Source organism: Pseudopodoces humilis, chromosome 1 (genome assembly GCF_049639895.1).
Source record: "Pseudopodoces humilis isolate 2021_Gansu_Grassland_sample_001 chromosome 1, ASM4963989v1, whole genome shotgun sequence".
NCBI lineage: Eukaryota > Metazoa > Chordata > Aves > Passeriformes > Paridae > Pseudopodoces > Pseudopodoces humilis.
In genome coordinates this window covers 11,389,920-11,495,968 of record NC_142200.1, presented here as the reverse complement: position 1 = coordinate 11,495,968, position 106,049 = coordinate 11,389,920, and the positions used below count along the sequence as shown (strand labels likewise).

At 41.3% G+C, this 106,049-nt stretch overlaps 3 protein-coding genes and 1 long non-coding RNA gene across 8 annotated transcripts; 1 reads left to right on the top strand and 3 right to left on the bottom strand.

The window, feature by feature from the left end:
- Positions 1-3,124: 3,124 nt before the first annotated feature.
- On the bottom strand, positions 3,125-14,653 carry KLHL38 (kelch like family member 38). 4 transcript variants are annotated; one of them, XR_001331739.2, is made up of 5 exons: positions 14,439-14,653; positions 12,411-13,890; positions 10,955-11,060; positions 9,042-9,445; positions 3,125-3,352 (listed from the first exon to the last, which is right to left on the bottom strand). XR_001331739.2 is itself a non-coding variant. In XM_014255916.2 (4 exons), the coding sequence occupies exons 2-4, from the start codon at positions 13,758-13,760 to the stop codon at positions 3,267-3,269; spliced, it is 1,542 nt and encodes a 513-aa protein (XP_014111391.1). In that variant the 5' UTR covers positions 13,761-13,890; positions 14,439-14,653; the 3' UTR covers positions 3,125-3,266. The 4 variants fall into 4 exon arrangements, 2 of the variants coding, with proteins under 2 accessions (XP_014111391.1, XP_014111384.1); XR_001331738.2 differs by having other exon boundaries at positions 3,274-3,352; positions 8,887-9,445; XM_014255916.2 differs by lacking the exon at positions 9,042-9,445.
- Positions 14,654-20,543: 5,890 nt separating this feature from the next.
- Positions 20,544-44,029, bottom strand: ANXA13 (annexin A13). Of its 2 annotated transcripts, XM_088051654.1 has the most exons (12): positions 43,947-44,029; positions 42,213-42,287; positions 31,416-31,494; positions 29,091-29,185; positions 27,287-27,457; positions 26,685-26,718; positions 26,529-26,608; positions 25,249-25,317; positions 24,930-25,031; positions 22,947-23,022; positions 22,036-22,148; positions 20,544-20,880 (listed from the first exon to the last, which is right to left on the bottom strand). In XM_088051654.1, exons 1-12 carry the CDS (start codon positions 43,959-43,961, stop codon positions 20,761-20,763), a joined length of 1,029 nt encoding a protein of 342 aa, XP_087907780.1. In that variant the 5' UTR covers positions 43,962-44,029; the 3' UTR covers positions 20,544-20,760. The 2 variants fall into 2 exon arrangements, with proteins under 2 accessions (XP_087907780.1, XP_005516978.2); XM_005516921.2 differs by lacking the exon at positions 42,213-42,287 and having other exon boundaries at positions 43,947-44,011.
- Positions 44,030-50,327: 6,298 nt separating this feature from the next.
- FAM91A1 (family with sequence similarity 91 member A1) lies at positions 50,328-77,378 on the top strand. Its single transcript, XM_014257117.2, has 24 exons — positions 50,328-50,459; positions 52,219-52,303; positions 52,967-53,118; positions 53,933-53,990; positions 55,573-55,640; positions 56,850-56,963; positions 57,984-58,074; positions 60,355-60,417; positions 61,492-61,598; positions 62,333-62,371; positions 62,477-62,589; positions 63,483-63,601; positions 64,010-64,122; positions 64,327-64,413; positions 64,836-64,968; positions 65,618-65,766; positions 66,182-66,316; positions 68,449-68,562; positions 69,476-69,548; positions 70,764-70,913; positions 71,416-71,523; positions 71,786-71,909; positions 72,910-72,979; positions 74,296-77,378. The coding sequence occupies exons 1-24, from the start codon at positions 50,388-50,390 to the stop codon at positions 74,470-74,472; spliced, it is 2,514 nt and encodes an 837-aa protein (XP_014112592.1). The 5' UTR covers positions 50,328-50,387; the 3' UTR covers positions 74,473-77,378.
- Positions 77,379-82,302: 4,924 nt separating this feature from the next.
- On the bottom strand, positions 82,303-83,645 carry LOC148185012 (uncharacterized). The gene is made up of 4 exons (XR_015773787.1): positions 83,547-83,645; positions 83,374-83,443; positions 83,140-83,306; positions 82,303-82,747 (listed from the first exon to the last, which is right to left on the bottom strand). It is a non-coding gene; the product is annotated as an uncharacterized LOC148185012 (long non-coding RNA).
- Between the last annotated feature and the right edge of the window lie 22,404 nt (positions 83,646-106,049).

The window sequence follows — 106,049 nt, the reverse complement described above, 5'->3', positions numbered from 1 at the left end:
CTTTTTCTGAGGGGAGTGGTAGCCTCCATCAAAATCTGTCCCATATTAATTTCATAAGTCTTTGTGCTTATCCAGATGAATACACATTAATTTAAGATTATAATTATATTAATTAAGAGCACTGTTTCTATAGGTGTGGTTACTTCCTAAAGAGCAAATAGCTGCAGTAGGATTGTACAAAAGCAATCTTTGGCAATTCACAAAAAGGCAGTGTTTTTTCAGGCTTTAGCAAATTCATTTGAAATGCCCTTATGGGGTTGGTATCATTGTTATTTTAATGATGTGGCATTGGAGACATGAAAAAAACAATGTTTTACCCATAATCATTCAGCAAGTCACATCCTTTCTCACTTACTGGTGATGCCACATAACTGCACTGCTGATACTCACTAGCAAACTAACTCTCATTTTCACCATTAGTGACAACCAAGAGGGTTTCCTCAAGTTAGACTTTAGGCAAAATTCAAAGTAGGCTTTGAGCTGATTCTGCTGTGAGACATAATCCACAGGCAAATGACATAACTGGAATGAGAAGGGGTGTGATCTACCACAGGGCTGTAAGGCTGATAGTTCACAATTTGTCTGTTCAAGAATGTTTACTTAATTTCATGTCACTAAAAGAGCAAAATGCTGCCCCCTTTTAATAATAAACATTATATTTTGCTAAAGAAGAAATAAGACAAGAAGCGATAACAGAAATTCCTCTGAAAATAAGCTATTTGTTTCCAGGCAGATGCAAATCCATTCTGTCTCTCCCTGTTTCCCCCTTCAAATGCACTTGTGAGGGTCCCACCTAGGCAACAGGCAGGGAGATCAAGATCTGGCTCCACAGGGATGCTTTGTAATGTCCTGAAAGCAAAATTTAATCCAGGGAGAGGATAATGCACTCTTGAGTTACTGGCTCCTGCAACTCCATCCTTGTCTTGGACAAACTTCCTCTCATCTCCAAAGAGTTATCTGAGTACAGATCTCAGTATTCTCCTCCCTAGAGTTTATTATGAATTTATTGAAAAAAAATTACAATCCCTTCAGCTATGAAAATTACCCTCATTTGTCTATAAATAGGCTTAACCTCTTAAACTGTGTCAGATGCTGCAGATTCACCAATTTGATCTAGATCTTCAAATCTTCTCTGCTCCTACAGCTCCAGGGCAAATGACTCATGCTGTTTGCAAGTGCCATATCCCACTGAGCCTGGCAGCATCAGTGTATCTGAAGATTTCTACTAAAACCTGGGCTGGGATTTTCTCCTGATCAAGCTGAACTCACCAATATACTGCAGCCACAAAACAGTGTGTTGTACTTACATGAAAATCCATGTATTTGCAGTAGTACAGCTACAAATCAGTAGAGGAAAATATGTTCTAGAGTCAAACAAATATGATAAAGGCAAAATCCTACTGATCCATGTAATCATTTCCCCAGCTGCATTTCCCTTCACCGGTGGCAGTCCTAGGAAGATTGGTCTGCACTACCTTACCTTTGAAATCGCTTTGGAAATATGAAAGGGAAATGTCAAAGTATTTTCAGACAATCTAAATGGCTTTTATAGCTTGTTCCTGGAAATCAGAGTTCCCTGAGCTGTCTGAATGTTCTGTCCTTATTCTATAAATCACTTGTTTTTAAAAGCAGAAGGGATCCAATTTCCCAGGTGTGTGCCCATTCCTAGAGTTGTCCCAACCCTTCCACTACCGTTCCTAGAGAGGGGAAAAAACTTGACATGGAAAATCAGGGGAAAAAAACTCTTCTCTTAGGTGAAGGGTAATGGCTCTCTTCCAGCTTTGAGGCACCTGGAGATAGAAAGGTTGGTGCAGCTATTTTTGACCAAGTTTCCTGGGCCTTGGCACTTGTTTGATCATATTTTTATGCTGATCTGTGGATCATGGAGCCACAGGGAAGAGCTGAATTTTATTTTATTTTATTTTATTTTATTTTATTTTATTTTATTTTATTTTATTTTATTTTATTTTATTTTATTTTATTTTATTTTATTTCATTTCATTTCATTTCATTTCATTTCATTTCATTTCATTTCACTTCTACTTTGGTTATCCAGGCTATGGCATAAGGTGTTGCTCTTGCCTAATAAATGAGCTGCATGCTTTGAAGGTTCAGCTGATGGTGACCTGAGGGCCATTTCTGTCCTCACCTCCCAGTTTCTCATAAGCTCTTTGGAGTGAGGGCCTGTGTATTTTACGTTGCCATCACAAATAACAGACTCAGCTTGATATCTGTGATCGACTGTGCATGTCACATTTCATGCCATAAAAAACATGCTCAAGGCTGGAAGGGTGAACATGCTTTTGGCTTCCCTGCCATTTGTACTTCAGTTTGCCTGCAACCATTCTTTCATTGTGTGTTGCTACTTTTCTCCTGAAAAAGTTTCCAGAGCCCCCTGGAAGAAGAAACAGGCACTATTTACTGACATGTGTTCCAAGTCATAATGAGCAGACAACTCTTGTAGGCGCTAATGAGGATCTCTCAGCCAGAAGCCTTCAGCCAGAACCTACCAAGCCCAAAGACTTCTTTTGTTTTAAAAGGTCTGAATTAGCCATTAAATATCACAGCATCTTGAAGAACATCCATAGGACCTCTCTGCTCTCCTCCTCGGTCAAGGTTCGAGCTGGCACTTAGTTAAGTTGCTGGGAGTCTTCTCTGTTGGATGCCATGGCTCTGTGTGCGCACACGGGTTAGTCCACACCGTGAATTAATGGTAGTTCAGCTGCAAGTTCCACTGCAAGGGAGTGCCAGGGCTGAAATGTGGCCTGAAACACACTGAGGCACTGTTGACAGCCTGGGTGATGAGGAGCCTTTCCATGTTTCTGCATAGGATGAACCCAGGGTCAATGCAATGGGGAGGAACCATTCTGTCCATCTCTGGCAAACCTCAGTGCATGGCAGGGGAGTGTCCTGCCATGGCTCATCCTCTGTGTGTCTCCAAGGGAGGCAGCCCTGACAGGCGGCTGTGGGCAATAGTCATGGATGCCCTGACGCGCTGGCTTCCCATTTCACATTTGCTGATGGGCCTCATGCCAGAGGCCAAGTTTACTTCACAGAGGCCATATTCTGCAGTGCTCAGGCTGTCTCTAAGATCCTACCCAGGGAATAGATAAACAGAACAGTGTTTGAGCCTCTGGTACATTTTAATGTCATTTTCAGGGAAATATATGTGTCATAACAACACAAAGCAGGCATAGTTCCCTTGCTTTCGATCTGCCTGGTGCCAGGGTCCACGTCATTTCAGCATTGAAACAGATCCAGCAAGTTCATGGTAACTTTTCTCTCTGAAGAAGTGCCTCTTTTGCCCCTTGGTCTGTACTTGTTTCTTGTCTTCCAGCAGTGTTCCTTACTCCTGTCAGGGAATGTCACGTACTGTTAACATCTAATTTTCACTGGAAACCCTAGGGAACTGGGCCCTTATCTCCACATACCATGCACACCAAAATAGTTTAATCAAGCCTATTAATTCCAGGGCTTGCTGCTGATCTGGATAAAACACTGCCCTTTCCCAGCAGTGAAGCTTTGTAGCCAAGTTTCACATTGCAGCACTCTCCATTAAGTTTGTTCTCTGCTCCTTGGGGCTGAACACATTCCCGTACAGTCCCCCAGGTCTTACAGAGAGCTGCCAGGGCTCTGCTCTAACCCTCAGATTGATTTGGGCTGATTTTTCAGACCAGAAGCATCCCATCAGTTTGAAAATTCGGACTTGATAGTCCTTGGTGTCACTTCCTGGTGCTCTGGGCGATCATTGCCACATCCAAACTTTGGTTCAGGGTGACTGCAGAGCCTAGGAAGGTCTCTGAGAGCAGAGAGAAAACTCAGCAATGTGCCAAGACCAGGGCAAAACTGAGGGGATGTCATTACAGATGTGGCACTGGGGGATCTGAGGAAGCAAACATAGCTTTGTCCTTGTCCCATCATGCCTGCTTTAGGGAGGGGTGGTGGGACATGGCTTATTCATCAGAAGGCACAGCCTGGTCAAGAAACAAACTTCAGAGAACTAGACATGGGAAGATTAGATATAGGAGGATGGTTACAAGCATCTTCCTGACCAGATGAAGAAGTGGACCAGATTCTTCCACTTTTTCTCACCTCCAGCAATGTTTTACCTCATGGTTCACCCCTGACTCTTAAGGCAAAAGTGTCCAACAGCTGTGGGGATGCCTTGTGTTTAAAGCATCCACAAGACATGTGCCTATTGGCCCAGGGCTGCTCGAGATGTGCTGCTGCTTGCTTTTCTGGGAAAGGGTTCTTGCAACATGAAAGAAGTGCAGGCAAACAAAGAGCTCTGGGGAGAGAAGTGACAGGCAGCAGCTGGAGCCAGTGGGTGACTTGCCGAGTGACAGAGCAGTTGGGCTCCTCGCTACTCTGCTACTATTTTGGAAACATCAATAAACAGAAGAGGCCAGATCAATCTCTCAGGGCTCCAACACAAACCCTGGGGAGCCCTGTGGACACTGGTGGCACCAGCAGCCTGAGACATCAGTTTGTCCATAAGGGGTCTGCTTCATTTGAACTGTGGGAAAACTCATTTGATTTAGCCACTGAAAATATTATTAGCAGTCCACTAATTAGCAGATCTCAGCTCCTTTACAGGTGCAACCTTGCACTCAGGAATTCATGCTCATTGTGCCATGGAGAATATGACTTCAACCTCTGCGGGGGAGTTTTCAAGCAACTGGAAAAAAAGTATGGATGCTTATATTTTTAAAAAGGGATTGTTTTTGCTGCTGTCAATTATTAATGGCTCTCAGGTCAGGCTAAGGAACAATGCCAGGGATAAATTACCCTGTACGCTATTCATGTATGCTCTACCCAATTGTTTCCTTCTCAGCTAGAGGATTCACCTCACAATGAACTCCTTGGCATTTGAAAAAAGAGGACTGACAAAGCAATGAACTTGGTGTGCCCATTTATTTATGCATTGACATCTTTCCTACTTTGTCAGGTGTGTTTAATCAAAAAGAAGCAGGAAATGCATTATAATTATAAACATATTACTGCAGAAGAAAAAGACTGCCCTTGGAAAGGACTGCATTGTTTGATAAACAATTACAGTGAAAAAACACAGGCTTAACCTACGACTCTCTGCTGAGATCAAAGCAGAGTTTCTGCCACAGGCTGCCTGTGCAGCAGGACTCAGCTCTGGGTTTGCAGCAAGGCAAGGGGAAGAAAGTTGAAAAGAAAATGCAATTTCCTCCTTTTCTTTTTTTTTGCCTGAAACTTTTCCCCTAGTATTAAAAAATATATATATACTGAAACATTAAATATTTGCTGTTAATATTAATAGAATTAGTGATGAACCCAGCTGAGAACACAATAATTAGGGCCATGTCCAAAGCCTCTTATTGAAGCCATGGAGAGACATTGTTTTCACCAGGTTCTGGCTTGGGATTCTGATGAGCCAAAGCAAAGATGGAGTTAGGGAATAACCCTGGGAGATTCTGGATGTCCTGCAGTCTTTCCATATGACCTTGCCCAAACTTGCAAACATTCCTTAACCGCGACAACAGCTGAACTCCAGTCAGTATTGTGCTGCTGCTGTGAAAAGCAAAATCCTTCTGGGCTCTGAGACCAGGAATGCTGTAGGTAAGATGCAGAAAGGGTTTATTGCCCTTCTCAGCACTGCAAGGCTGAGCCATGGCCCTGCACTTGAATAAATAAAGAAACCACCAACAGACAAACTGAAAATTGTCCAGAGGAGAGCAACAAAAATGATCAGAGGTCTAGAAAACATGCCTTATGGGGAAAGATTGAAAGGGCTGGGTTTGTTTAGTCTACAGACTTTGAAATGTCCTAATAAACGCTAAAGACAAAAAAAAATATATGGTATCTAAAAGGCTAATCAATTGCCCTTTATCTCTGTGGCAGAAGGTACAGCAAAGAAGACAGTGTTAAAAGCTCTAAGGTCAATAACACCTAAAGTATGATACTTGAGGAGGGATCAGAGCATTTCATGACAGATTTTCAGTGTTTTGGACAAGTACCATGAGGGACTGGGTAACTCACTGTCCCATGGAACAGACTGGTTTCAGCCATGTCATCCTATGGTTTCCATGATCTACTGACTGTGTCAGGGCACCTGGGAACAAGGCCTTGGAGCTTTGATGAACTTTTAGAGCACTCCCTGATTTGAAAAAATGTGGCAGGTGCTCAACCCTTCTAGAAGGTGCAAGAAGAAATCTTTTAAAAAAGCCTCTTTTCCATGGCTTCCTTCGTTATTAAATGAAGAGCAACAAATTCCCACCTTTTCATGGGGCCATCATTTTATCTGTGAAGAACCTTACTGCTTTCCCATGGGGGATTCCCTTCTAGGTGAATACTCAATTGCTTGACTGTTTAAATTATCAGACCTCTGAAAAAGCACGTAAAAGTGTATCAGGTAGTGACAACCTTGCAGATCCTGCTTGAAAAGTCACCTCCTGACAATGGAGAAAGAGGCATCTTGGCCAACCCTTGCTAGGAGTGCTTTCACACCTGTAAGGCAGTGAGGACAGTATTAGGTACTGGTCTAGGTGGGCCAGGTGGTAGTCAGCACCTCTTTAGAAAGGCAACATCCCTTCTCCCCACAGCACCCACCCAGAGCTGAATTTCCCATCCTGCAGCTGTGTGTGCTGCTCCCTACCCGTGACTGAGCAACTTTGCTAGCCCTTGTCTGTCTTGGAAAGGCTCAACACTCTTTTCTGATTTCAACCTCTCTTCTTCAAAGGCCCCCAAAAGTTTTTTTGTCAGAATTTGCATCAAAATTCTGACAAAAAAAACCACAAGACGAAAACCTATTAGAAACCAGGTTTTGAATTTAATGCCTTGCAATGCCAAATTCCTTGAATTATGGGCATAAGGTGTGAAATTTGTGAAGGGAAGGAGCACAGGATTGCAGCCAGAGCAGAGTTTGGCATAGCCCTTGGCATCTCCAAGGACCTGGGGGTGAAGTGAGGGCTCCCCAAGAGATGGGGGAAAGATGCTGTGCTCCATCCTGCTGCATCCCTGCCTCTTTTTTTGCACTCCCCATTTCCTGCCCAGCTGTGCAAGTTACTGCTTGGTCCCACATGAACACAGAGAAAATCACTAGGTATATGATACGGGAATTAAAAAAAATCAGTTTGCTTCTAAGTGTAAACCAATGACTGTGACAATGGTTTGCAAACATGGGATTATGGCCCCAGTTAAACTTTCTTTTCCCCACAGTTTTGGGTACAGTCATGAGCCTGGCAGGAATCTGTCTCAGCTAAAATGCATGGCAGCAACTGGTGTCTCCTGGAGTTTGGAGCTGAGAGGGGTCACAACAGGATGGAGTTTTGGAAGGCAGCACTGCAGGGTTAGGAATAAACATCTCCCTGGGGCAGACTTTCCATAATTGGCCATGACAAGGCTTCTTTCTCCAGGGAGCTGGAGTTGGTCTGTGAGGAAGCAAGGATGAATCACTACTCCAGCTCAATTTGGCAAGTGCCATGATTTAGTTCTGCTTTGCACAGGGAGGAGATGATGATATAGACTGAAAGACACAAGAGAAATGTAGCCAAAGGCTTCTGAGCTGGGAGAGGAGTTTGAGTTCCCAATAATTTTTTGCAGGTTTACTCAGGTCCTTAGAAGGAAACCCTGGCAATACCCACTGGTGCAAAAACAATTCCCTTTATCAACAAAGGGAGGGAACAATGGGGACTCCTAAACACAAAGCTCATACAAACAATAATAGCCCTTTTATTTTGCATTGTTAAGCCAGCAGTTCATACTAAATGCTTCCTTCCAGCCCTCTACTTTGTTAACTATTTCTGTCACTCTTCTGCTCAATTTATGGGAAGGGATCTTAGTGTCTGGAGCTGGTTTTCTTCAATGTGGTGGTGACCACATGGCTGTGCAGCCTTTTGTTAAGAGGAAGGTTGAGCATGGTTTCCTCATGTCATCCTGCACCCTTTGAAAAGTCCCACCTTGTCTCAAATATGAAGAAAAAGGGGTATTGTTTCTGCCATCCTTTCTCTGGATAGTGGCATCTGTAAAGCTCCTTGCTATCTCAGCAATCTTACCAAGCCCAGTGACCTAACAGCAGTTCACAGCCTTTTCAGTGTCTGATGATTAATCCCCTCCCTTTAAAAGTATGCACTTAGCAGCAGAACCCCATGAAAATATTGGTGGAGCCAGAGTTGTTTTGCCAAGTGGCAGATTTAGACTTGCTCTTCTTGGAAAGCTGGCTTCCTGTCACTGGCTTTGTCTCATGGGCTTTTTTCCAGTGGTTTGGAGAGAGGAGAAAGGGAAAAACAAATTGTTCCTACCAATACCTCTTCTCTTTTACATCCCCTTTCCTCCATGTGTCCACTCTGCTATTCTACATTTCTGGAACTCCATTGGTCAAAGTCATCCTAACTAACCCCACTGCTATTCCCCATGCATAAGGAGAAGGAAGATCACTGCAAAATAACATCCCTTGAAAAAGAAGATGCAGACAATCTTAATTTCCCTCCTGTCTTCTCCTGTTCCTTCAGAGGGCAGGCAGATGGAACAAAAATCTTCCCTGCACTGTGGAAGAGTGTTAGCTCAGAAAAGCCAAATCTGCTTCTTGTTGCTCTGGGAGTTCAGATCAAAGCATCAGTCTTTTGCCAATTTCTAATTAGCTGTTAGGAACATTAAAATTTTATTTCTTATGAGCTGACTACCACAGCAAACTCAGGCAGCTGCTCCTGGGCTGGCTACAAGACTGGAGCTTAGGGCATCCTATCCTAAACACTCCCACCACTGGAAATGGAGAGCTCAGTCAGCAATGAGCAGCACAGGGCTGTGGCAGGCAGCTGAGTTTGCAAGACAGCAAAGATCTTACTTTCCCTGGAGATACCAGCATCCCTCGTCACTTTTAAAGTCTGTACAAGGACAAATCCCACACTGGGTTCTTACCCAGTATCTTTTTCCTGTTTCCTCTTGAGATGCTTAAGGCCTCCAGACTGGACTCAGCAGCACCACATGCAATATTAGCCATGTGAATACAGTATGAGTGCAAAGCTCATGATGTTTCTGGCACAGGGTCTGGGAAGGACTAACACTGCTGATACCTTCAAGGTCAGGACTTTGCATGACCCTGTGAAGATTCCCCATGTGCTCTCTGCAGAGTGAGGTGGGTCCTTTCTGGGAAGAAAAGCACAAAATATCAAGGAAGTACCAAAAGTCACTTAAAGAAGGTTAGAACAGGGGACACACTGGAGTGTAAGGCACCCATGGTCAAAGAGTTTGTGCGGCAGTTTTCCCTTTTGTGTCCATGTGTCAGTCTCCAGATCATAGCAGTCTAAGGAATCCAGGTCCTTGATGACATTGTCTGAGGTGAGACATCGTCCTCCTGTGACATATAGCTTGTTCTTGATGACAGTGGCCCCATGATGCATTCGTCTGTCCTTCATGTCTGCACATTTTACAAACTTGTTGCCTTTTGTATCATAAGCAATTATTCTCCGGGTGTACCCTGAATGCAAAGCCAGAGGTGGAAGAGACAGATGGGAATTAGGCACTTATGGCCAGCAGAAGGAATAATAGTAGTATATTTCATGCTGGTCTTCAATAAAACCTATTATAGTAGTATATAATTTGGCAGAATTAAGATATCTAAAATCTTAAGTGATGATGTGTCCCAGGAATGCCTGTCTGTCTATATTCCTTTCCTGTCTGTCTTCATCCTGTCTTGTAGCACCTTGGCAGCCGAGGCTTAATGAGCACCATAAAGCCCATCAGATCAGGCAATCAATGTGTCAAACACAGTTGGAGCTTGCAGTTATCTGCAAGTGCCTTCAAACATCTGAAAATATTTCTTTTTACCGAACAGACTCCTAGAGTTTCACTTGGAAATACAGAAACCAGTGGCACATGCGATGGGTCTTGCTGGGTTGAGTTGTAGCTGTCTGCTGACAGCTGGGTATGCAACAGCATGGTGCCACCAGTACTCACTCCACTCCTAAAGCCCTCAGCACCACATCTGTGCTGGCCACTATGCCAGTGACCCAGTGGACAGCTCTTCCTCTGAGGGGTGATATAACCTCGGATCAGCTGAAAGGGCTGGTAAGAGGGACATTGCCCTGAAGCAATGTGTCCCCACCTGGAGGTGTGGAAGCTTGGTACCCAGCAGTACCTTGCCCATGTAGAAAAACATGAGTACGGTCTGAGATGAGGGCAATCTGCCACATAGAAGCCTGATAGTCTTGGACCTTTGGACTCAGCTCTCCCCTCTTCTCACTGCAAAGGATAGCAGTGGCCTCTCTGGGAAGGGTGACACCACCTTGAAGTCCTGTGCAGTTTGGGTTCAATCCTCTGCTTTGCTAAAGATACTCTGTGTCTCATTTTGCCTTAAATAATTCAACATATGCTTCCTCCTGGCAGTCTGTGGTCAGAGAAGAGGCATTAAGGACTGTAGAGGGCCAAATTATCAATGACATGATACACCCAACTGCCATGGACAGAGGTTGGTCCTCAGGTTGAAAAAGACAGTGAGAAGTTTCCTCTTTCCAAGTGTTTCACACTCCTTTTGGGATATTACCCCCAGCAGGCAGCTAAAAGACCAACCAAGACCTCATAGACCTATAGCCCACCCATCCTGACAAGCCATCCATGGCCTTGTGGTAACAGTGCTTTCCATTCTTCCAAGTGGAGCAGACAGGGAGGACCAGGCTGCAAGGCAGGGGAGGTTCAGGACCCCCATGCTTCTGGCTTCCTCCCAAGAGCAGTAACTTGAGTTGGCTTTTCCTCAGTTTCCTCCACCCAGGTACTGCTACCTGGGACAAGAGAGTGCCTCATGGAGAACTTATCTCCACTTCAATCACCATGAAACTCCATAAGAGAAGTGTAAGGAGGGTGGGAACAATCCTCCTTTCCTTCCCAAGATCCTGGTGCTTTTTGAGGGAGCACCCCAAACAGGAAGGCTGCAAAAACCCACAGGGTCTAGGCAGGAGGAGGGAGAGGGAAGGTGAAATAGAGCCCTTACCACCTACGATGATAATCTGTTCTCCAATCACGACAGCTGGTGCACAGACATTCTTCACTACTCTGGTCTCCATACGAAACCACATATTCCTGGAGACATGGTAAACCTGACAAAAAATAAAGATATTCACACAGCTGTTTATGTTTCATTTTAACTGACATCTGTAATTACAGGGGAACTTCTAGGTTTTATTTTGCCCTAATAAATACAATCCTCTGGCTCAAACTGCTGGAAATCTGAGAATATACCCATTTTTTTCCCTAATATGTCCCCTTGGAAAGCATTCTGGCTCCCCAAGGTTGTCTGCTCAGGAGATGCTAGCACAGGCACTAAAGCAGTGTATCTGCCATATGAAGGCTTCCTGCATGGCCATTAAATCACTGTAACCAGTTCTACCAAAGGGCAAGATGATTCATTTCATTTTCCAGTTATTCTGTGTATTCCTCATTAGCCTTAGCAATTTCATGGGCAAACAAACATCGTGTTCACCTAGCTCTGCTGGCAGCCACTGTATTTGCCCAGCTGCTATATTTATGCTGATGACTGGCATGCACTCAGACTGGCAAAGAGACTCAGAGTGGTATCTAAGTCATCAATTTATGTGAGAAAAAGAGCTGTTGCCAGATGATGAGCTTTCAATCATCTGCATCTGGGTGACACAAACTTGTATGTCAAGTTATCTGCTTCTTAATATAGGAAATATCACCAGAGCATCTCCCCACTAACTGATAAATCCATTTCCTTCCCCCGAAAATGAAGTACCATTATAAAGAATTGCTTATGTCCTGGTTGCTATCTCAGCTTAATGATCCTTAGTTAAAACATCTCGAACAGTGAAAAACACTCATGGGAAAAGAAACATTACAATGTTGCTAAAGCATCAAATCAGATAAGAAAAAATGTAATATATTTTTTCCTCCTAAAAGTGTGTAAGGGTTGAAAGAAGGCAGAGAGCCAGCAACATGTGGCAGGAGCCACATTTTTAACACAACTGTTTATCCAAAATGACTGTCAGTTTAAGTTCTGGCCCTTTGATGAGTGAGTATCTAATCGCTCTAATGATCGCGAGTGTTTGTGTTTGCTGCAAGCGAGCAGGTGTGTGGCTCAGACCCCAGCTCAGTGCCAAGTGAAAGCACTGATTTTGGTGAGATCGGCTACAGGCATGATGGCAGGCAGGGGAGCTGCTGCCGCTTGCCGTGGCATCATCTGCGGCAGCCCTGGCCCCAGTGCCCACCAGTGGCACAGCTGACTGACACCCAAAGCAGTGCCTCAGGGCTGCTGCCTGAAAAAACATTCAGAAGGGGAAGATGGAAGAGTTGCAACGCTGGATCAACTCATCCTGCCTCTTGCTGCAACACACAATGAAATACTTGAGTGATTTGATTTTCTCATGAAGGTGATGGACTGCTGAATACCTTAGAAGAAATTGCCTATGATAAGCAGGACTGACCATTACCTGGATAAGCCGAACAGGGTTTTGCATTATATCTTCTCCCCCAAAGAGGTAAACCCTCTGATCTTTGGCAGCAACAGCAGGGTGAAGGACGGCAACAGGCATGTTTGCCATGCTCTCACAGGTGTTGTAGACACTATCGTATCTTTCCACAGAATTCAGGATTTCCTGGTTTTCACCAATTCCACCGAATGATAAAATATAATTTTTATATGCCAGGCTTCTGTGGGAATAACGTGGAACTAGCATGTGCTCAATCAACCTCCACTGATTGAGTTTGAGGGAATAAATGTAAATATTACCACTGACCAGACTTTTCTTATTGCTAATAGGCATCCCTCCGAGCACAAAAATATTGCTGTGTAAACTCACTGCAGAGGCTTTGTACAGGCGCGTGGGAAGTTTGGCCAGGCTCAGCCACTGGTTCGTCTTGTCATCATATAGCAGGACATCCCTCGTTGTCTGCTGGCTGTCCTTCCTGCCACCGATGATGATGAGGAACTCTTGGTTGGAGTACCTGCGAGGAACATGCATCATGGGTTTGATGTCAGGAGTGTTGCTGCTGTACAAGGAAAACATGTGTCTCCGGGCTGACTCCAGGATGCTCCTGCAAGTGGGGGAGGACTGAACCAGTGAGTCATTTGCAATGAAATGGAAGAGGAAAGTTGGATGGACGTACTGAAGTCGTACCTTCTTGAACAACTCTTGGATGTAGCCTTGTCGTGCCTGGAGGTCATGCCGGATCCAGACCATCAATGCCTCAAAGACCTGCTCCTCCTCCCCACAGAGTTCATCATCCCCAAGGTAATCGAGGAGCTCCGTGGGACAGAGGTCCTTCAGGTCCTCAGAAGAGGCCACCATAGGAAAACATTTCAAAGCCATAGCCTTGGCTTTCTTATTCAGGCTTTGGCAGTTCAAGGCTTTTGCCAGTCTGATCATGCTCAGACAGTTGTCAGGAGTCAGCTTGTCTTGGAGGAAGGTAGAGCAGGCCTCAAACAGCTTAGTGTACTGCAGCATGGACGCAGTCTCCAAGAGGCACAAGACATTCTCAGTGGATATGATAATCTCCCCAGTGTAAACATAAAGGATAATCTGATCCAAAATATCAGCATCAATGCCCTTCAGAATGACTTTAGCCTGGTGACTCTCCCTGAAGTTGTTACAGAACATTGCCTTGAAGTATGGACTGCTGGAAGCCAGCACATTTCGGTGGCAGGGGATTTCAAAGCCCCCAGAGCAGAGGGTAACATCAGTCAGCATCCTGCTCTGCCGCAGAGCATTCAGCTGCCTCAGCAGTTCAGAGGAGAAGTCCTGGTCTTTGAAGAGAAACTCTTCAGTGGATCCCTCTTCCATAGCAAAATACAAGAGAGATGAATTCTGGGCTTGGCAGAAAAAAAACCCCAAATTCTTAGCAGCTTTTATTGAAATATCCAGATCCAAGGGAACAAATCACGACTTTGATGTTGCTGTAAATATCCGTTCACTATTACACATAAAAATGGAACATGGTTTAAGCACAGTGGGAAAATAATAAAGAAGCCAAAAAGTCGCTAAGACCCTTTAAAACTTTCATAAAGTTATCAGATAGGTTGCAACTCTGAGGTCAGCACTGCCTGTGTCGTTGGCAAGAAGCAAAAGCACTGAAGTTATCTCACTGATTTTGGATTAAAGTTGGAGGGCTGAAGCAATTGGTTTGTCTATTTCCATCATGTTGAATAAACGCACTTAGACATTTCTTCACTATTTTAAAGTATTAGCAGTTTAGTAGCTTGTGCCTCTTTCCTTTAGAGTTAGTCACTCTCAAAGAATGCAAATCTGGCAGAGCTGAACTCCGCAGCAGGGCGAACAGAACCCTAGAGACTGGGAATCTGCATTAAAAGTTATTTATTAACTCTGCTTAGCTGTGGTTTTTTTATGTTAATCAGACACACAATGACTAAATTAAGTGCCAGGCAGAACAATATGATGCGTATCTACGGTCATGGCTTAACTGCTCAACCTGCAGTGGAACCGAAGGGTAGAAACGTTTACCTTCTGTCGTCCTTCACTGCATGCACTTACTCTCTGTCGTTTATTTTCTGCTGGCTTTTTCCATAGCTAGAGCCTGGACAAAAACCTATAAACGCACGGGAGGTTTCTCTCAGTAGGTAGGTGATTCATAGAGGGTGATTTCTGGCCGTGTTTGTGCCGCAGTCAGTTTTGCCGCTGCCGGGCGCTGCGCGCAGGGGCGGCGGGCATTGTGTACATTCCAGCGCTAAGAATAGGAGCACAGGGCTCCGCGCTCTTATCACATGGGACGCCGCCGCTGCCTTTTGCAATGACCTGGCTGGTTCTGAGCATGCCCGGCTGGTGTTTTTCTGGCAAATGTTTACGTATAATAAATAGACACGGAGAGGAAAGTTCACTTATAAAAGTCCTGGCTGTGCATTTGGAAACAGCGGCAGGACGCTGTCCTAAAGTGCCTGGGAACTCTAGAAGCCTGTAAACAGTCTGCAATGCCTCGCACTACCCTGCCACCGTCGTTTCACGGAGAAAGGCGGAGAGAAAAGGGCTTCGAGGGACTCTTGTGGGATGGACCGTGTCTCCACCTTATGGAGAGATCTGGGGAGCATCAGCCTGTTGCAGTGTGGTGGGAGATGCTGATGCACTGGGACCCCTGCATCCATACACTGCTCCAAGGTGAGCAGGGAAAGCCCAACTTCCTTCACCAAGCAGAAAGTGAAGTTCACTCTCGGAGCAATTTATCTTTATGATGTTGCTTGATGTTTCATACAGAAAACACCAGGTTGTGACCTTTTGTCTAAGGACCTCTGCTCTCTGAACCCCCTAGCAAAGAACTTCTCAATCAGAGGGCTTGCGGGAACTCAGTGTTACAGGTGGGAGGACTGGAGCAGGTTGCTACAGTGAGTAGCAAGCTGGAAACCAGTTTCCAGAGTTGGAATTCCCAGGGTGACACAGAGCTCCCCAGAGCACACCCCTTGATGGGGTCTCTGACTGCAGGTGGGCTGCTCAGGAACAAGGTGTGTGAGCTCCTTTTGCACGCAGTGAGGTCTAGTCAATACAACTGAGTCTGCCAAGTAATTCAGGTCACCAGTATGTGCAACCTGTATTTGGGCAGTCAAACAGTCCTCCAGGCACTGCTGGGTGTCCACAGGTGCTCAGCTGCCTCAATCACATGTAGGTGCCCATATTTAACACTCCCATGATAGGCATCTATGATATGAGCCTAAATCCATCCTCAGGGCTGGGATCATTCAAACACCTTTTGCCAGGGGAGGATCCTCCAGAACCCCAGCTGTGCCCTGTTGGTGTCTTCAGCAGGTCAAGTGTGATGTGTCCCAGCTCTATACCAAGTTCCTGGGTATTTCAAGAGAAATAGAATTGGCTGCCCTTGCCTGGGTAACTGGATTGGGCTCCTCATCTCTGCTGTGATTTCTCCCTTTGTTCTAGGGTGGGGTTGAATCCCAAATGTAGTTTCTAAGCATCACTATGACAGGGAAAAACAAGGTTAAAGCAAAAAGCCTTCTCATATTTTCAAAGCCAAATCTCACGGGTGAGTCATGTCTGCATTTAGTCACAGTGAGGCAGACGAACGAGCAAAAATCGTTGGGAGCCGCAGTGGCCTCATGTCAACTCGCATGCCACGCTGCTGTTTGCAGTTCTCCATACCTTCCTGCCCCTGTGTCCATGGTGCAGCAGTTCACAGGCATGTGGGCAGCCTGTTCCTCTAAAAATGGCAGTTTTACATCACGGGCATGCTGTACATGGCCTTTCTGAGAGGCTTTTCAGTGCAGTGTAACAAAGTGGTAAAATGCCTGGAGGCCAATCAAAACCCTGAAGGCAAAGCCCCATGTTAAAGATAGGCTGGAGTCAGGCTGGCACAGCTTTTTGGAGGCTGCCCACACAATCTGTGTGTGCGCGCACACGTGTATGAGGTGAGGTGAGGGAGGGGAAGAGCAGGAGCCACTGGACTTTACTCTTGCAGATGAGTCACTCTGAGGGTAAACATGGCAATCTACAGCCTTTTCCCTCTTCTCAAATAAAGAAATGACTCAAGAATAATGTTGGGGTGCTGGGGAAAATGTGCCCTTCCTCCCTGTTCCCTGCCGCCAGTGCCTCACCAGTTGGACACGATCTTGCTATAAATATTTAGAGTGGCATTAAAAACCCAAAAAAGAATTTTTCTCTGTCCTTGTCCAAGGAACATTAGCTACCCAAACAAAACGCCCTCTCACTTTTTTCTTGCTCTGTATGTATATGCTCTTGTTGCAGTCCATTCTGATGATTGATTTAGCTTTATATCTCTATTCTGGCTCTAACTCCTCGTTGCCTGTTTAGTTCTGCCTCTTCCTGGCAGTCCCTGTGGATTATTCTCTTAACCCTTAAAGAAAAAAATGATGCTATCTGACTTCATTAATGACACTGTTTTATGGGGTTGGGGAAGGCTAGGTGGGATGTTTTTGTGCTTCAGATACTGATAAATGTGACATTTATTTAGAAAGTCCCAGGCTTGATGGCTTTGCACAGTTACACAAATTCCTGCTAGCTCAGAGTACAGACTGTGCTATTTAAATAGCTTATTGCTTCAGGGAGGGTGGTGTTGCTCCTTGCTGAATCCCCACACAGGTCCCTGCCAATTTAGGGCCAGGGCTTCTGAGCAATGAAGCTCCTGCTGCCTGCCTTACAACTCTCTTCATATTTTTCCCAGAGATTGTGGCTTCAGACACATCTACAACCAAGTGGGCACACCAGCACTGCTTAGTTAGAATTTTCTTTATAAATAGACTAGAAATCATTGATCATGCCAAAGACAATATGTCCTGCATGGCCCCCACTCTATGGGGGAGAGAGGGGAGGTGGGGCATGAGCCCTGCTGAGAGGGTAGAGCTGTTTCTGCTGCGGGACAGTCTAAATTGTCAGATAAAATCTGTTTCTAAATGAGTTCTTGAGGCATATTTTCTTGGGAGGTATGCTATTAACTGAACAAGACCTGAGTGGTCTTTCTTTTGGGAAGACAAAATTAGTGCATTACAATAGGATTGAGATCTTGCAAAGATAATGGTCTTGTCTGAACACAATTGGATAAGTGGGCTTATTCACAGGGTATGTGACCCAGCAGCACCCTAAGATGTGATGCTGCAGGTGCCCCATAGCCCTTGATGGGCTGGAGCCCTTGGGGGCTACTAAAAACTGTGACCCTCTCGAATTGCTGCTGCACAAACTCCATCCATGACCAATTTATAGAAAATAGAAGTGTCTACCGAAGAATGAACATGTTGTTGTAACACTATATACTCACCCTGCTCTTTCTGCTCTTTCTCCTTAAGTGTTTGGCATCATTCAGTTTTGGAATTATGGTGATTGAACCTTTGATCTGACCCAGAGCAGCTCTTCTTATGTTTTAATGCAGTGGGATGATGAAATGCCTTGCACTAAGCAGTAGAGTGGAAAAAAAGCTGTAATCTGACCAGGCAGCAGACAGGTGCACAGAGATTGGTGATGTCAGGCAACTTCTAAAACTCATATACTGATCCGATTACAATTCAGGTGAAAATGAACAAATATGGATAAAGAAAAAGGACTGCTCAAGACGTGGACTTCACTGAGCTTATTCAGTGATAGGTACACTGTCTCAATGACCATCAGCCCCCACAGTAATCAAGAGACAAATCATCCCTTTACCCAAATTTTCAGTCTAAATTGACAGGGGCAAGAGAAAAATATTCCTTATTATGGTCTTATAAAACTGGGAGAGAAAACAAAACCCAGGATTAACATTCCTCATTGTATAAAGAGACAGTTACAGGGATCAAAATTAATTAGATGCCATGGAGAGGACAGGAAGCAGCAGTGGTGGCTGGTTGGGGTGACAGCCCAGCCTAGGCTGGGAGAACATTAGCTTGCTCAGGGACTTGTACAGATGAACTTCAGAAATCTTGAAGGATGTAGATTTCACAACCTCTCTGGACAACCTGCTCCTGTATGTCCGATAGGAATTTCTTTTGTTGCAATTTGTGAATGCTGTCTCTTGCACACAGAAAAATCTGCTAACTTTCTTCTGCTGCTGCTACTTGCCAGCTATCTGATCTTCTTCCTATTGTTCTAAGTCCAGATATTGTTATGGTCCTTCTCCCTCATTCCCCTGTAACTAATATGTTATTAATTTTCTATTTAGCTGCTCAGGAAACATGATTTCCCTGAGTGCTATTGCCACAGCTGCCATTCACATTGGTATGATAGATAATGCTGAGCTAAGGCTTATTTTAAGAATCTGGGCTCAGTTTGGATTTTGTAGGCAAGGGCAACAGGCTACATCCATAGATACTGGTCTTGAACCCCTGACCTAAACTTACAGAGGCATGGGGACAAGTTTTACAGCATTGGAGTCACAGAGCAACTTCACAAGAGTCACAGTTTGCATTGTGAACAGATAGAGAGATACAGCATGTAATTCAATAATGACTTTGGCCCAGTATATGTGGGTATGAAGATGTGTGGGCTTCTGGCTTGGTTTCAGGCCAATCTGTAATTAAGGAGTGAAAGATTAAGATGAAAGCAATTGTACTCTTCTTTAGTCAGAATGACCTACTAGTGTTAATTAAAACAATCTTCAGGCAAAAATAAATTTGGCTGCCAAAGTTATGTGCTTCACATTAAATAAGGATGTAGCTAGTTTAAAGAGTGCTAAGCTTCTAGAGGTTTCACAGAAACCACTCATACAGCTTTGGGCACTTTTGTTGGAATATTTTAAAACAAATCCTTTGCCTAAACCAGCTACTTCATGTGTATTTCAGACACCTGCTGGCTTTTTCTTCAAACTACATCATTTGAGAATGGGTACCTGCCAGCTTATCTTGGTCTGAACATACAGTGTGCTGGAGGATAAAATATCATCCTATCACTGGACACCAAAGTAGATTCTTCATCTATCCTTTCTATAGTCTCTGGTTACAAAAGACCCATGGCAACAGCAACAAGAAGATACTTAGATCCTACATTGCTCTGTTATTGGTGGATCTGAATATTAAAATGCCTGTGATAAAGGCATTCAGGATCTGCCCCTGATATTTTTAGGTAGTTAGAAACGTTCCCAAAGAAGGATCAGGCCTTTAAAATGCCATAACATTATATTACACCTGTGTGAGACACCAATCATTGTTCTTAAAAGCCACACATCTTTCCCATCTCTCCTTTATACTGCCCCAACTTATAACTAGATGGCCAGGTGCTACTGCTGTGACATTGATCCAAGGGAAGAGAAACAGGTCCAGTGCTTCAGAAATACTTTTTTCAATGGGAATATGATGCCATCAGTCATCATACCTTGGGGGGAAGCCTGAAAGACCCTTCATCATGCAGAGTGCTGGTGCACTTAAGAGGCAAAAGGGGCCAGACAAAGAGAAACACTCATTAACCCATCTCCTAGACCTAAATTCTTCATTCTCTTCTTCTTAGTAGTCATGTTCTATTATTTTTCATCTACATCTTCTCTCATATGATTATAAGATCTTTGGGTGGCTCAGGGAGGAAGGGACGTCCAGTGGTCTCTAATTCAAACTCCTGCTCAAAGCAGGGTGAGCCATGGGATCAGACCAGGTCACTCAGAGTTTTATTCAGTCAGATCTTAGAAACATCCCAGGATGAAGACCATGCAGCTGTCCTGAGGCCCATGTTTTCCTATTTGGGAACAGCATTTCCTGCCTGATATCTACCTCACAAAAGACCCTCCTCTTCTCCTGTGACGCTCCTGCACCATATCCCAGGAGGTTGTGGTGGTGGGGACTGCAAGTCTTTATCTCCTTCATGGGATAATTTAGGAGGTGACTGCTGAGAGTGCAACTCACAGATAGGGAAATCACTCTGGTCTTCCCTGTTGACAGCAGGATTTTAATCAGGGCCTGACTTAAATCATTAATTCACAGCCCTCAGGTTGTTTAAAGAGCTGTGATAATGAGCTGAGAAGAAATTACTATCCATTTTCTCTTGGCAGGACTGTAACAGCATGACATGACATTCATTGAATTTAGGAAAGAGAAGGGATAATCTTCAGAATGAGAAGAAGACAGAAAATCTACCCAGAAGAAACAATGACAGAAGATTCCTCCACATATGCAAACACAAAGAGGTCAATTTATATCTAATTTTTTCAACATGTCTTTATTGCTTAAGGGCATTTGGCAAGATAGCCATAACATAAACCTCACGTCCAACATTACTTGGCAACATATTTCCCAGCTGGAAAGAAAATAAATTGGATTTTTTTCTTTGTGCTAATGCCACATTTTTTGGATGCTTTTTTGGAAACTAATCAAGAGACGGCTGCTCAGCATGCCTCTTCATTCTTGATGGGCTTTTAGTGCAAAATTGCCAGCAGCAATTTTCTGAAGTCCCCGGAGGTGTCAGATCGGACAGCTTCAGCTAATGGCTTCTTGTACATTTGCTGGAACTTCTCCTTTATTGCTGGCAGGTCGCTCTGAGGAGACACCAAGAGCTTCTTTAGAAAACTGGTGAATGCTTTGAGTAACATGCCCTGCTCCTGCCAGCACCTCTAGGTTCAGATTCAAGGCCTACCACACCCAGTGGGAGTAGGAGAGGAGAACCCAGGAGATCTAAAAATCTCAGAGGACTTTCAGCTTAACACTTGAAATAAAGGTAAGCCCATGTCAGATGGTGGTGAGGGGATGCTAACTGTGAAGAGGGCCTGCATGGAAAGCTATGCTGGGAGAATATCTGCCCTGTGGTGCTGTGCCAGCACAGCCTTTGTACTGGAAAAACTCACAGTTTGCTGTGAACTCCTGAGGCCATCCCTTGGTGGCAGACAGGGAAAGGGGCACGTCCCAGGAGTATGGCTAAAAGAGTTCTTTTCCACCCATAGAAGCAATTTACTGGTTACTTGCAGGGAAGAAACAAAGCTCAAGCTTGTCTTGAGCTTTCCTGTAAAAAGGCACCTACAGCACAGGTCTGATCTTTATCACTGTGGGTTTTACATGTTATAATGACTGTGTCTTAATAGAGAATACCCTGAAGCCTAATTTTTCTCACTGTGGATCATTGAGAAATATGCTTTCCTCATGCCTGTGAAAGGCTCCTCCTCTGTGTCGATTGAAACAGCCCTGGGGTTAGAAGGAATACTTAAAGATTGTGCTTAAACATCTCAAATGCCTTGTGAAGTTCTGTGCTTCTTAAAATGACAGTTAACTCCTTTGGCTTTTAATTTTTCTCCCCTCCTCCCCATATGTTTTTTCCCAGCTGGAATCAGAGAAAATTAGCAACATATGTTTATCAGCAATTCTCAAATTGGAATTGCTGCTTTATCAGTAATTAACTAGGAATTACTTTTACACATCCTACTGGGCCTAGACCTCCCCATGGGTTGGTTTTAACCAGGTACAGTTGACTCCACTTGAAATTGCCTACATGCTTCCTCATTTAGGTCCTTTGAAAACAGAAATAGATGCAATATCAAAACTAGAGGTGCCTGGGTACAGAAGCAGAGTGTGACCACTGATGTCACTGGGCTGAAAAGGGTTTGCTGAGCATGTGATCTATCAGGACTCACTCCATACCCTCTACATTTGTACTTCTCCCAGAGCTGATGTGAGGCATTACAGGACACAAGGCACCCTACCTCAGCCCTGGTCACAAGGATGCGAATCAAGGTCTCTTCATCAGTCCCAGCTCCTTTCATCGACTTGTGCAAAAGTGTGGCAAAGTAACCTGGGCAGTCTTTGGCACAGCTGACTAAAGAAAACAGTAAGAGGCCTCATTACACCTGTACATTTACAGTTTGTGATAACTTCAAGCAGAATTCAATAAATAGGAAAGAAAAGGAAACTCTAGTGTTTATGCTTAGACATTTGAGCTGTCAGGGCTTTTATTCTGAGACTGATCCCCTATCAGTATGCAAGGAGAAATCTTGGAGTCTGAAAGGGCATGTCCATTTTTCCACAAGAGATTACCAGCACTGAGTACTCTGCCATTCCACAGTGAAAATGACATGAATGAGAATGAGCATTTGCCCCTATGGGGTTCCTCTTGCCCATCTATTCTTGGGGTGGCTTCTCACTGTGCAGATCACAGGAGAAAGATCTGGGAGGGCCTAAATCCAGATGTGTAACAGCAATACCACTGAGCTAACTGGAGACAGGACACTGTCAAAGCCAACCCTAGTGCTAAATTGCTGTCAAGGACCCTGTACATTTTTGTGATGGCAGCCTAGCACACTTCTTGTGGTGCCCAAGCATCTGCTGGAAGTTATCACCAGCCATGGTCCCAGGGGCAGCTTGGAGGTGGCTACCCTGTGTTAGAGGACAAATCATTCAGCTGTGTGGAGAGGAGCTGTGTCTGGCTAGTTTCATTTTTAAAACTGAAGAGTCCTAATCTCTACTGAAAACTGTTTCTCTTTTCCCCAGCAGATGTGTTAGTTCAGCTTAGGGGTAACTCAATGGCTGTTACCAGACTGTACACAGACCCCAAACAACCAGTGTCAGGTGATGGCAAGAACTAGAGAAGACAAGTCTTGAAATTACTGCTTTTTACCTAGAGTCAGATAAGCCTTCTCCAGATCTCCAGATGTTTCACTTTTAATGGATTCTTCTATGTCCTTCCCACACACCTGTGAGAACAAAAAGGAGCATAAGAGCTTCTGTCTGTACATGTCTTCCCACTGTACAAACCAGCATCAGATTCAGGATCCAATGGCAAAAGGTGAATCCAGATCCTTTAGAGCCTTTCCAAAGGAGTAATTTGAGGGCAAATGAAGTTCTCCTCTGGTGTAAGTGCTCATAGATCCACTGGCACCAAGAGAAGTGATGGAAAATCTACATCATACAGCCCCAGGTACCTGACAGCTGCAGCTTCTTCTTGAGTGACCCCTGGTCAGCAGAAACTGTTCGAGCTTTCTCTAGCCCCTCTATCAAAGGCTCCCACATAAATAAGATAATTTTTGGAGCTTTACCAACTCTGTGAAGTTCTATTACTTATTGTCTTTGGCTTCCCAGGCAGTTTACAAGCACTGCGGTCGTCCCAAAGTTTTTGTATTATTCTGTAGGGAATTGGAGGAGCAGACTGTCTCTTCAAAACAGAGTTTATCCTGACTTTTGTGAACTTCAGGAACCTCAAAGACTTTTACTTTGCTCTGCTTTGCGTATCAGGATGTCCCTGCATGATTCAGGACTCTGACTTTTAGGTCAGAGCTGGGACACAGTGTATAAGGCAGCAAGGGCACCACATAAGGCTTTAGGGCTTAAGTTCTGCAAACATCCAACCTGGTCTAGATCTTGCCCTCCCTGTGTATCTCTCCAGCTGAAGGGAAGGACAATTTTGCAAGATTTGGGCTCCTATCTTGGCCTACTTCTACTCCATGTGCAGCCAGGCAGGATGTGGTGGGTTGGTTTGGGCAACCTGATCTGCTCAGCTTTAGGAATCAAAAAGCCAAGGTAGCTTGGCTATTGGAGCATCTAACTGAATCCCCAGGGTTTGGGCCACTCCAAGGGAGAAAGTATCAGTTTGTGACTGGGTTTGTTCTCCTGCCAGCAACAACCCAAAACTTGGATTAAGCTGCAAATGTTTTTGTAGCTATTGATTCCTTATTATGCTGACACTGAAATATGGCTTTGACTTGAGCTCTTTTCATCTTCAGTGCCTAAGGCTACAGTTTTCTGATGAACTCAGAGTCTTCCCTGGGAAGTTCAGTACTGAGAGCCAGAGGCTGGAGGGAGAATCTTTCCTGGGAATGTCACTGCTGAGCTTCCACCTTGCTGCTAGGAGAAGGACCTTGGATCTCCCATTGCTTTGACTTTCAGAGGTAATTTCCAAGGTATCTCCAAATCAGGTCAGGTTCAGGCCCAGGCATGAGTAAAATGTTCTTGCTGGGTGACACAGGGAGAAGTATTAAGCAACCAGGATCCTGCTGCCTACTTTGCCTTATGTTTGGAGACAGGGGAAAGCACAGCAAAGCACCTGCACAGACCATCTGTCCATTGTGGGCAGAGAGGAAAAGGCTGAAGATAAACTTTTCCTCAGACAATATGAGCTTGTGAAGTGGGGGAACAGAGGAGACACCTTGTCAGGCTTTGTTTAGGAGAAGGAAAGACCTTCCTAGAAGGTCTTTCAGAAGTAAAATAACCAGAAAAGTAAATCCTTCCTTCAGGGGAGGAGTTTGTGACCCTGACCCTTTGCTGCAGAAGGGGGATACACTGCCTTGCAGCTGTGGGAAGGAACAAAGAAATTGTGACATTTATTTGGTTGAATATTGTGTAGGTTATGAAGGGGAATGGGTTCTTCACTGGCAGAAGATACAGCTTCTCCTGTAAATCACCTATTTCTGTATTCTCAGGATACAGTTGTATAAATATGTTTTCCAAGATTCTTAAAATATTCAAGAAGTTATAAAATGGCAGGTAAAGGTTTGTCTGCTCTACATAGAACCACTTAGGTTGGAAAAGGCTCTTCAGAGCCATTGCAGGATCTGCACCTATATGTCAGGGCCTATGCAACCCACATTGCAGAAGACAAACTCACCTTTTCATAGGCTTGAAAAGTAGCTCTCAGCTGGCTATAGCTTCTCTTTGCTAGAACCACATTGAAAGCCAGTTCCTCTGTTCCCCAACGGCCTTCTCCTGCCTTCAAAATCACATGTTATTTTTTGGAAGCACTTGTTTATACACAGTAGAGACATGGGGTCAGCCAGAGCCCTTGATCCACCAAGCTCCAGGCCGTGCCCCCCTTGCTCCTCTCCTTGCTCTGCCATTGCCCCCGTGCTTGGTTTGTTTTGTCCCCCTGAGGCAGCCCTTGCTGCTCAGCACGGGGACAAAAGGGATTTTTACACAACTGCACTTACTTTATACAGATCTGAGGCATCTTGCTCAGCAAGCTCTGCGTTGACCTGTTGGGTCTCATCTCGGGCTGCCTGCAGAAAAGGAGAAAACCGTAAAAAACAGCGGAGCCGAGTGCTGGTGGCCCTGGCAGATATTTTGGTTGGAGTTTTGCTGCCATCTGCTGACACGAGCCCGGTGATGGGCACGGTGGGGCTCCTGGGCTCGCTGCCTTCAGAAGCCTCCGTGTGGGGCTCATCCCCAGCTTTATGTGCCTGTGCTGGGCCCCAGGAGCATTGCAGCGCGGATCCTCTGGGGCAGGACAGTGCCCAGCACCCGCAGGGAGCCGCTGATGTTTCTCACAGCCCTGGATATGCCCTGGTAGATGTGAAATGTTTTCCTGCCTAACCTATGTACTCTGAGCATTCACCAACACTGTCATCCCTGGGACAAATTATGAATGACTGATCGATGAAAAGAAAAAAAAAAAGGAATAGATGTATTTGCTACTCCTGAAAGTACACAAGAGGTCGGAAAGAGCTGTATCAATGCTTCCCAGAATGAGAATCTTAACTGTAATGTATTTAGTGATGTGACTGTTATGTCATCAAAGCTTCTTTTATTTATTCAATAGTCTTTTCATTTCTCAGGGCTGTCAGATCAGATTGACCACCACATTGCATTTCTCGATATGCTCCTATTTTCTTAGTTATAATGTGTCTTTATGAATGTATTGATTTTTTGCTTTATTTCTTGAAAGGGGTTTAAAATAAAATGTGTTCTAATGGAAAATATGCTTTTTTTGATGAATGAAAAACTAACATAACAGCAATCTCTTTCCCAGTTGTTCTGTATCTGAATTCTAAAATCCTTGGCTGAGATGGAAATAAGATTTAGTGGCTTGAGGCAAACTTCAGAATAATGGGGCCATGACCTTGAATGAGTAGCCTTTACCGTGGTATAAATAACAGTAAAACAATCCTGTTATTTTTGAAGTATCAATATTTATAAAATTAAAGTGTACATATTAGAAAAGCTAGATATGTTTATTGTTATATTATATATTATTATATATTATTATATATTATAATAATATTATATATTATTACAATATTTTTATTTAAAAGTCATAGATATGAAAGGCTCTTATACTGAAGGCTTTTTGTTTACTGTAATTACCTTAATATTATATTACTTATCATTACTGCATTTTTATAAAGACCAGCCAATGTTTATTATGATTACTGAAGGATAAAAGGAAATATCTCTGTCAGACAGTTGCATAAGAAGAAAATCCCAGCCTTACCTCTAGCAGCATGACTAATATCTTCTGTAGGGAGCCACTGGTGTCACTTTTAACATCAGATTCTAGTTCCCTATCAAACACTGGGAAGAAAAAAAATCTGTGAGAGTTCAACCAGTGAAGGTTAAATGAAGGTGTTAGAAAGATAAAACTACTCACAATGTTTGTAGGCCTCCTTTATGTTTACAATTTCCTAGGAAAACAAAGAAATAAAGTAATAAAGTAATAAATAAATAAATAAATAAATAATATTTTATTAATTAATAAATAAATGAGCAAACAAAACACCAGCGAGTCAGCACCATGCATGTCGTGTGTGAGATGTAGCAGCCACAGTGGTGGGAGAAGCCAAGAATTCCCAGTCCCTGTTGAGGACAATGCTTTGAGGGGTGCCTGATTCATGCTGGTGTTCCTCTGGTTTTCCCTGCATTTGGGAAAGAGCTAACTTTTGTTTTTCACTAGGATCATGTTCCTGGTACCTCTGAACCATCAGAACAGTGCCAAAGCTGACCTTTAACATGTATCTGGGAATTCTCACCATCCAAGTCAGGTAGGAGTAGGATAAAGGAAAGAATGTTGATTTTATTGGTCTTTACTCCTGTTAAAGTTTCAGCTCCAGTATGGCAATCTTATTGCTGCAAACACTGGCAAGAGGAATTTCAGCCACAGAAGCTGGACTGATCCCTCTTCCTTCTCCCAGGGATCCTCTTGGTGAGCTCTTTGCCCTGCTGCCTAAGGGAAGTCACACATGGTGCCCCAACCTTATTGTTTCGTGTGCAGAGAATCTCGATCAGCAGCAACTCATCTGTCCCAGCTCCCTTCATCGCCTTCCGAAGCTCTCGGGCCTCATACTCGCAGGGCAAGTCCAGCAAAGCCAGCACAGCCTTTTCAAAATTCCCACTCAGGTCTCCCTTCAGGTCCTCTTCCATCTCCTATGGGGACAGTCAGGAGGGTTAGTGCAAAAGCTGAGGTGAGATTAGAGGATTTCTTAATTTGTTTCAGGAAATCTAATGATTGAAAAGCTCCTTCTGTACCAAAAAGTGACAAAACATTTTTAAAAAGGCCTTAAAATACATTGACTTTTTTTTCAAAATAAGTTCCCTAAAAATTTTGGTTTCAGATTGACTGAAATGGTTGCCCTGTCTTCAAATACCAGCCAATATCAGTCTAGTTATGACTCTTACTTGTGTAAACAAATGCAAACTAGAGTTTTGAAAAGCTTAACAGGAGTTTACTCTGAAACAAAATGCAGAAGCTTCTGCCTTCAAAAGAGCTGCCACACAGGGTATCAAATTAAGAACCTTCTCTGTCAATTTTGGTTAAAACTGACCAATGGAAAAAGCAGCAGATTTCTGCAAGGTGCTTTTGTGCCAACTAAACAGCATTTTTACACACACCCCCCCACATCAACCTTAAATCAAAATTTAGTAAGACCCTAGAGAAGAGCTGGCTAGAGCATGCTAAGGATGTCTTTGAAGTCCTATCTGCAGTGAACATTTCCTGCAGTATGGGAAGCACTTGACAAGTTCAGAACACTGAATGAGAAGTACAGCTCTAAGTCTATTATTCTCAGGTTCCTGCTTACACAACCACACGTGAACACCCAACTACTGGAGTCAGAGGCTGCCATCTGTGTTGGAGCAGCTTCAACACACGCACCATAAATGCTGCAAGTTCCTGGAGCAGCCGGAGAGTGAGATGGTACCGCTTGTGCCCCATTCCGATTCAGGCTGCCCAGGAGAGCAAAAAGGGTTGCTATGAACTGTTGCCACTGTGATGTTTTATGGCATTTGGTAATTTCTAATGCCTATTTTTATTAATAAAACCCTCATTATAGAACAAAATCTACAGTATTTATGTAACTAAAATCTGTATCATGTTTGCTGTAAATTTTACACGCTTTTTAAAGCTTTCATTCCCCTTCAGTGCTGACTGTCTTATTGACACTGATTAGTGAGCAAGCAGACACTAAGAAAATACCAGTTTAATAATAAGGTCTTCAGGATTCAGCTGTTTACTGAAATAATATTTTAGAAGCTTTATTTTTCTTACACACAAAATCATTAAGGCAGTTTATGCCTCCTCCTGCAGAAATCAAGCGCCCAATGAAATTTCTTAGTTTTGCAACATATTCTACTTCATCACTGGATTGAATAAATATTACTTCTATTAAACTCAATAAAAATATAGTTGTGCAAAATCAAATAGTTTCTCTGATTTTGCATCTGGTCTAAGTGGGACTCTGACTTAAAATTTCCCTTTTACATTAACTTATTTTTCTGATTGTGCTGAAGATGAACACAAGCTGAAATATTTTCTATTTCAGTTATGAATTATTTTCTAGCTCTCCCAGCTTTGATTAAAATGCTCTGATCTGGTTAAGGCTGACTTTAAGAAGATTCTGAGGCCTAGAATTATATGAGATAAAATAAATTGCTGAATCAGAAAGTAACTGGTCTCCTCCTTAAATCCACTTTTCCCATGATATTTTCAAAAGCAGAGGCCTGTAGGCTGTATTTTCAGAGGCAGCTGTATCAAACAGAAAGGCCACTTATTTCAGAATACCTTGCTGTACAAAGCCTTGTACTTCTGTTTTATTTGTTGTCTCTGCTCCGATGTTCGACTTGATAAGACTTCAATAATTTTTTTTTCATCAGTTCCTGAAAAAGAAGATTTGCATAGGGATTCTCATGGAATCTAATGCAGAGGAAAGAAAATGTGACCTCTAAAGAGAAAAAAATCCTGTACATATATCCCCAGTGGTACCACCTTTAGGATTTGTAGCATCTAAGATTCTTTTGAGGATAATTTAAACTGTAGTCAGCTACAATGTTCAGACCATAAAATAAAATTTCACCATCTCATGCTGTTCATATCAAAGAAATTGAGCCTTCTGTTTGGGAAGGGCAGACACTGCTCCTAAAATCAGGGTTATGCCAGTGCCCATAAGCTGACATAGATGTTTTTGGTGACAATGCTTCTTTAAGCAGTTCCAAGTGATGGGCCACCAGACCCAGTTTATTACGTGTGTGAATGCTGTGCTGGCACAACAGAATGAGGGCAGTGGGGCAAGGGGCTGGGGCAAGCAAGGATGTGTTTGAACTAGCTCACTAACCTGAAGCCAGTAAAAAATTGCTGCATTTTTTTAAAATTAATTTTTAATTAATACAGGCATTAATTTTGCTAAATGGAGTCAGGAAAAGGAGCTGGAACCAGCCTGGATGGTCTCAGTCTCTGCCAATGCTGTTTTTCTCGGCAAAAATCAGAGTGAAGTGGGAGTGTTGGGTTGCCCAAAGAGACGCAGCTGCTGTGCTGCCCATCACAGAGGGCAGCAGCCCCCTCCAGGGAAAAAGCCCTCAGTCAGCTTTGAGTTCTAACTTATGCAGTGGATTGAAGAAGGTTACTAAAGGCAGTGACCTTGCTCTTGTACTTTTGTTCCCATCTGCCATATAAACAGATGTTTGCACTAAACAGAGCTGCTGGAAGGCATTTATTACAGCTAAAAAGAGACAGGACCACAGTGATATTACCTGGATGTATGAAGAATACAACAGGGCAGCTATTGCATTAACACAGATATGCTGGTGCACTTCCATCTAAGGGCCAGCAGATTGACTCAGGCATTATTTCTTCATGACAAGTACCGAAATTGAGAATGTGAGCCAGAACAGACATATGATGGCTTGTGATGGGCACTGCCCAAATGCCCGTAGTGTATCAAGGGTTAGGATGGCAGACCAAAGGCATCAAAGCACATGCAAGGTCTGCCCACACATCCTGCTGGTGGTCACTGCCCCACACTCTCCTTGTGCTCTGCAGTCTGATGCCTTTGTGTGGCCATCTCTGGGCTTTGTGCTGTGCCTCATCTCAAGCTTGTAGTAGGAGCAGGAACCAACAAGGGTTTCTGAGTGGCAACCAGCCCAAAGGATAAAGATACAAATTATATTGGTATTCAGCAACAGCTGATACGTTTTCATCCCTCATATCACCACCAGGTACATGGAGGACAACTTTAGGGCATCTAGTTCAGTTCTTCCTGCTTAGATCCAAGGCAGAAGACATTATCCAATTTTAGAAGGAATTAAACTCCTATTTGATAATCTTGGGTTAAACTCTCAGGGGACTTCTCTGAACAACTGTCTTGAGAGGGCTCAGCTGGTACAACAGGAACAGTTCCTAAAATTGAACACTAACCCAGCTGATTCTGAATGTCACTGCTATACCAGGAAGAAATGCTTAAATTCACATATTAACTGTGCAAATACCTGGAGTGAATTAATAACTTATTTATCTTGTGCACTGCCTGGATATTCTTCCTTTACTGAACGCTGTCACTCCATGGACCTTCGGATTTCATGAAACACTATGCATTCCTCACTCACATCAATGCAGTCAGGCAGCTTACTTTATTTTCAGTTAAAAATCACTGATGAAGGTTGAAATCATTGTAAATTCCTTTCACCTGATGGAGCTACAGTGGACTCTGATGAAATATGGAGGTGATGATGTTCTTCACTGGTCCCCGGAGGCCTGAGAAAGGATATATAACCATGACCTTAATCTGACCTGACTAGATGGACCCCGTGACTGTCAAATTAGTCTTGACAGCTTGATGCTCCTATTACAGGGAACAAATACCTTGTTCACCCTAATCTTCTGGATACATGCAATTATCAAGCTAGATCTTACCAGTCTTTGAGGAACAAGCTGGCTTCCCTTCCCATTTATCTCCATGGGTGTGACTGTTCTTTGAGTTACTATGTGACAGAAAGCATAAAGATTACCTAAAACTGGTTGGAACAGTTGGTTTGCCCAAGTTCATGTACATGATCTTTGTAATATTGATCTGCCCTCTGTACAAAATCCAAGAATCTCCAAAGTCTTTCTTACCTACTCCTTTGCAGGCACTGTATATTTTCTTGGCATCTCGCTCTGCATCAAAGCCATGATGGTGGCGCTTGTGGGTTGACTGGAAAGATGGAGACACAACAGACACATAGCAAACAAATTTGCATTAGAATGACAGCACTTTGGGCCAGCTTCTTGCTTGATCTTTGTTCACACCATCTAAACCTTGAAGTTCAGGCTGGGCTTTGCTGAAATAACTTCATACTAGGCATCTTCATGTCAGATAACAACCTCAATCATCTGGATAAAAACTGTTCCTGAAAACCTTTCTTATATGATGCATTCATGTAAACAAGATAATTGGAGATGTAGAATGTGATAAAGCTGGGTTTTTTGTTGTTGCTGAGGAGGTTTTTTCGTTTAGTTTTTTTATTTTGTCAAAATAATACATGTGGCTACCTTGAGCTAAATTTACAGGGACAGGACAATAACTCAAAGTCCACAGTTGCTGCAGCAGTTTACAGCCTGACATATCAAAGTAAACAGAAAACCATGTCTGCTCCTTCTAATCTGACAAGCTGTGAGTCACAGGGGCTGCAATGCTGGTACACCCTTCATTTTGCTGTTTCTCAGAAAAGAGTAGAACTATCTGAGACCATGATGATAGCAACGATTTCAGCTCCTCTAATATGATTAATAAAGATTTTTAAATGCCCAAACTCTAAAATAGTAGTAGAAAATAGGTCCCAGGGTCCTAAGTCAAGTAGCACAAGTCAGTATGCAGACACTCAGGGGTCTAAGCTGGCACTGGCAGGGCTTTGGCATTTGCTTTTAAATGGCAACATGTGGATCAGGCTGCTTGCTTTGCAGGGCTGCCAGGCACTGGCACCACCACTGTTACTTAAGAGTTATGATACTGCAGGGCATGGCAGTCTACTTTTAATCCCTTCTGAAAATGCCACTAGCTTGCTGAAGAGCAGAAGATGTTAAATGGCTGATTAACCTCCTTGTCTCTGGGGGCAGCACAGGGCAGAGACCATTCCTGAGACATTAGGCACAACATCATTCTGCTTGTGGAATAAATTTAATCACATGGCTGTGGGCCATGCTCTGCCACATACCCATCAGGCCAGAGAACAACATGTTTTATTTACAAGTATAGATACAGTCTGAAAGTCTGTTTGTTGGTATGCTTCAAAAGTGTCATGCTGTCATCTACTTGTTCTGGTGAAAGAGTACAGCTCTGGCTAAAGGGGTCCTCTGCCAAAAGGCAGAGGGTCAGTTCTCAAGGAGGAAACCTCAAAGCCAGTCCCTACAGTGCTTTATCAATGTGCCTTTGTGATTGACTGAAGCCATTTAGCTACCTGGCATTTCCAATGCAGTTAGCAGCTAGGGTACAGCCTACTGCTAATGGTAGCTGAAACAGAAAGTTGTTTTTACAATTATAACAATTAGTAAGGTACAATAACAATGCAATAATTTCTCTTCATCTCTACAGCACAAGGTAACACTTTGATTGCCCCATCATTTTGACAAATGTTGCTTTTAAAGATATATCCTATTGTATGCTCACACAAGTTTTCCTAAACCTTTCTAACAAGATGGAAATACTTGCATATACATAACTAATATTTTCTAGTCTTCAAATTTCCTGATAGTTTGGGTCAAAATGGAAAGGAAAAAACACAAAGTGAGAAAGCAGATGCACTGATAACTATTCAAAATTAATTCCATTCACAGTTTTCTATTATAGCAGGTAGGTGCTTCTCCTTTGATGGCATCATGTATAAAGGAAATGGACTGACAGTCTCAGAGATCTGAGGCTGTTCAGCATGGAGAAGGCTCCAGGGAAATGCCATTACTTTGGCTCTTTACTGTTAGTATGCTTAGTACATCTTGCTGTCTGTGTTAGGCAGGCAGTATTGCAATTATTCTAGAGTTGTTTGCAAAGCAAACCAAAAGGACCAAAGAAGCAGCTGAAAAATCAGAAAAAAAGGGGGAAATTCTGTAGCACAAAATACAGAGAAAAGTGCTAACATATCAAATGTAGATATTTGACTACTTTGCAATTGTCCAAGTGCTATTCTAATTTATAGACTCTCAGGTTCTCTGCAACAGTAAGAGGAGAGAACTGTTGCTTCACATTCACTGCCTCCTGACTTGGGACAGAGGGTGCAGTGGTGAGAAGTGACAAGAAAAAGGCTTCATCTGCAATTGTCTCCCACTTTTCAGACATTCAGCCTGGACAGAAACACCTGCACAAACACACAAAGGTGGGAGTTGGTTTGTCCTTTGCCATGCCTTGCCCAGCAGAAGTGCTGGGCTGTGGGAATTGCCCTTCTTATGCTGGTGCTGCTGCCTCTGCAGCTCCCACTGCCCCAACCCTACTGCAGGTGCACCTGGTCATGGAAAGGTCGTGTCAGGACTTTGAGAGAGTGGTTTTCTCTCTCATGATGGCTGGTCAGTTATCCTCAGGTTTACTGAGCCCCTCATTCCTAGGTACAACTTGCATTGGAGGTGTTTTGTTTCTGTGCAGCACAGGTGCAACAGGCAGGAAAATGGTACCACCAGAAACTGAAATAACACTGTAGATTTATGATTATTGATAAAGACATAAATACAGAAACATTTATTTTCAAGGCAAAGATCATGAAGGAAGAAAGGCCTGTTTTGATGCTCAGGACATATTCGTTTTAAAGCACCAGAGGAATTTATTGAGTCAGCTCAGCTAAAGCCTCTGTCTCCAAGAAAATTACTGCAAAACATTAAATTATGTGCCTGGGGGATACCATTTTTATAGTACTGTGTGTAATACTAGCAACATCTTTATAGAGAGAAATCTGACACTGTGGTAAGCGACTGTCAAAGCCAGCTCCTGGGTCATCTGAGAAGCACTGGCTAAAATTCACTACTTGCTGAGTCCCATCCTTGACCTTCCCACTGACACAGCTTCCCAATGCAGGAGAGGGAGAGCTGCTTCAGAGTTACTCCATACCCTCTGAATTTTGACAGGTGGATTTTCCTGTAGGGGATATATGGCAAAATCGATCGATGTTTAATACCATTTGTAACCTGTAGTCATTTTTCTTCTAAAAACATGGGCAGAACCACTTTAATATAGTTCTTTTTTTAGAGTTAGGATTTAGATTAGATTAGATTAGATTAGATTAGATTAGATTAGTTACTGATTTAGAAGTATTCTAGAAAATTTGGTGAGAGCAAGGTGTGGAGTCTGAAATATCAGGTGGACAGTCTGCAAATAACTTTGAAGTTGGACATAGCGTGTAAGGGAACTTGCTTTCACAAATTGGTCCAGCTCCATCCACTCATTTAATTTTATTCTCATTTCTTTCCTATAGTTCTATATTTATTAATGTGATCAGAGTTCTGATGGTAAAAAATATTCTTTTCACTTCCAGCATAGTTGTATTTATGGCCTGTGTCAACTTTTTTTCTCTTATCCTGAATAGTTTTTTTGTCTCACTCAAGTGTACTTTAGACAATAATCTCTTTCCCTTGCAGCTTTGGCTAAAATTGCCACAGAGTTATTTATATTAAACTAGACAGTTTATAAAAGATCTAAAACTAACTTGTTTTGTTCTAACTTGTTTTAAAGCACACCAAGTAGTTTTTCCTAATCTGACTTTGGGAGATGAGTTTATAGTTGACAATGATCTGCAATGCTTAGAGAAGCTTTGTAGATTTTTCTTTGATGTTTCAGCATGTGGAGCCCTTATGGAGCACAAATAAACTGTTTAACAAAGGTCAGCAAAGCCAAAAGGACATGGTGGGAGTGGGGGAAGAAGAATTCTGATGCATTCAAGGCATCAGAAGCTGGCATTGGTAGGTTGCTGCAATACATTGCAGACACTCCTAAAAATCTAGTATTTCCTCAGCCTAAAGACAATTAATCTTGCTCATCTGTCAGTAGACAAGAACAGAAGTGCTACCATGAACATGTCAGGTAGTTTCCTGTATTGCAAAAGAGAGACCTCTCTGAAAACAGATGATAATCCAGCTTGAGCAATCAGCTATTTTTCCATTTCCATCATCTCATGCAGATGCCACAGGCCTGCTCAGGAGCAGGTTTATGGGCGAGTACTGTCAGAATAATGAAAAGAACAGCTGCTTGGGGTGCTGGTCACCCACTGCAGCTCAAACAGAGACTGCTGCTGATGATGTACATGGATAAATGCAGACACAGACCCTTAAAGAAAATCACTGGAAGAGCCAGGAGGAGTGTGGCTGCTGACAGAGCAGAAGACATACAGCTCTAGTAGCTATAGGAAAAGCTCTAAGGAGAGCTGGATTGATCCAGGTATGCTGAGTGCCTACCCCAGTCTTCATTTTTGCCAGGTACAATTTATGTGCTTCATTTAGAGGATGTCTAACTTCAAGCTTCTCTTTGGCTGCTGCTTAACAGAAATAAAAATTAAATCTTAAAGTGGTGCAGATAGAAAGGGCAGACTGACCTGGCCATGCTCTTCACAGCATTAACTCATATTCTTGAGTGGGATCAGGAAAAAAATTTGGGGCAGTATTTAGTTGTCTAAACATAGATTTCTGGTGCTGTTAGGATGTCCCAGGGTAAGCTGCCTGCTGCCTGTCAAACATCAGTGGTCTCCTGTGGGCCTGCACCCATCAACCTGATGTAAATGTCTCACATTGTAGATACTGGAGGTGGGCTACACAATCATGCCAGAGTTTTTCCATCCATTTTTTTCTTCACATATATTTAATTATGTTGGAAAAATGAGGTTTTAAAAATAATAACATAAACTAGTTCCACATGAATCAATCTGAGCTTTCCTTCCTATCAAGCAGGTGAGCACCAGCAACCTCTCTGCCTGCTTTCCCAGAGATTTACAGCTCCTGTCTGCCTGATTTTGGTTCCTCTACTGCCTACTAGAGCTGAAACAATTCCTGTGATGGGCACAATGGCCCAAGTGTGTGGATTCTCTGGTGTCTTAGCAGGGTTGAGTTCATGCTTCAGTCTTTTGTTCAGGGAATTTTTAATACAGTCTCTCTGTTCTTAAGATTTCCAAGAAACATAACAGGCACTACTAATTTTGAGATTAGTACATTGCTAGTAAATTAATCTAACGTTGTCTGGTGGGTTCAAATGTTTTTAGCTAGGCTAACAGATATATACATATTGCAGCATCTTGCATCCTCTTGCACCCTGTTTCTTCGGGAAGCCAAGTCCCAAACAACCCTTAATGTCCTAAAGGTGAGGACAAGAATACCAGAAAAATAAACAGTCAAGTCAAAGCAACTGAAAACCCATCCTAGATAGGAAGCTATAGAACCTGTTGAGATTTCTCACCATGCACAGTCACTGAGCCACCAGCACAAAGACCTTCAGGGAGCCCAGTCTCCAGCTAATGAACCATTTCTCCAGCTCAGCACTGGGAGCTGTCAGGACTGGTTTGGGCAGTTTCTTATTCTTCACAGATATTTAATTACTGCTCTAGGCGATGGTTAAGTGAGTTGACAACTCAAGGTGCCTTCCAGTTCTATGATTCCTGTCTTTACCTTTTGTGTAGAGAAGAAAATTTATTTTCTCTCTGTACCAGGAAATATTCCAAACCATCTAGTCACCTTGTTAGCATAACAAACAACAGGACCAGGGTGTGCATCTCATTGGTTAAATTGTATCTAATACACTTGGATCACAGAAGACAGTTTTTGGCAAATCAGCACCTACATGATTAATTTTTTATAAACACACATATACTCAAGATTAATTATTTATCTTGGCAAAAGTCTTTAATGAGCTTTAATGCAACTGGAATCCAGGGTTAACTACACTAACAGTAATGACTAGGGAAAAAAAAAGGACATGTGTTCTTCGATCTTGTGGTTAAAAACTTCTAGTACATCACATGTTGTCAGGATAACATCCTGTTATCAGAAGAAACTCTGAACCCCCACCCAAAGTAGTCTTTAAGACAGCCCAAACCTCATCACTCATCTCAAGCATTTCCATCTGTGGAGAATAATAAAATACAAAAACAAACATAGGAGTAGGCTGCTGTATTTTCATCCTGATCTACTTCCAAAGACAGACTGAAAACATGATGCTACATTTGTACTTCACCCATAGTCTGATTTACTAAGACATTCCCAGTCATAAAAGGTTGACCTGCTGTGAAGGCTCAAGACCATCAATTAGAAAGGGCAAAAAAGTAGATAAAGCTCATTTCACTTCAGTGTGTGGGTACTCCCATGAGATAAACTTCCAAATATTAGAGCTCTTTGATATAATTAAAGTCATGCATAAATATAAGCAAAAGAAACAAAGAGAAATTACTAGTAGGCAGGGTCAGGTCTCATCTAGTGGGAAAGGCCACTCAGGGCGAGGATATTTCATCATTAGCAGACGATACATTCACTATCTCCTATCATCCTTCCACCAAAGTAAGGGATTCTTCTGCAAGCTCTTCTTCAGTAAAGTTCAAGTAATGGGGCTCAATCATTCAGGTAGAAATTTCTGTGAAATGTAAAGGCTTTTTCACACAGGGTCAGAGTAGATGGGCACTAACATCTAAAAACAAACAGAAGTAAACATGTGGCATGTTGGCAGCAGGGCTGTATCAGCAAGCACTGGGGTTTGTGCTGTGGTAATAACAAGGTGGGGTTGACAAAGACATTTTTGACAAATGAATTGGCAAAGTGCAACCTTAAGACATCCTTTTGCCGGCAATGTTTCTTCTTCACCTGTTTTGTAAAATATACCTCTCATTTTTGTTTGCTTGAGCATTGTCAACCACAATATGCAGCTGAAAAATTGCCAAGTGTCTCCTTGCCTGCTCAGAGTATGGGATCAGTGTCTCCAAATGCCATCTGCCATCTGCCAGCCAGGCTGTCATTCTTCCAAATCCTTGCAGCTGTTTTGTGTCTAACAGCTGCATGAGAGCAGCACACACTGTCAGCTTGCTTGTTCCTGATGGTTTGGTGCTATCAGGATCAAAACAATTTCTATATTAATTCTAGACTGTATAAGAAAATATATGTAAGTTTTATGGACTAGTCAATAGCCTTTGCAATGACTCTGTTACTCTTTCCAAACAGAGAGGTGCAAACCTTGTTTCCTACATCTGGACTAAACCTGCAGTGGCAACAAAATCCTCATAGAATCAGTCACATTTACTTTTTCCTATTACAAACAAGTGGCAATAGTGAAGGCAATTGCTCTGACAGTTATTTAAACTGCAAAAGTAAAACCATCTTTCTCCTACAATGTCCCTCCTATTTCTAGTAGCTATTAATATATTATCTATGATTATTTTTTATCCAATTTATTCATGCTCATCATCATGACAAAGAAACCCACAATTAAGAGAAAAATATAAGTTTGGGGTGGTTTTCTCATGGCTGAATTTTGTACTGTCCAGCTTTAATATTTTCAAAATTTTTTGTGGCTGATGGAACACTTTAACACTGAGTACTTTTAAAACCTGTTAGCTTAACTGCAGCTTTTATTTCTTGAGGGCACCTGCATGGGGCTGGCACAGAGGACATGGGGCTGACAAGGCCCTGATTTGTCTGGTGGGGCTGCTGAAGCCAAGGCAGGAAAGGATGGTAGAAATCTTTAAAGACACCATGCCTGTAGTTAGACATGAGTCATGCCTCACATCACTTCCTTCGATTACTTATCTTGCAAATGGAAGCCATACAAAATGCAAACAAATTGCTTTAGTCACCACAGATAAATCTGTATTCTAAGTTGGCAATAATTCTTTGTTATGATGGGGGCAGACTCCTTTTATTTTTTTGACTATAAAACCTGGTTGGAAGACACTTGGATAATAGCATATGTTACCTCTTTTTTCAGCTGAGATATCATTACCTCCACTAAGACTTATGATGAGCTAACCTTGATGGAACTGAAGTAAATTCTTGTGTATGCCAGCATAAAAGTTAACATGACTTAAGAATACCTACAGAGGGCTTAAATCCAGAGGCACAATCTTTGGGAACATCATGTTCAACCTTGCATGTATTTTAAAGCTCAGTTATTTAAAGGGACAAGAACTTGAAGGATGTTGCACCCCATCAGAGAAGCCTCAAGATGACATGCTTCACCCCTTGGTTCTTTCATTGTTTCTAAAATATATCTCTGCAAGACACTCTATCGAAACATCATCTATACATTCACAGACACACAGAAGTGCTATTACTATACAGATATGCATGTTTAGTGTCCAACAAACCAACTGTGCCTACAGAATTTGGAGGTTTGTGTGTCTAACACCTTTCGACCTCACAAGAAGGAGGTGGAGGAAGTTTCAAGATATTCCCAGGTCAGCTGAGTCACCTAAAGCAGCAGTAATCTGTCCACTGCTTCAGCCACTAGCCATAGTTAACAATAAAGGTAGAGTCCTTTTCTGGATAGCAACTGTTGAAAATTCTGTATTATTTGAAAGTAGCTAAACTCTTGCTTGACATAAATAGTTAGAGTGGTGGGACAACAAACTGAACTTTATATAAACCATATGGGTATGTTGTGTAAATCAAAGATGGATTACAGAGAAATCTGGAGCTAATAATCTGGTAATTAAGAATAGTATAGATAGACTGTAGTGAAATGTGAACAACTAGAACATTAGTAATAGCTAGAATAGAGAAAGCTAGCAGCTTAAATATTACTTAAAAATGAATGGCTAGACTGGGCAGCCCATTGATTGTGGTATATGAATTGTAACAACCATATTCCAACATGGAATACAGAACTGACCAAAACCCCCACCAAAACCAGCCTCAGGGCATGTGAAGATGACCAGGTAGCAACCATCTGGTAACAAAACAGTGAACCAATACAGAGGGAGAAGACCCCTAATATTACCATTTGTATGGAGTGTTGCATGAGGAATGGAGAGTTTAGATTGTGAGGGTTTAGTTGCCAAGGGGTTTCTTTGTTTGGGCTCCTAAATTTGAGCTACCAGATATCATAACTGATATGTGCCAATAACCCACCTAACGGAGATGAGAGTCCAGTGAAAAAAATTCTTTAACAACAGAACTTGGCAAAGTATATTAAAACTGTTGTACACAAAGAAAAGCATTAGAGTCCAGATACTTTGGATTTTTTAATGTTTTTGTAAAACATAACTATTTGACCTATTTCCGTCATGTAAAACATAAATGTATCAACTCTGATATTTTGGATGAGTTCTATTTTTTTTGCCACAAATGCATCATAATTTTTTCATGGTTAGATGTTTGTTAGCACCTACTACAGCAGCACTCACAGGACAGCCTCAGATCAGACAGCAAATATCCTGGATAATAAGAGACTGTGGAAATGAAAAGAATCTTCCACAGCTTTTCCCCAGTGGTGGGTAGCTAAACAAGAAGTTATTTCTGTCTTCTGCTGACTGTGGGCTTACGGCCAGGGACAGAACAAGAATCGTCTGTCGCTGAACACTGGTCTGCCAGGGGAAGTAACAAAGAGCAATTGTTGAGCTTCATGATGAGATAATAAAATCATGCTATGGTAATGCCTGTACTAGGGAAACATTTCTACAAGGACAGTAATGTTCATAGCCAACAGAGAAGTCGTTGTGAGTTTTGTGAGCTTATGCCCAAGAGGGCTCCTCAGGCAGATATATTTCCCAGGTAATACTTACTTTTTGACCTTCAAGCTGTCAAACCATATTGCCCACAACAACCTTATACTTAATCCCCTTATACTATTGAGTCCTCTCTGGAAGAAGGTTTATTCTGCTTTGTAATGACAAGATGAAACTCAAGGGTGTTGCAGAGAATCTCAAAAAATTTGAATTAAAACCAAAGAATTCACCCCAACCCCAAGATTAATTAAACTCACAAACACCACAGAATCATGCATAAACAGTCTTCATGGATATTTGAGAGACAGAAGACTTAAAAAAATTTACACAATTTCACATAACTAAGAATCCATCAAACTTTTCAAATAATAGAATGAAAACCAATGCTGCTATTCCCAAATTGTGTTCAAAGCATCTTCCTTATAGCAGAGCAGCTATCTAGATTTCCAGGTGGATTGACTCTATTTGTGTTAATATTAAGGAGATCAGATGCACAGATAAGCTTGATACAAGTCTGCAAACACAGAAAATAATTAAGAGACTTTAAATCGCGAAGGATGTGCAGTCAAAAACATTGATTGGAGGAAGAAATTTCTGGACTGAGTTGAGAAAGCAAAAAGCACATGAAAATATGCGGATTTGGAGTTGTAATGTTGCATCAGGTGCAGCTCTTAATTGGGAGATCCATTTCTGAGAGAAAGGTACGCTTTCGGGTTGGTTGGAAAATTTTTGCTGAAAGCATTTTTTTCAGTAAAATTTGACATTTTTGTTCAAACGAACATATTCAGGAAGATAGGAATTTTGACGAAAGCTCCATTTAAAAATGAGACATTCTGACAGAACTGAAAAGTTCCATTTTAACATCCACATAATGGAAGCTTTTCACTGAAGAATTTCAATGAGCTTTCAGCTTTCATTAACAACACCATTTAAACATGATAGTTAAAAAAAAAGTTTTAAAACCTAAACTCATTTAACCAAATAAAATACCTCATTTGACACAGATGATTAATTTCATATTTCTCCCAGCAGAAGCTATTAAGTAAAAGTTTAACTTCTGAAATTTCAAAGCAGACAAAATTCTGTTGTATTATTCAACAGAATGAAACAACTCATTTTTACCCATCTTTCCAGCGCCAGTTTTGACCACAAAAGAAAAGCTGCCTCTGTGCATTGCAGAGCCTCCCAAAGCCACCATAAACCACAGCAACAGGTGCTGCAGCACCACAGTGTCCCTTTCAACCTCCACAAAAGAAGTTCTTACTGGCTCATCTGCTGACAAACTGGTAGCCCCTACAGCTGGTTTCCGTATATCCTCCGTGAGTTTGTAAGACTGGCTCTGGAGGTTTAAAAAACACAATGTATAAGACACTCATAAGCCTGTGGTTACAAAACATGAGATCAGGAGAAACAGCAAACTGCAGCAGAAAAGCTGTGGCAAAAGCTTCTATTTTATTCTCTGCTCATCCAGAAGCAGTTCTCTGACACAGATGGAGCCATTTCTCCAAGATTACCTGTAACTTTCTAGGAGCAACAGAGAGATGCAATTCCCAGATTAATCTAGACTGAATGATGGTATTCTCTTCCAACATGGGATCACCCTTGTTGCCACTGTAGCCTACAGCACAGCTGCAATGTACTGTACCCACACCCAAACAACCTAATCCAGCATGGAGCTCATGCACCTGTAAACCTGCCTGAGCTGCAGTGCTCTGATCACTCCTGCCCCTCTGGACAGTTTAAAGGTGAATGGAGTATGTTTGCCATGCACTGTATTCCATGCATTGTCCACTGAAAGGCTCTCCAAGGTCAGGAGATGCCTGTTGACAACCCTGTGACCTGTGTGTGTGTGGCCTGGCAGCAGGAGCCTTCTTGGCCTTGTCTCCTGAGCACAGGTGGAAGTGCTGGACACAGGTAGTGTTGCTGAACTGCTCACTCCTCTCCCCTTAGGCCAACAGCCAGTCTGCAAAAAGATGGTTTTGAGATGGGACCATCATCCCCCATTCACAGGGAGACAAAAAGCTCCTTGGAATTGCAGCTGGAGCTTCTTGCAAATGGTATGGGATATCTTTCTCACTCTGCCGAAGAAAATGTCCTGGGGAGCTGGTCCAAAAGCATCAGAACCTTGGCATGTCTCCAGGCCTTGCTGAATTTGGATTTAAAAAATAGTTACACAATAATATAAACCTTACAGAAACTCACTTTAGCCTGTATCAGCAAGCAGGTTATCTTCTATTGATACATACTGCAAAATTACACTTTTCTGCATTCAAGGAGAAAATGCACTGCTGAATAAATATTGCTTTTATCCACTAGTTTCAAAATTGGAGCTAAGACCCCCATCTTCCTCAGCACAAGCTACTTAATTTGCAGAGGAACTAATTATTCAGAGCTGTCACAAAAGTTTTTGACAATCAGGTCATTTTGAGGTTAAATGTCTCCATGCAGACAATTGTTAGCAAAGATGGTCTCAGTCAAAACTCATACAATAATTTGATGCAGTAAATCCTGACAGCTGGATTTTAATCGGGGCCTTCTGTAAACACTATACTTTGAGATTATTCCTGTCCCTATTGTTCTGTGATAAACAGCCAAATTTTGAAAGTATTGGCCTTTGCAACAGAAAGTTTTTCATATATCTTTACGGAATTATTTTAGTGTTCAGAATATTCCAATACAAATTTGCTGAACTAATTAAAGTTAGCTTTTTCAGGACATCTTGTGCATAATTTCTTTTTCTCAAAATGGAAGTGCTGCCTTGTTTAAGCCACAGTGAGCTTTAAAGCACTCAGGACTTGTGTGTTGCAGTAATAATTTCATTATTCATGTACTGTAATGAAGCAAGGTTACCAGCTGCATACAAGTTTCCCCCACAAAGTAGATTTTGAGTTTAAATCTTCACTTGAAGCTGTATTAATGCCACAGAAAGTGAAAATCGACAAAAATAAACCCAGGAAATCATTGCATTCTTGACAATCCAAATTAAGTAACTACTTACATGTGAACTGCCCATTTTTGGTTAGCCTGAATGTGGAAGGTGCAACTCTTCTGCTCTTCAATAAAACAAGCATCCAGTTGGAATAGCTAAATACTACCTAATCCTGGGTTAATCAATAACTTGTGACATTATTTAAGTTCTAGTCATTGCAAGGTGGGGTGTATTCATTATTGCATGGTGGCTTTATTATCCCTGGTATCTAATATCACATCCTGTTGTGTCATGGAGCTGACTGGTTTCTCTAAGGAAAATCAGGATTTCACAATGTAAGCCTCAATATTATACATACTGATTTATCTAATTCTTATAACAGTGATTTTAAACAGAAAAATATTGTAGCATCCAACACGAGCTTTCCAAACATATCAGAGAGAAAGATGCCTCCTTTGAAGGGTTTATATCAGATCTTATGGAATTTAATGGTATTTAACATGCCACTGAGGACCCTCAGCTCCTACAAAACATTTTGAACGGAATCATACTGCTTTAATTTGGTTTATGTGATCAGGTTTTGGTAGTCAGGGGATTTCAGGGCTGTCCCCACGCTGGACAGAGCCAGGGCGAGCTGACTCTAAAATGAACCCTCTCCAGAACAAAGTTGAGCCCCATCAATGATGCTGGTGGTACCTCTGTGATAATATATTTAACAAATGGCAAAAATTACTGGGCAGCAGTTGTGAGAGAGGAACAAGAAAAATGTGAAGGAAACAGCCCTGCAGACACTCAAGTCAGTGGAGAAGCAGGGGCAGGAGGTGCTCCAGGTGCTCTAGCAGAGACTCCCCTGTAGTCCATGGTGCATCCCAGGGTGAGGCAGCTGTGCCCCTGAGACCATGGAGGTCCCTGGGGGAGCAGAGATGCTCCTGCAGCCCATGGAGGTCCCTGGGGGAGCAGAGATGCTCCTGCAGCCCATGGAGGTCCCTGGGGGAGCAGAGATGCTCCTGCAGCCCATGGAGGTCCCTGGGGGAGCACAGATCCACCTGCAGCCCGTGGGGGACTCCAGATGGGAGCAGGTGGGTGTGCCCTGGAGGAAGCTGCAGTCATGGAGAGCCGATGCTGGCTCCTGCCAGGAATGAGAGCCTGTGGAGTGGAGCCCACGCAGACACAGGTTTTCTGCAGGGCCTGAGACCCTGAGGAGGAAGGAGCAGCAGAGACAAAGCATTATGGACTGACTGAAACCACTACTGCCCATTCCCTGCACCACTCAGGGAAAGGAGTTTACTAATTGGGAATGAAGGAGTGAGGTTGAGCCTAAGAAGAAGGGCGGGGTCAAGAAGATGTTTCTAGTTTTGTCTTTGCTTCTCACTACCTACTCTATTTTCAGTTGGCAATAAAGTAAACTAATTTCCCAAAGTCAAGCCTGTTTTTCCCATGACAGTAACTGGTGAATATTGTCCCTATCTTAATCTCAACCTTTTTTGCCTTTTTCTTTCCCCTTGTTCTTTTGAGGATGGGGAGTGGGAGGGTAGCTTGGTGGACCTCTGGCAGCTAGCCAAGGTCCTCCTTTAGACCTTAGGCAAGATAATCAGACAAAAATAAGAAGCCAAAACAAATATATTTTAATTTATAGCAGTTCAGGGGAGAAAAAAACCAAACCTATGTAATTCTGTAAAAAGCAAAAGAAAAACCCTGTTACTGAAAATGCAGTAATGATTCTAGATTTTAAGTAGATTGATAGGTGCAAAGACCTTACTACCATTCAAACACACTGAAAATAAAATCAGCTTTGATCATGGTGTTCAAACACATGTAAATCAAATGTGAATATGAAAAAAATTATCCAAAATTCAATGATTTGTGGTAACATACTATCTCAAATGCATCATCAATGCCTTTAATGATATGGGAACTACTCACTTCTTTCAGAATATTTTTGGGAATAAAGACATCCCGATTGATATGAAATGAAATACTATAGTTAGAGGGAAAGGGACTGCAGGGTTTGTTTGGAAACAGAGCATGAGGTCAGGGAGCACTCACAAACTCAAACACAGACTGGCATTCCTACTGCTTTCACTGATTGTGAGTGAAATACAGCAGTCCAGAAGGTGCAACTAATGAAGGATTTCAAACAAGCAGATGATTGAGCCCTTCTATATGGTGCTGTGCAGGCAAATGCTCTATCTAAACATGTAAATAGGCTATCAGTAGCAAAACTATGTGTTACTCTCACTGATCAATTTGGTTGACTTAGCTTATGTTCTGGGGGTTTAAAAGTTTGTACAGTTAACAAGAATTAAGGATTGTATGGTACTTTTATGCTTTGTAAATAACAGGACTGGCTCCCTGCAGAAGACGTGAGGATCGTAGTCCTGTGGGTGACATTCCCCAGGCAATGACACAGGGGCACTCCAAGAATTCAGAAAGGTGAAAAGGAGATGAAATATTATCCCAAGTAGGAAACACCACACTGCAGAGTGGAATTGGACTGGTAACACCATTGCTGGTGACACCCCAAGTTAGTCTTTATTCTAAAGGTAACCATAAAACTTTTTACAGTTGATGGATCTTAACTGAGGCTAAATGGAAGAGGAAATTAAGATCTTCAGTCTACGGAAGCAAGTGAAATAGTGAAGCACTGAAGCAGCAACAGGTAAGAACTAAGTGAAACTAAGCTTTTTCTAGAGGTTTTATGGTAGCAGTGTGCCCTCATGGATGGGCAGTGGATGCTTTGTCTGTCTCCAAGAAGATGTAGAACTTTCCCTGGAGAAGGTACCTGGATCTGTGTGACAGAGAAACACAGCTTGTGGTTTACATCAGAGTCAACAGAATGAATACCTTCACCAACCTTGACCACAGCATTGGTATGAGCTGTGAAATGGCTTTTACAGTGGAACTGGTGCCTGGCACTCCTGTTCAGTTCTGCAGAGTTCTGGTGAACCTGTGTGAGGCTGAGAATTTTCAGAAAGAAAGACAAGCACAAGAATTCTGAACAGTATTTAGTGATTTATTCAGATAAGTTAAAATGGGCACAGGGTTGACCAGAGACTGATCACAGACTATCAGGGACCAAGAGATTCTCAAAGGTTTACCAGGACATTCACTAACAGGGATAAGCTGCTGGAAGGACTGATGCTTTCATATGTTCCCTCTAAATAGGTATTTAAGGGCTTGAAAACTGCAGTGGAAGTCCTAAATAAAAAATTCAGCCTATCAACAAGTTTGGCTAAAACCAGACATTTAAAATTAAACTGTCTCCAGTGTCCTTGAAGGAAGTCACTATTTCCAAGGAAAAAATCCCTGGGAACTATTTAATCTTAAGATCTGATCAACAGTTGCAAATTTGAATTAGTGGCTCAGGGGTACTGCACAAATCACTTATGAAAAAGAGACAAAAGTCATCTTGGAGAGCAAATGTTCTTCACATGTTGGTGAAGGTAGCATGAGCTGGTCAGGCCAGCCAGGACCAGAAGAAATGTGAGTAGGAGATTTCAGTGCAGATGCTCAGTTCAGAGAGAGCTGCAGCAGTTCAGCTCAGCTCACTCTCCCAGAGCACTGCATTTTACTGGCAGGTCCCCACCAGCCCATCAAATTTGCTGAGCACACTGGAAATCAACTTCTGTCTCAAAAAATAGAGGAAGTGACTAGAGGATGCCAAAATACAACTTCTGTTTTTAAACAAAGAGGAACTGGTTGAAAATCCAGAAAGTAGTTTATTTGAAAGTGTGACGGAATTATTTTGTTGCAAGAAAAAAACCAAAGACTTGCAATAAGGAAAAAAGCAGACTTTAGAAAACTCAGTGAACAAAAAGGTAATGTCTTTTGAGATGGTAATATCAAGAATGAAGACTGCTGAGAATAAATGGAAGCAAATGTATTAAAACTCAAGAAACAAATTTTCTCTATAAGAAGAAAAGGTAAGAGTGTAGTATGAAAAATGTTTATCAATAAGATTATTCTGGCCAGAAATTAACACCTTTAAGTAAGCAGTTGTGTGCACCAACCTGACTAGGATTAAAAACAAACAAACAAAAAGAGAATAGTCATTATATATAGGCAGTGACACAGGTCTGTAAAGCATCAAACTAGGGGCAGAAATATCTGAACCAGGGTTGATTTTATATGAGCACTAATTCCAATCAAGGAAACTCATAAACAACTGGAGAAGGCTACACATAGTGCCTGTGTTCCAGGGTAAATCTTCTCATTGTTGCAACTGCCTGAAGGGTCAGCTGGAGAAACTGTAAACTGCACAACATCCTACACATATCATTATCTATCTATCTATCTATCTATCTATCTATCTATCTATCTATCTATCTCCATCCTGGGAGGGATGCTGGGAGGGAGTGCATATGGTTGTAATAATAGCCTAAGGTTTGAAAAAACCCTAGTGAACAGTGTGCTCACTTTATTTTACATACATGATTTAAACTGTGATTATAACTTCAAAGACCTCAACTAAAGTTGAGTTCAGACTTTTATCTATGACCTTCATTTAGAAAGTGAAGTTAAATCAATGGCCTGCAAACCATTGATTCTCAAACTCATTAATAAACACAGAATAATTTTGTTGTATGGTATCCTTTCTGGTACTAAATTAAAATCCTTTAAGGACTCAAGTACTTTCATTGTTCATTGTTCATTTCTAATCACAGGTCTGCTCAGTTACACTAACTTTTTTGTGTCAGTACTTTCTTTGTAATTGTCTTGCTTTTTCTTCTCTTTTGCCAACCCTATAACTGAAAAGTATGAGGCAGATGATAGCAATATTATTATATTATATTAATTATATTAAAAGAATAGGAATACTCCCTAAATTACTGTTATTCTGAGCATCTGAATTTTTAGCTTGTGGATTCTCACATCTGTGTCTTACTGAAAATATATTCAGGTGGTGGTGTGTCTAACAAGAAAATTTACCTGAGAACCATCTGAGAAAAAAATTGTCCTGCCTTATTTAAAGGTGTACCTTAACTGCTGATATCAAAAGTAAACAGACAGTACCAGCCAACAGCCCGTACCATCTGGTTTATGTGGCAATGGGCAAGATAAAACACGTTTTTTATTAATGTCTTTTCACAGCTTATTTATAAACCATTGTGGGGTGTGACAGACAAGGGCTCTTAAGAAATCCAACAACTGGCATTAAGAAGAATTGAGGGATGAGGTCAGATTTGCAGGCTGTGACTGTGCCTAGACTGAATCATGTCGGTGATATGAGCAGGGAGGCCTTATCATAGATTCTGGAGGTGGTGTGAGCTGCTCCTTACTGCAGGGAGCCCTGTGTTGGCACCATGGGGCATGTCTGTGGGCTGAGGCTTTGTGTCTCCGCAGTTACATGTCAGTGGGATCCTGACGATGCTATTGATGCTAAAGGAGAACTGTGTCTGTAGTTCTCTAGAAATTTACTCAAACATAACAGAGCACTGAGTTTCCTTCTGCTGCTACTGATCTCCTTTCAGCTGTCACCACTGCTCCAAGATTATTACTGAGAATGCAGCAAACAACTTTGAAAAATAAATGGCACAAGGGATCAGGGTGTCACGTGTTTGTTTTTTTCTTATACACAAAATTATTCACTTTAACATTGCTTAGTGTTAATAATAGAGAGCCCTTCCCACATCAGTAATTCCCCAACAGCTAACAGTAAGAAAATGCTTGGTAGTGATTTCGACACAAGTAAAATTTTAAATTACTCAGAAGCACTTGGATCCTAAGATCAGGGGGCACCTGCTGCTGTTTTATTTGCAGCAGGGTCTTTGGTGACAGTCTCCACCGGCCCGGGCCCCGGACAGGGTGTACATGCAGGATGGGACTCCGGGCTGCAAGCTCCCAGTCACGGCTGAGCACAGCGGGGAAGCTCAGCCGGGCAGCCCCGGGCCATGGGGGCACGTTCACTCCGTTCCACTCCACACCGGGACGGTCTGCTCAGGGACCACGGTGGCGGGGGTCACCGGCCCTGGAGGTGTTTAAAGAAAAACTGGACGTGGCACTCAGTGCCATGATCTATTTGACATCGTGGCGTTAGGCCACAGGTTGGACTCGATGATCTTGGCGGTCTTTTCCAAACTAACTGATGTAGTGATTCCTTGCCGTGGAATACTCGTTTGCGCCCCTGCAGCCGCCCTTGCTCTCAGCAGCCGCTCGTCTGCCCGGGTGTACCCCGAGCGGCACTAGGCGGACACTGCTGTTAAACCGAACCAAGCAGGCAGCAGAGGCATTTCAGGCTTGGCTCTGTTCCCAGTTAGTGTCAGCCCGCGGTCCGAGGTCGTAGGAAGGTGAGTGATCATCTTCCCGAGGCGCCCAAGGCTCCCGTCCCGTCCCGGCCGCACCGAGCGCCCGCCCCGCCCGCGGAACTGCGTGCGCGGCGCTTCCGGGGCGGTTCGGGGCAGCGGCGGCGGGCGGAGGGCAGGGCAGCGCAGGGCGGCCCCGGGCCGCAGCGGCTCCTTCCCGGGCCGGAGCGCCTCCCGGCGGCGGGGCTCGCCGTCCGGCCTGCTCGCCATGAACATCGACGTGGAGTTCCACATCCGCCACAACTACCCCTGGGCCCGGCTGCCCGCCAGCGTCAGGCAGGTGCGGGCTGCCGGGCTCCCGGCCCGGGGAAGCTGCGGGGGGACACGGGGCCCCCTGCCCTGCCTGCCCCGGGGCAAGGCGGGAGGGCTCCGGTGGGGGGTGTGGGGCTCCCTGTGGGACAGGGGGGATATGGGGTGTGCACGGCCCCTGTGTGAGGAAAGGGGGCTCTGTGTGTGTGCGTGATTTGTCGGGAGAACGGGATGAGAAAACGGGGTGTGCTCTGTGTGTGAGAGCGGGGAGCGTACGCTTGTGTGTGTGGCCTCAGTGAGGAGAGGGGTGAGTCGTGGTGCCTTGGGGACCCAGTGGCCAGAGGGAGGTGTGAGGTCCTCGCTCAGCTTGTGCAGGTGTAAAACAGCTGAGTCGGGTGTCTCTGATGCCACCCCTGAGTGGTGGCAGCCGGACCAGGACGGGTGCCTTCGGAGGCTTGTGCAGCCCCGGGTTTCAGTAGGGGAATTGTTTGCTGCAAGTGGCTCATAGCAAAGAAAACCTCATGAAATTTTGATTGCCTGGATTTAATGGGCCTCTGATAGCAAAGGGGAGGTATTGTGTCGAGTTGAGAGGAGGTTCTTGTTCCAAAGTCTTAGGTTGCTTTACAGCAGATGCTGTTAAACAATTCCTTCTCTTGCACAGAGGAAGGGTGGAGTGGATGAGTAGTCGCTGCAGGCCACAAGTAATGCAATTTCTTGAGTTTGAGATTCCAGGAGCAGTAAGAGGAGTATAAATGATGATTTTTTTTTTTTACCTGTCCAGCTGAGTGCCATATTGTTTGCTTTGTGATTCAGGATAGAAAATATGCCAGTATTTATTGCATTATTTAATAATGTAACTTCTGGAATACTATTTTGTCTACTTTAGTGTTAGTATAGTCCTTAATATTTTTGTCCTTTGAGTAAGCATTTTGGCTCCCTCTTTGGATATTTAATCAATTCCAGAACCTGTCTCTGATACCAGGTGCTACTTTTCTAATACCTGATTCTGCAGTTTGTCTGCAACTTCCTTGTTTATGCCATATGTGCAGTAAAGTACTCTTTTGTCACAGGATCTCTTTTAATATAAGCTTCAGTGAGGGAACCAGGAGAGGGAAGAGAAAAACCAAACAACCCAGATCACTTGTTGCAAATGCAGAGTAGAAGAGTAATATGGAGGGGACAGTTCTTGAAATAAGCATCTGAAGCATGAACCAAAGTTCTCTTTTTATCTTCTTTCGTGATAGTCAAGTAATATGCTGTGCTAGTTCCTTAATCTTGTGACCTAGGATCACTTGATAGTTTTACTTCCGCAAAGCTGAAACTTGAGGTGTTTCACTCTTTTTTTGTTTTAGTTTTTGGTTTTGGTGTTAAAAGTTTCTTTAGGTGCAGCAAATAAAGTTTCACATCATTCACCATGCTTGTTTGTGCTGCACTAATTCAGGGTAATTTCTTAAGGCTGAATGACACTGAATACTTGGTAAATGTGATATATCATGTCTTTGATTTGAAGATCAGATACTCCTTTTATCAGAGTGGTACTAGGAAAAAATAATTGAAAAATGATTGCTTCAATATGCATCCTGTGTAGAGACCTATTTAAAGGTATTTTTGAGCTCAAAGAGAGAATAAAGATGCTGTCATATTGAGCTGGAGGACTCCCTGTGCAATGACAGCTGCCTGCATATGTTTCCCCATAACACACTTTACAGTGTGTTTTGTTTTAACAAACACATTTAACTAAAATTGTGGGAGATTGTGCAAGTCAGCTAAAAAGCCTTTATGTTTTCAAGGGTCTTGGAAACTCCCAGAGGGAATATGAAAGGCAAGTTGTACTCTACAGCATCCGCAATCAGTTGCGGTACCGGAATAACTTAGGTGAGTTATTAAAGCAAAGTTACTTCTGATTCCTGCCCCATTCTTCTGTGTGGAAGGTTGCCTCTACTGCAAAACTGCAAGAACAAGTCCAGTTCAAAGTTCCTTCCTTCCTTGAAAATAAATGCTTCTAAATAATAAAAGCATGAAAAATCTTGACTTTTCAGTCCATTTGGCAGCTTTTCTAACGAAGTAGTCTTGAAGGTTGCTGAATTGGCGGGTGGAACTGAATTCCTACTGTAGTTCTGCTGCCATTTTCCAAGAAATTAAGTGATGTTAGTTAAGCCTCTCAGGTGAGATGCAGGCAGTTACCTTGTCTCACAGGAGCTTTTGGCTATGACTTGTTTGCAGACTTTCAATTTTGTTTACATTGACTGACTGTATTTGTCCTACTAAAGCAGATAATAATTCCACTAATTAAAAGGTAATTTTCTACAGGCTGCATAAGTTCTGTCTCAATGGGCCACTTCCTAGATTTTAGATAAATCTACTCCTTAAACTCTCTGAGGCTACTTGTATCACATTTAGAAATCCTTAGATGTTAAATTCCACTACTTTATTTTGCTTGTAGTTTTCTGTCAATTGCCATTATGCTATTTTTAATCCTTTGTTGTAACACTTTTTAAAAAATTTGAAGATCATAGAACACTTTTTCTCCCCGTATAGTTAAGCATGTCAAGAAAGATGAACGAAAATATTATGAAGATTTGTTAAAATACAGTCGAGATCACCTCATGTTGTATCCGTATCATTTGTCTGACATCATGGTAAAAGGTCTGAGGGTAACACCATTTTCCTATTACACAGGCATCATGGAGGTGAGTGCAGAACTGTGGTGGGAGGGTGTTGTTCTCTGTCTGGAGATGTTGGTAATGGCCCAGTAATGTATATGAGGCAGTGTCAGGTAGTTTTTTTGGTTTTGTGTAGGCCTGCCAAAAAGTAAAGAAACAGTAAGGAAAGTTTGTTGAGAACTGCTTTTCCCTGCAGTGTTTTTCCTTCTGCCCATTAGCCTTTCAGGAGCTGGACTTCGGTCATATGGAGCTGGGGTGGGACTCATTCTGAGACCAGACTTTCTCTTTTGATGTTTGAGATTTGTGAGTCTTCAGTTAAAACTGCAAAAGAAATACCTCATTTTAACCATACTGGAAACCTTTTGAGAAGCCTGAAGCAGATCTGTTTTTATGAGAACAATGATGGTTCTGTTTTCTGTCAGCACTCTGACAACCTTCTTTTATTTTCATTGGATATTTGAAGTGCTTTTATTTTATTTTGTATATAGTGATTGCAGACATAATAGATTAGTTGTTTGTTTATTCTGTTATTACTGTTAGCAATTCTGTGTGCTGGTTTGTTTTTGTGAGGAGAGACACAGGATTTTGTTTATTAGTCTTTCAGCCAACTTTTTTATTTGCAAAGCTTACATTAAACAGGAGTCTCACATTTTATGTATTTAACTTACTGTGTAATGATTAATCAAATAGTTGTCAAGTTTGATAAAGTAACTGACTTTAATAGATCTGTTTAAATTCCATTTCATTCCTAAAGTAGAAAGGACAGGCAGAACTTTTGACTTGCTTCTCTGAAACGATGCCTTTTTTTCTTGCAACTTAAAAGTTTTATTTTCTTTTTGAGGATATAATGAACAGTGAAAAAAGTTATGATTCTTTACCCAACTTCACTGCTGCTGACTGTAAGTATTACCTAGAAGAATTACTGCTTTCAGTGAGTTAGAAATAAGGAGCTTCTGAAAATGGATTTGTGGGCATCTGTTTGCTTGAATATGAGCATGTGAATGAAGGTGTAAAAACATTTAAATAGTGATATTAAGAAGTGTGTGCTCTTCGTACAGGGTTCTGTCTGTACAGGCAGGACTGGAATTGGGCTTGTTTGAGCACAGAGAGGCATGGCACAAAACCTTGTCTGTGTCCTTGCTTGCTGTGCATTCCTGTTTGCCTACACTTGCCGTTGCTGTACATCAGCAAGCTGAGCTGCTGGTCCTTTCCCAGTGTGTGTTTTTTGGCAGTTGGGCAGAAGTTGGGTGTGTTGGGCAGAAGACTTCAGCAGGGCACTGAGAGGCTGCTGACACTCCCGTGAATTGGCATCAATGCAGATTGAGGGATTATGTACCAGAAGAGAGAGGCAAGATGAGCTGGTATTTTATTACACTCTGGATGTGGCAGAAGTTTTATCTATTACACCTGGGTATGAGATGGGAAAGCAGAAACCTTGAACATGCTGGAGGAGAACAGAGCAAGATCAGTAGCCTACTGAGAAGTCTTACAGAGCAAAATGTAAACTCATGGCACAGGGAGGTTGTTAACCTGCGACTGAAATGTTAGGTATATTTAACACTGATTTCCTTGCCTTTGCTATGCATTCATGAAGTTCTTTTTAAGAATAGTGCGTAGGCAGGTGAGGAATAGCCTGCAGCTTTTGAAAACAGTTGGTTTTGGTTTTAGAAGGATATTCTCAGTTAACTACTAGTTAGCCTCTGTGTAATGTTCACAGCAGAGGAACAGATGAGGAAGAAATTTCCTCAGCACCCTACTGCTTGTTGGAAATATAGTGTTAGTCAGGAGTTTAAAGAAATAAAAGATTTTCCCGCTTTTGTTTGATTTCTGCTGCCCTCAAACAATTCCGTTATTTTAGCACAGCTGCAGATTAGTGGCTGCAGTGTAATTGACTTAAACTTCCTTCATTGCTTCTTTTCATAAGTGCTAGTGTTGAACTAGAAAGTTGGAGTTAAAGCTGAGACAGAATATGGATTAAAACTATTGAATAGTTTTCTACTATCTGTAGATAGTACCATCTACCATATGTTTGTGGTACCTTAATGGTTGAAGGCTAGAGATTGTGGAATTAAATTTTTATTCAGTTTAATTCAAATATATCTCAATCATATTCCTTACATGATTAAGTGGCCTTTTGTGTCTAGTTCTTAGAGTTCTAATCCAGTGCATGGTATGGACGTTGTTGAGGGAAAGAAAAGCTATCACTATTAATCTGAAGTTGTTGATGGGAGTATAGGAGGAGTTAGATTATTACCTGCTACCCTGTGACTTGAGTGATAGGGGATTTTTTTTTCCCCTAAACACAGTGAAAGAATGGGGATGGACTATGGAATGAATTTAGTTCCTATAACTGTCCTTGTATTTTGGATAAGAGTAAATAAAAAGGTTATTCAAGAAGAAGGTCTGATGCTTTGACAAAGGCTTAATATATTTTCAGATTAAACTTGTCTTAAGATAGATAAAATATTGCTTATTTTTCAGGTCTAAGACTTCTTGGCATAGGAAGAAACCAATATATCGATCTAATGAACCAATGTAGGTCTTCAAAAGTAAGTTTGTCTTTAATTTTCTCTCCCTTTCCTTTACCCTTTTGTCCCTCTTTCCCATATTATTTAATAGGAAATTAAGAATGGAATCATCTTCTGACTCTGGTCAGTTTAATAGTGTGGCTAATTGAGTGTGATGTAGTATATTGTTAATTATATTATGTTTCCTCAAGTTAATAGAGCTTTTTGGTTTAAAATTAAAGTATAGTAAAGAAAAATACATTAATTATTAATTTTTAATTTTTATTAGTCTTTTCTTTTTGGAGCTGTACTATATAATACCAGATAAATAATGTCTCCTGGCCACTGTAAGCAGGGAACAATGATACTGGTTCTGAAAGAATTTTCCCATGTTTCTATGTGTGCCATTGAGATCACAGTTTATTCTGGAACAGTGATCCATCTAGGTGTAAATTCTTTCAGTGTGTAAGTTTTTCTCTAAGACAATGCTAATGAGTGCACAGACAGCCTTGGATGTAAACAGCCCATGTGGAAAGCACTGTGATGGTTGATAGAAGTCGAGCCGTTAGTTTGCAACAATTCCTTCCTTTCTTAAGGGAACTCAGAAGTGCTCTTGCAGTAGCTTCATAGTCCTTTAACTGAAAGTGAGCTTACCAAAATATGCAGCTGATAGTGAACCAAAAACAATGACTGTGCAATGAAAGAGAAGCTATTTAGCTCTATAAACAAACAAACAGTAACCTCCAATTTTTCTTTCGTGGATTGACACTCACTGTATTTTTTTAGCACTGTGCTTATTTAGAATGTTTTACTTTGTCCCTTAAAGTAAATAAAATATATTCCTAAAATGTGTTTTTTGCAAATCACTGAACTTCTTTAAAATACTGTTTCCATACTTTGCTCTCTTATTGATTCAAATTAGAAAATGTCACAAATAGTTTAAATTTGGACCTGATCCTAATACGATGGAATAGTGTGGGTTTTAATTAGCAACCCCTACAATATGGAGCTTATGGGAAGATTTAACAATATCAAATGGATTTTTTTTTTTACCTTTCTGGCTTCTTGTGATCTGAGAGAGGAGAGAAACTTTTGCTACATGACAATGCTAATAGCATGTGTGTCTCCAGTCTGTAAATATATTGTACTTAAAAATGGATGTTTATACAGATCAATTTTATAAAGGTAAATGAATGTCTGTGCATGTGAAGTGCTCTTTATTACTATCTCAAATGGACTGTACCACTGCAGAAATTTTTCAGAAGGAAAACTGCCCATGATCTGTTACCCGTGAAGCCTGTGGAGATTGCTATAGAGGCGTGGTGGGTCGTGCAGGCTGGTTACATCACTGAGGATGACATCAAGGTAGTGTAGCGTGGACTGCCTCTCTAAATCCAGGTTAATACTGATAGTCCCTGAAAGCAGGGACTTTCTTTCATGTGAAATACACAAAGATTATATTACAGATTTGCAGCAACTCTCTTAGGAGTATCTTGGAGATTGGAACTAATGGAAATCATGATGTTTTCTTTGACATGTTCTGCCTTCTCTCCCCTTTGTACTTTCTGCGCTATGTACAGTGTAGAGGTTGTTTTACATCAGTCAAACTGTGATAACTTATGTGCATGATCATATGATTTGTAGGAAACAAGCAACAAAGTATATTTTCTTAAATTTCATATTTAAGCCCTGATAGGTCAGTTTTGACTGAATCTTTAACTTCACTGTAATTAGTATCAGAATGGTGGTGGACTTGTTTCTGTTCTTTGTGTCTGCTTAGTTTTTCATTGTTTGCACGTGAAAAGCTTGTGAGATGACTTACTGTTTCATCCTCATTCTGCTTTCATTTCTCACAGGTGTTTTTTTTGCAGTCATTTGATATAGATTTATTTTCTTCTAGAGAAGTTTTTTGTTTAGATTAGAACATACTTAAAGCAGTGATGCAATCCCTTTTTTGAAATACCTTAGGCTACTCATGTTCGGATATCCCTGCAACCTAGGGTAGTTCATTTGAAGCCAGTCACTTTGATATTGTAATGGGCCACTTTCTAGAATATTCCAGTTGTGTGGCTGAACACTCAGGAAGTTTTAAAGAGCAAATCTGTTACACTGGACTTCACTTGCCAAATTCTTGTGCAATTAATTTTCTTTCCTAGAGCATGCATAACTTTGTGTGGGGACAAGCTAAAAAAATTAGAGACTTCTAACAGGAACTGCAGTAAATTCTTCAGTGCAAATCTTTTGGTTAGGAATGTGGGTTACTCCCTGTACTGTTACATTACTTATGACTGATTTGAGGCTTAAGTGTTTGGGAGTTTTTTGAGTGGTATTAAGTTGCATGGACTCACTTCTGCAAGAAACTAATATTATTTTTTTTTAACCTAGATTTGTACTACATCAGAGAAGTCTGCTATTGATAAGATAATTGATTCAGGTCCTCAACTTGCTGGTTCATTAGACTTCAATGTAGTTCACAGTAAGTTTTAATGAACGTTTCTGATTTTAGATATTGCTTAGTAAATCCTAGTAGTGTCTGGAAATTAGGAGTAAAGGTGATGTAAACAGCTGAGGCATAAAGGAGAGTTGGAGGAAAATATTCACAAGCTTGTACAGACTGCAGTCTAGATCCTGTAAATGGTTTATTGGTGAACAGTTAGCAGCTCTGTTACTGCTCTGTTGTTTGAATCAAAAAATTCTTTCATTAGAAGCTGTCAGTAAAGATTGTGGGGGAAGAGAATTTAGATGAGAACAATAGAAACTAAAATTAAAAATGTCAGAATTGGTAATCCCGAGTAATTAAAGTACACTCCTTGCTTTTCAAAGGAGAGTTTTTTAGATTCTTCTACTATCTTAATACCATAAAATGGGGCTGTCTTGTTTCACAGAAGTCTGTAGCTGTTACTGGCTTCTCATTTCTGTGTAACAAGTAAAAGGTACAGACAAATTGTATTAGGGAGTGAAAATTCACTGACAAAATCCTCCTGGAAAAGTCTTGTCTGTAAGGGCTTATCTTACTACAAGCACTCAAACCTGCACACGGCAGTTTTTCATGAGAAATTGAGTCAGAATTTTATTGCCTGTTACTGAGCAGAATGAAAGAATTACAAAAGTGAGGTTGGTGAAATTCATACTCTTGAGGGGATCTAAAACAGTATAAGGCTTAATAGAATTCCAAAATCACTTCATAGTCTTTTTTATAAATGGCCCAGTGTTTTTTGAGAATCTTACAGCACAGATTTAGTAGGTTTAGAAGGATCTAATGTATGGAAAAAGAATGTACATGCAATTAATGTAATGGGACTGTGAGAAGGATCGTATTTTCTGGGCAAAGAAGGCTGCTGAGTCCAAACTATGATGCCATCAATACATTTCAGGTGTATAGATAAGGATGTATCAATCATAAGAGCTGAACCTAAAGGAGAGACAGTGTAAAGCATGGTTAGCATGTTGATGACTTGTAATGTCACCCTTATCTATAAAAGCTGGTTTGTTGATACACATCATTGTGTAAAACTGATTGTGTTACTGCCAGAGCTGAATGGTGAATCAGTGTGGCTCTAAGTCAGTTGATGGGTTAATGCAGGTGTTTTATTTAAGATCTGATTGAGGATGGTAATTTAACTAGATACAATGATAGTAATTTAAGTAGATACAATATAGTTCTACAGGCACAAACTGTAGCTGAGCTCTCTATGTGTATAAAACATCCTGACAGTTCCACTTCAGGTGTTCAGTTCCACTTCACCTGAGGGCTCTTGGTAACTTCACCACCACCATAATGAATACAGTGTAGATGCACTGATCTTGGGTAACACCAAAGAAACCACAGATAATAAATTTGGCTTACTTGTGCTGTGTAGTTCAGCTTTATGCCTTGCCGTTAAAGTATAGCTAATGTTCAGGAAGCATTTAAATAATGCTTTCAGGCAGATGATGTGATTCTTGGGGCCAGGAGTTGGACTCCATGATCGTGATGAGTCCTTGCCAACTCAGCACATTCTGTAATTCTATGATAGCTGTTAAAAGCTTAGACTCTAGTGATTACCATACTGTAATTTTTTTCTCTTTCTTAAGAACTTCTTACTGGCTTATCTGCAGAACTGAGTTAAGATGCTTAGTGCTCAGTTTTGAGCTGGGAAAATGCAATTTAAATGTTTACCATATTGTTGTCCTTGTTGTATATAGTGTCTGTCTATATCTGCTGCAGCTTTGCTGATTCTTTGTGCTGAAATGCACCAGAATTTCTTTTTGTAATTGTGTAAACAACACAATGTGTGGCAAGGATGTGTAAGGATTGGTGTGTTTTGTATCCTTGCTACCACGTGTGTCACTTCTGGCCTGAGTAGCCAAATGAAGCCAGCATTCTCAGGTGACAAAGCCAATTGAGGATAAAAACCCTGCGTCTTGACAGTACAGTGGTGATGGTGAGAACTAAGTTAACATTTAGGGAGAGATATGATAATGTTTTTTAAATGGAGCTGCTTTAATCTGTGGTCATTTCACTGTGCTGTCCTGGAAGTACTTGTAGAGGTCCAAGTGTGCTGCATCAGGCTGCAAGTGAGGAGCTCTGGTTTGGGGTGACACCTGGTTGGTATTAGGTTTATTAATCTGTGCATTGCAAAGAAATACTGGTGAGGATATTAGGGAAAATTACTTTAAAATCTGAGTTTGTTGGTGGGGAAGTCTGCTTTTTATCTTAAATATTTTGCAAAATGCTTTTTTGCTTTTTTTCTAAAATGTCCTTTTGTTTAAAAAGGTTTGTATAACAAAGGATTTATTTACCTTGATGTACCAATATCTGATGACAGCTGTATTGCAGGTAAGTAAATACTTCATGTTATTATACCTGTGTTGTCTCAGTTTCCTTTGAATTGTCCTGTAATTCTCTGTCTTGGAAGCTGCTTGTCTATGTGCATGTGTGTGCTGAAACAAAACATTTGAGCTATGAAACTCTTTACTGACTAAATGTTTTCAATCCTATTAAAACATCAATTTTATTGTATATAGGATTTGTTTCAACTTGAATTCTTAGGTTATATTGAATGCATATTTAGGTAAGATGAGATTCTTTTATGGGAGTCATGGCATGAATTAATAAGTACCCTCCTATAAGTTTGTAATGAAAAGGAAGATGAGCATATAAAATTGTAGTTACCTTACCAAACAGACATGGGGTTTTGACTTCTTTTTAGACAGATGTAAGTTTCTAATAGATACTAGTTCTATTCTTCATGGGTATTGTCACCTCAATTAGTCACAGACTGTGCCTGGGGACTGTGTAGGAGCTTAAACTAGCACAGCATGTGGGCTGGCCTTTGAGCAGCTTGTTATGCTGTGATAGGTCTCAGGGGTTTCTGAATTCACTATAATCGTCAAAGGCGTAAGTTGTTTGGAACTTGGTCTTGCAAAAAGTACCTGGCATTGCTGTACAGAGATAGTTTAAGTGAAAGTTCTCTAAACACAAGAGACTTACTGCTTAGGTAATTGCTCTGGTAGTCTCAGTTCTGGAGTATGTGGGTGGTGTGAGATTTTTCACGTCCTGCATCAATCACAGTCATGATTTAATCTCCATCCACATTACAAAATAATTTTATGGGCTGGACACAAAATTATCTGTAGTTGATGAGCTGGAAAATGCAAGGCTATGGTGGAAGGCAGTGCAGTTTATTTTCTATAAGAAAACATAATGACAATCATTACTGTCCTAAGGGGTGGCAGAATTTTAAATACCTCATATGCTATGTTCAGGTTTTTGTTCTTTGTGCCTGGGAAATCCTCCAAATTGCAGGTACCATGAACACTAAAGTGTAAACTTATTTTTCTGTTGTAGTATAGTTTCAGTTCAATAAACTAAGTTACCGAATTGTAATTTTGAAAGTAATTCTTATTTCAGTGCCACCACTTGAAGGTTTTGTGATGAACAGAGTGCAAGGTGATTACTTTGAAACACTGTTGTACAAGATATTTGTTTCAATAGATGAGCATACTAATGTGGCAGAGGTAAGTAAAACTTAACCTGTGTCAGGGAGATAGGAATATTTGAAAATGGCCCAAAGCACAGTGCTAAAAATACTTAAAGGTACTGATAGACAGTGATTTTGTTAAGATACAGTGCCAGACTTAAGATGCAACCTGTAGCTTTTATAGTGCTTTAATCTTGAAGGAGTACCTTCAGTTCAGTGAAACAATTACATTAGCTGGAATTAATTTATACAGAGTAGGCTTTTATATTAGTTAAAACTGGAACAAGGTCTGTTTTGCTAATGTGGAAAAAATTCAAGTAATTTTTTCTTTGGCAGTGAAAGCACACAGGTTGTTGGCTTAAAATAGCAATGTAGCTCTTGGATAAGCATAGTTTTAGTATGAGACCTTATGTTTTTATAAGGTCTTCCCAAACTTGCTGAATAAATATCTGAAAAATACCCATTAAATATGTCCAGGATTTGTTTTTCTCCTTGTGTGTCTTCTGACATACCTGGCTAACTTAAAATGATATATACATGGTTAGCCTAGAAATTACAAAGTGGAAGATAGCCTCATATTTCTTCTGCATGCTTTCAATTGGGAAAGTTAAGAGGTTTCATGCTCTTTTTTCATCATCTTTGATGCAGACAAAATTGCTTCTACCAGTACAGGCTGGGTTTAGAAATAAGACCAATAAAAAGATGCTAAATCACACAAATAGTGATTACCTGTCCTGTTAATTTGCTTACTTGTCTTTTTTTATTTTTAAGCTGGCAAACGTGTTAGAGATTGACTTATCTTTAGTAAAGGTATGTGTGTACAATGCATTTGTTTAACTGGATACAGAAAGTTCACTGTCCTGCAACCTTGGTTTCATACAGCATTTCCTTACTCTGTGTGTGTGTGTTCTGCAGAATGCTGTATCCATGTATTGTCGGTTGGGCTTCGCTCATAAGAAAGGCCAAGTAATAAACCTGGATAATCTTCATCCATCATGGAAGAATGTTCCTTCAGTAAACAGACTGAAGTAAGTGTTTCTACTCTTTCTTAGGCTTATTTTTCCTTTTGAAGGGAAAACTTTGAATATCTTATTTTAAAGCTACTGGTTGCTTTCTTTGACTTCTGCAATAACAAATCTCACTTGGCTTTCTAATGTGTATAATGACAAGAATACATGCTTCTCATGTTAATCTGAGGATGAGGAATGGTAATTCAGCCTGTAAGTTCAGAGTACTCCATTTGGTGCTATTACTTAGTGCTGGCTTTTTGACCTTTAGGTACCTAGTTGCTCACTTTTCCAGCAGATGAATGTGTGTTTGTTTTAGACTCCTGGGGCCAGAAATAACAGCTGTCAGTGTGCTATTAGAGAGGCTGTGGCTCTTGGCACTGCTGGCAGTGAATATGTGCATAGAGTTTGCTTGTTTGCTGTCAGGACCCATTGAAGTTGTCAGTGACACTCTCACATAAGTGTGCATCTATATCACTTCCCAGGAAATTGCTGTTAGTACCAGTCAACAGAGTTCTCCAAGTCAAAATGGCAAGTTGTATTAATTAGGAATTGTTGGGTGCTTTTAGTTCAGTATCTGCTAAGCCACTTAAAATTACTGCTATGCCTGTTTTCTTTAATGCTTTTTCAGAATGTGAGAACAAAGTGTATTAGATTTTTTCCATTGGATTCTTCAATGATGGTGGTTTGATTTTTAAGATCTCTTCACAGTCTGATATTTTCAGCCAATAAGCCGTTCTGCTGAAGCTAAATCAGGACCCTGAGGGATATTAAACTGGACTGATTTAGGGCTTGGACATACTGAAAGGCATGTGTTGGGTATGCCTGTGTGTGGACTTTTAGGACTGGAAGGCAGAGATACTTCTCTGGTGCTACAGTGACTGATAGATGTGGATTTTAATTCACATTAATAGGAGTACTTTGGATCCTCAAAAGATGCTGCTTTCATGGGACAGTGGGGAAAACAGAAGTCCTATACAGGAAGCTGGGTCATCAGCCACAGATACAGATACCAACAGTCAAGATGATCCAGGTTAGCACTAACAGTAAATTTTAATACATTAGGATCAATTATTTTTCTGTTTGTAGAGTGGCACAGGCTGTAAAGAGGTCTAGAAACAAGTGAAACACAGATTATATAGATCTTTTGTCATATGGACTACTCAGTAGGGGAGGTGGTGTCTACTTCTTGGTTTAAGAGTCTTGAGCTTAACAACTTCTTTCTGAAGATGAGACTGATATGTATTGTGTATATAAATTTGACACAAAGATACTAACTTCTGAATTAAATTAATCAGTAGTTTTGGGGTATTTTGTTTTACTTGGTATGGTGATAACTATCTTTTTCCTTTTCATTTTTGTTTGTTAATAGATTTGATTAGACTTGATGATACTATTTTAAAATAAAACAAATGTTTTATTCCTTTTTGTTTTCTGTTAGCTGAAACAGCCAGTGTGAGCAGCCTGAACCTGTCCAGTGGACACACAAAGCGCATTGCCTTCCTGTTTGATTCTACTCTCACTGCCTTTTTAATGATGGGAAATCTCTCACCAGTATGTCAAAATTGTTTGATGTGTTATGCCAAGAATAAATATGTAGAGCTTTAAATTACTTTGCCAACAATATAATACAGCTTTATTTAAAAAATAAATACTAGGAAATCTTTTGTATTATTTGTTAAATAGTAGTTTTGCTTAATACAGCTTCTATTTGCCCATTCTGTTCTCAGAGAAGACAGTTTTGTTTTGTTGTTCCAGAACTTGAAAAGTCATGCAGTCACTATGTTTGAAGTTGGGAAACTGTCAGATGAGAGTCTTGACAGCTTCTTGGTGGAGCTGGAAAAGGTAAATAGTTACAGTTTTGACAAAATGCTTTTTCAGTGCTTGAAGTGTTAAAGGGGCCAACTCCACCTTCTAAAGATACTTCTATAAGGACATCTGTAGAATCATGTAGGAGAAGTGCTGTTAATTGCTGTATCATTTCATACCAGTCAGGATGACTGGACACTTCTATCCTTTTACCTAAAGAATGAATCACGGTTCTAATTTATAGATAATGTCTTTGTGTGCTTTTTGACCATTCCACTAGCATGGCCAAGACCTGCCTTTCATTTAATAGTTGCTGTAGATACCTTTACATATAAGCTGCAGGGTTATTACTCAAGAACAATGCTTTAGAATACTAATTTGTTGATCTTTCCTTTGGTGTAATTGATCCTTATATAAACAATCTGCCACTGTATGCACTGGTTTTGTTTCTTGTTTAGGTTCAAAGCACAGGGGAAGGGGAAGCACAGCGATACTTTGACCATGCCCTTACGCTGAGAAACACAATACTGTTTTTGCGGCACAATAAAGACCTGGGGGCGCAAGCTGTACAGCCTGATCAACCAAATAATGGTACTGTGAGCACTTCTGGAAATCCTTCTAAGTTGGTTTACTTATCTGCCATGAACTCAGCTTTCTGCCCTTACTGCTCTCATAGCAGTCAGTATCCTACTTGATTAAAAGTATTTTGAAATATTTTTCATCATCCTTTGAGCCTGTGTTACTGGGTTTGCTTGTTGAATGACAGATTTGGTTGCCAAGGCTTGTGCTTAAGATCCAGAGCAACAGATTAAAGCATAATAAAGGCAAGACAAGCTGAACTTGAGAAAGATTGTTTCAAATCACATGCTTCTGAAAGCCATAAGAGTTTGTTATCAGCTGTTCTGTCAAAGAAACATTTTTCAAGCCATGAAAAGGAATGTATTTTTCTAATGGGGACAATTTTTTAGGTTTTTCTTTTAAAACTTAGTTGACTTTCTCAGTATCTCTGTGTGTATTTCCTGTGTTCAGTTAGTTGGTGAGGAACTTGTGTGGTGTCAGACAGCCCTGTATGCCTAGAATTGCTAAAATTTTGTACAGATTTACTAAAATTCACCCCAGTTGTTTTTGTGGAAAATACTGTATTCATGGCTTATCAGAGAATGGAAATTCTGAAATCATACTTAGTGTTTGTATCTTCCATTTCAAGTGGTAATTTAAGCATCTTGTATTTTGAACATAGGGTTCCCCTTGGACCTGTTACGATGTGAAAGTTTGCTTGGTTTGGATCCAGCTACCTGCAGCAGAGTTCTCAACAAAAATTACACTCTGCTGGTTTCCATGGCACCTCTCACCAATGAAATTCGACCTATTAGCAGCTGTACACCCCAGGTGAAAAAATATGTCAGATGTCCCTTTTAAAGTGACAAAATTATTAGCATGTAGAATATCACTGTAACTAATAAAAGATGTTGAGGAAAAATGTGAATATTTAGTAAATTATAAAATAACTTCGTTTAACTTACTAACAGTTTTTCTGTTCAAGTTAGCCAGTGACACATATTTTGTTCATGAATTTAGATTAATAGAAAATACATTACTGTCATCTTTCTGTAAAGACTCCTGTGTCACTGGACTAATTACCTAGAATATAGTTAGTGGAGAGTAATACATTTGTATGTCAGTGCTGAAAAACTGGATTTATATTTCTTTAAAACTATTGTTTCTTAAATTCTTATATTAAATCTGTATCAATGATGGTTGCAATCTGAAGTTATTTCTAATTTCTTGAATTATTTATCTTCAGCATATTGGGCCTGCAATACCAGAAGTCAGTTCAGTTTGGTTCAAACTGTATATATACCATATAACTGGACAAGGACCACCCTCCCTGTTGCTCTCTAAAGGAACACGTCTTCGAAAACTCCCAGATGTTTTTCAGGTAGTCTGTGTATGGATTTATTCTCCTTTCCATCTCCAGGTGTTTCAAAGATATGCTGTATGCTATTTAGAGATAACAGTTGAAGTCAGAGGTACAATTCATTGTAGATGATCTTCCTTTTCTAGAAGCAAGTTTTATGTAGCATCTTGATTTGTTTTCTTTCAAAGTTCTGGAAAAGGAGTGCTACTTACATCTCTCCCTTTGTCAGAATGTGACTCCAGTATATTTAATGCCACCTCTTTGAAGTTTAGTGTAAAATCTGGCACTGCAGTTTTAAGAATTGAGCTTTGTTAGCCCACCCACAGAGAGTGTTAGAAAGACAGAGAAGAGCTGTGTGAAAAGATGGAGACCTAGTATATTGTGCTTTTTTTTTTTTAGCATTGTGCAAGAAACGTCACTTCTACATACAATTCTGCCTGGTTTAGAAGATGGCTAACATGATCACTTACAACTTGTCCAAATCTGTGCTGGAGACTTTGGAGTTATTTGCTGTAGTTCTCCCTGCAGTTTAAATGACAGAATAATAAGGGTTGCATTAGGTTGGAAAAAAGATCTTCCTTGCCCTGTAGCCTGACTTGTAGCAGTGTCTGGAAGGAGGAAGAAGCAGCACATTGTGCAATAATTCCTTGTAACACGTTTCCACTCTCCTGCATGTTCTGGTCGGGAGCTCTGTGGCTGCATGTGATTCTCTGCACACGCAGATTGTAATTCAAATTGTTGGCTGTGCACTGATGAGTTGATTTCCTCAATTCCTTCCAGCCTGGAATCCACCTAACTTTTTAGCATTCATACAGTGCTTTGGCAAGGAGTCGCACAAAACAGCACAGGTGATCAACTTCTGCCTGAAAGATTTCAGATGCTGCCTTCTCCCATTTTGTCTCTGAGATACTAATAAAGACAAATGTACCACAAAGGAGCACTGCTGGGTATTCTGTATACTAGACAAATGTAGGTGGAAGTGGCCATGACAACTTCTAAACTTGCCCATATTGACTTTGATTTGAAATGCTGTGGGCATTTAGCAGTGTTTGGGTCTTGCTGCTCACAATGGAATTTGTAAAATAGTATTGTGCAACTTTATAATTGCAGAGAGGCCTCTGAAGTTTTTGTCTCATTTTTTTCATCCTGTAGATACATGAGGAACTAAATATATTAGGAAGGTTTGGAGACATTCAGAGAGGGAGTGCATTCTTTGGTGTACCTTTATCAGCAGTCCTCTCTGGCACTAGGATCTGTAGATTCCATTCCTCAAACCTTTCATGTGTCCCTTGTGATTTCAAAAATTTTGTAGATACCTGTATTTCTAAGATCTATTGTATCATCACATTGGATTAAGTGAATCAAGTCTTCTAGAGCAGAAGGCATTTTGTAAGGCCATTGGTGATGACCGTGATTAAAACTGTAGTTTGTCATTATGTTTAAACAACCTGTACATGTACAGGTTGTGTGCTTTTGTTAGTAAAGAAGCATTCAGTGTGGTAGCCTTGGAAAACTTAAAAGTAGTGGATGGATCTCAGTGTGCTGACAGGACAGATTTTCTTGAACTAAATGATCTCCCAGTCTGGATCTCTTTTTTTCCACTATAGGAATATGAGTGCTTCTCTCCTGCTGCTGTTTTGTAATGTCATTTTCTTAGGGAACTGTCAAGATACTTCTAGAAATCTTACGGAGATGCAGTGGAATTCAATCTTGAAAACTGAGAAACTAAGAAATTTAGTGGTTTTGTCTTCCTGTTCCCCACTGTGCCCTTGATAGATGTTTTGGAGATTAATTTATCTTTATTCTTTACTGATAGTGTTAGTCTATCCAATTTATATTTTGCTTTTAAATTTATGTGGGATTATATCCATCTCCTATTTTCTAGAAGGCTGCTGCAATAGCCACATACCTTTACAGGATTTGGTGACAGATACCTCCTGTCCAAAATAGCATTTTGAGGTTGGCAAACTTCTGTCTTTACCAAGAATATGAACATGAGAGAGCCCTGGTTCCAAGTATAGCATTGTGGAGCTGTAGTTACCTATGGTAACTTCCTAGTCACAATGGTATGCTAGTGCCTAACTCAAATATTTCACTTTATGTGCTTAGATAATTCATTACTACTACACACACTCTTAATTTCTCTCTTCCAGGGTTATGATCGCTTACTAATAACGTCTTGGGGTCACGACCCAGGAGTAGTTCCTACTTCAAATGTGCTCACAATGTTGAACGATGCTTTAACTCATTCTGCTGTTCTAATTCAGGTACAGAGTGCTCTGTATAAATGATGAAAACCTGCTTAATTTTTTGAGTTAAGCTGTTCTGTGGTAGAGGATATTAACAATGTAGAAGAGCTACACTTTCGTCAAGAGCTGAAAAATATGTTTAACTTCTGTAGGCAGTGCTGCTGTGATTCAGTGGCTGTTAAGACATGTTCTGAACTGAATTCATATTATGTATGTGTTACTGTATTATGGGCAGGCATAACAAGTTTTGGTAGCTAAAGTAGAGGAAATAGTAAACTGGGATGAAAGTGAAGGGTCCACAAGGTTTTTAGACAGCAGTGACACAAGGTAACCGGTATTACGAATTGTTAATTAAAGAAATACAGCTTTTCAAACTTCTTGCTATTTAACTCTTAGAGTAAAGTATGAACAAAACATGCTTTTTATCGCAAATAGCGGAATAGGTTGGGTTTTTCTATTTGGAAGAATTAAAATTGTTTCCTCATCAGTTTCTTTGGTTCAGCTGAACTCTCAGAATCAGTAATTTAAATAAATAGGTGTTTAATATTGTAACAAACATAAAATTACACATTCTCAAAGGCCAGTTTGTAAGCAGCCTGTGACTGCTGAAAAATGTTCTGTATGCAGGGTTGGGAAGTCCCTTTTGCTCCAGAACTGCTCAGCCTTTAGGAAAATACTATTATAGCCAGTAATTGGAGAGAAAAATTGCTTCTCTTCAGTGAAGGGAACCTCACTGTGTTTACTACATGCATTTTAAAGAGAAAGGTGGGGTATTTCAATTATTTCAGCTAAGCAAGATGTTTAATGTGTAAATACCTCCATTGGTTTGTTTCATCAACTTGGCTGGTACTCCTTAAAAGGGAGCACAAGTAGGACTGAGCTAAGGTGATGAGTATTTTTTCTGTTCCTGATTTAATTTCTTGCTGTTCAGGGTCATGGCATGCATGGAATTGGAGAAACAATGCACATACCTTTCCCTTTTGATGAAGCTGAGCAACAGGGAGGTAACAGATCATCTTCAGTGCAATTTCTACTCTACATTACACATCTGTTGCACATCACCTTGTGCAAGAAGGTTGCAATAATCCTTTTAAAACAAATTTTGTTGATCTTATGAGTCATATGAGAAAATGGAAAGTTTTAAATGGTTCACAAGTCTGTTCTGAGCTCAGAGATACCACCTTCTCCTTTCTATCTTCTCTAAGTAGAATGTGTTTTCTTGCCTCTTATCTCCTAACACAAATGTAAAGAAGCAACTTCTACAAATACCCCAAAATCCTTTGTGCATACTTGCTTATTAACTAGCATATTTATTAACTGCATAACTAATTTTTCCATATATTATATTGAGCATTTCTTAACTGTAAGACAGATGAGACCAAAAGTGAACAAACTTACCTTGATTATTAGCACTAGAAACCTACTATGGAGGTTTTTTCCTCAGGAAAAGCTAGCAAAATCTATTCTTTCAAAGTCTGCCTAGTTCTACTGATTTTGAAAGGCAGGAATTAACAAGTTCTCAATACTCCTTGATGAGTAGTACAGAAGCTTTGCATAGTTGAGGCTATAACCTCTCCAAGTGAGAGCTGTCATGAAAGTATGAATTTCCAGATGTGAAATCTAAAATTATTTTAGATAATATGCTTAGAAGAGTCTGGACCAAGTAGAAATAAAAGTAACTTCCTAGTATAGTTTTTACTAGGTTCAAAATTCATTACTATTATATTTGCTCTCTCTGATATGTCTGGTTTTCCATCTAGTTGGAGGAAACCCTGAAGTTAGAATCTCTTAAGTTCTGACATGAACAACTTGGTATTGAATTTCATGTTAAGCTCTAATGCTGTATTCTGATTCTTCAGAATTTCAGATGTGTGAAGCATGTATCTTGCATTGCATCTGCCATAAAAGATTCTGGCACTGAAAGAGCTGGACACCTGATTCCTGGCTGAACCTTGCCATTTCTGTCTCTGAATGTGTCTGTGTAGGAGAGAGATTGTCTTTTTTTTGGTATTTTTCTTTCTCCTTGACTCTATTACTTTATTATAAAACACCACTTCATGCTTGGTGTTATCCCATATCTAACAATGTGATCACTAAGATGGAGGATTACAAGCAGAAAAAATCCAAATAAAACCTTACCCTGGCCTTGAGAGGAGCCCACATGGTTATGGGGAGGCCTCTTTTAAAATGTGCTGCAATATGTTTTCTTTCCTCCTTAGACTTCTCTCGTGTGAACATGGGCATTCATACTGCTTTAAAAATACTGAGAAACAAAGTCGACTTGCAGCATTTTTGTGGCTATGTCACAATGTTGAATCCCTCAAGTCAGCATGCTAACAGAAAGCTGAGTGATGCTTCTGATGGAAGAGGTTGGTTACCAGTAATTGTCTTTTTTATCTGTGTCCCCTTAATTTCCCATGCGATCCCTTAAGCAAAGGTGAGCAAACGATTAAATTCTTTGATTTGTAACTCTACAAAAATACTGTATACTCTTGTATACTGGTAACTCTACGAAATACTATGTACTAATACAGATAGGAACCCATTTTGAGTGTAAATCTATTGTCAGTAGGCTTGCTTCCTAATTCTTCTTTGAGACTTGGCTCACAGATACTGAATACAGACTGATATATGACTGAGCTAGAGTAGTCAATAAAGGGAAAAAAATACTCCTTTAAATATTAAAAATAAGTTGTGCTGCTTTTATATGCCAGAGCTTAATCTTTCATAAGTGTTGAGGATCCCTAAATAACTCTTCAGTCCCAAAATGAGTCCAGCCCCATGTTTCCTTTCTTCAGTTTTGTAGCTTGGGCAAAGGTAACAAAACTTCTATTTGTGTGCCTGTTTATGTAAGAATTACTTTGCCTTTAGGAGAGCCTGAACTAGCATCAGGATCTGATGTAAATGGGAGCACAGAATCATTTGAGATGGTAATAGAAGAACCCTCAATGGATTCTGCAGTCAAGCAAAGCTTTGAAGGTAAAAACATGACAAATGGCTTGTACTAAAAATTACCTTGTTTTTAAGGATCTGAATTCATTGTTTGATTATTCTCTGGGACAAGTCCAATGCAAAATTCTTCTTCAGATTCCCTTAAATATTTGAGCAGTTCAGTAAATGAGCTGTCTTTAAAGAGCATGAGCTGTCTAGTGGATCCAGATCTAAGATTTTTGATCCCAGAATGAGCTTTCTTGCTTTCTTTTTCTTACACTTTCCTTATCTCTTGTTTTTCTTTCTGTAGTACCCACAACTGAACTGGAATGGGTTCCCTTGGAGTTATGCTTTGGCATTCCACTTTTCAGTTCTGAGTTGAATCAAAAGGTCTGCAGAAAAATTGCCACTCATGGATTATGTAGAAAAGAAAGGTGAGCTGTAATTTAATGGTTGCAAGTTTAACAGATGGTGTGCCTGGAGATTCTGCAAAAAGAGATACCTACAACTTGATGACTACAAACCAGAACTGAGCTATGTTTATAGAGTAGCTAATTCTGATGCGAAAGAGTTGTTTTTTGGCTCATAGATGTGTACAACTAGTCCTCAGTTGTGGTAAGATTAAGATTAGGCTATTTTTTATAGTTTCTGTAAAGCAAAAATTAGTTCTTTGTTGTAAATTGTGTATGAGCAGATCAGGAGAAAAGCAAGTTTGGGTGCCATCCTACTTGTTTTCCTTTCCTAGCCTAGCACAGGCTTTTTTTTCCTCCTGAGTGTTCTGGAGTAGGGGAGGAAAGCTTGCTGGTAGTGCTTTGATGTAAAATGCATTTAGCTCTTAAGGAAATTTTCATTACTGCTGGTATCATACTTGATAAGTTTAGTCACAGCTTATGATCCAGCTTTTTTCTTTATGAAAGATTATTCATTCAACAGTGGAAATTTGGGGTTTGTTTCTTTTGTTTTGTTGAGGGGTTGGTGGGGCTTTTTTAGGATTATTTTTTGTGGCTTTTTTTTCTCTAAGGCATGGTTCTGGAAATCAAAAGGCTGCTTGAAAATAAGGCATATGGCCCTTACTATAGTAGTTGACCTGCTTTTAACAATATGTCACTAATAAAGTTCTTAAAAGCCATGTTACCAGACTGTCCTAGATAGGAATGAGTCTAATATATTATTTTACTTCAAATTATATTTTCCAGTTGCGTTTCATTCAATGTAAATGGTGTGGAAAATAGCTTTTACCTGACTAGACTCATGAGCAGATGAGTCAAGCACCTCTTCAGTGATGATAGTATTATCAAGCTTTATGTGTGAAAGCTTTTGTCACATGATGTTAGATACCACTGGAGTTACTTGTGAGCAAGGTACTACAGAGGTACATTACTGGTCAAAAATTGCGTACCTTGACCATAGCTTCTTTTCTTTTGTTTTTTACAGCCTTCAAAAACTCCTACATTCCAGTAGAAAGCTGTCTCTTCAGGTCCTTAATTTTGTTCATTCATTCCAGGTAAGGAGCAATAACCCAGATGTTAATTGCTCTGTATGCCTTTCTGCCCTCTTATTTGCCTTTCTTGGGCATATGAAAACATACATGGTTTGTTTTATTTGCCTTTTCTTTAAATGCTAACTGTATTAAGCACTCAAGTGTTACTTGAAGGACAAAGCAAGTATTATATATATATATCCCTATTTTAGCCTCATTTAATACTTATCTCAACAAGTGTTTGCTTCCAATGTGTAATTATTTTCGTTGTTCTTTATGGCACTTGCTCAGCAAAGTTGTCCTTTCATTCATTCTGTAGTAACACAGCCTACTCTGCTGGTTATGTGGTGGCTGCTTGGATATGTTAGAGAGATTTACTGCAAACCAGGGAGATGCTAAGTTTATCTGCCTCTCAAGTCAGTGTTTCCTTAGAAAAAACCAAAATATATTAGCATGGATTTCATGCTAGTTACTTTTGTACTTGTCCTAAGATCCCTCTAGACCTTAGTGTTCAATGAGATATGTAAAACTACATACTCTGGAATGATTTTTAGGAGTGTAGGTAGGAAATACAGATCTTGTGTAGCAAGCAAAGAGGAATCCCAGGTCTGCAGCCTACTCTGATTCTGCCTGGAAGTAAACCATGTCCATGTGTAACATGGAGTATGCTTAGCTTCTCTGTCTTATGATACTTTCCTCTAAAACTCTGTTTTTAGTAAGGTAATGAATTTGCAAATTAATTAAGCAGGTAGTGTTATGGATGATGTCATCCTGAAACTGTCTCCTGATGAGAATACTGGAGATTCCTGGTAGGTTTGAAGCCCTGAAACCAACTCTCAGTCTCAAGTGGCTCCAGTCCTAATGTATTAGATGTTATCTCTGAGATACACTTTTCTATATGATGTCCATAGAAAGGAAAAAAAGGTGCTGCTGTGAGTTTTAAGATGAGAAAACCAAACTTCTGGGAAATAATGCCTTCAGCATATGTTCAAGTAATTGCCTCCAAATACATGTATCTGTCTTAGCATGGTACAGGATAAATAGCAGTCTGATAGATGTTTTGAAGATTTTAGAGCTTTCCATTAATTTTTTCTAGGTCTTCAGTTTTGAGTCTTAAGCTTCCCTGAAGGTTTCTTGGAAACCAAATCATACATGCAAAGATGCAGCTGAGGCATCTGTATGCTTATTTTATTTTGTTTGTTCTGTTTTTACTTCCATATTTATTTGGCATTCACTGGATTATAGTAATACACTTCAGAAACTTCAAGTGTATTTGCAGATTAGATTAACCCATCATATTCTTTGTTTTTAAGACACGGTTTTCTTTGTTTTGCTTTTAGGAAGGTATTTCAACACTGGATCAGCTCCATGATGCTGGTTCTTCAAGTTCACTTCTGCAGCCCATTTCTGCAGATTTGGGTGTTCCTCTTCCTGCCAAGAATCTCATGTTCAAGGAAGGTGTATTATCTGAATGGAATGGATGGGCCCCTTCCTCAGTTTTTTTCAACCACACCTAGAACAGGTCAAATAGAGGTTCTTGTGCATTGATCACTAAATGCCTTTCTTCTATTATGGTTAATTCCTAGTGCCAACCACTAAGAAGTGTACTGCTGCTGCAGCATAACCCATGTAAAAGTAGTGTTACAAAAATGTGTTGTGTTGCAGTATTGGGGAAGTACTTAAGCTGTCTAGAACTTGTTACTCATTACTGCATATCTTGCTGCAACAGAGAGCTTTTTAGCTGTCAGCACTATTTTTATCTTGAGACAATCTTTCTTTTATAACTAAACATGCCCTTTGTAGGCTTTCTGATGATTGTTAAATTTCTATGCTGTCACCACAAAATTGCAATAGTAGTTTTCTATGTTCGTTACTCAGACATAAATTCTGTTTAGTTTTGTACTGTATTACTGAAAATTTTTCTGTATAAAGGTAAGAGATTTGGCTCTTCCTGTGAAAGCTCAGTGATACCAACTGTTTAAATAAAAGTATCGTGATGATATGGGGCATTAAAGATTGTTGAATTCTGTAGTTCAGCTTAACGGTGGGGCCTTGACAAATCAGTACAATGGAAGGAGGAGGCTGAGTTAGTGCAGACTTGGTGTCCTGCTGATGACTTAAGGCCATTTCGAAGATGAGTGATGCACTTCCATCTCTGTCAGTATTTGGTGGAGGTATGGAATTGTGGAAGATAAGAGGTGGTTATCTCTGTTCGCACTGTTCTTACTGTTAATGGATTCATCCTCCTCTTGGTATGAAACCAGGAGTGTCTGAGATTTGATCCCGCTGGGAGTCTTCTGCTGTAATTTGAAGCTGGTGATGATTCCTGTGGGCAAACTCCTGTCATCATAAATTGAGTTTAAGGTAGTTAACTAGTTCTCTCCTGTTGATTAATGTTTGAAGGACCAGAGCTCTTGATTTTTCACGTCAGTTGTTAGCAAAGGAAGGTAACAACAGAGGATGTGAAGACAGAAAATTTAGTGAATCTGTGTTCCTTGAACTATTAGCTGTTGATCATGAAAAAATTAAGCTTTTTCATCTAAAATCGTGTTCTGGGTCTATTTTTAGGGGATGACTTTATGTAGCATGACTTTACTTTGTTTATATTAGGTATTAACTTTTTGCCAGCTTAAAAAAGTCTGTTCTGTTTAGCACATGAGGAGGATGAGCAATGTAGTTTAAGACTTCTTTGCTAGCTTCCTTCTTTACTAGAACTGCCTTGTTTTAAATAGTCATAATTAAAAACGAGACTTAATCATCCTGTCATTACTATCCTGCAATACACAGTGGGTCAAGGATCTGTGTCACGGATGGTGCTGAACAGCAGCAAGGAGAATAAATGCAACATGTGGGTTTGTATCCTGTTCTGCATTAAAAAGACATGTCAAAAGCTTGAAGAGGACAAATGTACAAATGTATAGGATAATGCAGTGACTTAATTTACAACTGTGAAGATCCCATTCTTTTTCACTGGCTTTACGTACATTCCTGAAGTGTAAGCATAGGACTTGTGCTCTAAGCAACTGGAAGTCTGTAGTGCTTCAGTTTGCTCAGTGCTGCTTTCTTACATCAGTTTTGTTCCAGCAACAGCTGAACATGAATATGATATATTCTGCATATATCACAGTTACATTACCCATATGCAGTTGATCATTTACACTCCTGTGACTTTTTGTACTGGACATGCATACTTTCATACTCTCCATAGCAGTTTTTAAGTTGCCTTATTTCCTCCAAAGTAAATTGAAGAGGAATTGGATGTCAGTCTGCTAGAAATGCCTGAGAAAACCTTTACTGTGAGAACTGTTACATGGAGATGAAGCCAATACCTGGCACTGTAGAGGAATTAAGCAGCAGTGATGGCTTACACTTTCAGGGCTATAGATGTTACTTCAAGTGCTACTGTGAGCTGCAGTAGATGAGCTAGTTTGCTGTATTGTATTCAATTTTGCCATGCACTATCCATACTAGTATGTAAAGTGATGATAGTGCAAATTTTATGAAAGTTTGAAAATAGATGAAAACGTTCTCACTGCATATTCTTCAGTGTTGCTAAGTGAAGGATATTATCCTTTGTTATTAGATTGTCTAAAGTAAAGTTTCTCAATAAAAGTAGCCTGCTCCTCACAGTTGGTTACTATCCATAAATCTTAGAATTAATGGTGAGAATTCCAGATGTGTTGCAGTTATTTAGAACTCAAACCACTCTAAATTTAGCGGTTTCAACACTAGTGTAGGAGCTTATATATTCAAATTTGCATATCTGAAGTTTACTGAATAAATTACAACCAAAGAAGTCTATTGAAATTCCTGAAACTCTACTACAGCACCAGTGCTTGGGGTGGTCAAGAGACTTCAAACTATGTGACTTTTGTTTTAAATATTGTGTAAAAATCCAACAGGTCTCAAAGATCTTCATACCAAAAGACTCTATTTTATATTGTATTGCAAATAAAGACAAATTAAATAAATTTCTTCAGGTAGTTTTATTGACTGTGGGGAAAATCACATGCATTACACATTGTAAAACTTCTTTTAAGTTTCTGTTTCAGCAAGATTTTTAACTTGAAGAGGATGGCTTGGCTTTGTGCTCTGGTACAACCCAAGTAGTACTGAACCTAGATGGATATTCCGGAAGATGTTCAGGAGCCAGCTAAGAAGTGTGTTACATTTGTTTTCAGGTTTTTTTGATCATGATTTATTGCACTTTTTTCCTTCATTGTTCTCAAATTTTCCCTTTTTTGTTCATTGTTTCAAATGGTTTGTATTTTTGAAGTTTTAAGTACAACTGTAACTGGATACAGTTGTGCTCTTCTAGTGTGGCATTGTTAATATTATACATTGAATTGTACAAAGTCTGTGTTCATTTAAATTATTGACACATGTAACAAATGTTTACAAATAAACTGTGGTGTAGGTCAAACCATGTGCAGAATCCTTCTCATGCAGTAGTTTTATTCTTGGGCACAGCACTAAAATGTCTCTCTGTCACCTTGGTGCTCAAGCCCACCAAATGTCATTAAGTATCTTCCCAGTAGAGCTGCAGTTGTGCAGTGATGCAGTTTCACTAGTGGAAAGACTGTTCTGGTTTAGTCTTTCCCAGGCCTTGTACTTGTCCTTCCCCTTCTCAGAGGTTGAGATGTATGCTGCATCTCCTCCAGCCACACCTAAACCTGTAGTTTTGGATGCTGGGTATTTGAAGGCACTTGTGCATGTAGAGTCTTACATGTTTGCTTTGGCTAAAGACATTTTTTGACTAGGAACTTGAAAAAAGTGAGATGAAAATTGTTTATGTAAGGTGAAGCAGGCCAAGGATTAGTTGTAGCAGTATAACTGCAATGAGTCTGATGTCTTTATGAAAAATATGGACCTGGATGGTGAAAGAAACCACATAACCTCCTCCTGTGTTTAAACCTTCCTTTATTCTAGCCTGGATTTTCTTGAGAATCATGTAACTACCTTTTTATATGTTTTTCCTCTTCACCATTTGTTCCACTTGAACACTCCCATTGTGTGTCTCTAGCTTTGTCTTTGTCATAGACCTCAAGGCTTCTTTTGGACCACAAAGAAATGGATGTGGTTTGATTGTGCAGCACTTGAAGCTAATGTTAATCCTTCCCCCAGTCCCCTGGAACAAAGCCAAGCTTCTTAATGCTTCTTGGAAATGGCTTTGGGTGACTTTGATAATCAAGACTGCTTTCTTAGGGGCTACTTGGTACGAAAGATTCCTTTTGGAAATGGTCCTCTTGGTGAGGGCGGTTTGGGGCAGGGCAGGGCTTGGGAGTGGAGCTGGGCCTGGAAACATGAAGTCCTTGTGGATCTGCAGTGAGGTGCTGAGCTCAGGTTCTGCCTGGTACACACGGAGCTGAGTGAGGGGGCACAATGGCCTCAGGTAGTGCCAGCCTGAGTCTCTGCCCTCAGCTGCACAGGCTTTAGGGATTTAGGGCTGCACATGACTCCTTGTGTGCACACTCCTTTGTCCTTGATTCTGCAGAGCTGTACACACGTGAATCAAAAGTATCACACTGAACAGGGTGATGGAGGCATTGGTTTGTGACGGCTTTAATATTATATTCACCTGGGAAAAAATGGACATGAAAAGAAACTAATGATGATGAGGGGGAAAGAAAAAGTCTAGGAAAAGTGTTGGGAGAGGGGGGAGAAGAATCTTTCTGACTTATGTCCTTGAGCTTGCTCTTAACAGAATAAATAGAAATGCATTTCTTAATTACTGGTGTTCAGGGACCTTCCCTGCCAAAAAAAAGAAGGGAAATAAGCTAGACACAGAAATGAGAAGTGCCAAGGTTGTGAGCAGAGTGGGAAGTAGGGAGTAGAAATGGAACTGGAAAGTACTCTGATTTTTTCAAGCTTTCTGAGCTTCAATCAGCATTAATTGGCCCGGATTGTATGTTCACGAGATGTACTAAAAAAAAGTGTTGAAAAAGTGTATGAAGTATTACTCAAGTCACTTGTAAATTAATTCTGATTGAGTAGCTGCTGTACTCTGAAGCCATCTGCTTGTGTAACTGTACCACAGTGTGAGTGATGCAGGACTTAGCCAGAATGGCTTTCTAGACACACAAATGTCCTGTAGGTGTCAGCACTTCTCTTGCTATTTTCCTGACTTGCAGCAACAGGAGTAGCAGGAAAAAACAGTGGATTTTATTTTTTTTTTGTTGGTTGGTTGGGGTTTTTTTTTTAATTAAAAGTATTCAAGTGGATATTCTTTGCTAGTGAATGCTATTGAAGCACATTTTTATATAATTAACAGGCAGAGTTCTCCTTACTGGATAAAGAGGCTTCAGAAAATTGACTTGGTTAAAATGCTACTTGCAGAATATCCTATAGCTGTTTATAAAACTGTCTAAATAATAGGACTAAGCCTTTGGCAAATATTGAAACAAATGACACTCACCAGTTGTAATGTGCTCTGCCATATGCAACAGCATCTCTGAGGTTAAGCACTAGCTCCAGGTTCTGACTTTTGAAGCAGTCATGAACATCAAGTGAGACGTAGGACTTACATGCAACTGGTTCACGTTCATGTTTGTTCATCTGCTGTAAACCCAGCAAGGGCAGGCTTACTCCAAGCCAGCCTTCCTGGAGCACTGGAGTCCAGCTCTGGCAGGGTGACTCAGCAATGAGTAAATGTGACTCAGGGGTCTGAGCAACATGGAGACCTTGGGTCTGAGAGACCTTGGAAACAGGAGGAGGAGGAACATTGTTTAGCCCAGTGCGGTTTACAGAAGATTTATTTTATAATCATGGTTTGGAGGATGGAAGAGTTAATATTAACCATCTTTTTAAAGCATAGGAAGAAAATAGGCATGGAGCACCCTCTCTTTTGGACTTGGTACTCTCAGCAGCCTGGCAAGTCTGATGATATTAGCATAGCCATTTGATTGAGAAAGAGATTTGGGATTTGTGTTTAGAAGCCTGCTGAAGCTCAGTTTTATAGCATTCAATGCTTTTCTTCCTCTACATTGAGCCTGGTTAGCAATTTGTCCAGGTTGTCTCTCTATTTCTGACCTCAGTAATTATTAAAGATCTCTTTTTCCTGACACTTGTTTCCAAGGCAGTCCAGGAAAGTATTAATAGCTGAATTTCCATGTGGCTGTTTCTAAAGTATTGGTTTCTTTGGCTAAGGAGTGTGATTTTGTTGACTCATATTCTTCGTTAGACCAACACTTCTTGCCCTCTTCCTAGAGAGCTGATGTCACAACTATGGAGAATATGTTCTGAAGGGACTGAATGGGTGTCAGTGACAAAACTGAAGGTTTATCCACACTAGTACATGTGATGATATTTCAGAAGGGGGAATTACCCTGCATTTTCATCTCTAATCTTCAGCACAGATGCATCTGAGATCCATTATTAAGCAGATGGCAGGATCTATAATTCAAGTGTTCTGTGCACTTGTCTTTAGGATGCCTGTATAGGAGGTGGAGGTGCCATGAGGTGTGAGTGAAGCAAGATAAAATAGAGCCAGTTCCTCTGGATAAGATAGTCTGGAGATTATCTTTTTACTTGAGCTTATGCATTGAAATAATTAATTTATCTGTGTCAAGCCTGCAGATTGAGTTGGTGAAGCCAGCAGCTCCTGAGTAGGTCATTAACCCTGTTTCCAGTGAGGCGAGTTGGGCAAAGACCAGCCCTGTGCAAAGCTAGCAGCAGTGAAGAGCTTGGTCTTGGCTACAAAATAGACCCATGATGGTCCAAGCCACCTTTTACAAGCAGTGCTGCACAGAAAATGCTGATTTGCTGAAAGGGAAGAACTACATGGACCCGAGATGCCTGGATGTGTGCAATGGATCCTTGAGACTGATGGTCATTCATTGATGATCAGACTTAGTCCCTGTTTTGAATCAGGTGAGCCATTACTCTGCAGTAATATAATCTTCTTTGCTGTAACTATTATAATTCATTTGAATAGCTGCATATTATACAATAAAACTCTGAAGCCAGCAATTAGGAAAAAAAAAAAGAAAATCAGCATGCCATGTAGGAGAACTGTTTATTGTCCTGGCTCTGAGTTGGGCAGAACATCTGCTTTGTTTATCAAGGGAAAATCTAGCTACTGCTTTCGTAGGATGCAGAACAAACCGTTACTTTTTTCATAAACACATTTTTAACTCCCAGCCAGTTGGACCAATGTGCTGCTGATACTGGAAGAGCACCAACTGCTGCCTGATAGGACTTTAAAATGTTGCGAACAGCAGGCAGGACTTCTCCAGTCCTACAGAGAGCAGCCTTGCATTAAAAAGATTGGATTAATCTATTAGAGAAGTACTGTTGTGTCTCATTCTCCTAGGGTACAAGTCAAGAGCAGCTACCCCAGAGCTCTTGATTTTTAGAAAAATACTTTTGTGTTTTCTAAACATGCCCTCTGTCTTCCTATCTCTATTCATGACTGAATTGCCGCCTGCAAAGATTGGATGAGCTTGGTGTGGAAGTTTAAACTTCTGTCTGCAGCTCTTGGCTTGGCTTTTTTTTTTGTCTTGTTCTTTCTTCATCTCTACAAGTGCCCTAGGGCTGAAGTGTCCCCTGCCGTGTGCTGGTGCATGTCTACAGCAGTGGTCCCGCACTGCCCACCGAGGACCCTGGCAGGTGCTGGTGTGCTGTGCCAGGCAGCCTGAGCTGTATCTCCACCTGGCCAAATGCCTTCTCTCAGGAATGACAAGTCCATAGTGTTCAGAGTCCAGCTGCCAACAGCTGTGTGCTTGCAGTCGGTGTTTGTGGCCCCGGGGGGTGAACGCCATCGCCCCCTTTGTGCTTAAAAGGGACCCCTGGACCACGTCAGCCGTGTCCAACCCCTTTGGACCATCTCACACTAGGATTCATTGCAGTGGGGTGGTGGTTGGCTGGCTTGTAGCAAACCCAAGCTGGGGCCATAGCCTGATGGATAATTTACCATAAGTAAATTGTAGACAGGCGTCCCCTGGTTATGCTTTGCCCTTTTGTGGGCTAACAGTCAGGTAGTATTTTGTGGGAGGAGGGAAGGAGAGAGATGGGAAGAAATTATTCTTAGTGCAAAGATCTTATTAGGAAAAAAACCCAAGAATTTTGAATGCTCCTAATAAATTTCCATTTGCTTGAGTAGAGAACAACTTAGGTGGATTTCTTAAAATATTTAGATGATAAGTGTAGTTTGATTAAATGCTATGTGGTCTGCTGAAGCTTTGCCACGATGGAAAAAAACTCCCCTTCTGCAATCAATTAGTCTGTACTGAGATAAATTAGCAGCACTGGTGAGATGATTCAAGAAAAGGAGCCTGACACTGGGGTACCTCTGGGCTCTTAGCAGGGTTGCAGGAAAGGAAGAGTAGAAATAGGTGGTTCAGTGCAACTGAGGAGATCCACAGGAATTTTATTGCAGTTGCTGCTGCATTCTTTGCTGGGACTGTTGGACCAGTGCTGCTTTTACAGATCTTTCTGCTCCATTTCCTCTGTCCCTGCTGTCAAACCCATGACTTACTCTGTGTTGGTATTCCAGCACATAACAGCTCTTCGGGAAGGGTTTTTCCCCATGACAGAGCTGTGCTGTAAGCTGAGGCTCCTGCCTGTGCCTCACTTCTCACCTCCCCTTCCCACTCACAGGGCCTTTACCATGCTTGACAAGAAGAGATGGAGAGCAAATGTGTCCCAAACTGCTCCTGAGGGTTTTGGGGTCCTGTGGCCTCAGAAAGGTCTGTGCAGGGACCCATGGTTGGAAGGGACAGCTGGTCGCTGGGCAGCTGTGGCCACTGGAGTGTTTATCAACCAGCAGAAAAGACTCAAAGAGCTGTAGTGTCTCTGTAAGAAGAAATGGTATTTCCTAAAGGTGTGCTCTGAGAACAGAGGCTTTCAGAGCTGCAGAGCTTATGTAGCCATTACATTCTGATGTTGTCAGAAGCCTTGCAAAGTGTTAGAAGGGGGATTATATGCATGGAAAAAACATGCAGCCAGCTTATTTTTAATTCTGTGGACCCTTTTAAATTGTTGTATTTGCGTCTCTGGAAATAAATCTTTCCAATCATAATCACTACAACATTTTAATTTTTCTGGAGCAGGGAATTTAGTGGCATCTCAGGAAAAGGATAATTATTCTTGAATGAATTCTTGAAAGAAAATTCTGAACACATTCTGAAATAGGGTTACTTTTAACCTGGGATTAGGTGTCCCCATGGGGTGTTACACTGCCATACCTGAGCAGCTGGTCACTCTACTGGAGCATTGCTTGTCCCTTCCTCGGTCCTCATGTCTTCTTAATGGTTCACATTCTTACATTTTGCTTTGTCATACATTATGGTCCCTGAGGTTTAAAAGTGGAGCTAAATTAATAGCAATCTTCAAACTGCCAATCCAACTTTACCTGCAAATAAAGGGAAAAATGTCAGAAAATGTTCAAGTGCTTCAAAGAAGTCATCAGATGAACTTACCTGTCAAGGGTGTTTCTAATCTAATCTATGTCTGGTAAAGATTGTAGCTATCCTCCAGGATGAGGCTTGGCTTAGGAAAAAAAAAAAAAAGATTTTGCAGAGCCAGGCTCCTATCTCCTTGGACTTTTGCAGATAAACATAATGAAATGTATTGACACATGGGATACAAACACCTCTTCCTGTCTCCCATCCTGTGTTCCTCAGTAAGTGCCTGCCCCAGGGATCTCTGCAGAGCTTGGACACCCTGCAGTTTGCTCAGTGTGCAAAGCTGCTCCACGGAGACCCATCTCTATGCAGAGACTGGCCCAACTCAGCTGATTTCATTTAAGGGGTCATTAAGAATGAGGCTTCAGCTTCTGGGCTCACCTGGTTGTGAGTCAAAGCAATGGAGATCCTGAAATGGAAACCATCTGGAGTTGGGAGGCAATGGCTTCATGGATAGCAAGGTCACAGGTGACTTTTGGGGATGAGATGTGCAAGGGTTGAGATGTAGTATGTTTTTGTTCCTGTTCCTTCAGTTTTTATAGTCTTTACTCTTAAAAAATGTTTAAAAGAGGAGGGAGCGAATGGTGTATGACACTGAAGTAATACTGGATATCACATTCCACTTGGGAATATTTCCTGGGGGTTTTGGCTTTTTTTAGCAGCTCCAGTGAGCCAGTTTGATGTCTTCACTTCTCTGACACCTGACATGTGCATACAGCAGGGAGATGGAAAGGTTTCCTCTTGGGTTTCATCAAACTCCCAGCGGAGTTTTTGTATCCCCATTCTGAGCATGGTTTAGATATATTTAAAATGTTAACTCTGAGGATATATGTCTATCATCTCCTTGCTGTGATCCTGTAACCAGATACCTAATATTGGCTTTAAAAGTCAATCCCAGGAAAGTGCTTTCTTGAGTTATCTGGGACTATAAAGCAATTATAGCCATAGCACATTTTAGCTTGACAAAAGGGTTAAAATTTGCATTTGGGGAATGTTGTGTAATTTTTACCTGCCCTGATTTATGCTGGGGTGAATTAGATTCCTTTGCTGACTTAGTGCTCTGCAGAAAAATGAAAATGTTGTCCCCAGAGTGGATATACTTTTTCATGCAGTGGGTAGGGGGAAGCTGCCTTTGGAAACGTATGCTTTGGAGCAACTCTGGAAAATGATCCAAGAATAAATTGCCTTGCACTGGATCATTTGAAAAGACTGTGGAAACTGATGCCCGTTATTTTTGGGAGGAAAGATGTCATCACCAAATGTATTTGAATTTCTTTGTCTTGGTCTGCAAATGTGGAGGGCTGAGTGAGAAGCAGTGACATCTTTCACAGCTCCTCTTTGCTCCCTGCTATGCTCAGTGGTAAAGAACAACAGGTTAAACTGGGCACAGGAGCTCAACTCCTGACATAAGCACTGCTGCCAGATCCTGCTGCCCTTTGCAAGTTTTTTCTCTGCTTCTTTTTGTCAGAGAGATGTGAATGCAGCATCACTGGCCTCACTGAAGGCTGTGGGGACATACTGCCATCACCTCTGCAGAAGCTCTCACAGAGGAGGTGTGAGAGGAGGTGCTCTAAGAGCATTTCTGGTCCTGCAAGTGCAGCAGAAGGAGCCTGGCTGGACTGGTTCTGTGCTGGCTGTCCTGGGAATGGTTCAGGACAGCTGGTCCACAGTGGTGCTGAGCTCCCTTCTGCCAGGGTTAAGCTGCAAGAAAGCCACTAGCTTAATTTAGGCTAGGTCTTTGCTGGGGAAATCACAGGTTCAGTTTCTTTCCATCAGAGGACTTTGGCAAGTCTGGGTTGGAGGCCTTAGCAGCATGCCTGAGCACCCTGACCTGTTTAAAAACAATCTGATACACTTCAGAGCTCATCAGGACTAGTTGAGGTTAGAACTTAATCTGGAAACTTTTTTGAAGGATAATAAAAAATGCTTTTACAAGTATATTAATGGCAAAAGGAAGGGTAAGAACAACCTTTGTTCTCTACTGGATGCAGGAGGGAACTTAGTAACTGCAGATGAGGAGAAGGGGGAAGTGCTCAATGCCTTCTTTGCCTCAGTCTTTAGTGGGGAAGCAGTTTGTCCTCAGGACAGCTGTCCTCCTGGGTTGGGAGATGGTGTCAGGGAGCAGAATGGTCCCCCTGTTATCCAGGAGGAGGAAGTCAGAGAACTGCTGAGCTGCTTGGATGTTCATAAATCTATGGGACCAGATAGGATCTATTCCAGGGTGGTGAGGGAGCTGCCAGATGAGCTTGCAAAGCTGCTTTCCATCTTTTACCAACAGTCCTGGCTCACTGGTGAGGTTCCAGATGGCTGGAACCTGGCCAATGTGACACCCATTCACAAAAAGGGTGGGAAGGAGAATCCTGGTAATTATAGGCCAGTGAGCCTGACCCCAGGACCTGGTAAGGTAATGGAATAGTTTATGCTGAGTGTCATCACGCAGCACTTACAGGATGGCCAGGGTATCAGACCCAGCCAGCATGGGTTTAGGAGGGGCAGGTCATGTGTGACCAACCTGGTCTCCTTTTATGACCAGGTGACCCACGTGATGGATGTGGGAAAGGATGTGGATGTGTCTATTTGCACTTCAGCAAGGCCTTTGACACTGTTCCCACAGCATTCCCTGGAAAAGCTGCAGCCCAGGCTTGGACAGGAGCACTCTGTGCTGGGTTAGGAACTGGCTGGATGCTGGGCCCAGAGTGGTGGTGAATGGTGCTGCAGCCAGCTGGGGGCCAGTCACCAGTGGTGTCCCCCAGGGGTCTGTGCTGGGGCCAGTCCTGTTCAATATTTTTTTTGGTGACATGGATGAGGGTATTGACTCCTTCATTAGTAAATTTGCAGATGACACTAAGCTGGGAGTGTGTGTTGATCTGTTGGAAGGTAGGAGGGCTCTGCAGAGAGACCTGGAATTGTTGGATGGATGGGCAGAGTCCAGTGGGATGAAGTTTAACAAGTCCAAGTGCTGAGTCCTGCATTTTGGCCACAATAACCCCCAGCAGCACTGCAGGCTGTGTGATGGTGTGGCTGGACAGTGCCCTGGCAGAAAGGGACCTGGGGGCACTGGTGACAGCAGCTGGACATGAGCCAGCAGAGTGCCCTGGTGGTCAGGAAGGCCAATGGCCCCTGGCCTGGATCAGGAATGGTGTGGCCAGCAGGAGCAGGGAGGTCATTCTTCCCCTGTGCTCAGCACTAGTGAGGCCACACCTGAGTGCTGTGTCCAGATCTGGTCCCTCAGTTTGGGAAGGACTTTGAGACACTGGAGCATGTCCAGAGGAGGTAATGAGGCTGATGAGGGGTTTGGAACATGTTCTTGTGAGGAACGACTGAGGGAGCTGGGGTTGTTTAGCCTGGAGAAAAGGAGACTCAGAGGAGACCTTACAACCTCCTGAGAGGTGGAGGTTGGTCTCTTTCTCTAGGCAGCAACTGACAGAATGAGAGGACACAGTCTTAAGTTGCACCAAGAGAAATACACAATGGAAAAAAGTTTTTTTATGGAAAAAGTGATAAAGTACTGGAATGGTCTGCCCGGGGAGGTGGTGGAGTCAGCATCCTTGGATATGTTTAAAAAAAGACTGAATGTGGCACTCAGTGGCGTGGTTTAGTTGAGGTGTTAGGACTGGCTTGGACTCGATGATCTTGAAGGTTTCTTCCAACCTAGTGATTCTGTTAGGACCAGCCAGCCTGTCACTGCAATGATCTTGCATCCTGTTGTTCAGCTGCTCTTGTGTTGCCTGACTGAAAAACCATCCTGACACTGTGGATGTGACAAGCAAGCACAGCCCTTTGCAGGTGTGTTCTTATTTTGCCACCCTGAGCTGCATTGCACTGTAATGTGTCCCTGCACACCCCAGTTATGATTGTGGAAGGGAATGCAGAAACCTTGGTGCTCAAGCTGCCATTCACTACCTCATTTTTCTGCATCTCTATCACGTTAACAGTGAGCTACAGTGGCATGAAAGAAAAGAACCAAATAGTTGGCTTTGGACATTTAGAAATTGGGGGAGTTTGTTAATGCCTGTCCCTGGGATGACCCCAGTCTCACATGTACAGAGCAGGAAGTATGCTCTGGAATTTCATAGCACCACCTGTAGCTGTCTGTGCCCAGCCCTGATCTAGATGTTAACATTTCTGTAGGTAACGAGTACAATAACCAGGATTCCAGCAGGCTTTTTATCTCCTTCTCCAAACACATCTAGATTCCCATGTAATTATGAAGCCATCATGCTAATTAGAGCTGTGGGAAAAGGTTGTCCCTATCTGCCAACAGTTCATCCCTATGGCTGAGGCACAGGTCAGGCTTGGGAAGAATTAATGTCACTGTATTTAGTCACATTAGCAGTTCTAGGCTTTATTATTAAACAGCACAGACACCCTCTGTTAACTCATTGTTCCGCTGTGTCTGTCACACGTGGGCTTGGGGCTTCTCAGGCTGCATGAAGCTGTCTGTGAATGGCTGATGTGGGGAGCAGGCTCAGGACAGGGACTGCAGTGTTCAGGGAAGGAAAGGATACTTAAACCAAATGAAAATGGATGAAGGCCTTCTGTGGTTAGGGATATCTTATTAATATTTAGAAATAGAGCTCCTAGCTGCAGAACAATGCTGTGTATCAAGTAATTTTGCTGCAGGCTTATCTTTGCTCTAAATGGAACAGAAGACAATGCAATGTGACTGCATTGTGCCTTTTTATTTTTAAATAAAAATAGTTAGGCCACCAGCGATTTTGCTATAAGCAATATATACCTTCTTACTAATAATTTAAAAAAAAATCTTCACTCACAAAGGTGAATAGAGATCTTCCAGCTGCCAGTGTAATGTTTGCATGGTACCTGCAGAGCAGAGCACTGCAGTTATAGAATTGATGGAGACATTTTCCCCCAGATTTACCCCTTATCCCTGGGTTGCTGCCAGAGCTCTTGCCAGGGTTTGAGTCAGCAGGAGGTCAGCTGTGGGTGAATGGAGGGAGATGAGTCAGGAGGTGTTCAAGCTTTGTCCTGCCTCTGTGCTGGGCTGTGTCTAAAAAGCACCAAGCCTCAAAGGAATGAATTTGCTGTAGATTTGCAGACTTGACTGAACTTTAATTGCCCAGAAATCTGTTGGAAGGTTCTTCTGCATCCTGCATGGCAGACACAACCTTGTCTTTGGTGTAAAGAGCTCTCAGGTAATGTTGCCTGCTGCGTCTGAAGCCTAGGAGTCTGATGGATAGTTTTAGGAAGCTGGTAGGGAAGCTGTGTATCTGTGCAGTGTGTGTATACAGTGCCACATGTGTTCCTTTCCTCTGTGCCCTCTTTCCCTTCTCTGATGTGTCCCCCTGCCAAGTGCCTCAGGAGGAAATGCTCTCAGGTGAGTCTGTGTGTGAAATGCAGAAAAACCTCCTACCTTATCACCCTGCCAGGGGCCCTCCCAAGGGATGGATCCACATTGTCTATTTCTGCCTGATGCTGTTAAGAGAGATCTCAAGTATATAAATTCACAGCAAAAAGTCATCTTTGTCCCACATGATAAGCTGATTAAAACTCCTACACTGAAATGCTGAGGAGTAAAAAAAAAAAAGGTGTTAATGAATAGTTTGGAGCTAATTAAAGTCTAAATCTGGTAACACTGTGGAAAAAGCACAACTTTCTGTTCTAGGTTCTGCCTTGTTTCAAGGCAGATGATTCTCATGAAGTGACTGAAATTGGCCAAAGTGGTCATTGTTCCACATGCTATCAGATATGCAGCCAGCATGAATCTCCCCAACCTGGAAAATGTTGTAAAATATTTTAAAAAAACTGTATGTTAAGGGTTTTTTGTCTTTGACTGTAGAATCAGCAGTATATGCTCGCATCATGGGCAACAAGTAGGTTTTCTAAAACACAAAGATGAGAATCAAGCATAGTTACATGGCTCCAGGATGAAACACCAAAGTCCTTTTTACTTGTGGCATCAGTTATGCCGCAAGAAAACTTTCTGAAAATTTCGGCAATAAAAAATGGTTCATTGCATTGCAAACAGCAAAGACTATAAAACATCAATTCACAGTCCAGATCCTTCTTTTTCTTAACTTCAAAGAATACAAATTGTTTTAAGGAAAGGAGAATTTACTTTTGAAGGTAACCATTTCTTCCCCACAACTTTCTCTCACAAATTCTTTAAATACTTTGAACAGTTAATTGAAATTATTATTATAACAATTTATTATGGTTCAGCAGCAAAATGCACAAGTGGGCATTTTACCAAGTTGGATTGTAAAAGCATGAAGCATGTGATTGTGCTTGGAAGAAACAAATGAAAATTTGCAAATATGTCTGTTTAATATTCCTAAAATGTCAGGTCAGGGAGACATCTCTGAGCTTTTGAATGGATTTGGTTGAAAGCACTCAGGAAGGTAGCAAGGAGATTACCAAAACTGAGTTGGGGCTGTCCAGGATGAGGAGCTGCGTGAGTGCTCAAAGCATGAAACAGATCTGAAACTTGTCTGAACATGGGACTGATGCTACATTGATGAACAGTGTTTTGTCACTGTATTTTGAAAGTTTACTATAGTGTCTGCAGACTGCAGCTGTGCTTCATGGCATTTTGCTGTCATATATAATATTTACTTTTTTACCATAATTTTTTAACTTCCTAGTGTGATTTTTGTGAACCAGCTGCCCTGCACTCAATTTGATATTTTTATCAGATCATCCTGGTAGAAGATGAACGAGAAATAAAACTCAACCCAAATATGTATGAAGCATAGTCATATTACAACAATTTATGTCTTTAAAACCTATTAGACTGCTGTAGACAGGGACTTAGTATGGCTCGAATGTTTGTTTTATGCACAGGAACATTAACTGGTATTAGTTGTTTTAGCAGCTCTGGATGGAGTTGCACCTCTGAGAATGTTATGCAGAAAGGATTGGAGGGTTTAGCATGTGCCTGCTAAAAGAGTTTTATTTAAGTGACTGTCTTCCCTGGCATTTAATCCCTGCCTAACACCTGCTGCCCTGATGCTGGTGTTGTAGTTCTCTGCAAAGTGTTTAATATTTGTACAGGGTGCTGGGATTTCTGTAAATGGGTTTTAGTTATCTGTTCTGAGGAGGTTGAAAAGTCACTGAATCAAACTCTGGAAGAGCTGTTCCTAGTTTTACAGATCATTTGAGCGTGACACTTTTTTCCAAAAAGGAAGGGGAAGATGAAAATTAATAGAATAATGCAGATTTTGTATTTCAAGCAAAGAAAATTTAAAAAATCCAGGTTTTAAGTTAGACACAAACCTTTCAATCTTTAGAAATTTATTTGTGATTGTGAACTGTGCTTTCTTACATGTTTGAAGCAGATAATCAGTGCTGTAAACCTAGAAATGTGTTTGTGAACCTGAGTTGCAGTCTGTTTGCAACAGCGATGCATTTTAATTTGCTCTCACTCAGTGCTCAGGTGAGAAAGGCTATTTTCAGCACAGAGGCTTTCTGCATGTATTTTACTTCGTGAATTTCGTGTCTTGAGCAGTGATGTTGGAACGGAAATCCATCATGATGGTTCTGGTAAAGCCCCCTCACTGTGTGAGCTGAGCTGTGGCAGCTGAGCTCTGCCTCTGAGTGCTCAGCCCTGGGAAACTGTAATTAACACATCCCCATGCTGGGCTGTCGTGCTGATGTAGGGTGTTCCATGCCGTGGCCAGAGAGAAAAGCAGCAGATTTCCAGATTCAAGTGCCATCAGCAGTGAGGTGTAGGGGCTGGCAGGGTGTCAGGCAGGGAACACAGGCAGCCAGGAGCCTTTCCCACTGGGATGGGGCTGTTCTTCCTCTTCCTCAGTACAGGCAGGGACTGAGATTGCTCCTCTGTAAGATATAATGCCCTGGTTGGGGTATTCCTCTCAGGGGGGTGCCATGTGCTATTTTCTGGCTCTTGCTACAAACTGCAGCAAATCTGCAGTGAGCCTGGACTGCTGCCTGCCTTAGGCAAAGCCAAGGGGAAACCAACTTCTCTGGTGGGTTTTGGAGCAAAGCACACAGTTCATTGGCCAAGATGGTTGTGGCTTCTTGCTGGTGTTGTGTTTGATGCACTTTGGGGTTTTTTTAGCTTCTTCATGTGAGAAAGAGCAGTGGATGGGACAGCATTTCATACATACATTATCTGGTCTATGTTTTAACTATGATTCCTCTCTGCAAAGCTTCCTACCTTGGGATTTATGGCTGAAAAAATTTTTTAGGAAAAATTCAGTAGACAGTTAGTGCTTAGGAGTATCAGAAGTTTCATTTCAGTGTGCTGTGAGCCCTGGGAAACAAAAATCACTTGAAGGTCTTCCTTTGATCATATTTTTTTTATTCTGAAATAGGTAGAGTTTCACTTCTGCAGCCTGTCATATCAAACTCTGAAGACTGGAATAGTTTTTGCAAATTCCTGGCCAGATATTAAGGAAGAGATCCAGCAGCCATGCCCTACACATCATCTGCTGTGCTGCATACCTCTCACAAGTGTCCTCCACAGGCCTGGCTTTTTTTGGCAGCTCTTCCTTGGGATGAATACAGACAGTAGGACAAAAAAATTAATTGTCTATTGTGCTCAAATTTATCTCAGGATTTCACATTCACTTGATTAAAAAATTTGCAAACCAATCTGCAGTTCTGTGCAAGGAGTAGGATCACAGAAAGATTTATTCCTGCACCAAGCTCTAATTTATTTTTATCACTTGCTTCAAAGAATACAGATAAGTGGTATTTCCTAGAGAAATGGAGATGATGTTTTCCTGCATCAGATATAAACCAAAAGTAAACAGAAAATTGATGTAGAATTTATTTCTAAGGGAAAAAAAAGCTTACACTAATATCAAAGTATGTATTTACAGAGGGATGTCATGGTTTATGATCATCCCTGAAAGAATCATTGTTGTTTTTAAAACTTCAGGCTGAAGGGTCACCTCATTTTTTTCCTGATGGAAACAAGCCAGTTAAAATTGCAGACTGGAGCTAAGACTCTCTATTTAAATGACTTTAGTTGACAAATAGTTTGCCTGTTGAAGAAATTCAAATGAAACAGGCTTCTTTTGCTGAACTCTTTGAAGATTTAATCTAAATATATGCCATTGTGAGATACTTCGCCTATGTTTTAATTTTGGGGAAAAAAACCCAACAAAACCATGCTAAAACAGGTGTTTGATTAAAATCCAAACTGGCCAAGGTTATGTTCTTCACTTCACTAGCAGAATGAAGCTTCCCCTCTTCTTTTGGTCAGTGACACAGCAGGAGACAGCTGTGAGGCTGCTGTGTGTACCCTCTGGATGGCAAAGTGCTGTGCTGAGGCTGTAACTAAGTCAACAGGTTTATCTGTTGGAGAGATGTAAAGGGCAATGAGGTTTTAACTCTGTTTAATGCCTCAGTTTTCTTGCTTTTCTGAGCAGCTGTCTGTGTGGCTGGTACCTGAAACAATAATACTTCAGAATAAGAAGTGAAGAGCTGGATGAAAATAGAACAGAAGTGAAGGGATGTCCTAATTACAGTGGCCCCCACCAGCCTCTTAGGACTGACTCATCAGCTCCACCATCACATCAGTGTTATGGATGGCATTGTGGTGGTCAAAAGTGCTTTTTGTTCACAGGAAAAGAGCAGAGACCTGTATCATTAAAATGGAGTAAAGTGAAAAGCTTGTTTATTTCCTAATTGTGCCTAATGCAAGATTGCTGAAACACTCCGAAGCCAGTATGGTTACCACAACAGCGAGCTCACCCAGGAGCAGCCCACCTAATCTGATCTGTGACAGTAAAAGCGGTGAAGTGTCCGAAGTGTCTTAGCTTCTATTGCACCAGATTAGTTCTGAAAATGCCATGCAAATTCCTTTGTTGGGTAGTTTCAAATACAACTGGTTTTGTGTACTTTTGGAATGGCTTTTTGGCAGACAGCATTTCTAAACAGATAAAATGCACAATGTCCTGCCTTTCTGGCAAATATTTGGTTAAATTGGATGTTTTTGGGAATGTGCTCTGTACTGCTGTTGTTGACACTAAGGATTTGTCATTGCAATTTAGAGGACAGAATGATGGGATGGTTTGAAATCATAGGATCACTGAGTGGTTTGGGTTGGAAGGGACCTTTAAAGATCATGTAGTTCCAGACCTCTGGCACAGGCAAGGACACTACCAAGATCCACATACCTGTCCCTAGTGCTGGTTGAAGTAGTTTTATCCCACTGTCAGCCAAAATGGGAATTTTATTGCTGCTGTATACTTGAATTAGGGTAAAACCCCCAGCAAATGTTGTTGAATTTGCTGCTGCAGTCATTGCAGTATAACCAGACAGATAAAAGAAACACAAGGTCTGGCTTTAGCTCCTCTGACCTATATCTATAGGGACTTTTGTAGTCCTGAGTTATTTAGGAAACTGCTGCCAAGATTCAAGCCTAAATATGTCCTATAAATCTGCTGGAGCCTTTAAAACTGCAAGATACCAGGTAACAGAGGTTAAAGTAAATCTGGAAAAAGAACTGGACAGGCAATGGCTCAAGGTTTTCCAAGACAAGGGTTTGCTATATGGGAACAGCCTGTAGTTAAATAGATCTGCAGAACTGTGCTGGTGAAGGGGGACTAGAATTATGCAGTGGGAAAGCTCCAGCAACCTGGGAACTGCAATCAGCATAAGTAAAGATGGTTTTATCATTCTTACAGGCAAATTGGTTTTGAAGGTAGCTGATTTGAAAATAAAGTATGAAACACTAACACCATCCCTCAAAGTCTTGCATTTGCTCTGCACTCTCATGTGTGTGCTCTGCTGCCATGGTGCCTTCCTGGGCTGTCCCAGGGCAGGGCCATCCTGCTGCCTAGCACCTGGGGAATGGGTTTGGCAGAGATCCGAGGTCTGTTTATTTTCTGTTTTGGTCTATTTGGAGAACATGTTTGTCTGCTGGCTCCGAGTCCCCGCCCGGACTCAGCACAGCCAAGGGCAGGGAACCCACGGCTGGAGCAGTTGCAGGTTCCTTGCTGCCACATCAGTAGAGGAGATTCTTTATATAAGGCAGAAGAACAAGGTCAGGAGAGACCAAGACTCATGTTTCATGTTTACTGTGAGGCACTGGAACAGGTTGCCCAGAGAAGCTGGGGCTGGTCCATCCCTGGGAGTGTTCAAGGCCAGGTTGGATGGGGCTTTGAGCAACCTCTTCTAGTGGATGGTATCACAATCAGTGGCAGGGGAGCTGATGATCTGTGAGTTCCCTTCCAACCCAAATGATTCTATGACCAGTAACTGGCTTTATCAAGCCTCTGATATGTGGACATTTGGCTCCTGAATATATATATAATGAAAAGATATAGACATGACATTATTTGCAACATGTGGTCAGAACTCTGTGTGTTCCTGATGCCACAGCTGGGTTTCTGTAGCTGTGGTGGAAATGGATCTCTAAGGAATAGGATGGGGCAGCTTTTGAGGGGAAAGGAAGAGAGCAGGAAGGCTTCAGGCCCTGCTTGCCAAGGGTCTTTTACCAGGAAAGGGAGAAATTAAGTGACAAAGAATTTTGGTTATCCTTTGCAAAAAAGCATCAAGCTTTCTTCCCTCCAATTCTGTTCTGTGTTTGGATGAAAATATAATGGCAGTTAAATGAGCTTTTCTAAATCTTTCATAAACCACACTAGCTGTGGAGAAAGCAGAGGAGTTAAAATAAAGTCTAGTGCTTTCCTTACAGACTTTCTTGCAGAGACTCCTACAGATACCAAGGTCTGCAAGTCTGTGATTCCTAAATGCAGTTGCTCATTTTTACACTCAGAAATTCCTGCAAGTGGCTCTTTTCAGAGAAATCTCACAGATCCTGAATTTTCCTCTCTTCCATCTGCAGTAATTTTCACCCAAATCAGTTCCATTTGAAATTCATTTTGTTAAATTTTCTCCATCTTTAAAAAAATGTGGAATTCCTTTTTTTGGTGTAGATGTAACAGCATTATCAGGTGCACAGCTCTTTTCATAAAGGATCAGCTAGTTATTTTAAAAGGAACCACACAAAGAGAAGAAACAGGCTTTTGGGTGCAGCTAAAAATTTCTTAAATATTCCCATTTCCTGGGTATGAGTGGTTTGATAAACTACCCCTGGATATGAAACCCTGTGTGAGAGCAATCCAGGCCTGTGTTTTAGAAATTTTGCAAAAAAGAAAAAGATATATGTACTCAAATGCTGGTGTAAGTTATATTGCAGGTGACAGACCTGTATTTCAAATTTTATGGGTTTCACAGTGCTGCTTGGATTTTTTTTTTACTATTTAAATTGTATTACATCTGAAATTTCTGTTATCTTTTAATTATATTAATATCTAAATTCGTATTGAAAAGTGTGGCTTATCAGCCTACACAGTACTTTTCACAAAACTGAATTAAATGTCTTGGAAAAAAAAAATTATTTCACGTTTATTGAGATGAACGACAAAAGAGCTTATCTGCCCTCTCTCTGCTTTTTCTTATTTATATTCCTAGATGCTTATTTTATCTGGCTTTCAGGTCCCCAGTGTAGCGGATTTTTCTGGTTTAAAATAGAGCAATCCCTCTGCAGGCAAACAAATGTTTTTCCAAATGAGAAAGGTAAGTATTTGGCTTTTTGTGCCTTACTCACACTTACTGGTGCTATGAGGAGGTTGGGCTGTTTTTGTGTTGATCTTGGCAGTGTTGCTGTGTTCAGTAACTGAGCATTTCTGCTGTGACTTATGGCAGTTCAGAATATCAAATATTATCCCTAACTTCATTTTCTGTATATAACTATCACAAAGTGATGCAGCTTTTTGTGTGCCTCCTTGTTTAACCAGGGCTATAATTTTTGCAGCATGTGTTTGGTGTGGGAAGACAATTTAATGGAGACATATTTCCTCCCATTTACAAATCAAACCCTCCCAATAAACAATGAGTCAAATCACAGGGAGCTTAGGGAGATGCCTTATCTCTCATATAATTTTCTCTTTGCTGGGTCATGGGTGATTTGAGGCAGCAGCTACGTTTTCCTGTCTCTGTCAGATGGAGCTCAGTGGAATGTTGGCTTCAACATCTCACAGGGTGATATAAAATGAGCACAGAAGTGGTTTGTATAGAAAGCATAATCTACTTTCATCTTTACATTTCATTTTTACTGTATATTTAGCAGAGTATGAGGCAGTCATTAATGAAGTTGCCAAACTTGCACTGTGAAATCACTTCATCATGCAATCAGAATGTGTACTTTGTGTTTGGAGAGGGATGGAATAGTGTATACCTATTCAAGCTCCTTCTAGCCCTTGGTTTGGGTTTAAAACTCTCAATTAAGAGTCCTGGAACCAAAATGCTTTTGTCCATTCTTTGAACTCTTGGTAGGGAGAAGATGCTGCCACAAAGAGAGCTTGGACCCACGTTTCAGCCAGCTCTGTTTAGATGGTTAAAGATCACCATCAGCAGCTGAGAGAACAAAATCATGCAGGGTGTGAATGAACAGGAGTCTGGTTATTACAATTATCCCTACTGAGGCTCAGAATCCCTTGGGGCATGTTTTGGGTAATGCAAAGCAAAGGGGCAGTCTCTGCCTCACCGTGGTCCATGGGCTCACTGTGATCCATCCATGGATCACAGCCTGGGCTCCCTTCCTGGAACCTCCAAGGGCTTCAGCCCTGCTGAAGTTCCTGCCTTGGGGGCACACTGATGCTCTGGCATTTCTACATGCTTCTGCTTTGCTCTACACCTCAGTGTGGAGCTCTGAGCTGCCTTGTTCATTCTCCAAAGTGGGAGTTGAGTGCTCTGGGCTCAATCTGTGTTACCATACCCACCTCCTGTTTTCTTGAGGTCATTTTTTTCCCAGTTTGTTGTTTTGTCAATCAGTTTTATACTTGGGTGATATAAAAGTGATATGAAAAGCAAAGTAAATGAAGAGAAGGCCATGCCTTAGGGTCTATTATATGGCAGTGCACTTACTGAAGCAGGTCCTGTTTGCTCAGGTTTATAAGTTTTTTTTGGGGCAGGAACTATTCCTCTGCATTGGTCTGAATTGGTGTCAAGATGGTGGCACCCAAAGTTTGAGGAGGGTCCTTAAGGAGTTGTCACTCTTGCTAAAACAGAGATACTCTCAAGCACTTAGCAGTTGTTGAGGCTGTTCAGGGAGATATAAAATGCTTGTGTTTGGCCAACAGCAGCATCTTTCTGAGAAAGAGGTTTGTGTGACCAAGGAAAAAGGTATGAAGTGCAAACATGGAGCCAGGAAGTACCTACCAGGGGCAAGGCTGATGAGATCCACAAGGATGACTCTGCTGGGTGATGTTTGCCAGCCTTGCCATCTCCTCTGTGTCCTGATAAGGAAAGTGGATTCTCAGAGTCAGAGAAACCCCCATCCTGGCTTTGCATATTCCATTCTGATTTTGCACCTGAAATCATGACTGTGTAAATATACATTTGACAAAAGCACAAGGAAAATTCTCATAGCAGTGGAACTGAAATAACAAGATACTTCCTCAAATTTAGCTCCTTGTTCAATATTGACTCACCTGAGTCACAACACACAGTGTACAGGTGTGTTGATACACCAGACAACTTGGCAGAGTTCCATGTTATAGCCCAATTTTATATTTCTATCTGGCCTGCCATTTGATACTTACTACGCCTGAATAATTTACGATAATTGTGTCATATTCTCTGTCACGTTAGGACTGATTTGCATGACATGTGGGAACATTAAAAACTGCAGACCACCTGGAATGGAGTCCCCCAATGGATAAGATTTGGAGTTATTCCTTGATTTCTCAGCCTGATGGTTTGGACATGTGGATGGGTTTTGCTTTGCAGCCAAATCATACTAGAGGTGGAGAGGAGTATTTCAGAAAAGGCTGAGATTCTTGGGTGATATTATTCCAACAGCTCAGGCTATTTAAAAAAACCCAAACCAAATTAAAAATGCAACTACAATATGAGACTACAATACTTTGTTAGACCTTGAATGAGAAAATAATTACAAAATCAAGATAAACTCAGTCATGGAAATACTTGTGAAAAATGTGTAGCACTGATCCTGTCCATGTAATGATTTTGTGCCCTATCCACTAGGAAAAAAGCTTGTTTCTTTGATACCAGAAAATGTGGCATTTGTTTGTCATTTTCTTTAACTGAATTAAGCTAGTATTGACTGAGTGGTTTGCAAGAACTAATGAGAGCTAAACACCATCTGGGATGCCTAAACCAGGGCCAGGTTATCAGATATTCAGAAGTTCCAGTGTGGCTATTTGTGAAGGTGTTTGCCATGCCCAAAAGTTAACACAATTATTTGGAAAGCTTGTTTGAAGAGATGCTCAGAAGGACAGTCAGTATCTGGGCAGAGCTCTTCAATGTCTTCACCTCCTTTTAAAATCAAATAGAGAGTGGCACCTCATATTGCTAAGTGGGGCCAAACATGAGAAGTCTTTATCAGCAGTACTGGGAAATATTTTTGGGGCTCTGAATTGCAGTGTTTAGGTGACTGGGCATTTTAGGGACTGCAGTGCCTGCACTGGAGGCTGTTCTTCAGACAATCCCTGTCTACAGCTGTAGATCCTCTGCTATATTTTGGTTTCTGGAGCTGGTCTGCAAGGATTCAGGAGGAGAGATTGCTACCTTTTGCTGCTGTGATCTCTTGTTTAGGACCTGCGTGCAGCTTTGAAGACAAGCCATATGAAGACATTACTATTCTGGTCTCATCCTGGTTTGAGACATCACAGAAGAAAATTAAATAAGGAGATAATATGAAAACTGCTTTACAAATTACACCACTAGTATTTTGAAGGCAAAGCAATGCAGATAAAATACATGGAGCAATTCCAAATCCATTAGCAGCGGATGTGCTTTGAAACCCCGTGCCTGTTATGGAAATTTGTCGGCAGGTGTCCATAAATTGATAAAAATGCATTCTCTAAGCAATGCTCACAAAACTGAGGCTGGAACAGTAATGGAGAAGCTATGCAAGGCATTGGCAATAACTATTCTCCACAGTTATACACAAGGAGAGAAAAATACAAAGCTGGTGAAATGAGAATTAATGGCAATCTAACTTTACAAGAAGTGAAGTCTCACAAATGCCTATAGAAGAAATTAAATCTGTTTAATGCAGAAATTGGGAAATGAAAAAATCATGGGATATAATCAGATATAATATAATATTTATAATATTATCAGATATAATCAGAGCTTGGTCTGAATCACACCCAAGTGAAAAGCATTTCAAAGGTATGCCTTTGTCTTATCAACCCTATGCTATAGAATAGGGTCTGAACAAATAAAGAAGCATGTGATGTTATAGATGCAGTAACTACCTGGTCTTGCAGAAGGTGAGAAGGTATACAAATGGGCAATGTTAGCTTTGGAGCAGCTTTCTTGTAGAAAATTAGGCTCAGGATCAACAGAGGACAGTGACATGATACATTTTGGAAGGGGGAATGGAAGATTACTGTGGGTAATGCTGTGTGAGGTTTTAAAGCACAGAACATCCTCATGCATATGACCAAGCCACTGAGGCTTGGAAGCTTGCCTAGAGGTGGGATTTGAATTATGGACACTGCTGACAAAACTCTGTATAAAGTTGTTTCTGAGGAAGTGAAAAAAACAAACCCAAACCAGACATCTGCTAACATATGGGCACGAAAATGTCACCTGCAGGATTTCAGATTCAATTTAAATGAATGAGCTTGTTGTGGATTAAATAAACCAACAGAGCATATCTGTATGAAATACTAATAATTGCACATATAAATTTTTTTTTTTGCTTTTCTAATGCAACATATCTGAGGAAGGAAACAAACCAACTCTACCACATTTTTAATTACAGTTGTGAATGTACAACTGTTGGAATGGTTTATACAGAATTGTTTCACAGAGGGAACTCAAAACATCTATAACTGAGCTGCAGGGGAAGCTGTAAGTATAGAAATGAGGAGATTTTTATTAGGTTCACATGGGAGAAGTAAATTCCAGTCTCTTCATACTATATATAAAAGTGAGAATGGGATGCATATGAAACAGAGATGTCTCTTTGTATGTTACTTTCAGTAGAAAGTGCTCATTTAAAGCATTGGGGAATCCTGGTACAAGCCTTTTTGAGCTGCTTTTGATTTTGTTATGTAAGACTAAGTGAAGGACATGGCTGTGAAGCAGGTGGATAAGGTGTCAGTGATCACACTGCAGGACGGGCCAGTCTGGTGTGTATTTGTCTGATGTCCTTTCTACTTGATACCAGAATCAAACATTGCAGAGTTCTTGGGAAGTGCCAGCTAATATGGTGTAGGGATCCTGTGGGTAGCAAGACTTTTGAGCTCGAGGGGGATATTGAACAGGAGCTACTCCCTTCATGGTGTCAGTTATTAGCTATGTCTTCCTTGCCATTGAGTGTAATCTCTGCACTGCATGACTGGGAGGAACTTTTGGGTCTTTTATTCCACCTCCTTTGCTGGGCCTGCAAATGTTAAGTCTGAACCTGACAGGAGAACTCAGGTGGTTCCCTTGCTGGATGAGCCACCAGCACGAGCTCTCTAGAATGTGTTAGGTCAGCTAAGTCTCAAAATGCTCCTTTACTTCCACTGTCCAAGAGGTTCTAGGTGACCATTTCATGCATCATGCAACATTTAGTCTGCAGACATGTGGAGTTAGGAGAGTTGAATCTCACCTCTGTCATCCACATCAGGTGGATAATGACCTAGGAAACTGTGTGACTTCCAGCACAACTCCCTTCTGAGAGGAAAGAGGAGAGGAAACAGCAGAAGTAAGAAATCTGACAGCAGGTTCAAGCTCCTTCTTTTATGTTAGAGTTGGCCTGTGCCTGACTGTCTTCACTTTGCAGCTTTTTTATTAGGCTAGGGGGTAAGAGGTGAAATGGATTGTTTTAAGATGGGGTAAGCAGATAAATGAAGTAAAATGAAAGAGAGCCTCCTCCCAATTCAGCTGCTACAGACAAAGAAAATCAATCTCTGGGGGGGTTTGGCCCCCTTATCAGAGTTTCTCAGGAGTGTGCCCTGCCTCAATTTCCCAGCAGATATTCCTCTTGCTGCTTCTCTACTGACTAATTCAGAGAAAAATAGGGAAGGCTTGGATCTCTGGGAGACCTCATGCCTGAGCAACTTCCAGCACAAGCTATTCCAGGAGAGGCTGTCACAGGCTTACGCTTTGTCCAGGCTGTGGTTGGGCAGGGATGGGCTGCAGCCTCCCTGGTATGCTCCAGACTTCACACCAGCTTTGGTTAGGCAGCATAAAATTTTATCTGTGTGCCTCGAGGGGTTCCTATTCTGAAAGCAAAGAGAAATTTTTCATCAAACTTTTATGGCAGGTTGTAGTTAATTTACATGAGAACTCTTCTTCCATTTCAGAGCATGGAAAATGTTTTTATAGTAGCTGTGCATGATGTCTGTTCCAATTCTTCTACATCAATAACCATCTTTTCAGGACTGAATTTATTAATTCAAAACTCAGCAAATATTTTCAAGAAGCATGAACTGTTAGAGAAGCAGATGATGATCTATTAATTGTGAATTTTAAAAGCCCCATTTAAAAAAAAACCAGCTGTATTTGAGAACCTTGTACTCTTGTACTCTGTGCTCTGACTGGAGTTGCTTTACCCTTAATTTTTTCTGGTATCTCAATGTTACATGGACAGGGCTAAGTAGCAGCAGCTGAATGGCTTCATCTATTCCACACTGTAGCTATGTGTTTCATGCAAAACACTTCTTCAGTGACAAACTGAACAAGTGTTTCCCGCTCATCTTTGCCATTCCACTAAGGATTTTTAGAGTCCCTAATGTATTCCACTCATTTGTCTTTTTCAAGCATCAGTGTCCAAGCTGTAACTTGTCTGGAAGGCACCCAAGCCCTTGGTGACCTCAGTCACTCTCCTCTGTTCCCTGACAAGTTCTATTGTCTTCTATTGGGAAAACTGCAGCATAAACTGTGTGTTTAGAGCAGCATAATCCTTTTTTTCACAAAATGAAGAAATTATGGATGCTTCATCCACAAAAGTGACTCTTGGATGTGGCCACTGCATAAATAAAATGTCCTTGTAATTAAATCTCTGAGTGAATATTCTCATGAACCTCTTAATCTCTCCTTCTCTCCTTCCCTCCTCTCCTTCTCTCCTCTCCTTCTTTCTGTCCTTCTTTCTTTCTCTCTCTCTCCCCCTCTTTCTCTCACTAGCTTTCCATCTGCCTGGGTGGAGCCCTTTTTCTCGTTGCCTGTTTTCTCATTTCTGTCCAGCAATGTGCTTTACCCAGTTTTAATGCACTACATTGCATTACCCAAACCCTCCCTTGCAGGTGTAATGACACTGTTCAAACTAATAATGATAATCATACAATGAGAACCAGCCACACCCTGTGGCTGCTCTCAGCTAAACTCTCAATCAAATTGCCTTGTCAGAGGTTTGGGATATCGGTGAGTAAACATTTATGAGTCACAGTGCTTCTAGAATTTAGCTGCCTGGGAAGCAGGAGAGTGCCCAGGCTTGTGTAATCCCTCAGCCAGGGAGGTCTCCCCAAAAAGCAGTGCATTGCTGGAGATGACTCCAGACAGATCTGCTTTCATCTTTCCCCCCACTACCAAAACATAGTAAAATTTTCCACTGAGTAGCTGTTGGGCGAAAAAAAAGTTAATGTGTTCTTCTTGAGTTATTAGTGTCAATTAATACCAACCCAAATCCCACTGTCTGAGGACAGCAGGAGCCCCACTGTGGATTTCCAATGGTGTCAATCATTATTTCTCAATGTAAAGACCATTTATACATTTGTAACACAAGATACTCTGTTATTTCTGTGAGGATACATTATCCCTAAGATATCAGCAGACTAAAAGCCTGGTATTGACACACTTTTTCTCTTCCTCTCCTTCCTGCAGACAGCAGACCTTCACTACAGTCACTGCTTTTCAGGTCACAGTTATGTTTTGCAGCCTCCTCTGCCCCTGTGGTGTTCAAGTGAATCAGACAGACCTCACTGGACCCCTTCATGACCTCCTCCAGGGCACCAAAGCATGCCTCATTTCACTTCCATTTATTTAATTTCCAAACTTAAGGAAACCAAATTAAATTACTGTCATAGTAATTCTGAGCACATGTCTCTACACAGAGATGAATATGGTTGAATTTGTCCACTTTAAATATTAATTCAGTGTAACTCCCCCTGTGCTCCCTGTGCAGTAGAGCCATCAGAGGTCTTCCACAGAGCCAAGAGACTGGCATCTTTCAGGGAATTAGAGAAATAAAAATACCTAGGGTGAGATTAATGTCACTTAACCTCATAAAGACCCTCACCAGTTCATGCTGAGCAGTGAGGCACAGCTCTGCTGGCCTCTGGACAGGCACATTAAAAAGCTCCCTGGAGTGCTGAATTGAGGATGGCTGATAGCTGATGGATGTCTGTCAACATCAGAGATGATTCTCCCACCTTAGGATAGGTCAGTATCCTAAATGGGAAGGAAACAACATCAATTCTGTAAGGTAATGAACAGTGGCAGCTGTAATATCCACTGAACTAACTGTGCCCCAGAAAAATGCCCAAAATAATTATGACTTGGAAGACCTGTGCTCCATGAAGGACAAACTTTCTTGAATGTGGGAGCTGGACTGATTGAGATCAGAATAGCTTGGAATGACTTTTTAAAAAATTGAGTTTCCATCTTTTGTTTTATTTCATTCAGTTTTCAAAACTGAGCCCTGCAGCACTACCTACCAAAAACTAGTGGGTCACACTCAGCACTCCTAAAGTGCTGCATCACAAGCCAGGTTGGAATTATATAAACACAGGCATCTTGTGTCATTGGAGCTGCCATGGAGGCCAGCCACCCACAAGGGTGGTAGGTATAACACAGAAACCATGACACCTACCTTTCATCTTTGGAGCAGTGAAGGGAGACCAAAGAGGATGTCCTGAAGCACCACAGATGGCACTGGTTGCCCCTGTTGAGTTGCACTGCTTCCTTTGCATCCTTATTTCAGAGTCCTGTTTCCAATTGCTGTCCTGATGACCATTCACCTAGAGCCTTCCTCAGAAAGCTTCTAGAACTACTTTGTCAGGATAAACATATAATTGGGTAAAGAAATGAAGAAACTGTTCACCTGACACCTCATAGGCCACACAAGCGAACATGTGAGTGGAGAAAAGGTGCTTAAGATTGTGGTTTCATCCAGATCTGAGCCACCTTGATGGCTCTATCTTCCCTGGTGTCCTTTCTCCTGTTCTCAACCACATGATGGCTCTCCCTCCCTTCCTCCTGGCTCCAGACTCTCTGGTTCCTCCTGGAACACAGCTCCAAATTGTCCACTCCTTTCTGGTGGATAAATGTCTCAGAGGAGTGTTGCTATAGTTGGCATAACATATGCATCAGAAAGATGGTTGAGAGCAAAAAGGGGACTGGTAAATGGGAATAATGCCCTCATCCCTTCTCAGCAGCAAAGAGCTGTTAAATTGACTCAGATTGCCATATGAGAACCCATCGAGGATAAATGTCTACACTACGGGGTATGAATATGTCCCTGTGAGTTTTCCTTAGCACTCAGAGCATCTGTGTGAGTAGCCAAATGCTAAAACAGCCATAAGCCCTAAAAAAACCAGTTAAGAAAACACTAACAAATATTGAAACCCTTTACTCTTTCCTTCTATAATAATCTGTTTTTAACTAAGATACAGAGCAGTTCCTGTTTGGAGAGACCTGAATTAACCTTCATGGTGTAAGACATTCCTCTTGCCAAGTAGTCAGGCTTTTCTTTTCTTCCTCATTTACTCCTTAATACCACTCTTTGGCAACACTTAGACATGAATTGCCAAGCTGCTACGCTGAGTAGAAAAATGACTGCATATGCAATGGACTGCTCAGTGAGACAGGTCCCCTGTTTTTCTGCTAATTTTATTAATTAAAGCAGTTTCTTTATTAATTTCATGCATTTTTTAATACATGGAAGATGTTTACTTTTGCAAAACCATGGAGCACAGTGTAGCATAGATATGTTTTTTTTGAGACACGAAATGATGAGCTAGTTAAAACCCTGTGTATTTGGTTAGCAGGTTCAGTTAGTTTAATTAGATTAAGCAAGACTGCCTAAACTATTCCTGTGATTTGTCCCAAAGTCTACACTTGTATCACTTCAAGGACTAATGGAAATATTGTATTGGTTGTATTGCTGTGAGTGAGTAGAACATCATTTGGCATATGAATAGTTTTAAAATATGCCCCAGGGAAATAAGAAACTAGAGTGATTCCCATACAGAAGCTACATAAACTGTAATTCAGAGAAGATGTATGACCAACATCTCTATGGAGTAGATTTTATCCTCAGCCCATGCTGTAAATCCTGATATGCCTGCAGACATCACACCCAGTGTCAGAATATAGGATCACAGGATGGGATCACAGGGCCCTTGGGTGGGCTCCAGTTCAACCTCCTGCTCAGATCCATGACTGCAGACCAGGTTGCTCAGGGCTTGGTCCAACCAGGTTTTGAAAATCTGCCAGGACAGAGATTGCACAGAGTCTCTGAGCATGTTATTAATGTTGGACTGTCCTCATAATTGTGAAGGTTTTTTTTTTATATCTGGGACATATTTTTCGTATCTAGGAGCAATAACTCTGAACCCTGGGAGGACATAAACTAAAAAAAATATTTCTTGTGCTTATCCACTCTACCATCTTGGCCAAACTCCCAAGATTCTGTTGATTTTGTTGGGATATTTGTATACTGGGGAGAAAAGTCTGGATTGGTAAATCTGGAAAGAAGGTCTATGCATGTGGAGAAGGAGCAGAAGTTG

Coding starts and splice junctions, on each gene's coding strand:
- KLHL38 (XM_014255909.2), bottom strand. CDS start 13,760: ATGGAAGAGGGATCCACTGAAGAGTTTCTCTTCAAAGACCAGGACTTC. Junction 11,061..12,410: donor ACCCTGTTCGGCTTATCCAG/GTAATGGTCAGT, acceptor ATTTTTTGTCAG/GTTTACCATGTCTCCAGGAA. Junction 9,446..10,954: donor ACAGATTATCATCGTAGGTG/GTAAGGGCTCTA, acceptor CTTTGCATTCAG/GGTACACCCGGAGAATAATT.
- ANXA13 (XM_088051654.1), bottom strand. Junction 26,609..26,684: donor AAAGGAGGCCTACAAACATT/GTGAGTAGTTTT, acceptor TTTTCTTCCCAG/TGTTTGATAGGGAACTAGAA. Junction 22,149..22,946: donor GAAGGCTTATCTGACTCTAG/GTAAAAAGCAGT, acceptor TGTTTTCTTTAG/TCAGCTGTGCCAAAGACTGC.
- FAM91A1 (XM_014257117.2), top strand. CDS start 50,388: ATGAACATCGACGTGGAGTTCCACATCCGCCACAACTACCCCTGGGCC. Junction 62,590..63,482: donor CCTTCAGTAAACAGACTGAA/GTAAGTGTTTCT, acceptor TCACATTAATAG/GAGTACTTTGGATCCTCAAA. Junction 65,767..66,181: donor TTAGCAGCTGTACACCCCAG/GTGAAAAAATAT, acceptor ATTTATCTTCAG/CATATTGGGCCTGCAATACC.